Below are 126,013 nucleotides of genomic sequence, written 5' to 3' on the forward strand. Positions count from 1 at the left end.
CCAAGACTGCAGACGTCATCCTGGCAGACTGGAAGGCAAAGGAGTGCACACGGCATCCATGTGTCACAACAAGCTGATGGGGTCAAGTTTCGCTAAGGGTCAGGGGACAACCAAGCGGTGCTGCACAAAAAGCCAAACACTAGCTCCCCAGGTGGCGCAACAGTAAAGAGCCCGTCTGCGTCGCAGGAGATGCATCAGATGTGTGTTGGATTCCTGGGTCAGGAAGATCCCCTGGAGAAGGAAATGGCAGCCCACTCCAGTATTCTTGCCTGGAGAATGCCACGGGCAGAGAAGCCTGGCGGGCTGCAGTCTATGGGGTTGCAGAGAGTCAGACATGGCTGAGCGCGAAAGACCTCGTGGAAGATGGGCTTACGAAGGTGCTGGTTCTCAACCAGAAAGAGGCTGGACACCAAGGGTCCAGAGGCGCCCCCTGCGGGCTGCCCACAGCCAGCCAGGCCCTCCCTGCACTGCTGCAAAGGGCCGGCGCCCCGTGGTCCACCAGCTTCCTGTGGACTTGCCAGAGCTTTCCACAGAACCCTTAAACAAGCACACCAAGGTTCTTAGCTCCACTACAGAAAATCCAGCAGAGTCTGGCAGAGGGCTCCGCAAACCACAGCGTGCAGGCCCACGGCCCACAGCCGGTCCGAGCGGGGGGGGGGGGGGGGGGGGGGGGGCGGGCGTGACGGCTTCAGGGCCCACAAAGCTGACCAGCAGGCCCTTCCCTGAGGAGGGGGCACTGCTCACAGCTTCTCCGGCGCGACGCGGCGGCTTCTTCTAGCTCAGTGCGTGTGCAGACATCGCCACACGTGACAGGAGACCAAGCTCCCAGCCACACCCCGACACCAACTCGCCCCTCCACCCCATTCCCAACTCACGTTTTCACCCCAGCCCCCCGCAGAGATGACGCAGGGCGGTGCGGGCTCAGACACAGCAACCACCACAGACCCGCTGCCCAGAGAAGCAGGACACAGCAGCGGAGCCAGCCCCTGTGCCCCGTCCTCCCGCATCCGTCCCGTGACCAGGGCTGTAAGCGGCACCCAGCACACACACGGTCCCAGGTGCAGAGCGCGCTCCCTGCAAAAGCCAGAGGACGCGCCTCAAAAGCCCGCGGGCCGGCCGCCTGCACGCATAAACCATAGGTCAAGCATCTTCAGCTTTAACAGTGTCTAACACAGCAAAGCAATCAACTGGCCGGACAGATTTTCGAAGGCCCCAGGGTGACAGATATGGAAGACTCACTCCTGCGGCTGTATCCAAGAGCTCACAGCAAAAAGGCGGAAAGCAGGACAATGGCACAAGAGCCCACCCCAGGAAGGCCGGCGATACGGCTGTCCAGTCAGAGGGCCTGGGCAGGCCTCCGCACCCGCTCCCGCACCCCGGGCTCTCACTCTGCGCCCACAGCTCCTCTGCGGGTCCTGCCGCTTCCACCTGGGCTCAGACCCAAATCTGGCTATTTAGCCCTAACAAGCCCCCAGAAGCCGAGCCCTGCCTGGCTCCCTGCTGCAAACCCGCATCCCTCCCCCAGCCCTGCCTTTCATCGCTCACCTGAGGCGCCGTCCAATCAGCCTGAGGCCACACCTCTTGCCTCACCTCCAGGAAACTGCCCAGATCAGGGGGCCCCAGCGGCTTCCTCCTGGATTCCCCACACAGGAGACCTCAGTCCAGCTTCTCACGGTCCCTTCTCCCGTGACAGCCCTTAATTCATGCCACACTCCAGACTCTCCCCACCCTGACCCACCCCGGAGCAGGCTCCAAAAGTAAAAGCTGACCACGACAACTCTTTCCTTAAAGACTCTGGAGCGCTCCCACTGCTGAAGGCAGGTACCAAGTGCCGGAGGCCTGTCGCAACTGAGCATCCTTCCTTCAAGCCTGCGGTGCCTCATTCGCAGCAGCCACAGCAGCCCTTCCACCTCTCACACCAGCCCTCACCCTTCAATGGCCACTCCACAGAGCACCTTCTCTTCCAGCCCTGCCTGACCCCCGGCTGGCCATCCACGGCACTCTCAGGGAGCTGAGCCTGTCAGCAAGGCCACAGTTTACTTCTATGACGAGACTGGAGTCCAGTACTGGGCTTTGGGACGATGTAGGCCTCAACACACTGAAATTCCTGCTAGAACTACGATGCCACAGACAGCGAGAAGCCTCTCCCCCAGGCCCCGGTGAATCTGTTCCAGACAAGGAAGCCCCGTGCGCCACCCAGCTTGCCGCCGGGCCCTTTTGCCTCAGCACGGCCCCACCTCGCTGGTCAGGACCTCGGCTCTGACTCTAGGATAATCTTAATTCCCACCAACAAAGCACTGCCCCCTTTTACTTATCCGAAGGAAAATGCTTTTGCCTGAGTGAACCTCAGAAATAATCCAGTCCAACTGTTCAGATCAAGAGAATCATTCTTAGATAAAACGTTCTCTGAATCTGAGTCTCAAACGAGAGAAAGAGCACAGGTCAGACGGCTGTCAGCACTCTAGGCGCCGAGGGGACAGAATTCTGGCCTGGCTGAGGTTCCATCCGGCGTCACGACGGTTCTGTTCCCATCTAAACTGAACTTAGGGGATTTAAGCTACCGGTAAGGAGAAACTCAAAGGTTATCCATAGTGCTGAATTCTATGTTAGTTGAAATCAGTTAATGCTCCTCTCCTACCTGCTCCTCCTAATTACAAAAGTCCAAATGCCCCCTTAAACACCCAGCTTGCGGCAGTGGGAGAAGGCGTGGCCTCTGCCAGGCAGGCCTGAGTGTCCCCTCTGGGCAGGCGCTCAGGTGAGGCTGGGCATCCTTTCTGCCCTCACAGCTGCTGACTGTATCAGAGGACCTGGTCTTTAAAGTCAGCAACCAGGAAGCTCTGAAGAGCCTGACGGGGAGTGCTGAGTCAATGTCAGATCTGTACTACCAGAGTGTGCTGTGAGCAATATCTATTGAGTTAAAAAAAAGGGGGTGGGGTGGGGAGTGGGGGAGGTTCGTCTGTGAGTCAGTTGCCTCAGTTTTTTCCATCTTTGCTTCTCATGGTTTTCCTCCCAGTCATCATATAGCTACATAAGCTACAACTGGAAAATTTTATAAGTGAAGCGACCTATGCAAAGCACACTTTCAATTTTCTAAACCGTGGGAAAATGTACTTTGTGTCTAAACTGAATCCAGTCAGAAGCCTGAACCTCTGCTGTTAAACTGGAAACAGCCTCTATTAAAACAGACAAAAGCCCAGCAGCGCTTACCTGACACTGAATATAACAGGGTCTTAGAAACGTTTACACTCAAGGAAGACAGAAGCGAGAAGATTCTGTTTATCACAGTTTTTAATGTGAAAGTTGCACCATGTGTGGAAAAAGAACCCTTTAAAATCCGTCATTGAAAAGTCAAAAGCCACTGACACACCTTTTGTGTTTAAACGTAAGATCCAAGACAGAAACGAATAGTACAACTCAAAAGACAAAAGTACAAGATAATCCAGAGGACAGACAGCTACAAATACACCAAGTCACCCTGTCTCTTCCTTTCTCTTCCCCGTTACCCCCTCCCAGCAGCAACTTATCTCCAAACCACAGCTGTCCCTCAGTCTGTGTCAGTCAGTCTACGTAACGTCTCTACAACAGATGGACACACGGACGGACGGACAACTCATCAGCCGTCATCATCGTGACCTGGATTGCGGTAACGGCCCAGGTCACTTCCTGACTGCAAACTCCTTCCCTGGCACCCCGCTTCCTTCCTCTGACCATCCAATGTGAGCTGCCTCTGCAGAGCCACGCCCCTGACACTGCCGGCCCCACCCGGGCTCCCCTTCCGGGCTCCCCCTTGCTCTGACCCTACGGCCTCAGGTCAGCCCCTCCTACCAGACCCCCGGCCTGCGTGGACTCCCTCCACAACACCCACGAACGCTGTACTCGATTCAAGCTTCTCCTTCCCAGCCTGTCTCACTGCCATCCAAGGTCCGTGATGAAGAAAGCGGGTCTGTCGTCCCTCTTTCCCAGTACGCATCACTGGGATGTAACTCTCCTGTGATGTCTGGGGGGACTTCCCTGTGGTCCAGTGGTTAAGGCTCCAAGCTTCCACTGCCAGGGGCTCCGGTTTGATCCCTGGTCAGGCAATTAGGTTCCCACATGCCGCACAGCCAAAACATAAAGAAGTTATTCCCCCAATAAAAAAAGAGAAGATCAATTCTTAAATTCTGAGAAAGCCATAAAGTTGTCACTTTTGACTGAGCAAAATGGACCCCAAAAAAGAACTACCAGCCAAAGCACAAGCAGCTCTGGCTTCAGGAGCTCAGCTCTGAGGCCTAAAGAGCCTAACCACTTCATCCACCCTGCCTGGGGCGTGAAAGCACATGGCCTGATTTCTGCATTTGGCCAAAGCTGGCCCAGCCTTGTCTTCTATACTAGGTGAGTAATAAATACATCACCCAAATCCGTGGATTTCTGGCTCAGGGAGAGGCAACCCAGATTCAGTGTAACAAGGTAAATCCTGCCAGGATCTAATTCAACCGGCGCAGTGACAGCCCTCGGAGACACCAGGGAAAAGGAAAAACTCAACGGCAGCAGGACGCCCAGGGCAGAGGGCACAGGGGAGGAGAAACAAGCAAAGCTGACCCGAGGCGGGGGCAGTGTCAGGGAAAGGCCTCGAACAGCAGGGAGGCGCTGCCCAGGTGAGGGGCGGGTGGGGCCCGAGCAAAGGTCCAGGGGTGTGAGTGGGTGTGTAGGGCGGGCTCCCCGGAAGCAGCGGGAGGGGGTGAGGACAAGCATCTGGGAAGGAGCACGAAGGGGAAGCTGGGGGTCGCGTCTGTGGGTACTGGGAAGCCAAGGCCGCACCCCTTTCTCTCCACCAAGAAGGGGCTCGAGTCGCTCCCTCACAGCTGCACTGAGGTGCCCGGCGCGGCGAGGCTCAGCCAGTGCCTGAGAGGAGCGCTGGGAGAGGCAAATGCATTTGAAGTCTCGATGCTGCGGGTGCTGAGAGCCCCTCCGGCCTCTTACACTGGAATCACGTCGTGCTGAAAGCTGACTCTAGCTACCAGGCTCTTCGGGGACCTGGAGGCTTCGCCAATCAGATTCGTGGTGTCTGGGTCTTTGTTATACAGTATCTGATTTATAATCCCTTTCTCCCAGCTTTTAAAGTCCGTTTAGTTCAGCAGTTAATCTCCTAGTCATTACAGCATGAGGGCTTTATTTGCTCTCTACCTCTAGTCCACAGAAGCATCCAGGGCGTACTCCTTTAATATGACAGCTTCTAATGTTCAGAGCTGAGACTACTATCTGGTCAGCAAATCTCTAAAGTCAGAAACATCTCACCCTGAAAAAAATGTGTATTAGCACCCTGTCCTTTTTAAGCAGACACTTAAAAAAACAAATACCTTTTATTTTTAAAATCCTAGGCCACCTCTTTAGCTCAAGTTTTGCATAATTTACACAAAAGAAGCCTCGAGCAAAATATTAAGGCAAATAAGCAAATGAAAAAGGGATGCTTAATGCTCAGTGTCAACCTGGGTTATTTTAAAATAGATACTAAGTCATTCAACTCAATACAAAAAGTACATCTGAAATTCAACTAGGGTAGAATCTTGAGTGTCATTCAAAATTTCCTCTTAGTCTAGACTCATTCCACCTTGGAATTTAACCAAATGGATTTCCAGTTCATTAAGGGCCCAGCTTGGGGGAAAACTATTTTAAAAAAAGAAAGAAATTCCTCGTTCAAGCCGACCTCTTTTACACTATTTTCAGTTAATGTATTATAAAACAGACACCTGGCTTATTTCAACCCTGGCACCAGGGTATCAATATATGGCCCTGATATTTCACAGTTTAAGGTATTTTGTTTCTAACTGCGAAGGCATTTTCATCTCTCGAGTTTCCAAAGGCTGCAGTCCAGGAGATCCAACGGTGGAGTTCAGAGACCTTGAAAGGTGTGCAAACTTGGGGGGGGGGGGGGCAGGGAGGGACCCGCGGGGCGGGGAGCCCAAGACTAGCTTCAGATTCTCAATCCGTGGTCCAAAACCGGCTTCAAGACCGGTAACAGAACCCTGCTTCAGCAGGTAATTTACACCGAGGACGTGACGAAAGGCAAAAAGCGTCCCTCTTCTAACTGGGCACCCGCAGCTCAACCTGCCGGGTCAGACGCACCGGCCTCATCCACGGCGACCCAAGGCCGCGACACCGCGCGCAGAGCTCCCGGCCCGCCGCCCGCGCCCCCGCGCACCTGGGCGCCGGCTCGATGAGCGTGGTGGTGTCCAGGTAGTGGATCTTGTAGAACTCCAGCAGGGCCGGCAGGTGGTCGAACTCCTGGTCCCCGATCTTGAAGCGGCGGTTGGGCAGCGAGTTGATGATGTAGTGGGACACGCGCGAGTTCTCGGACACGGACAGCACGTAGTCCCCGGGGCAGGTGGAGGAGTCGCGGACGAGGAACACGCCGTGGCGCTGGCCCTGGAGCCGGGTCTGCGCCTCCTGGCGAGACACGGGCCCCATGTACCAGGCCGAGCGGTCCGAGGAGTCGAACCTGGCGGAGGACATGGCGGGCCGGGCGCTGGGGCCGGGCGGGCCGCGGCTGGCTGCTCTCGCCTGCGCTGGAGACGCTCCGCCCGGGGCGGCTGCGGGCCGAGCGGGCCTGCGGCTCACCGCGCGCCTACAGGGCCGCGCCCGCGTCTTCCTCGCGGCCGCGGGCCCGCAACATCCTCCGGGCCGCCGGCCTGCTTCGGGGCCGCCTCACGGGCCGAGCCGGCTCCGGGCGCGGGCCCAGCCGAGCGCGGCGAGGGCCGCTCGCGGAGCCTCCGGTCAGTCCTGGCCCGGCGCGCGCCGGCCCCGCGTCCCCGCCGCTCCGCACCGAGCTCCGCGGCCGCGCCAAGCCCCAGAACCCCCGGGAGCGCCGCGCCGCCGGGGCCGCCGTGCCCAACCCCGCTCCCGAGAGCCACAGCAACAAAATGGCGGACGCGAGAGAAGCGGCCGGCCACCTCCCCCCGCCCCTCAGCGCCCTGCGACTGCGCACGCGCGGGCGCCCGCTCCCGGCGGCCGCCGGGGCCGCCCCGTGACGTCACGCGGCGCGGCCAATCGCGAGAGCGGGCGTGCGCCGCTCGTGCGCGCCCCCGCGCTCCCTCTTGGGCCCGCCGGGGGGCGCTGCGGGGAGGCGGTGCTTCTAGAACCCGCTCTGGGAACAAAGCGGGGAGTGCAGGCCAGGTCCCGCCCCCGGGCGCGGCTCCGGGCTGACCGCAGCCTGGCCGGCCAGGTTAAGGGGGTGGCGGAGCCGACCGTCGCTGGTGCTCAGCTGGTGTCTGGCGAAGCTCCCGGGTCCTTTCGGAGCCCTGCCGCCTTGGCCCCCCAGGACCCCACCCCCTCTGGGTGGGGTCCCCACCCCAGAACCCCCGGCCCCTGGCCGCACCCCCATCCGCACTGGACCGTCCGTTTAATGGGAGCGGGGTTTGGTGCGCCTTGTTCAGCTCTGGGCCAGGCGCTTCTTCGTCCCACCCTAAGCGGATCTCAGATCTGGGTGGAATGAATGCCTGTTGAGGAACCCCCCACCCCCACCCCGCAACCCGGTAGAGGAGAGAGCGCCTGTCCAGAAAGGCATTGGAGCCCTTGTCTAGACTGCTGGTCAGCCGACTCTCATTGCTGGGTTGAGCCTGTCCTGCATTGTAGGTAGGGCAGGGGTCCCCAACACGGGACCGAATGCCTGATGATCCGAGGCGGAGCTGATGTAATAATAACAGAAATAAAGTGCGCCGTAAAAGGAACACGCTTGAATCATCCGAAACCATCTCCCCCTGCCCCAAGGAAAAACTGTCTTCCACGGAAGGGTCCCTGGCGCCCAGAATGCTGGGGACCACTGTTGCAGGGTGATGGGTGATGTTCCTTCTGGGGTAAACTCAAGGGGAATTGTCACGGTCTGGTGCCTTTTGTGACTCAGCAAAGCAGGTTTTCAGCTTCCCTCCAAATGCTTTCGAGTCGTGTTACTTTCAGGCACAATTTGAATAGCTCAGAGTTTGAAGAGGAAGGCTTGGGTTCCAATCCTAACCTGACTTACCAGTTGACTGTATCATTCCTTGTCGTATTTTTTTCATTTTCTAATATTTATTTTTATTTCAGTTTTATACAGATATAATTGACATACAGCACTGTATAAGCTTAAGGTGTACAGCATAATGGTTTGACTTGCTTACATCATAAACTGATTATCACAATAAGTTTACATATAGATACAAAATTAAATACAAAAAAAATGTTTAGTGAGCATCTCAAAGATACAAAATTATATCTCAGAGAAGTTATCCTAAGTTGTATACTTTGCAAGAAGCACTCAGGGAGGTCTTTTGGAGTCCAGGGCTCATTTCAGTGTTACACAATTATTGCCTGTAAGTTAGTCCATTTTGCTTGCTTTGCTGATAGGAAAACTGAGGCCCTCCGAGGTAGATTCTAGCACCGGAAAGGAATGCCGATCTTGGAATAGGGTGAATCTGTCCCCCAGTTTGGATTTCAGATACCATCACTATTCTGCTGCAAAAGTGCCATGCTCGCATCTTTAAAAATTCCTCTTAAAGATGAATCAAAATACCTCTTCTGTTGCTTCAAAATACTCCAGTGGGGAATACTGTCTGGACTGGATAATGGTGAAACAAGCATGGTCTTTTTTTTTTCAGCTGCAGCCTGGGGCATGTGGGATTTGAATTCCCTGACCAGGGATGGAAGCGTGGAGTCTTAACTGCTGGACTGCCAGGGAAGTCCCAAGAATGGCCTTGTTGATAATTGTTGAAGCTGGAGATGTGAAGTGTTTGTATGTGTGTGGCGGGGGGAGCTATTAATTATATTATTCTACTTTTGTGTATGTTTGGATTTCTTTACAATAAAAATAATTAAGTAATTTCTTATTTTTCCTTAGCACAGCTGAAACAAGCTTAATTTTTTCCCCCCAGAAAACAGCCTAGATACTAAGAGGTAATGAAATGGAAAAGAACGGACAAACGACAAGAAGCTTTAAAAAGGGGCCGCCACGTAAGGTTGTGGTTCTGCTCTAGCTTGCTCTTCCCCAGGTTTCCAGATAGCATTGTACTTACTCTCCTCTTCTAAGATAATTACAGTTTAGACTCAAAGCATTGACAAGGCTTTTCGAGCAACTTGCCAGGGTTCCTGTCCCTGAGGCTGCCTCTGTACTGAGGACTCACCGCCAACTCTTTTTTGGCCTCGCCAGGCAGCATGCAGGGTCTTAGTTCCCTGACCGAGAGTCACACCTGCACCCCCTGCACTGGAAGCACAGAGTCTTAGCCGCTGGACCACCAGTGAAGTCCCCCTACCAGAGAATTTTTTTTTTTTAATTTTTTTTTCCAGAGAATTTTTTTTTAAATTATTTGTTTTACTTTTCTGTACGGAGTCTTCGTGGCTGCACGGTTTTCTACAGTTGTGGCAAGCAGGGCTCCTCTCTAGTTGTGGCGTGCAGGCTTCTCCACGGTGCCTCCTGTTGCAGGGAAGGGCTCCAGAGTGCAGGGCACGATGGTCGTGCCGCTCGGGCCCAGCCGCTCCATGGCTTGTGGGATCTTACCAGATCAGGGATCAAACCCATGTCTCCTTCACTGATAGGCAGATTCTTTACCCACTGAGTCACCAGGGAAGCCCCACCCCACCCCACTGACTTCTGATTCTCCCGTCTGGTCCAGCCCTGCAAGTGATGGCTACGGCCAGACGGTCTTCCCAGGTTGCTGTCTTACTGAGGACCCGGAAGAACAGTGCCTGTCCCTTCTCCCTGCCCTAGATTCTTTGCTGGCAGAGATACTAAGGTAGAAGGGGCCTGACTGTGTAGGAGACGCAGCAGGTGTGCTCACCGCGCCAACTTGATCGGGCCGCTGGTCCTCAGGCGTGGCCTCCACGAGCACTGCTTGGCCACTGCCTGGGTTAGACTCGTCCTTGGAGACCCTCCTCTCCCTCTCACCCTGCAGTTCTCCACCACTACTCCCCCATGCTTCACATATATTTCCAAATTTTTCTCCCTGAAACAAAAGAGGAGCTTATTGGTTGTCTTCTTTTTCCCCTTCCTGTTAGTTTGCTACTTCAATACTAACAAAAGAATGTCCACGTCCCCATTATAATTTCCCATGACTCACTATTTAAAATATCAACGTGCTAATCTCTTCTTTCCCAGGGGGACATCTCTGCACGAGGCTTGGCTGCTGTATTTGGAAGCTCTATGGACCCCTCTAGAAAACACTGGCCAACTTTACTTCAGTGTCTTCAAGTCTGGTCATAGTCCCCCCTGGCATTTTCTAACCTGGTTTTAACTGCCCTGCCACCTCTTTCATAAAATATCCATTTTCTCGGACTTCCCTGGCGGTCCAGTGGCTAAGACTCTTTGCTCCCAATGCAGGGGGCCCAGGATCGATCCCTGGTCAGGGAACTAAGATTCCATGGACCGCAACTAAGGGTTCGCATACCAGACTGCAGATCCCATGTGCTGCCAACTTAGACTCGACACAGCCACGTAGGTAAATAAATTATTTTTTTAGAAGTCCACTTTTTTGTCACTTGAGCTGAAAGGCAGCTTGTCTTGTTTCTCCTGATTTCAGAGCATTCTGGAGTGCCTTTAGTGAAATTCCCTGCTGCTGCTAAGTCACTTCAGTCATGTCTGACTCTGTGTGACCCCATAGACCCATAGCCCACCAGGCTCCTCTGTCCCTGGGATTCTCCAGGCAAGAACACTGGAGTGGGTTGCCATTTCCTTCTCCAATGCATGAAGGTGAAAAGTGAAAGTGAAGTCGCTCAGTCGTGTCTGACTCTTAGCGACCCCATGGACTGCAGCCCACCAGGCTCCTCCATCCATGGGATTGTCCAGGCAAGAGTGCTGGAGTGGGGTGCCATTGCCTTCTCCAGTGAAGTTCCCTAGAGGCACACTGATTCCCTCTCGTTCCTTCTTGGTCAGTGCTGTGCAACCCTTTAGACCGGGCGTCCCCAAATTTTCCTCTAAAGTTCCAGATAGTAAATATTTAAGGCTTTGCAGGACAAAGAGGAAAATCAAGAAATATGTAATCTTGCTCCAGCCTCCTGCTCTTCCTCCCTGGCTCCAGTAGAAAATCGTGGAAAATGGGAGCATCTTAACACCTCAGGGGATCTGCACCCCCTGTTTTTATCAATCTGGAACATTCTCTCACCTAATGAGAAAATTTTTCTGCGATATTTTAAAAGGAAGTTCAAAATATCATAATAGTTGAGTATAACTGTTTCATCATCCAAGTATACTAGTGAGAATAATGGAATTCATTTGGGATCGGTGTCCCCCAACATTGAAATGTCGACCTGCCAGTGCCGAGCGAGATGTAATTAGGCTCTGTTTCGTCTTTGACAATGTCTCGAACCCAGATGGTGCTGCCTACCTGCACGATTTCAACGGCGCATATTTACTGTGGGATGAAAGCGAAAGAGTGAGTCGCTCAGTCTGCTCCAGCTCCGCGAGACCCCGTGGACTGCAGCCCATCAGGCTCCTCTGGCCATGGGGTTCTCCAGGCCAGAACACTGGAGTGAGTACCCATTCCCTTCTCCAGGGGATCTTCCTGACCCAGGGATTGAACCCAGGTCTCCTGCGCTGCAGGCAGATCCTTTGCCGTGTGGAGGCACCGGGGAAGCCAGACTGTGGGACGGTGTGTGTAGAATCCTCCGAGATTCTTCTCTGAAAATTTGCCTTTTAGCTTGTTATGAATACACTGCAGATTAATCATCTTCAACTGAAGTTTGGATGGGAACTCCTGAATTGCCCAATTAGATTTTGAAATATGGAAGTTTCCATTGCGCTTGGCATCAAGGTCTGAAAAATTCTGCTGGAACTGTAGTTACAGCTCAGAAAATACATCTGATGCAAATCTGTGTGGGAATGAGATCTTGCTTCTTGTTCTAACTGGACAGCACAGGAAGTGTATAAAGCAGCTTAACATTCCTTTTGATGCGAAACAGTATTAGTTCTTGTCAGAATGCCTTTGCCGAAGTATACATCCCACACACAAGCACTGCTGGCCCTGTCATTTCATTCTATTTTACCAGCCGAGCTACACAACTTATAGGGCTCTTCGTTCCCTGACCGGGGACCGGACCCAGGCCCTCGGCAGGGCAAGGGCCAGGAGGCCTCAGGGAACATCATTTTAATGTCACTGCTAGACAGAAAATTGCAGTCCTGAGTTCCCCTTTCCTCACACAAAATGAAAACCTCAAAAGCCAGTCGGAAAGCACCAACACTTCCTCCTCAGGACCCTCTGTACACATTTCAGGTTCCTCCACATCATAATAGCAGTTCCCCATGGGGTCGCAGAGAGCTGGACATGAGTGACTTAGCACTCACACGGACATCATGCTTCTGAAAATGAAGACTTTAAAACAATGTAATGCATTTTTGGCTGTACTGGGTCTTTATAGCTGTGCAGGCTTTTTCTCTAGCTGCAGTGCTCGGGCTTCTCATTGAGGTGGCTTCTCTTGAGAAGCCAGAAAATGGCTTGGTGGTGGTTGCTCTAGGGCCCATGGGCCCATTTGGCTCAGGGCCTCTAGGGCACGGGCTCAGTATTTGTGGTGCTTAGCTGCTCCATGACTTGTGGGATCTTCTCATATCAGGGATCGAACCCGTCTCCTGCATTGGTTGCTGCTGCTGCTGTTAAGTCGCTTCAGTCATGTCCAACTCTGTGCGACCCCATAGACAGTAGCCCACCAGGCTCCCCTGTCCCTGGGATTCTCCAGGCAAGAACACTGGAGTGGGCTGCCATTTCCTTCTCCAGTGCATGAAAGTGAAAAGTGAAAGTGAAGTCGCTCAGTCGTGTCCGACTCTTAGTGACCCCATGGACTGCAGCCCACCAGGCTCCTCCGTCCATGGGATTTCCCAGGCAAGAGTACTGGAGTGGGGTGCCATTGCCTTCTCCGCCTGCATTGGCAGGAGGACTCTTTACCACTGAGCCACCGGGGAAGGTGGAAGACTGTTTTTGTTTAAACTCAGGAATCACCCAAGATCCTCTCCACTCTTAGAGCAAAATCCATTAACTGCAGTGATGATTCAGCTTGGGGTCCAGCCCTCCTGAGATCAGGCAATCGGATCCGCCCATTCCTGCAGCACTAGAGTGACTCAGTGATCTTAGGAGAGTTTACTCACCACGGACTCACAGTATAACCATCTTTCCTAGGCCAGCTTTCTGCCTCGAGGATTAGAAACCCTGATTCAAAATAGTGGAAGCAGTAAGGGTACCTGTCATTCCCCAAGACAGGTGGTCTGTAGTCAGGCAGCTCAAGAGCCAGGATGGGGACTTCGCTGGTGGTCCACTGGCTAAGACTCCTGCTCCTGAGGCAGAGGGCCCAGGTTCGATCCCTGGTCTGGGAACTAGATCTCACATGCCGCAACTAAGACCCGGTGTCAGGGTGTCCAGACACTGGGTTTGCTTCTTTGATTTTCTTGGTTGAGATACCTTCAGCTTTTGACTTCATCCTATGGCTGACGGCTACCTGGCCACAGCAACCCTAGTCACGGGGTCAAAGGTGAACACACACAGTCCTGCCTGGCAGTGCTCAGTCTAGAGGACAACAAAGCTTCTGAAACAGAAGCTTCTGATTTTAACCTGGTTTCTCCAGTAGCCTTCCTGCCTGCAGGGAGAGCATGGGCTTTCAGCGGTGGGAGGATTTTCCTCCCCCCAGGCCCGAGTTTGACCAAGGTATTGTTGTTCAGTTGCTCAGTCACTTCCTACTGTGTGTGACCCCAGGACTGCAGGATACCAGGAATCCCCTTCCTTCACTGTCTTCTAGAGTTCGTTCAGATTCATGTCCATTGAGTCGGTGATGCCTTCCAACCAGCTCACCCTCTGCTGCCTTCTCCTGCCTTCAATCTTTTCCAGCATCGGGGTCTTTTCCAATGAGTCGGCTCTTCACACCAGATGGCCAGAGTATTGGATGGATACTATGGGTTGATTTCCTTCAGGATTGATGGGTTCCATCTCCCTGCTGTCCAAGGGACTCTCTTGTCCAATACCACAGTTCAAAAGCTGGACCATAAAGAAGACTGAGTGCTGAACAACTGATGCTTTCAAACTGAGGTATAGTTGACGTATAACCTCGTTTCCGGTATACAGCATGTTTGCTACGCTATGCTATGCTAAGTCACTCAGTCGTGTCCGACTCTGTGCGACCCCATAGACGGCAGCCCACCAGGCTCCCCCGTCCCTGGGATTCTCCAGGCAAGAACACTGGAGTGGGTTGCCATTTCCTTCTCCAATGCATGAAAGTGAAAAGAGAAAGTGAAGTCGCTCAGTTGTGTCCGACTCCCAGCGACCCCATGGACTGCGGCCCATCAGGCTCCTCCGTCCATGGGATTTTCCAGGCAAGAGTCCTGGAGTGGGTGCCACTGCCTTCTCCTGCCCACCTGTAAACACCTGGCCGAGGTTCTGGGGCCACTGCCTTCTCCGACAGCATGTTTAGATATATGCATATATTGTAAAATAATCACCATGATAAATCTGGTTAACATCCATCACTTCATCCAGTTTCGTTTTTTATTTACTTATTTGGCTGCACCTGGTCTTCGCTGCAGCAGGTGAGATCTTTATTTGCGGCATGTGGGATCTCTGACTAGGGATCATTTGATCCCAGGACCCCTCCATTGGGAGCAGAGTCTTAGCTACCAGACCACTAGCGAAGTTCCTCGATTTTTTTCTTTTTTCTAATCCCTTCTCTCAATTTATCCCCCTCTCCACCCTCCATTTCTTTCTTCTGATGAAAACTTTTAAGATTATACTCTCAGCAACTTTTCTTTTTCCCTTTATGTTTGGCCACGTGGTATGGATCTTAGCTCCCCGACAGGGATGGAACCTGCGTCCCCTGCACCGGAAGGCAGATTCTTAACCACTGGACCACCAGGAAACCCCCCCCCCGACCCCGTCCCCACCACAGGAGGCAGAGTCTGATTAAAAACATCACATTTTATTTCAAGGACTATGGTCATTTGTTGCGTTGAAGGCATGACGCTCGGGAGCTGCTCTGCCACTGACTGTGGGCAGGAGTCCCGCTCGGGTGCGCTTTGAATGCCTCGCTCGTCATTTGTATTCATCAGAGCGGGAAACGCGTAACAGCACCGGTAACGTCAATGATTCCGCAAAGGCTCACAGAGGCGAACTGTAAGACTTCCACTAAGCTAGTGTCGTGCACGCTTAGAATCGTTATTCACAGAGAAGTTAGAGAGCGCGAGGTGAAGACATGCTTCCCTCGTGCTGTCCACGCTAAGTGCGGTCTCCTAGGCCACAGGACACAGAAAAGAGCCCAGAGGCCACTACAGCCCACCCGGGTCAGAACACTGCCCCGGGAGGGACTCTTGCCTCTAAGTCCGGAGCACATGTGACGTGGAGCCAGCCTCGAGTCAGGAAAGCTGCTCTTGGGAAGGCACGGTGTGTTTCCAGATGGACCGTGGAAATCCAGGTCTGTCTTTCGGACCCCTCGTGGCCAGGCGGTGGTCCCGGCCCAGCACCCCCGGGTCTCCTGACACGTGCGTCCGGAGGCAGGCTCTTCTCCTTAGTCACCATGTGTCCCGACACGTGCGGATTCTGGAGGCCCCTCAGGTCGGTCCTCCTTTGCACTCCAGGAGTGTGAGCGGCTCTGCCGGCTGGTGGAGCAGCAGCCACTGGCCCTCAGTGGGTGTGGGAGCAGCTGCCCGCCAGGCACAAGGCTCAGGCCTTAGAATAAGGGATTCGAACGAGAACAGAACCAAACACATGGGCCGTGTGTGTGTGTGTGCATGCGGGGTGTGTGTGTGTGGTGGGGGGGACATTTCCAGAAGAGTGAGGCCAACCTCCCCTCCACAGCTTGGGGTGAGAGGCGGGGGCGTGGGGAGAGCAGCCTCACAAAGGTGCCGCGTTGCCTCGAACCCCGTGATGCGAGAGGCAGGCAGTGGCCTCTGCGTGTTTACTGAGCCATCGCAGAAGCTTGGGTCCAGGTGCGCTGACTCGCCTCCAAGGGCCCACACCTGAGCGCGATGAGCAGGAAGTTACCCCGATACCTTCGGGGGAAGGCGTCGGGGAGGAAGACCCAGGGCTGGTGCCGGGTGCTGCAGTCACGCTTCCGAGCAGCCTTTTTGCTGGAGGTGCCCTGAACGGGTTCAGTGTGGGCTAAGCAGACATTTAACATTTTTCCTTTTTCCAGTTACCAGGAGAAAGACCACGACGGGCTGGAGGTTAGCAGACGTGGATCGGGTCGCCTTCCACCGCGCGTCCTGGACATTCCCAGCGGTGCAGTGACATGGGTCAGCCTCACGAGGCGGCTGCAGCATGACAGAAAGCTGTGTCTGCCCGCAGAGGTGGTCACCTGCAGAAGTGGTCAGTGTTTTGAGGAAGGTCGGGCATCAGGGGTGGGACTTTTATACTGGAACTGCTGCGTAAGTGCTGAGGCCACACTGCAGCCTGACAGACCTCCAGGTCTGTCTGTGTGCTTTAAGGGGCTTTGAAATTAGCCTGCGACTGAGCCTAAGCGGTGATGTCGCCGTGTCGGGCCAGGTGACGGCACAGTGATTTTAAAGCTTCTGACCTGCACTGTCTCATCAAAATCAGTCCCTTTCACTGTCTTCAAAACATTTTAAACAATTTGTGTTTAAAAAGACCTTCTGCCTTCAATTATTTTGTTGGAGGTACCAACACAAAATCATTTAAGTTCAGAAATCAATTTTAATTAGTGCTTTAAAATGATTCTTCTTCTTTAAGAAAATGAGAAGTGAGAGCACGCTAGGCCGGTTAGAGTGACCTCTGGGCTTTTAAAAAGCCAAACGCTTCCAGGCACGGTCTGTCACGTGCGGATCCCAGTCCCAAAACTGGGGACAGACAACCAAACGACGAGCCAAGGTGTGTGGCCGGCAGCCAAGGAGAGAGGGTGGGCATCCTGGACGGGCCGGGGACCCCAGGCGCCGGGTGAGCACTGCTGCGTGGGGGCCCGGTCCGGGTGACCCGAAGGCAGAGCACCTCCCTGGGGTGCTCCCGTGTGCGCCCCGGGGCCCGGCCGGCCACGCAGCCTGGGGCCAGGGTCGCACCTGCTCCTGAGCCTGCTCCCAGGCTCGCCTGCCCCCTGTGTGTTTCCAGGCATCACAGTGAGCGGGGCGGGTCTGAAGCCCCTCCTCCTCCTGAAATCAAATGCCTACTGAGTTTGGGGGCTGGGAGGGGAGGAGGTGGTGTCTGTCCACGCAACAGTGAGGACGCCCACCCCCTCTACCCCGAACCTGCCGCTGGCCTCTCCTGGGGCTCAGAGGGCCACGATGGGCTCATGGTAGGGAGCGCTGCAAACTGGGGTCTCGCGGCCCTTGGCGCTCTGCTGTGGGCGGCCTGGGGGACACACAGCACATGGAGACACTGGCCGGCCTGCCCGCTGCCCGGCCCGTAGCTCTGCGGTCAGGGTCCTGAGGGGAGGGGGGCCCCACATCCTTTAAACAAAATCTCGCGAGACCCACTGTTACAACATCTGCAAACACATGTTAAATCACATTTTGAAGTAGTAAGTGAAGTTTGTCAGTTTAAAAGAAGACCTTTGAAATCTCTTCGCTGCGGTGGGCAGGAAGTCCGCCTCCGCCTCAGAGCTGCCGCACCTTCCTCTCGGTGCTGGTGATGCTGACGTCTAGCTTGTCCACCTTGCTCGTGAGGCGGTCGAGGATGTCGTCCTGCTCGTCAATCTCCGTCTGTATTCCCAGCGCAATGTCCTTCAGCCGGCCCAGGCCCACGGACAGCTCATCTGCAGGACAGGAGGGTATGCGTGGGCTTGAGCCAAGTCAGGGCGTCGGGACCTGCACCCCAGATGCCCCCTGTGGTCACCGGCCCCTCCTCCTGGGAGATGGTCAGGTTCCAGGGCAACAGTTACAGGTTCCAAGACACACAGCTGCAGTGAAGAAGCAATAAGTGGTCGATGGAAAAGCCCCTCCTCCCGACCCCCACTGTCTGTACACGGACATGGCATTTCTTCTAGAAATTCACACAGGCCCACACAACTTCCAGCTGCCTTTAAACCTGACGCTGGGTCAAACACAGATGCAGAGCTGCAGACAGGAGGTCCGCCGCGGGGAGGCACATCTGAGATGTACCTCAGGCTTCACTCCTCTTTGTAATAGACTTTTCCTTTCTGTCACACAAAGTAAAGAAAAGCAATCTCAATTTGTCTTTAAGAGGAAAGGCCTCCATAAGGTCACAGTTGGCTTCAAGTACACAAAGGGCTTTGTCAGCAGAGGGACAGAGACACTGGCTGTGAGCGGGGAGGGGCCACGAGGGCCCCGGGGTCCCCAGACACCGCTGTGCCGACCGCGGAGGGGAGTCCTGACCCGACTGGCTCCTTCGTTGGGTTTTGTGACTGTGTGTGTGTGTGTGTGCATGTGTGCGCGGGTGTGTGCGTTTGTGTGCCTACAGGAGTACAAGTGTTTGCATGCATACAGGAGTGGGGGACACACCCAGAGCTGCTCTCCGCTCTTTCACCAGGTAAGAGCAGGGGAACAGAAGTGGGGTGCTCCACAAGCCTTGTCACTAAGTTAGAGACAGAGGGGCGACTGAAGAAGGCTGGCATGGGGCCGGGTGGGGGGGGTGGCTGGCAGAGCCCAGGCCGCACGGTGTGCCCCCAGACCCTGTCCCTGCTGCCGTCACCACCCAGACGAGAGGTGAGGATGGAGGCAGGCGGGCAGACCCTGGAGGGGGTGAGGGGCTGGGAGCTGTGCAGGCGTGGGGTGGGGTGGGGTGGGGGCAGGCCCCAGGGCCCGGGGCGGGTGAGCGTGGAGGCAGCAGCACCCTGGGCTCACCGAGGTTGCTGTCGATCCTCTGGTGACAGGCGCGAAGGTGCGGATTCCGCGGGTAAGCCTCAGAGCTCACAGCTGAACCGGCCCCTCCAGGGATGGAGTCTGAGTTGACAAAGAGGCATGGGAGGACAGTTAACAGACAGCCCTGAAGAGTCGCCTCATAAAACTCAACCTGGACAACCGGTGGGAGGCCTAAGGCGGTCAGGTCCCAGGCCACTGAGACAGACAGGTGGGGGTGTGGAAGGTGGGGGAAGGCGATGCTTCCTCGGGGCATCCCTTCCGAGATCACAGACCCCCAGGTAACGGTGGTCTGGCCAGACCCTGGCCCTCGAGCTCAGCAAAGAGCTTTAGTACAGGTAACGATGTACAGTGGAGGGCCACCGTGCAAACCCGTGCAGGCTACAGGAGGAGAAACGGTAATAACACACGTCTGACCCCAGGAAGCCTTCTCTAAACCTGTTTCCCAGCACACGCAGAAAAGCCCTGGCCCTCAGGTTCCGTCTCCTGCAACCAGCTCTCACTAGACTTGGGGTCTCTTTGCTCAGGGGCAGTGTTCACCTGCTTCCTCCAAGGCTCTCACCTCCTAGACGTCCTCTGGTCCCTTCTCTGCCAGACCCTGCAGGTTGGTTATGCCTGACATGCCTGGCTCTCTGGGGTGCATAGAAGCCCCTAGGAGGTCTGTTCCTCTTGAGACAAGGGACGTTTCTGGGCCCGTCATTTGATACTAATGGGGCAATCTGATACAAAACACCTTCCGTCCTGTACTGCTCGTCCAGTGGCTGGGCCTCATGGGCTGCGTTAGCCGCCCCAACAAACTCCCACAAGCCATCCTTGGTTCTGGATGGTGGATGTCCAAGCCAGGCCCCCCTGGGCTCAGACCCAGGTATCGGCCGGGCAGGGCTCCTGCAGCCTCTTGAGGGGAGGCGACTCCTAGCCCCATCCAGCCCCAGGAAGCCAGTCCTGAGAGCCGCCACTCTCTCCTCTGCCCCCTTCCCATGAGCAGACAGCCTCTATGATTTCACTGGGTCCAGTCGGAAAACCAGGACAACTCCCCCCTCAAAGAGGCCAGCCACTTGGCGACCACACTGTCCCCTTTGCCACGTGGCCCAGAATATTCCAGGGGCCTAGAGATTAGGCCAAGGGCATCCTGGGGGTCACAGCCTACTCAGCAAAGGCGCTTCCCTGCCGGAAAAGCTGGGAGCTACTCGGGCCAGGCTCCCACTTCCTTATCCCTCCCTCCATGGGGGAAGGGGCCCAACTCCGCAGTGATGCCCACTCCCAGCTCCCCGAGAGAACCACTGGGCCCTGCTGCCCCACCCCAGCCCAAGGAGTCCCCGAAAACCTGAGTCCTGGAGCTTCCTGAGGTTCGGGTGGCTGGCCTGGTACTGTGCCTCCTGCTCTTTACTGGAGTTGATGGCGTCTTTCAATCTGTGAATAAAAGTTAAGAGAAAAAGAAAACTTTCAGAGGAAAGGAGAACCACCTGTGGTGGTGGAGGCAGTCTTCCCAGCAGCGGCCGTGGGAGAAAGGCAAATGCCTCCTCTGACCAAGCCACAGACGAACGGTCTGATTGTTGGTGTCTAGTCGCTCAGCTGTGTCCGACTCTTTGCGACCCTGTGGACTGCAGCCTGCCAGGTTCCTCTGTCCATGGGATTCTCCCGCCAAGAATGCTGGAGTGGGCTGCCATTTGCTCCTCCAGAGGATCTTCCCAACTCGGGGACCGAACCTGCGTCTCTGGCATCACCTGCACTGGCAGGCAGATTACCTACCACTGAGCCACCAGGGTGGCCTGGGTGTCCTGATGGCAACTATGAAGACAGAGTAAGCGCAGCAGCCTAAATGCTCTGTGTCAGTAGGCAGGGTGCGGGTTTTCCGTACCATGGCGAGACTGTTCTTACGATAAGAGCCAATGATCTGACGCAGGAGGGACGGAGCACCGGTTTTAGCAGAAACGCAGTTCTTCTGTGTTTGAGCCCTGACACTTATACGTCTGCCAACCCCACACACGATTTTATCACATCTCTGGCCAACGCCTGAAGCAGATAATCTGTGATTTTAAGGTGATAATCAACAGGCAACTTGGATCAGGCATGGGAAAATTTGACGTGAAGGCTTTTTAAAGCAACAATTCAAAAAAAGAAAAAAAAAAAAAAAAGAAAAAAAAAAAAAAATAAAGCAACAATTCTGGGAAGCGAGTCACCTCAGCACTGGTTAGAGTGACCATTCTCTTTCAAACCATGGGGAGCAGCAGTTTGCTGCTGCTGCTGCTGCTAAGTCACTTTAGTCGTGTCCGACTCTGTGCGACCCCATAGACGGCAGCCCACCAGGCTCCCCCGTCCCTGGGATTCTCCAGGCAAGAACACTGGACTGGGTTGCCATTTCCTTCTCCAATGCAGGAAAGTGAAAAGTGAAAGGGAAGTCGCTCAGTTGTGCCTGACTCTTAGCGACCCCATGGACTGCAGCCCACCAGGCTCCTCCGTCCATGGGATTTGCCAGGCAAGAGTACTGGAGCAGGAGTTTACAGGGACCCAATTCACGCACAGTAGGCAGACTGGACGGCGGTCGCGTCCGCACTCTCAGGAGTAGCGCAGAACACTTGTTTCAAGGTGTCTCAGGACAAACGCCTCCCGGTGAGTGATTTTCAGGGTCCCCGGGGCCGTTAAAGGCACGAGAAGTGGTCTGAACGCCTGTCAGTTGAACCTGCACCAAACCCCCTTCTGCTGCTTCTCACCAGCCGGCCGGGCACCTGCTCACCTGCCACTGGGCTGGGGGGTGAGGGTGCCGTTCTGCGCAGACGGGGTCTCGGCAGGTTTGGACCTGAAGTAATTGACGAGCCCCCCGAACACACTCTTGATGGAGTTGATGTGCTTCTGGCTGGTCTTCAGGTCCTGCTCCATCTTGTCCACCATCTTCTCTGTGCGCTCCAAGGCCCCGCGCTGGCGCACGAGCTCCTGGGGAGGACAAGAAGGCCTGGCGTTGCACCTCCTGCAACTCCCATCACCTGTAGAGGCAGGCCCTCCCTAAACCCTCAGCCGGCATACCGGGGAACACACAGACTCGGGGCTCTGTCCCAGCAGAAGCAGGGGTCAGGTGGCCGAGAACCAGCGGGGCAAAGGCAGCACACTGCTGCCCCCTGCTGTGTGCAGGGTGCTGGGGCTGATGGGGGGGGCAGCGGGTGGCTAGCTCAGCAGGCCTGGCTGTCTACACCGCGTGTTCCCCAGGAAGGCCTTGTCTGGCCCTGTGCCCTGGGCCACCCTGAAGAGTGACTTGACCTCCCTGAGTCCTCAGGCCAGCCTGACAGTTTGTGCAGGCAACGTGGTTACGGTGGGGCCTTGAGCCACACGGTGCAACCTCTGGAGAGGCTAGGTGGGCAGCTGAGCCGTGGGGAGGATGCACGTTGCCCCGAGGAAGTGCTGGCCGGGCTCAGCTCCTCGGGGAGAGCACCAGGGGAGCCTGTGCTGGCTCTCCAGGACTCTGCCCACCAGCCTGTCCCCTGTGTGATGCTGACCCGCACCCTTCCACTGTAACAAACCACAGCGGCAAGGATGACAGCTCCACGGGTTCTGTGAGTCCTTCTCGGGGAACGTTAAACCTGAGAGTGGTCTTCAGGACCCCCAACATGGCCTCTGGAGAGTAGACAGCCCCTCGGCTTCCCCAGTGCATCACCTGCCCAGCAAAGCAAGGTCCCCCTGGACGCCATGGTGGCCACAAGTGGACATTCCAGGGAAGAGGAGCAGACATGGCCAGCTGCTACAGTGCTGGTGTGTGATGCATGACCTGCCGGGACAATGACGACCTGGCTGCACAAGGGGCCTCCTACGGCTAGGGAGCCAGCAAGCTTGACCCTGGAACTTTTCTTTCTTTCAGCCGCAGCATGCGGCACACGGGATCTTATTTCCCTCACCAAGGATCAAGCCCGTGCCCCCTGCAGTGGAAGTGAGGAGTCTTAACCACTGGACTGCCAGGGAAGTCCCTTCCAAATCCTAAAACTTTTCAACTAGACCATCAATAGTGTATTTAAAAAAAAAAAGTCAAGAAAGTAATAAATCCAGAAGAGACCTACTTCCTCCAGAGCCACACAGCTCAGGTCATCCTTTTTCCTGCATCCCTCCTCCCCTGGCCGGGTCACCTGCTCACCTGCCAGCTATTTGGGAAGTACCTATTACATGGAGGGCCACTGTGCCGGCAAAGTGTGGGAGCAGAATCTGAGCAAGACACAGCTCCTCCTCCACAGTCAGAAACCAGCTGGGAATCACCCTGAGCAGCTGTCTGCCACTCTCCATCAGCTTCTGCTTTAGGACAGGCCTGTGCGAAGAACTCTGGCCGCATCACAACCAGCCCAGGCTGCCTTGGAGGGGAGCCTCTGCTTAGGATCGCCCTCGCCTGGAGAGCAGGAGGGTCTGCCCAGAGGATGAGGGAGTCCTCTAAGTCATGGAGCCCCCAGGACAGACGGCCGAGATGGCCTCTGTTCCCAGACTGGAGAGGTGTCCTCCTGGGCCCACCTCTCCGAGTCGAGCTTTGGTGACTGTGGAGTGTGGAGAGACACCGTCGGGGAAGGGCCCACAGGAGGCTGCGTGCAGGTGTGTTGGCTGGGCCGGGATGCTCTCAGCGGCCCAGCTCCGATGCTACCATGCTGGCCACCCAGGCCCTGGTCCAAAGCTTGTTGATGGACTCCCTGAAATGACACCCCGGGCCCCACAATCGTCAGTGGCCAGAACAGGGCAGGCAGTCTCCCTGGCCAGGGTGGTGAAAGGGGTCACAGAGACTGTGTCCACACGGGACACAAACAGGCAAAGGCCCGGCATCAAGGGACTGGCTGCAGAGGCAGAGGTCATCCACTAGGGGGACCACGACGCAGCCCAGAGAACAGAGCGTTGGGAAACTCCCTGGCGATTCGGCGGTTAGCACCCTGTGCTTCGCTGCTGGGTCTGGGTTTCTCACACAGCGGCAGGGTGGGAAAAGCAGAACGTCTCATGTTGCTAGGAAAATTCCCTCCACCCTGCTAAGCAATGAGCCATCTAGAACATACAGAACACTTCTGCTCAAGTTAAAATTAAAAAAAAAAAAAAAGGAAAACGATGGTAAGTGTATCTTCACACACAGACTCCCTCCACAGGGACAGAGAAGGGACAGAAGTGGCTAGGGGCGGGGGAGCTGGGGTGGGAGGAGCCTGCGCAGCCTTCCGCGTGTCCTCTGCTCTGAAGGCTGTGACTGCATTATTGTCACAGAAACTAAAACTCAGGAAAAGAGAAGAGACAACTCATGCCCGTGAAGAAGAGAGTCGGGTGGCCCACACGCCTCTGTGGTTTTGGACTGTGCTCCTCAGGCCGGCCCACCTTGCCTTGGTCCTCTGGGGTCAGGACCCGCAGCGATCGCCTGCCACTGCAGGTTTCTCACGAGAAGGGCAGCTCTCCCTTGGGAGAGGCGACCTGAGTGACTTTCCCGCTGCTGCCACACTGGGCCTGAATTATGACCTTCCCGACCTAAAAAAGTCAAGTCCCAACCCTTTAAAAATTGTGTTCTGTTGTGACATGTCTCAGTGCTGGGTACGTGCTGGGTTCCCATCTGAGTCGGGAGGTTAGTGGGTCAGGTGACTTAGATCTGCTGGGACAGAGCTCACCTCACCCCCCAGGAAAATAAAAGAGTGATGAGAGAGATTGAGAACACTTGGAGAGCATGGGGTGGGGTGGGGGGCGCGGGGGTGCTGACCATTCCTGCTTCCGAGAGCAGATGACTGAGGACTGATTCAGCCCTGGGCAGGGTCAGCGTGTGATAACAGGTGACAGAGCCTGTCACCCGCCCAGGCGCCATCCTGCGGCGCCTCTTGGGCAACGCCTGGCTCGGCCAGGTCAAGCCTCACGGCCTGCGGAGCTGCGCTCGTTCTCATGGTCCCCATCGTTGGAGAGAAGGACCCTGGGGGCAGCACTGGGGCTTGTCCCCACAGTCTGTGTTTCTGGCGCTCCTGACCTTCCCTCTGACTGTGCCAGGTCCCAAGCCCCTCCTCCGGGCCCTTCCTGGAAGCTCCCCGGGCAGCACTTCCTGTTCAGGAGCCATGGCTGCAGGGCCTGGCCAGGTGCAGCTTGGCTCCTCTCTTCCTGGGGAACGTCCCCCCTCCTCCTCCTCCTCCTCCTCCTCCTCCTCCTCCTCCTCCTCCTCCTATCTACACCTTAGCCATAGAAACCAGACTGCAAGGTCTCCTCTGCTTCAGGTATTCTTCTTCTTGTCCCTCTGGCTTCCTACTTCACCTGTTCTCAGTTGTCACAGATGCCTTTTTAAACAGTTCTCTGTTGACATCCTTGGGCCTGGGCCCTTTAACCAAGTGACCCTTCCACTTGGGCCCTAAGACCCCAGGGAATCCTCCCAGATGTAAGTCAACACCTTCTATTTAGATTCCAACATAGAAATCCAGCAGACCCTAGATAAATTCCTTTAGTGAGGCTAAAGACAGGCAGGATGGGCCAACGAAGGATACGGCGACAGGAAGTGGCAGTGGGAGAACGCTAGGATGGACCTCAAAATCCTCAGAGACTGCAAGTGACCAGCTTGAGGGAAGTGTGCCAAAAGAGAAAATGATGAAAAAACGTGATGAGGAAGACAATGAACTACAAATGCTTAAGGCTAATTATTTCTTAGCTGACATTGCAATAATTTTCTTATTACATTCTTAACATTTAAAAATAAAGCCCAATCTCAGTGTTTCATTAGTGGGCTGGGGTGAGAACTGTGGTGGCTAAGAAACAACAGCTCTTACCCAAGGTCCTAACACCTTTGAAACCACCTATGGATGCGGAGGAGGAGGACCGGTGAGCTGGTGCGGCAGAGAGTCACAGACCGCACCCGTACGGCTAGGACATGTTGGCTGGGACGGGCAAGGAAACCTAAGGGCCTGGAAACTCGACCCGACTGGGACTCTGGGGCACTCAGCAGCGTCCAGGCAGACAAGGCCCCTCTGCTCCCCTTTCGGAGCACTCAGTACCAGAAAGAACCCAAAGGCCCATCTCCTCGGATGCTTGACACCACAGGCACAGGCGGAAGGGCTGAAGCCCCCGGGCCCCGGCTTCTGCCCAAGAAACGTGTAAAAAGAACAGATCCTCCACGTCCCTAACCCGGGCTCTGCTGTCCAGAGTCTCTACTTACCCGAACCGGACAGAGTGGACAGGCCTCTCGACGACAAGTAGAAAAAAACACCACCACTCCGGCGGACTAAACTCCGGAGATCGCCGGGAGCAACTGCCCCTTCGGGCGTGAAGACAGCGTTTCTTACGGTCGCTGACCGACAGTTACCGACCGTCCAGTCCCCAAGACCTCACGACCCGTCCTGGCTGGTCGGGCGAGCCCCGCCCCCGCCCGGATCCCGGCGACCGCGCACTCACCTCGGCGGAGACGACTCCGATCCTCTCGGACTCGTACATGAGCGACAGGGACCTGCCGGTGCTGGCGGCCGTGGCCTCCGCCCGGCGCAGCACCTCCTGCCGCAGGGCCTGCTGCCGGTCGGCGGGCGCGCCGGGCCCGTCCGCGAGGTCGCGGCTGTCCGACCACGGCGCCGGCCGGGCGTCCTCGTCCTCCGCGTCCTCGTCGAACGGGTTGTAGCTCCGGGGGTAGGCTGACATGGCGCCGGCGCTCGGCCCGGGACGGGCGGGAGGAGTCTGGTGCGGTCGAGGCGAGGTGAGTGCTCGGGTCGCGGGGACGAAGCTGCCGCCGCCGCCGCGCCGAAGGCCTGAAGCAGCGCCCGTCAGCCAGCCTCAGGCGCCGCGCGAGCTGCTTCCGCCTGCGGCGCGCGGAGGCCCCTCCCCCGGAACCGACCATCGTGCCCCGCGGCGGGGGTGTTCGCGCCCATCGCGCGCCGCGCAGCAGCCGGCCGCGCGGCTCCTGGCTCCCCCCGCGGCGGTGGGTCCGCCCGAGGCCACGCCCCGCGGCATCGGCCACCGAGAGGTCACGTGGCGGGGCAGCCGGATGCGGCCGCGCCTGCGCCGTGCGCCCCGGCGCTCGCGGGCCGAGTGCGGGAAGCCGGCGGGCGGCGCCGCTTCGCGATGATGGCGGCGGCCGCGGCCCGGGGCGGCGGCGGCGGCGGCGGCGGCGGCGGCGGCGGCGGCGGCGGCAGCTTCGGCTCGGGCGCCGGCGGTGGCGCCTCCCGGGGTTTCTACTTCAACACCGTCTTATCGCTGGCCCGCTCCCTGGCTGTGCAGAGACCGGCATCTCTGGAGAAGGTAGCTTGGCTGCGGGGCGCGGGCTGACAGGAGGAGGGGCCCGGGGCGCGGGAGGCGGGGCGGAGGGCTGAGGGAGGCCGCGGGGGTCCCGGCGGCCGGAGACGCCGGCGCGGCGAGGGGCCGAGGGCCGGGGCATCGGCTGGCGGGGTCGGGGACTGCGAGGCCCGTGTGGCGGGCGGGGCCCGGACACCCGGGCGGGCTGAGGCGCGGAGCTGCCTGGGGACCCCGGCGGGCGGCTCCCTGCCTCGCCGCGACGCTGCCTGACCTTGGGGCGATGCCGCCCGCGGGGCAGGGGCGCTTCTCGGCGCGCTGCCCTCGGCGGTGAAGGGCGGGCGCAGCAGCGTCACTGAGACGCGGACCCGCTACGCGTTGTTTTTCTCTGAGGCAAGAGGAGGCGTTAGACCGGCTGAGCAGAGGGCGTTGGACCGCAGAGCTCAGCCCGGGGGTTCCTTATCTTGGGAGGACGGTGAAGCGAAGCCCCGAGGGCGCCTGCGACAGTGGCGGAGACGCAGCCTTCCGAATGGAGGGTCCTTGCACCGTCACTGTGGGGTGATCAGGTGACCTCAAAACTCGGAGCCTCTGGTGTCCTCATCTGTGACACGAAGTTCTTGAGCGTTAGATGAGCTCGAGGAGAAGGTGCTTGGACCACGTAGATGCGCAGGGAAGGACCGCTTTCCTTCGCCACCTGGTGTGAGGATGAAGGGGACGACACGACTCTTCCCCGGCTTCCTGGAGGGTGGCGAGAACCTTGTCCAACAGCAGAAGAGCGGTTGGGGGTGGTTTTGTGGCTCTGGGGACGGGAGAAGCTAAAAGGCTGTCGCAGGCAGCACTTGGGCAGAGTGACCTGGGTCTTCCTCGACTCCTGTAGATTCGCAGACTCACAGAGGGAGTAGGTCTTGGGAAACTGATGCCAGCCTACCTTCTCAGTCAGAGGAGTGTAATCCAACGGAAAAAATATGGTTGTAGAGATAAGACCACCTGAATTTTAATCCTATATCATTCACTTCCAGTAGTGTGACTCTGGGCAGCTCAGTTCACCAGTCTAGTTCTCTGCTTTTTCCTGAAAAATACAAAATACTTGATGAGAGAGGTGGGAGGATCCACAGAATGCCTCGTGTAGACTTAGGTGCCTAATGAACGACCCCTGTTGTCATTTCGTGAGCCTGATGGTGGACCACAGATCTGGTTCATGAAGTCAGATCTGCAGCTGGCATTCTCTTCCTAGGAGGAGGACCAAGACTGCTGTCAGAATTTGCTCACTGGACTCGGAGAAGGGGGTGCAGCGAATTGGATGATCTTGCAGGAGGGTGTCCTGGGGCTCTGGCAAGGGGAGCACGTTTCCCCACTCACTCACTGAAGGATGCACTTTCAGCTCAGCGCTCCTGCTTCAGCCTTCTTTGCCCATCACACAGAGCTCCTGTAACTGCAGCTGTGTTGTCAGTAGCTTTGTCTCTTACCTTAAGGTTGCTGTTGTCAAGATTACAGAATGTGTGACAGTTAAATAATGTAGCTTTCAGGTTGGCAGGCTCTCTAACCATCTCTTACTCTGCCTTCAGTGTCTCTGCCTCATTTACAAACCACTGCAGGAAAGAGTTAACAGCAAGCCCCCAGGGCTGCTGTCTTCAGAAGGGTCTGCTCAGGAAGTTGGCCGTTGGCTGGTGTGGGGAGTTTTGCGCTTGAACTGTCCCTCCGTCCCCTAGCACCCCTGATAAGGGCGCTTCACTGTGTCTGACTCCGCACGAGCAGCGTGGTTTCTGTTGAGCACCCACTTTCTAGGCAGGCAGTGCCTAAGTGCCCAGCCCCCAGCAAAAACCTTGGCACGAAGCTCGCTGCTGTGAGGGGAGCATGCTTGGGGTGCACCCTCAGACGAGGCAGGGCCCTGTGGAAGCCCCCGCACGGCTTTCTCCAGACTCCAGCTGTCCTCTTCCTCGGTGAGACCCTTGCGCTGGGTGACATTTAACCGAGAGGACACCTGTGTGCGTGCGGCCCTTCTTCTTTCTCGGGAGGAGGGTCATGTGGCTGACTCCACTGGATATGTGTGAATTTCTCCTGTCCGCTTCTACCTTCCTGAGGCTCGGTTACACCCCGGATCACTGTTCCTGTTCAGCCCTATACAGTGTGTCTGCTCGCTCCACTCCCTTACTTAAAACAGTGGACGAGAAGCCCTTTGCATTCCTGAGGGAAGGATTCTCGAGGTTCTTAAGAGTAGAGGAGTTTCTGAGTACCCACCTGCGGTAAGAAAGTGGAGACTTATAGGGAGAGGTGAGTGTTGAAACTCTCCCCTCCCATTTTTTTGTCTTCACTTCTCTCTTCTTCTTTTTTCCAAAGAGGGCAGAGGCCTGAGTGGGACCTGGTACAGATAGGGTCGGTCCAAGGAAGGCTGTTTTCTGAGCTGGGCCTGCCGTCCTGGCTCAGACATGGGCGCCCAGACAGCCGGCGTGCTTTTCGCGGCCCTGGGGCACGTTAGGGACACAACGTCAACGTGCCCTGTCTTTGTCCCTCGGCATGCCACGGGGGGAGGGGGTGACGCACTCCATTCACCCCCCTCACCCAGGCTGTGAGGCCAGGCCTGTCACAGGGCAGAGCGTGCCGCTTGTCCTTAATTCCTTAGTTTGCTCTCTCTTCCAGAAAACGTGCATTGATCGTGAGGTCAGGCAAATGGGAAACCCCTAACTTGGTTGCTCGGGTGACCAGCTGCAAGTCAGCTCTGCTCTGTGTCCGCTGGGTGCTCTTGTGTCCCGGGTCTGGTGACCAGGCTCAAGGGCTCCTGGCCTCTATTCTCAGATTCTTGTCTGAGCTTCAGCCTTTTCCTGCTGGGCTGCTTCTAGGACTGCGGTCCCAGCCTGAGGGTTGCAGCCCACCTCCAAGGGCCCCTGTGAGGCCCACCCAGGCCGCAGCCCTTGCCTCTGGGAGAGAGAGGAGAGGAGAGCAACGGAGAAGAGAGCGAGTCCTGTCTACAGCGTGTCCGTCTCTGGTTCCCATGTCCTGCCCATCTTTTTGCTCTATGTTCCGGGCTCCTGCCTGTCTTGAGAAGGCTGCCGCCGCCACCACCTGTACCCTGTGCCACACGTCTCTGTGCCCTGGACATCAGGGGGCCCGCTCCTGCCTCCTCTCCCCTGGCCTGTGCTGAACCAGCAGACCCCACGCCCGGGCAAGCAGAGCCACGAGCAGACCTGCACAGCAGGCAGCCTCCCGTGCCCTCCTGCCCCTCTTCCTGCCCTCCGGAGCTGTGTTTAGATCCTCCCCTGTGGCTCTTCCTCAGAGCGCCAGAATATCGGGGCATTCAGCTGGCTGCCCCGGCATTTGAAGGGCCCGGCCTGCAGCGTGCAGTCAGACCAGACCCTCCCTGCAGGCAGGTGTGCGCTGGGCGGCGTGCAGAGGGGTGGCCAGGAGCTGAGCCGGTGGGCTCTGCAGTTCACGGTGGTCCAGGCTGTGGAGGGAAAGTCCTGCAATTGGCCTTTCTTCAGCATCACGAAGCTAAAGGTGTCCCCTCCTGCTCCCTTTCCTTTGTCAAGCTGCGTTAAAAGGGAACCACTGAGTGAGAGGAGAGACCAGGCTTCAGCAGAGGGTGTTCATGCCGCTGGAGCCAGTGTTGTTAAGTCAACTCTGAAACATTTTAGGAAGTACTTGGAAGAAGAAGAAAATCTTTACCTGGAATCAAGCCACATTTAACTATATTAGTTTGCTGGGGCTGCCATAACCAAGTGCCACCTACCGTGGCTTAAACGCCAGAAGTGACTTTTCTCACAGTTTGGAGGCTGGAAGGCCAGAATGAAGGTGTGGGCCGGGCTGGTCTCTCCGGAAGCCTCTCTCTCTGGCGTGTAGACCACCATCTTCTCCTGTGTCCTCAGTGGTCTCCCTCTGTTCTGTGTCCTAACCCCCCCTGCTTAGAAGGAAGCCAGTCCTGTTAGTAGGACCGGCCCTCCCTAATCACCTGATTTTAACTTAATCACCCCTTCCATGACCTGTGTCCAGATGCAGTCTCATGCTTAGGTACCTGGGCATTAGGATGTCAGTGTATGAATTTGGTGAGAGACCCGGCGCAGCCCATCCCATGAAGCCATCAGCACAGTCATTTCCTAAAGCTCTTTTTAGCCTTTAACCACGTATAGCTATGTTCACTGTATTTTGCAGAAGTAGCTGATAGTTATTGTTTTCATGGTGGGACATGGTTTTTTTGCATTGGTGAAGCGTACTTAGGCATTTCTCTGTTTAGACTTTCTGGTCTTTCCTTGTGAAGCAGCGTGTTTGTACACCTGGCACTGTCTTCTTCTGAATTACGTCCTTGTGTTACATCGCAGACGAGTCTTGATGTGAACTGCCCACCTGCTTCCGGAAGGTTCTGCGTGTTGTGATAGCGTTGGTAAGACACCTTGTACTGGTTTATCTATAGCTTCACAGGGCTGGATTTTGTCGTATGTTTCCCTGCCAACTCAGAAAGCATAAGAGGGTACCTTATCCTTCTGAGCCCGGGATAACGTTTGGGTGCGGTTGGCTCTGTTATACTGTGAGGTAAGCAGACAGCCCGCAGGGCGGAAGTGCTGGGATTGCGTGGCGCTGCCGTGCCCTTACCTTCTGTGCTCAGATTGCGTGGCGCCGCCATGCTCTCGCCCTTTGTGCTGTGGGAGCTTGGATTCTGTGTTCTCTCCATGCTGCAGGGCTGCTGCTTGAGTCCTGACTCCGGGCCGGGGCCGCTCCGGGTCCCAGCTGCGCGCGGGGTCCTGGTCTCAGGTAACTTTGCGACTCTGCAGCAGTCCGAGGAGCCGGGCTGGCCAGTGTCTGTCCAGAGAGGAGTCTGTGGTGAACCCTGTGGCTTTGGAATTAAAGCCTCTGGGAAGATACTTGGCTGTTTGGTATTTTGCTGGGGTGGGGGCGGGGAGAGGGAGGAGCAGATCACTTGTAATGTGGGCCCAAACTCTTCCCTGGGGGCTCTTGGTAGGTTTGTGAAGACTGTGATAGAAGGTAGTAAAGTGAACCGAGCCCTGAGGCAGTGAAAGTGCTGCAGGCCTTGCTGGGAGGTCACCCTCAGCCGAGGTTTTTCATGGGAACGGTCATGGGAACGGCCGTGGGCTTTGCACGTGCTACACGCTCTGGCTGCTGAGCCGAGGCATTTCAGGTGGCGGAGGCGGAGAACCAGCGTTGGGAACAGGATTTGCTGGAAGAGCAGAGTGGAGACAGACAAGCTCTGGGGGTGGGGGGGCCAAACCCAGAGGCCACGTCTGCCTGGGGAGCCGGGGAGGGCCTGCGTCTGCGCGGGGAAGCGCTTATGGCTGCCCTGGGTTCTCTCAGGAGCGTGTGCGCCACCGCCGCCCGCTCCCCCAGAGGGCAGAAATGTTCTGTTTCTGACTCTCTTCTGCCGTTTGCCATTTGCACTCGCTGGAAACGGCGCCTCAGTGCCTTCCTCCAGCGGCTGTTCCCATCGTTGAGTTTAGTTCCTGAAATGTTTCTGTGCTCTTGTTCTCCTGGTTTGTTATTCACATATTTATTCTTGTTATCTGCTTCTCTCATGAAAAAAAGCTTGGTCTCTTGTGCATATGACCACACCAGCCAGAGCACAGCTTTCAGTTGCATGAAACCCTGCTGCATAAATGCAGGTTTGCAGCAAAGTGACTCCAGGCTCACTTGCCTGTATTCAGTGAGTCTGAGAGACTCTCTCTGCTGAGCCACTCTCTTCTGAGCATCTCTGTTTAGAGCTCGTCCGGAAGCTGGGATTCAGGCCGGCTGAGGGTTCACCATGGTGAAAGCAAAAGACGCTGGCGTTCATTCCCACACGGTCTTGGAGGCCTGTGGAGGGCCAGGCCTAGAGGGGCAGAGAAATGGGCTCAGTCTTGCTGTCATGGGGCTTACCGTGGAGAGAGACAACGCGGCATTAGACAAAAGCTGGAAGTAAACACGGGGAACGCTAACCGGCGCCGTGAAGGAGAAGTCCGCGGTGTGGACGGTGTGACTGATGCACGGGCGCCGGGAGCATTCTCTCCTGGCAGAGCAGCGGCTCTAGAGCCCTCGGGCCCCGCAGCCTCACTGGGGACAGCAGCCGCGTGGCCTGCTCCGCGAGGCGGACTCTTCGCCCCGGAACCAGCGGGGAGCCCCAGCTGCGGGCTCTCGTCAGGCTGGGGACGCTCCCACACCTTCCTGGTTTGTGGAGGGGTTTTGTCCGGAAGGCTGCTGCATTTCTCAGGTGCTTTCCTTGCAGCTGTTGCAGAGCTGGTTTTAAACTTGGTTAGGGTGGGTCTGAACCAGCTTTTGCCACAGGAACACTCGACTCCCCTGCCGAGGAGTGGCCCTTCAGGTTCTCCACGGAAGCTTTGCGGGCTTGTCGCTCTGGCTGGAAGGAGCCCAGGCTCCTCCCAGCTCTCCAAGGGCCTGGGAACCTTCGGCTTCCAGCTCCTTGCTTGATTTTTACCCCACTTCTCGGGGTATGACCCTATCCTGGTCTGTCTTAGCGTATGCACCAACGACTCGGATTTGCGGAGCTTCTTCCAGTTGGCGCCCTCTTCTCCTGGCTCTCCGGCCGCTTTCCCCGTCCCTGTCTCCGCGGCTTCGTGAGAGCAGCGGGACCCGCTCTGCGGCCCGGGGCACGTCTTCTGGCAGGAGTCCCGGGCAGTCGCAGGGCTCAGCTCGGCGCCCCCTCCCCGGCCCTCAGCGCAGTGTGCGAAGCGCGCTTTCACATGTGCGAAGCGGGCTGTCACGTGTGTGAAGCGCGCTTTCACATGTGCGAAGCGGGCTGTCACGTGTGTGAAGTGTGCTTTCACGTGTCTGCCCGTTTTTCTGCTTTATGGCAGGAAGCTGTGTCCACATCCCGCTGTGGCCTCGGGGCTGCAGGTGGGAGTTCCCTGTCCACAGGATTTCACTGCAGGAGTCTGTCAGCTGGTTCTTTCATACCTGAGGAAGCTGAGGCTTGAGGGAGCTGCTTTGCCAACCTGCCAAAATTGTCACGGGCACCGTTGTCTATCAAGGCAGCGCTGAATCTCTTAGAAAATGCTGACTTATGTTCCGTGTTCTCCAAGGGGGCAGGACATAGAGTGACAAAAAAAGCAGATTTAACAACAGAAAACACCACTGATACTCACAGCTTTATGTTCAGTTCTCAGGGAATTTTGTTCCCCCAGGAGACTATGCCCAGAGGTTTCAGATGACACAAGTTGTGTACTTTGAGAACAGTTCCGTTGGCCAGCGTGTAGTGAACGCCGCAACTGCAGCTCTGCTGTGACCTACATACCCGACGTCCACCCGCTCTCACGCTGACTTGCCCTGCGGCGCTCGGCCTAGGCATCCTGTCTAGTTCTGGGTAACGTGCTTGGGCATTTCCTCACTCTGGCAGTAGCTTCACCTCATGGCACAAGGAGCTCGTGGCAGTGAGGCTCCTGCCCACCTCCAGGGACGGGGGTGGCTGGGAAGGCGGGGTGCCACCCCCCTCGATGTGTCCATTCCAGAGGACGGCTCCCAGACCCTCGGAAAGATCCCTGGGTCATAAAGCTTGCACGGCGCCAGTCTAGCCTTCTAAAGAGTGTATGTGCCTTCCCACAAAAAAGGAAACCCTGCCAGTGGCGTCCTCCAGCGTGAGTTCTCAGAGGAGGAGGAGAGGAGAGGCTCTCCGCCGACTCCCCGCAGGGAGAGCCAGCCTCCTGCACAACCTCCATCACCTGGTTTCTCGCCTGCCTGGAGTGAGGGCAGGGCTGGGTCCAGGGTTCGCTGCGTCGCGGCGCCTCCTGTTGGTGGTGCCAGTGAGCAGAGGGGCAGTGGGTCAGAGGTGCGCTGCCCCCACCCACCCTCACGGGGCATGTGCTGAGCCCGCTAGGACTGTGCCTTGGTGCCTGGCCCTGCCGGGATGCCGCGTGGACAGGAGGCTGAGGCTCTGCGCGTCGCCGGGTGACTCTGGGTCTAACTCCAAAGTCCACGTGCGTCTCACTTCCTCGATCCTTACCCTGCCCCCCAAGAAGCCTGCAGGGACAGAGGACAGGACGGGAGCACGCTGTTGAGAAGCTCAGGCTCGGCAGTGTTGGCGCCTGCGAGTGTTGACCAGTGGTCCTCTCCATGTTTGGTCAGGAGGCCTGGCCAGTGGCACCGAGTTTCTGAGTCTCGCTCCGCCCTGCAGCCCCCCAGGGTCCCCCTGGCTGTGCTGGGTGGGGCAGGGCCGGGGTCAGCACGCTGCTCCGTCAGCTCTGGGCCTCCGTGGCTCCCTCCCTTGTTGCCTGGCACGGGGGTTCTCTTCCGCCTGAGCATTTACTCCCACGGCACGGATTCCCCTCTTGTGTGTGTACTTTAATGTTAACCTACGGGACGTGCTTCCTGATGACACAAGGACTGTTTGCCTTTAGAACATATTATGGCAAATATAAAGAAACATGAAGAAGAAACGTAACACCTCCGGTCAGCCTGTCTCTTGGAAGCATTGACACTGATTTTTTTTTTTTGACCCCAGCGTGCAGCTTTCAGAATCTTAGTTCCCAGACCAGGGATTGAACCCCGGCCCTAGCAATGAAAGCACAGAGTTCTAACTAGTGGACTGCCAAGGAATCCCCTGATACGTTTTCTCCCCACACTTATTCTATATGTAATTCAGACCTTGTCTTCTGTTGGCTTCTAGAATGTTTAGAGCATTGTTCTGTGCCATGAAAAATGCCATTGTTAATGTCTGTGCCATTAGGTTAAACTTTACAAAAGCATTGTTTTTATAGATCAAAAATGTTTGCATATCAGCAGTTTCATAGGGTTTAACCTAATATTTGATCAAATGGTTGACCACGATTACTCCTGCAGCGCTTTAGATCGTTTCAGATCGTCAGTTAGTAAACGCAGCACTGGGGCGAAAGCATTTTATGTAACTTTTGCCAGTTTCTATAAAGAAGGCTGAGCGCCGAAGAACGGATGCTTTTGAACTGTGGTGTTGGAGAAGACTCTTGAGAGTCCCTTGGACTGCAAGGAGATCCAACCAGACCATCCTAAAGGCAATCAGTCCTGAATATTCATTGGAAGGACTGATGCTGAAGCTGAAACTCCAATACTTTGGCCACCCCATGCAAAGAACTGAGTCATTGGAAAAGACCCTGATGCTGGGAAAGATTGAGGGAGGGAGGAGAAGGGGACGACAGAGGATGAGATGGTCGGATGGCATCGGTGACTCAATGGACATGGGTTTGGGTGGACTCCGGGAGTTGATGATGGACAGGGAGGCCTGTTGTGCTGCAGTTCACAGGGTTGCAGAGAGTCGGACACGACTGAGCGACTGAACTGAACTTGCCAGTTTCAGTTTGTCCCCGTGTATTTTCTGTTTTAAAATCTTAAGGGAGCAACAGAATTACTTTCTATAAAAAGTCCTCAGTGGTAACTGACTGATGGATCTTCAGGGCAAATGCCAAGCATTGGATTCAGTTTACTTTGCCTGTAAAACGTCCCACCAGACCTGTGAGCGTCGGTAAGAGCTGCTCATCACATCCATGGGTTGCAGCGTTAGCGCCTCCTGGTGCGCCTTCAGAGCTTCCTCTGCAGAGATTTTCAGGATTGGCATCCCCTGTTTTCCTTTCCATACTGAATCCCGATTTTTGGTTCTTTGGTGGCCTTTCCTGTTGGTTTGTTCTGACCGTCATCCAGTGTTTTCATCTGTCCCATTAATTGCTGACTGTCCACCCACCGCCCTCCACTTGCCACCAGGGCACATCCAGTAGCAGTGGACACTGTTTACTGCATACCTGCTGAGTGCCCCACCCCGTCCCAAGTGCTGTACACACGCTTGGAGTGTAAAGAGCCGTAAGTGGAGGTGGGATGCCTGCGGCTTTGGTCACCTGCTCACGGACGCCGCTGGGCAGCAGGGACCCAGGCTGCCCCAACACTGAGGAGCAGACCTCAGCCATTGTGCGTTACTGCTGCAGGCACGGCCGCTCAGCTCTCGGCCAGGGTCCTCAAAGGGCGTGTGTAGCGTCACTTCAGAGGCTGGAGGTGTGCTTGCTATCATCTTTAGACTGGGGAAACAGCCTGTTGGTTGTATAGACTTACTGGGCTTTTTCGTACTGGTCCATTCTGAATGTGGGCTTATATATTTTTAATCCGTGGTTTTTTGTCTCATTTTCTAGGTCCAAAAGCTGCTTTGTATGTGCCCAGTAGATTTCCATGGGATCTTCCAGCTGGATGAGAGGCGGAGAGACGCAGTGATCGCATTGGGCATCTTTCTCATTGAATCTGACCTACAGGTAAGCCTTTGCGAAGTGAAGTGTTTCTGAGTGCAGGAGACGGTGCAGTTGGGGTTGAAGTTTGTATCTGCTGTGTCCACCTAGATCCGAGCCAGAGGGTGGGGTAGCTGGACGGGTGCACGTGACCCCTGAAGGCCGCGTCCTTGCGGAGGTGTGCTGTGGTCCCACTGGGTTGTGCTGGTGCTCTGGGAGGGGGCTTGGGTTTCGCCTCAGCAGAACGCTGCCGAGTCAGACGCAGAGGAGCCATTATTTTCCCTTTCCAAAGGACAACACTCTTTGAGATAATCATGGTGTCTTTTTCAAAACTATGATGGATGTGAATTAAGTTTTACAGCATGTGCTAATGTGCCTTTTAAAGGTGATTTTAAAAACCTGTGGCATGGAGAAGGAAATGGCAACCCACTCCAGTATTCTTGCCTGGAAAATCCCAAGGACGGAGGAGCCTGGTAGACTACAGTCCATGGGTTCGCAAAGAGTCGAACACGACTGAGTGACTTCACTTTCAGACTTGTCAAACAGGAGAAGTGATAAGGCAGTGTCTAATGGGGGAAATACCAGTTCAGGTAGAATGAAGTGAGCACAAAAGATCTGAAATACTAATAAGATCACGTCCTGAGAGCAGTACTCAAACTGTTAGTTTAAGATACTGGAGAAAAGTCAACGAAGCTGACCTGGGCAAAGGGGACTGTGCAGACCACAAAGCCATATTAACTAACTACAGATGGCCACTTAACTCTCGTTCCATTTCCTCTGCAGCTTCTGCCGAGTGGCTGGGCCAACAGATCAGACCAATTTGATATGCCCATCTTTAAGGCTTTAGCTGTGAAGCTGCTGGACATTAGGCTGAAAACAAAATCATATATTTTTTAAAAAACAGCATATATTGCTTTATGCTTTTCCTGTTACAAAGAAAAAGAGGTATAACCTAATGGCGCCTCTGGTTGTTCATTTAAAGAAACCTCACAAAGGAACACCAGATACTTAACCCAATATACACAGTTCCCCGGCAAGTTTAATGAGGTACCCACTTTTAAGTTTCACACTTGATAGTAAAAGCAATAGATGATGACAATGAGTGGTGGCCAAGGTCACGAAGTGGTAGCCTGTAGACTGCTTTGCTTCACAGGTATGTTTTGACTGACATAGCATTAAAAGTATAATCTGACATTTAAAAAATAAAAAAATAAAAACCTGTGGCAGAATTTGCATGTTTTCGAAACTACCGTTTTCTCAGCATCTCAGGACGTCTGATGGTGTCCCCTTCTTGGGAATTATGCTTGTCTGGTCCTTCAGCAGGAGACCACCGAGCGAGCCCGTAGGGGGAGGTTATGATCTGACTCCCTGCAAGTGATTTTTCCGCTGGCTACTGCTGGCTGTCAAGTCTCATGCCCCGTTGGAGAGGAGCAGAAGGAAGCGTGCGGGAGCACGTTTAGGGGAGGAGGGAGGCCAAGAGCAGCTGTGGCAGCCCCGCGTCCGGAAGCCTCTCTCTCCCGGAGGGTCTGGTCCTGAGGCCTGGCTGTGGGGCTGGGGGCTCTGAGCACCCGTCAGGGAGCCGCTCCAGGCGAGTGCACACGAGCCTTCTGCCAGGCACCAGAGCCAGCTGGACCCAGGGCAGCAGGGGGCAGGCGTCGGCCCGCCTGTGGGCTGCCGTGCACACGCCCTGCTCTGAGATGAAGAGGGTGTGGGCGTGCTTGGATCTGGGCTCAGTCTGTACTCAAAAGCCATGTGTTTAATTAAATGTAATCTTCTTTGTTTTTTTCTTCAAGCACAAAGACTCTGTGGTTCCTTACCTTCTTCGACTTCTTAAAGGTCTTCCGAAAGTGTATTGGGTAGAAGAGAGCACAGCTCGGAAGGGCAGAGGTAACTTGGCTCAGCGTTGCCCGGAGTACAGGAGGCGTCCGTGTGCTCCTGTCTGAGATCCAGGGTGCAGTCCCTGGCGCGGCAGCGTGGTGCCTGCAGCCAGTTCTGCTCCCGCTGGGGGACAGCGGCCCGCCTGCAGCCCCACGCAGAGCCCCACACAGGGCGGGCTGAGTGGGACCACGGGACCCTCAGGAACCTCTGGTCACGTCCCCCATCCAGCAGTGGGTCCTCGGCTGTCCCCGAGCTGGTTTGTCACCCTGCAGTCAGATCCGTTTTCCAGAGGCCTGGCGGCTGCTCAGAAAAAAGGGCTGGGCCGCAGGGTCCTCTCTCGGTAGTCTCATCGCTTCATCGATATTGCTGCATTTCCATTGACTTTTCCATCATTAGAAACGGACTAAATTCATGTGTTTCTGTCTAGCTGGTATTTGATTTTGAAATTTCTTCAAAGACAAAGAGAAAGTGAGATAACCTCCCCTCTTCCTTCCACTGCCCTCCCCTCCCTTCCTCCCTGCTTGCCTCCTTCCTCCTGTCCTTCCTGAAATATTTACACAGGCCCACGACATGCCAGGCATTGTGCTAAATGCTTATAACGCCCATGGTCTTATGAACAGATTTTCTAAGACTCTAAAGTCAGCTTGGAAGATCTCCAGCATTTCAGAGTTCATGACCCTTCAGACTGAAGTTTCCTTGTAATCTGTCTCTGAGGCCTGAGGCCCCCACCTTCAGATCTCACTGGGGCTTGATGCCTGCAAAAAGGCCCCGTCCTCCCTCTCGGTGGCATGGCCTGCATTTGTTAGGTGGGCTCATCTGCTGGAGCCCGTGCTGTACCTGTGTGTGTCTGCCCGGGCTCCTCCTGCCCTTCGGATCTTCACCATTGCTGGTGGCTGGTGTCAGCATAAAGCTGACAGACTCTAGGTTATGCAGATACCCTGGAATCTGGAAGACGACAGGTGAAATAGAGCACTGTAAAAAGCGAGACACCTGTGTGCACCGTTGCTGTCTGATCTGGGGAGAAGCAGAGTCCTAGAAAACATTGATCCTAGTTTATTTCAAAACAAGTACCACTTCTGTACACATGGACTCGCTCTCACGAAGTTTTGAGCATCACTGAAAGATCGTTGGAGTTGTATAAGTACCCGATTGCTGGGTGACACCTCAGCCTCCCAGTTTCTGTTCTGGCAGTGTCGCTCAGCTCTGATGCATCCAGAGCAGCAGCTTCAGCTCCGGGGGCTTCTCAGAAGGCAGAGTCTCAGGCCCTGCGTTGGAGCTGCCGAGTTAGGACTCGGGCCAGGGAGCAGACAGACCGCTTCAACAAGCCCCCCGGGGGTTCTGGCCACACTCATGCTTGAGAAGGACCTAGAGTTGTGTCTCTGGATCACATGTGGAGAAGTAGACACGTGGCGGGTGGCTGCCCTCTGTGTGTGTGTGTGCCCTTGACTCGGTGCTCAGCGTCCAGGACGGGTTACGTGTTCAGTAGGGACCCGGCCTCCCCGGCGGCAGGCCTGGCCTTCCCTCAGTGCCCTTGACAGAACCGCCGCTTCTCTTTCGAGCCTCTGGGTGCAGAGCTCCCTTTCTGGCCTGAGGCCCTGCTCCTGAGAAGCTCCCTCCAGAGCGTGTCTCTGGTAGCTCCTCTTAGCATCTTAGACTTTCTCCATCCGTCAGAAGAAGAGAGAAATAAACGTTAACTCAGTTTCAGGTGATAGTGATTGGTGTTTGAAATTCAGCCTCCATGAGATATCTCCCACACACTGAAGACTGAGTTCCCAGTTGCATGTAGGTTGGAAGTAAAGCATGGAGGCTGTTGTGGTAAAAGGCACTGTGATCTCAGACTATAAATGGGCTCAGGAAGCATCTAAGTTTCTTGAACTGAATCATTTTGTTACGAGGAAGGTGGGGTGTTTCTCAGGAAACATGCTGGGCCCATACCCCGTTGAGAGCGGCCTCCGCAGGGAGTGGGTCCTTGACAGCGTGTGAGGGGAGCAGCCGGGCAGGGTGATGGTCCAACTCCTGTCTCTGCCTGCAGGTACCCTCCCGGTGGCCGAGAGCTTCAGCTTCTGCTTGGTCACTCTGCTGTCTGACGTGGCTTACAGGGACCCTTCCCTGAGGGGTGAGGTGAGTGCGCAGCGACCTGGTGCTTCCGTGTGCGCGGAGCCCTGTGTGATGACGGGACGGGAAGCGAGGTCATTGGGCTGCTCATGCTGACTTACGGCATGTGATTGACAACACGGCTGAGAAACATGAAGTTCTGCTTGCAGGGCTGTCCCTGCTGACCCCCGGGTCCGGTTCGGCCTGCTCTCCCAGCTGCCCTGTGCAGTGAGAGGTCCTGTGTCCCGCTGCCTCCACGCTGGGGGCCAAAGGGGCTCATCCAAGAGAAGCACTTCCTTGTAGGAGTGGGAGCCGTTGGTTCCTTTAAGTGCCCCAGTTTTTCTCCTTTTAGTTTATTTTGGTGGAAATGCTGCTTCAGTGTATTCCATACTCTCTCCTTGTAAAGAGGAACAGGACGGTGACAGGCTTGTCTTAACCAGATCTGTTAGTCGCAGAGTCGGTCTCCCCGGGCGGCTGGCCTCAGTCCCTGCCGGGGGAACCAGTTTCGCGTGTGCCGTGTTCCCAGCTGGCTGCTGCTCTTCAGTCCCTGTGTCTCTGTGTCTTTTAATTTTTAAAATCTCTTTCCGTACTATTGCACTGTGACTTCGTTTGTCCCTATTTCTGTTGCTACGTTGGTCTCCACCGTTCTTTCTTAGTTGAGGTTCTTTATGGTGGATTGGCTGAACGGGTAATGAAATAGAGTATCATCAGTGTTGTTATTTAACATGCTAACAGGGCTCTTCTGTCAGTAACACCCACTGAAATAGAGAAGCCACCACAGAAGATGGTGATATAACTTTAATACGTGAAATGGACAAAGCACTGCTTTTCGCATCCTCATGGTTTCCGTGTCATTTGACGAAACGGGAGCTACAACCCAGTCACCTCAGACCAGCTTCATCCTCTGTCTGGATTCCCTGCAGCGACGGGTAGTGAGGGAGATGAGGGGCTCCGTCTGGTGCTCGTTTCAGAGCCTGGACTGACCGCTGCTGACACCCTGGGTCAGCAGTGTGGCCGAGGGCAGGGCTTGAGGACCAGCAGGGATGGAGACCTGGGCCACACGATGTAGGCAGTGCCCAGCTGGGGACTGAGGACCCGCCCGACGGGCTGAGCCTACGGCCTGGACTTTTGTGGGGCTCCGTGACAGGCCGAAGAGACTGACCCCTCGGGGGAGGGACACAGCCTAGGGCAGCAGGTATGGGAGAGGCTGACAGAGTTCACCTCTGTGAGCCTGTCTGGCCAGCAGCATGAAGGGGCTGGAGAGCCAGCGTCCCGTCCCCAGACATCCGGAGCCCGGCTGAGCCTGGCGATAACCCGGGGCAGTCCCGGCTCCCCGGCGTGGCAGCGGGAGGCCATTGCCGATGCTCTGGACTCCAGTGAGGTCAGGCTGGCCATCCGGAAGGCCGTGAATCGTAGGAATGGACTGAAGGAACCAAGGGTGCTGAGCCGTGAGGGGAGCCACGGGGCCTCTGGACTGGCCGAGAAGCGGGCCGTGTTCCCAGAGGCGCTGCCCACCTCGGCAGAGCTACTGTGGTGGGGGGGGCTCGGTCGTGTGCGAGGTGGGACTCGAGGCCGCCCCAGGCTGCCTCTAGGCCCGAGTTAGCTGTGTGGCGCTGCCCCGACTCTGGGTGAGCTTGTGTGCCCCGTGTCCTCGGCTCTTCCAGATCCTAGAGGCGCTGCTGCAGGTCTTGCACGTGCTCCTGGGGATGTGCCAGGCCCTGGAGATTCAAGAGAAAGGTATGTTTCTTTCTTTAATGGTGTTGCGATTATCCTTCCCCTGGCATTTCCCAGTCTTAAGAGTTCCTCTTCTTTGAGACCAATGTGCCTGTGGACATGACCTCGGTTGCTTGGGGGGCGCTGGGGGCGGGTCGTGAGCACAGCTGTCCTGCCTGAGTGCCAGGCCCCTCCCTCAGCCTCCGGGGGCTCAGTTTCCTCCCCTGTAGCCTATTTGGAGGTCCTTTTCCCTGTGGTGGGAAGCTGTCTACCTGCTCCCAGCAGAACTGGCTGCACTGGCGCAGGCCTGGGTGAAAGCCCGTGGGTGGCGTGGCTGAGGGCTGACGAGAGCTGAGGGTGCTCAGACACCCTGCCGTGGGCCACGCCTGCCGCTGGGCTGTGGGCGGGTTGAAAAGGTCAGCGCCGGGCTGGGCGCTGCTGCCAGGCTGTTCGGGCCCCTGAACTTGCGGTCAAGGGGTGGTGAGGCGGGGGCCCGGGTCCCCTGGGGTGCCACCACGGTCTCCCTTGTCTTCCAGAGTACCTCTGCAAGCACGCGGTCCCGTGCCTGCTGGGAATCGTGCGCGCCTTTGGGCGGCACAGCAGCTCGGAGGACTCGCTCCTGTCCAGGCTGTTCCCCAGAGCTCCTGCGCACTCCCCTCGTGTCCCCGAGGAGCTGGAAGGTGTGCGCAGACGGTCCTTCAACGACTTCCGCTCCATCCTCCCCAGCAGCCTGCTCACTGTGTGCCAGGAGGGCAGCCTGAAGAGGAAGGCCAGCAGCGCATCCAGCGTCGCACAGGTGGGCCGTGCTCCCGGACGGCCGGGGCCCGGGACTTTCGAGGGTCCTGCTGTGGTTTTAGGGGACTCAGAGGCTCTCGCTGGAGTTCTCTGGAGGGCCGAGGCTGCCACATCCTTTCTGAGATCTACATGTGAGTCATCTCCGGGCGCAAAGCTCTTGTTTCCTAGCCGTTGGGTATACAGCTCTGTTCTGAGCAGGAGATGGCGCCCCTAGGAAACGTGTGACTGGCGCGTGGAGAAAGCCAGGGAATAACAGGAACCTGGCTCAGTCAGCTGGCACAGAGTATGTGGCAAGACCCAGCGCTCGCAGAATCGCAGCCGAGAGCCGTAGCCGCGGGGCCTTCAGGGAGGAGGGGGATGAGCGAGGCAGCAGTCGGAAGCTCGTCTGCCCGAGGTCTGACTGCCTTTCTGGTCTGTGTTTCAGGTCAGCCCTGAGCGTGGGGCACCCCCTCCCAGCCCCCCTGGAGGATCTGCCTTTCACTGCCTCGAAGGTGGGCTTCGCCCTTGTTCAGAGCACTGGCCAAGCCAGGGCAGGGTCCAGGCCCCCCGCGGTGTGTGGGTGGCATGCAGCTCAGTGCCAGGCTGACAGGGCACCTGTTTTCTGTTCCCGATTAAACTTCCTACACTTGAATCTGAAAGTATTTCAGACTTGGAGCCAGGTGTCGGAAGGGACACGCAGGACCCCGGGTGCCGGCCGTCTGAGTTCAGTGTGTTAGCCTGTGGAAGTGCCGGTTTTCAGGTGGCGGTGATAGCGGCTGGTCCTTCTCGTTTCTTTTCATTTAACGGCGTTAAGGACCAGGGTGACATTAAGGCACGTAGTAAGGAGACTGAGTGGAAGCTTACCTCTAGTGACGATTTCTGTGGAGCTTGCTGTCCACAGAGGACCCTCGGGGCATTTACCGAATGTGGTCGTCTGCCAACCTGCACCGTCAGACCTGTGTTAGGCAGCCTGCGGCGTCGCCTCCGGGGCCTGAGACAGGGTCGGGTGGGCCGCGGGGGCGCACGCCCTGGAGCCCCGCGCTCCTCTGCCAGGTGGCACTCGCCCGAGAGCCTTTCTCAAGGGCATCTGAGACGCCTGGGGAACGTCTTTAGAAAGGCAGAGGCGTGACTGAACGCAGAGAAGTGTGGACAGTGCGGGCGCACTGCCTCTGCGCTGTGTGGACGCGTGTGCACACCTGAAGGCCAGGCTCACCGCGCGTAATCCCGCTGGAGGGAGCCCCGTCCACAGCCTACCCGCCCCCGCCCCCGACGTCACACACCCCTGAGGCCCTCGGCCTGGGAGCCTGAGTGCAGGGCCATCCGCATCGCGGCTGGCGCCAGGCCCGAGCGAGACCGCCACTCCCACCCTTGCTCACACGCTCCCCGCTCACTGACAGTCCAGGCACCACAAGAAGTTATCTTTAAGGAGTATTTCTTAAAAGCACACGTCTGATCATTTCTCTTACTGCTAAAGAGCGTTCAGTGACCTCACCGCATGCATGTCGCATCCTAGCCCCTTGGTGCCTGGAGCTCCCGCCTCCTGTTTCCGTGTCTGCCCGCTCGCTGCCTCCGCCGCGCGGGGCTTCACCCTCGCGTTGTGCCGCGTGTCTGGGGGGCGCCCTCTGGTCACAGGTTGCTGGCACTAGTTTTCACAGTGAGCTGGTGTCCTTCAAGGGAGGACCTGGTGTCTGCCACCTGTGAGCGTGCTGAGGCCACGGCCCTGGTCGAGCTGTGAGCTGAGGGTCTCTGCATGCGGGAGCACGGAGCCCCCTCAGTGCCTCTGCAGCACGCAGCGCCGCGGGGCCCCCGCACGCGGCCCGTGGAGCTGCCACCCTCTGCTCCCGCATCTTCACCTTTGTAAACTTCCGCGTATGAGTGCTGTCCTGCAGCGTCTTTGAGTGAGTTCACTTCATCTGAGAATCCCTGGGCCCACGCCCGTCGCTGCGAGGGGCGCTATTCCGTGCTTTGGGCGGCTGAGCAGCGCTCCCCTGAGCGCTTGCGGCACATCCTTCTCTGTGTGCCGTCGCACACTTAGGTTGCTCTGTGTCCTAGCTGTTGCGAACAGTGCTCCTGTGGACCCAGGGGCGCGTGCATCATTTCAGTTCATAATTCAGATATACGCCCAGGAGTGAGATCGCTGGATCGTGTCAGCCTGTGTTTCTTAAGGGAAGGGTGGAATTGGAGTGTCAGCGTAAGCACAGCCGATGCCTTTGGTGCGTGTTGCGAGCGTGTTCGGGTCGCGTGCTCCGAGACCCACTGTTGCTTCTGCCCCGTCAGCCTCTTACTCACCCAATGGGAGCACCTCGGAATCCGACTACTACTTCTCTGCCGTCAGCTCCAGCTTCTCCGTCTCTCCTCTCTTCAACGGCGTCACCTACAAAGAGTTCAGCATTCCCCTCGAGATGCTCCGGGAACTCTTAAACCTGGTGAGCGGAGCGAGGGGCGGGCAGCCTGCGGGCAGACACCAGGGAGGCTGTAGGGGCCACAGGCGCATGTCCTCAGGGTCCGTGTGCCACGTTCCCGTCTCACCCCTGCAGCAGCCATGTGGGGAGACGGCCACGAGCCCCCACACGAGAGGGGGCTTTAGGCGAAGGTCAGTCTGGGCTGGAGCCTGGGCGCTTTCACCTCTGGGCATGGAAGCCTCGCGTCCCTGGTTCTGAGGGAGCCGGCTCCTTCTCTGTCTGCTCTCTGCCCCGTTCAGGGCAGGAGAGGCCCCGGTGCTGGCAGGGCTCAGGGCGTTTGTTGGGGGAGGGGGCGCTGCTGGCCTCACGTTTCTGCCCCGTTTTTCAGCGGGAGGTGGTGACATGGTTTCGTCGTTGGCAGGCTCTGCCCCTCCATCTCCCACTGTGTCTGCCGGGGCTCACCAGGCCTCATTTCCCTTGCAGGTGAAGAAGATCGTGGAGGAGCCTGTTCTCAAGTCTCTGGACGCAGTGGTCACGGGTGTGATCGAGGTGCGTGTTCTGAGGGCCTCCTGCCCAGGTCCCCTGGCAGTGCCTGTCCTGACTGCTGAGCGGTGGTCAGTGTGCCTGCCGCGCGGGTGCGGGACAGGCTCGGGGGGACTGACGGTCGGGTGGGAGCTGAGTTCCGGCCTGGGCTCGACTGCTCGTGTGGTCCTTGGCCCAGGTGCTTGCTGGGCCGCCGCCCACACTGGGGCACACCCCTCACGGGTGCAGGCACTGCAGGCCTCGCTTGTGAGCGTGTGGTGTGCCCGGTCCCCTCCATCTTAGCCTGGGCGGGACCACGGCGAGCTTGCACAGTCAGGAAGTGCCACTGCCAAGAGCTCTGGCAGCGCTGGGCCAGTCCGCTCTTGCATCTCTGGGCGGCGTCAGGGAAGGAGGGAGCAGAAGGTGACCCCAGCGACAGGCTGTGTGGGTCACACCCGTGCCCCTGCCTGCAGGCCAGCCCCAGTGCCGACCTCTGCTACGGCGCCTTCAGCGACCCCCTGTACGTGGCTGTGCTCAGGATGCTGCGGGACACCCTGTACTACATGAGAGGTGAGGGCCGTGTCGCGCGCCCCGCCCCGGGGCGGCCGCTGGGAGCACGGCCTCGCCGGCCTTGCTTCAAACACGGCCTCCTCGGGTCTTCTCAGTGCTGAATGCGCTCCGTGACAACAGTCTTGACGACCGCGTGGTGTCCAGCGGGCGTCTCTGCTCTCCTTAGCCATTTCCCCATCTGACCCCCAGCGCTCCTGGGAGCCGAGCCTCGTCGGGGCCACAGCAAGGCTTAGGCTGTGGAGGGCAACGGGCACTGGCAGCTGGGCTGACCCAGAGCCCGCGGCCTCCCCAGCCAGGCTGCTGCCGACCGCCATGGCCGGTCTGCTCGTGTCTGTGCTGCCTCTGGGGCCTCCTTGCCGTCCAGGCCCCGAGGACGTGCGCTGGGTCAGGCCGCGGGCTCCAGGTGCCTGCTGTGCAAGGGTCCTTCCTCAGCCGCGTCCAGGTTCCCACATATGATAAAAGGAAGTGAAGTCGCTCAGTCGTGTCCGACTCTTTGCGACCCCATAGACCGTAGCCTACCAGGCTCCTCTGTCCATGGGATTTTCCAGGCAATAGTACTGGAGTGGATTGCCATTTCCTTCTCCAGGGGATCTTCCAAACCCAGGGCTCAAACCTGGGTCTCCCGCATTGTAGACAGACATTTTATTGTCTGAGCCACCAGGGACGTTCCTACATATGATAAAGGACTCCTTTTCAGGAAGTATCACTGGAGTTCAGTTCAGTTCAGTTGCTCAGTCGTGTCCAACTCTTTGTGACCCCGTGAACCACAGCACTCCAGGCCTCCTTGTCCATCACCAGCTCCCAGAGTTCACCTAAACCCATGTCCATTGAGTCACTGATGCTATCCGACCGTTTCATCCTCTGTCGTCCCCTTCTCCCACCCTCAATCTTTCCCAGCATCAGGTGGCCAAAGTATTGGAGTTTCGGCTTCAACATCAGTCCTTCCAATGAACACCCAGGACTTATCTCTTTTAGGATGGACTGGTTGGATCTCCTTGCAGTCCGAGGGACTCTCAAGAGTCTTCTCTAGCACCACAGTTCGAAAGCATCAATTCTTTGGTGCTCAGCTTTCTTTATAGTCTGACTCTCACATCCATACATGACCACGGGAAAAACCATAGCCTTGACTAGATGGATTTTTTTGGCAAAGTAATGTCTCTGGTTTTCAGTGTGCTGTCTAGGTTGGTCATAACTTTCCTTTCAAGGAGTAAGCGTCTTTGAATTTCATGGCTGCAGTCACCATCTGCAGTGATTTTCGAGCCCCCCAAAATAAAGTCAGCCACTGTTTCCACTGTTTCCCAGTCTATTTGCCATGAAGTGATGGGACTGGATGCTGTGATCTTAGTCTTTTGAATGTTGCGCTTTCGGCGAACTTTTTCACTCTCCTCTTTCACTTTCATCAGGAGGCTCTTTAATTCTTTCTCACTTTCTTTCTGCCATAAAGGTGGTGTCATCTGCATATTTCAGGTTATTGATATTTCTTCTGGCAATCTTGATTCCAGCTTGTGCTTCCTCCAGCCCAGCGTTTCTCATGATGTACTCTGCATATAAGCTAACTTGTATCACTGGAGTACTTCCTGTTAATGAGCCGGTTCTGGAGATGGCGGGCCCGTTTGTGTCCCGCGTGTTCAGCATCGCCTATGTTGACTGCTTGGGACCCAGCATGGCGCTCTCCTCTGGGAGTGACTGTTTCCTGAGTGTCGGGTGGCCCGCGTGCAAGGCGGGCGCGCGTGCCTGTTCAGGTTCGCTCGTTGGGCCTCCCTAGAAGCACGGGGCCCGCAGCAGCGCTCTTAACCAGGTGTCTGTCTGAGGGGCGGGCCTGACTGTGTGCACCCTCCGCCCGCAGACCTGCCCACCTCCTTTGTGAAGGAGGTGCACGACTTCGTGCTGGAGCAGTTCAACAGCAGCCAGGGGGAGCTCCAGAAGATCCTGCACGATGCCGACCGGGCCCACAGCGAGCTGAGCCCCCTCAAGCTGCGCTGCCAGGCCAGTGCCGCCTGCGTGGACCTCATGGTCTGGGCAGTGAAGGACGAGCAGGGTGGGTTCCCCCACCGCTGCCTCCCTTCCGTGAGGATGGAGGGGGCGTGGCCTGAATCAGGGGGTGGGGTCTAACCCCAGGAGGGTGGGGCCTGAGTTGGGCGGGGCCTGGCCCAGGAGGTGTGGCCGGGCCTGAGTCAGGGGGCAGAGTGGGCACGTGGGATGAAGTGGTCCCGGAGGCAGGACAGGAGCAGGGAGCCGCCCAGACCCTGAGGTGGAGCCGCCCAGAGTCCTGGGTTCGGGTTCTGTCACGGCCTGGGTGCGGCCCTTGGTGAAGGCTCCTGTGGCCGGTGGCATCTGCTGAGGGTCCACACTCGCCTGTGTCATAAACTCAGGTGCAGAGAATCTGTGCGTCAAGCTATCTGAGAAGCTGCAGTCCAAGACGTCCAGCAAGGTCATCATCGCGCACCTGCCACTGCTCATCTGCTGTCTGCAGGTCCGTCGCTGGCCCCGGGGAGGGGTGGACTCCCGTCTGCAAGACCTTCTCACAGTGTGCAGACCGAGGCCAGCACAGCAGCCGGGTCTGAGCTTCTGTGTCTGGGAACTTGAGCTCGAGCCTGCCACGGACAGGGTCACTGCTGGAAGGCCGCTGCTAACGGCTAGCAGGCTTTGTGTGAGCAGGGTCCAGGCGCAGCCAGGTCCCACGTTGCAGAGGCTTCCCAGCTTGTGCTGGGCATTTCCAAGGCGGCAGACGTGAACCTGCCCTGTCGAGGCTCTGACCCATCCCAGTCCCCATGATTCCCATCTGCCTGTGTAGAAGTAACGTTCCCAGTGAGCCCCATCTCCTCTAAGTAGCTTTTGGAGGTGAAGGACAGGTTACCAGTGAATCTCACCTTTGGGTGGAGTCCCCACCACCCTGTCCTGTCATTATGCCTGGTGGCACGTGGACGTGGGACGACTCCGGTCATGTGGTGTCTGAGGTGGTGAGCGCCTCCCCTGTGGCCCCTGACAGTCCCTGTGCGTTGCAGGGCCTGGGCCGCCTGTGCGAGCGGTTCCCGGTGGTGGTGCACTCGGTGACACCCTCCCTGCGGGACTTCCTGGTGGTCCCATCCCCCGTGCTGGTGAAGCTGTACAAGTGCCACAGCCAGTACCACACAGGTAAGGGCCCCACCTGGGTGGGGGGAGGTGCCCAGCTTCTCTGCAGGCTCCTCCCTACCAGAAATCTCCCTCCAGGCCCCGCCCTCCCAGGCATCTCCCTCCAGGCCCCGCCCTCCAGGGCTCCTCCCCCCCAGGCATCTCTGTCTAGGCCCCTCCCTCCCAGACATCTCCCCCAAGGCCCCGCCCTCCCAGACATCCCCCTTCAGGCCCTGCCCACCCCCAGGCCCCGCCCTCCTATGCATGTCCCTCCAGGCCCCGCCCTCCAAGGCCCCTCCCTTCAGACCATCTCTCTCTGGCACCTGCTCTCCAGGCAACCTGCAGAGTGAGTGCCCTGAGAATGTGGGCCCAGACCGCATCTGACCTGCAGTGAGTGAGGTTAATTAAGTGCCGCTCGGTGGGCGTGTCCTCTCCCTTCAGTCAGAGACTGAGGGCCTTGCTCTCACCCTCACCACCTTCCCGGCTTCTTGCCTGTGATCCCTGGCCGCGAGAGGGCACATGGCCCTGCCTCATTCCTTACTTAAGATGTGACTGTTGTACATATTCATCACCTTGTAACTTTAAGTGTCCATCGTTGTAAACATTCCCATCATCCCTTCTGTTGTCTGACACTGGGTTCTGAAATGCTAGGAGAAATCTTTTAGAGTGACTACTTTTATGATTAAAAGCAATCCACATATAGTTTCAGCTTTGAGTTTCAGACAAAAGCATGAAACGTGACGGGCTCAACCAGACACACATTTGAATTTTCCATTTCAGTTGCCGGCAATGACATAAAAATCAGCGTAACCAATGAGCATGCCGAGTCGACCCTAAATGTGGCATCGGGGAAGAAGAGCCAGCCGTCCATGTATGAGCAGCTTCGGGACATTGCCATCGACAATGTCTGCAGGTGGGCGGCGGAGAGCCTGGCCACTCTGTCAGACTCACCTCACACCCCATGGCCCGGGACCCAGACGTGGGGAGCAAGAGATGCCTGAAGGCTCCACGCTCCTGGGGCTGCGAGAGTTCCTTCTAGAACAGCATTTCTCCATGCAGTTCAAAGCCCGACATGTAGCTGTAACATTCTCTCAACCACCTGCTTACTGTGACTTTTGTTAAGAAGCAGGGAGGTAAAAAAAAAAAAGAAGCAGGGAGGTTTGTTTTTTCACCTTTATTTATTTATTATTTGTTTTTGGCTGTGCTGGTTCTTTGTTGCTGCACTCTCTCTGGTGGCAGCAAGCAGGCTGCTCTGTCTTTGGGGTGCACGGGCTCCTCACTGCGGTGGCTTCTCTTCCTGCGGAACACGGCTTCAGTAGCTGGGGTTCATGGGCTTACTTGCCCCACGGCCTGTGGGATCTTCCCGGACCAGGGATCGAACCTGCAGCCCCTGCATTGGCTGGCAGGCCAGTGGACCCAGGAAGTCCTCAGGGAGTTTGATTGGAGTTGGGATGAGTATGGCATTCTGAAGGAAGCAGTTTGGGGCAAAACAGTGAAGTTATTATCTCCGACTGAGACGTTTATCAGTGGTGTGACATTAAGCTGTTGTTTGAATTCATTGTGTCTCGGTGTTCATTCAGATTTCTGGGGGAAGTGCATCCAGGGCTGTTCTTTAAACCCTACAAACCCGAGACAGAAAATCTAAACCCAAACCAGACGCAAGCACTCACCTGATTCTTGTGCTGCCTCACCCTGCTCAGGTGCCTGAAGGCGGGCCTGACCGTGGACCCAGTGATCGTGGAGGCCTTCCTGGCCAGCCTCTCCAACCGGCTGTACATCTCCCAGGAGAGCGATAAGTACGCCCCGTCCCTGGAGCACGCGGACCCCGAGGCTCGGGCTGGCTGCTGCTCATGCGCCTCTGCTTCTTTCTAGTCCAGCACGGAGTCGGGTGCTGGGTCTGTCCCACCGTGTCCGCTGAGGCCCACCTTGGAGTGTCCCCCCAGACGCTGTTTGGGCTAGACAGCCCTGTCTTCCTGCCTGGTGCTGGCGTTGGCAGGGCCCAGGCAGTCACTGTCAGATGTGCGCTTCCTCTGAGAGGCTGACGACCCTGGGCTCCAGGCCCCCAGCTCCATCTCCCACCCTGTGTTGGAGCTCCGTTCCCAGGTCCCGTGTCCTTCCTTCTGTAGGGATGCACACCTGATTCCTGACCACACCATCCGAGCCTTGGGACACATCGCGGTGGCCCTGAGGGACACCCCAAAGGTCATGGAGCCCATTCTGCAGATCCTGCAGCAGAAATTCTGCCAGCCCCCCTCCCCGCTTGACGTGCTCATCATCGACCAGCTGGGCTGCCTGGTCATCACCGGAAACGTAAGGGAGCCACAGGCCCACGCGGGAAGCTCCGCTGACTCGCAGGAGCATGAGAGTGCAGACTAGACTCGCTCTCCCAGGGTCACGTGCTCCCAACTTCCTGAACACCGGGTGCCAAGGCTTTTCCCAAGTAAGGGAGCTCAGAGTAGTGGTTCCTAGATGGCCAGGTAAAGCGGCTTGAACTGAGTTCTTGCTGACGTGACTAGACTGGAGTGGAAGTGGAAGCTGTGTGCGTGGAGGTTTGCGTAAAGCTGCAGGGGGTGGCCTGGCGAAGTTGCAGGCCCCACGGCCCTGGCCCATGGTGTGTTCCCTCTGGGTGTCCGTGGAGGGCGCTCCTGGCAAGATGTGGTCACAGGTCCCTCCTTCTTTTCCAGCAATATATTTACCAGGAGGTGTGGAACCTCTTTCAGCAGATCAGCGTGAAGGCCAGCTCGGTCGTGTACTCGGCCACCAAGGACTACAAGGACCATGGCTACAGGTAAGCCTTCCTGCCTCCCGGTCGCTTTCCATCCTCAGAAAGTGGGCCACTCGGGGTCTTGTCCCGTAAATTAATGCTGCTCCTCACAAAAGCACCGTGTGCTAGAGATCCATGCGTCCCGGGGGGGATGGCCTGCCCCTCGCTGCCGTCAGCAAGCACCTCCTTGCTCACACCCAGCCTGCCCGATGCCCGGTAGGCATGGCACCCTGCCTGGCCTGCCCGTGGTCAGCCTGCCCATTGGGCAGCGGCGCCGCAGTCTGGCCAGCCCGAGCCTGCACGTCAGGGAGCTCTCACGCCCCTCTGTGGTCAGGGCGGCGCACCGGCGAGGGCTCCCATGCCGTCCTTGGGGTCCTGAGTGCGGGCACTGCAGCCTCGGATGCGACGCCCGAGGACAGACACTCCTGCTCTGTTTACAGGACCTCCTTCGGCTTGGCCAGGCCCAGGCAGGGCACAGGGAGGGGCGGAGGTCCTCCTTGCTCCTCCTGCCCCCCGGGGGAGCGGGCAGCTGGGTGGCCGTGACCTCAGCTCGCTCACCAGCCGTGTGTGTGCGTGGCGCCGCGTGTGTCCTTACGACAGCCCTTGGCTCTGGGGCTGCTCGTCCGCGGGCTCGCTGCCGCCTCCTCGGGAGCCTGGTCCCTGGACCCCAGGGCTGGCCTGGCTGCGCTCGCTCACCTCCTGCCATCCGTCTGTCCCTTGGCTCCCACAGGCACTGCTCGCTGGCGGTGATCAACGCCCTGGCCAACATCGCGGCCAACATCCAGGATGAGCACCTCGTGGACGAGCTGCTCATGAACCTGCTGGAGCTGTTTGTGCAGCTGGGGCTGGAGGGCAAGCGGGCCAGTGAGCGGGCCAGCGAGAAGGGGCCCGCCCTCAAGGTTGGCACCGCCAGGCCCTGTGGGAGTGGGGGCTGGTGGGGGCCACCCTCTGGGCTGAGTGGGACGGAGAGGTGGTGGGAACAAAGCGGGTGGCAGGTGGCCGCACGCCCTCTGGGGGGCGGCGTCTGAGGCGGGCACCTTGCAGGGGGACCAGGCGCTCTCCAGGCGTCGCGCCTGTGACGGTATGAGGTCTTTGTGCGGAGCCGCCACGGTGGACACGTCCCGCCCCGTGTGGCTTTGAGTGTGTCCTCTTGATTGTCGGGTTAAGCGTCTTCACCTGTCTCCCTGTACGTCTTTCATCATTTCGTTTTGAAGGAGTTTCATTTCTCACGATGCGTGTGGGGCCCTTCTATCTTTCTGTTTAATGAAACAAGTGGTGCTGGTCAGTGACCTGGCTCTGTCCCCCCACAGGCCTCCAGCAGTGCGGGGAACCTGGGCGTGCTCATCCCTGTGATCGCAGTGGTGAGTACCTGCCCGTCCGTGTCTCCAGCTTGGCTGCGGTGCTTCCGCAGGGGCTGCCTCGGGTGTGTGGCCATGTGGCCAGGCTCGCTTCCTCCGTGCCCCCTGACCAGCTGAGCAGACCGGACGGCGTGTCCCCGGGTGTGGGTTCTGACCGGGCCCTCCCTGTGTCCTGCCCTCCCTGGTGCCCCGCCACGGCCAGGCCCGCGCCGCCCCCATGCCCCGCCCGCCTGCTCCCCTCTGGTGGGCCTGGGCCCTCAGGGTCCCTGGGCCAGGGGTGCAGCCCTCGGGGCCCTGCCCGGGAGTGCGAGCCTGTCCCTGCTGTGTGCTGCTGTGCCGAGGGCTCATGTCTGCTTGTCCTGTCTTGGGTTGCGCTACTTCTTCCCAAGTGGCCTTTATGCCAGGCAGTTCCCAGCCAGCATTACAGCTGCCAGTCCTGAGCCAGGCCCACGTCCGGCTCTGTTTACACAGGTGATTCCCGAGCGCCCCCTCAGCACGCCCTGGGGTGGAGCCCCTGCTTCCGCCTCCAGCTCCCTCGTCGCTCGAATCTCGAGCATGAACGCATGTGTCCCCACATCGGGGGCTCCGCAGGGGCTGACCCCCAGCTGCAGGGCAACCCTGGAAGTGGAGGCCAGGTGGGCAGGTGGAGAGTCCATCCGTGTCTCAGGAAAGGGGTCTCGGGGCCTGCTCTGGGGGCATTCGTCATCTGAGTCTGGGGGCTGCTGGGGCTGCGGTGTTTGCTGGCTGAGGTGGACAGGAGCCCACAGCCAACTAGCGTATATGTAGTTCTCAGCTCTGTTGGTGAGGCGTCACGGGCTGTGTAGAGGGAGCATGCTGCCTCTGGCCCAGGTTCGATCCCCAGGTCAGGAGAATCCCCTGGAGGAGGGCATGGCAACCCACTCCGGTCTTCTTGCCTGGAGAATCCCATGGACAGAGGAGCCTGGCGGGCTGCAGTCCATGGGGTCGCAGAGAGTTGGACAGGACTGAAGTGACTCAGCACACGTGTGCAGCTGTGATTTAGTACACAGGTTTTAGGGTCACCGGGGCAGGGGTTGGAGTCCTGGCCCCACATGTGGGGTCCTAGTGGTTGTCCCAGCCCCCTAATGCACACTCTGTCAGCAGAGCTGCTCCAAAAGGCGGGGTGACCGTCCGGGGGCTGGTGGTCAGGGCGGGCAGACTTGTTAGCAGTGACAGGCCAGTGCTCGCTCACCTGAAGCCATCTGGTCGCTGCTGTGACCGTCACATGAACGGACTGGGCTCTGTGGAGTCAGCAAGTTAATGGTTATGCTGGGGGTGGGGGGACAAATATTGGTTCTGTTGCTTAACACAGAGCCTGGAGAGCGTGGTTCCGGCCTCTGCTCCCGGGTCAACCCGGACGTGCAGGGAGACACTGACTTCCTTCGATGTTTGTTTGCTCTGACATTCTATACTCTTTCTGTGGCACACTGTCCTGAGTTACTCTGTCGAGGGCACGAGCCAGTGGGTCTGTGCGGGAAGCGGGGGTTCCTTCCCTAAGGCAGCCGTTCCCTCCTGGGTGACCTTGGAGCCTGGGGTCAGGGACCCGGTTCCCCGGCCTCCGAGGCTCCTTCCTGCCTGAGGGTCGTGGGCTGTGTCCTGCGACTCTGTGAACGCTCCTCAGAATGTCCCAGGTTCCATAGCTGGAACCTGCAGCTGGAGCGCAGCCACGTGACAGGCCGTGGAAAACGTGCTCCCAGGCTGCTCGGCTGGTGGCCCCTTGCAGCTCCGGGGCCTTGGGCAGGTTACTTACTCTCCCGGTGTCGTAACACGAGGTTGTGGACTAACACCCTCAGCTCGTGGGCGCCTTTGAAAACTGTGCCTGTTCTCGTGGGAGTGGCATCTGTCCACAGGAGAGTCTGTACTTCACCTCAGAGGGGGGCGGGGGCCCAGCGAGGCCCCCGTTAGGACCCCCAGGCTGGGTGGTTGGCCCAGGACTGACCTGAACGCCTTCAAGCCGTGACCCACTTTATTCTCACCGCAGTCCTGCGAGGCGGGGCTGCCACCCCCATTTCACAGACGGGGAGCCTGAAGCACAGAGCTCACCTCAGAGCGCCGGTGTGGGAGTGGGTCTAAGGCCACGCTGGGCATGCGGCCCCCGGTCCTATCTGCACTGCCGTTTCCGCCCCAAGGGCGTGCCCTGCCCTGGGTCCCTGCGGGGCCCTCAGGTCGCTCTCAGCCTCCAGCGCTCTGGGGCATCGGGCAGTGTGAGCTCGGCTTCTCTCAGTTACTCGTCTTATGAAAGGAGACTACGCCCGGTAAAAGCGGCACGTTTATTAACCCCACGCTGTGCTCTGAGCGGCCGTGCCTTGCTCAAGGAGGGGCTGGCTGTCGGCACCTTGGGCTCCCTCGTGCTCCACAGTGGGGGCAGCTTTGGGTGGCAGAGGGGCGCTGCTGGCCTGGGGTGACTGTGAGGAGGGGCCGGGTGTCTGCGCCAGCGCCTTCAGCGACAGCCGTCCTGCCGGTCTGGTGGCGCACGCGTTGCCTCCTCGCCCACGTCTCCTGAAAGGGGGCCGGGCCACGTGGTCCCGGCGCCAGCAGCTCTTGGTGGTTGTCAGAAGGGAAACGGAATTGCGGATGCCCCGAAGCACTCGAGACGCCCAGCCCCGCCACTAAGGCCTGGTGGGGTTGGCGACCCGGCCCAGGAAGAGCAGGCAGCTGGTGCGGTGCTCGTAGATGAGGAACAGGAAGGGCCGGTCGACGCTGAAGCGGACCTGGGTGGACAGCGGCATGAACCCCACGGCGGTCACGGCTGCGGCCTGTGTGCCCTCCTCGTTCACCGTGATGGTGCCCTGGTGTTTGAACTGCGTCGGGCACAAGGGCGCATCAGGGGCAGCGGTCACACTCGGGGCGGGGCGCAGAGCTGTGTGTCCTCCCAGGAAGGGGCGGGGTGGTGACGGAGGCCCAGGCTCAGTGGGTCGGGACAGCTCTCGGGACTCAGTGCCCACCCGTCCGCTAAGCTGGGGTCGTGTTGTGTAAGGGGGTGAACGGCGTCACCTCTGTGGTGCGCACCGCGGCCACGTGGGAGTCCCCGGGGCGCCTGCGGGGCAGGCCCAGGGTCCACAGGCAGGGCAGGGGCTCAGGGGGCCCTCCCCAGACGGGACGGGCGAGGGCAGGTGTTACCAGGTCAATGACGATCCTCTGGCCCGTGATCCCCGTGGTGTTGCTGTGCTTGTCGAAGAGCGCCGTGACCCCCAGGGCCCGCAGGGCGCCCACCAGGTCGTAGTCCTTTTCCAGCTTGAACTTGGGCAGGAGCACTTCCCGCGTCCTGGTCGGGAAGAGAGTGCGTTTTTACCCACAGCGCGTCTCAGAGGAGCCCCATTCCCTGAGACATCACAGCCACGCAAGCCTGCGGCCTGTGCGCTGCACGTCCAGCCCTGCCCGGCGAGGATGGGGAGACCACCCCTCTAACCCCATTCCTCAGAAGCGCTTGCTGCCGTGCGCCGGAGCCCTCGGCCCTGTGAATCCCTGTCCTGATGGCAGAGCTCTTCCTGGCTCGGGGCCCAGAGGCACCTGACGACGTGTGCCAGTGGGCGCCTGTCACTTCAACGTGTAAGGGGCTGAGGTGCAGCTCAGCGCGCTCGAGGGACAGCACCTGCCTTTCCACCTGGCCTGCCGCCCTCCGTGCTCCACGGCACGCGCGCGGCATGCACCCGCTGCCCCCTTGGGGCTGGGACCCCGCGTGCGACGCCACAGCGCACAGCAGTCTGTTAGCGTCCGAGGGACAAGACCGTGTCCTCTGCCGGGCCATCCCGGAGGAGTGGGGACAAGACCTGGGGCCTGAACGGGGCCTGCTGGAGGCAGCGACAGGCTCCTCTGGCTGGGGCAGGAGCAGGGCCGTGGGCGGGCCAGGCGGCCGGCCTGCGTCGTGCAGGTGGGGCCCACAGAAGGTTTGAGGGGCTACGGGGATGCTGACTGGCGGTTGGTGCCAGATGGACCGAGCAGGGGACAGCAGAGTGGTCCGGCCCAATCACCAGCTCAGGGCAGAGATGGCGGGCAGTCAGACTAGGAAGGAAGCCCAGTAGGGACGGTCCTTAAAGCAAACATAAGGGGCATGACGCGGCCTGGCTCCTGGGCAGGCCTGCCTTTCCCCCAGTTCCGGTTCCGTCTGTGTGCTCTGGTCCTGCAGGGAGGCCCGGACCAGGGTCACGTCTTCACACGGGCCCAGGAAGACGGAGAGGTGACGGATGCGTCCCTCCCGCCCTGACCAGCCACAGAGCCTGTCCTGACAGGGACCCTGGGGGTGGGGCGGGCGTGTGGCAGAGCCGCGCCGCTCCTGTCCCGCGCCTTTTCTCGCCGCTGCGCTCTGATCGCCTCTGGCCGAGCAAGAGCTCTGGGCTGAGTTCACAGCAGCCTGGGGGACCGCACCCCTTCCCCTAAGGCGCCCGTGGCCCGGCGCCCCTGCCCCCGTGGCACCTGTTTGTCATGCTCCTCTGCCACCGCTCCACCGCCTGGGGTGTCAGCTGGCTCTCCAGGGTCTTCATCCCGGACAGCTTGTGTGGGACCACCACCAGCATGCTGATGCCCCCCACGTACTCCAGCCGCAGCACGTCGCAGTCCAGCTCCTGGTCGCTGGCCGCCAGGAACGCGCCCTTGGTCTGCATCATGGGGACCTTGACCACCTCCCGCTCGTTCAGCCGGAAGTTGTGGTTGTGCGTCATTTCCACCGGGAATTTGTTCACCCAGGACCCTGTGAGGTCAGCGGAGCAGGGCCTCTGTGACAGCGTCATCGCTCAGACAGGCTGCGAGGCCCACCCCGTGGTCTGACCCGCACGTCTGGTTTGGGCTGGACCCGGGTGGCACCGACGCTGCTGGTGCGGGGACCACACCTGAGAACCGCTGCTCAGAGGCTGACCTGGCCGCAGGCGCGCACGGCTGCACCGCAACCCTGCTGCTCCTGGCTGCCTGCCGGCTCCCTGGGTGGTGGGGGGCGCTGAGGTCTCCTGGCTGGGGTGCCCACAGGGCATTGCAAGCAGGGCCTAGGCTTTACAGACCCGCGCGGCCTTATCTCTGGGGTCCCAGGAGCCTGTGTGCACGGGTGTGGGGTTTGGGGGTAAATCGCTGCTGGCCCAGAGCAGTAGCTCTAGATATAGGCTTGATTTCCCCGCCCCACCTGTCTGGGAAGGAGGGGGGTATGAACGTGAGCTCCTTAAGCCCAGCCTGTCTCCAGCCTTTGGTCCATCCCGAAAGAGAATAAAAAAGCTGAGGTCCAGGTGGGCCTGCTGCAGAGAAAGGCGCGAACTCAGGTGTAACATGGGCTGGAGGGGACGCTGAGCAACGCTGCTCCTTAGAGCAGCAGTGCAGTTCCGCATCCATGAGATGGAGACGCTGACAGCAGTGGCCCGTCACGGCTGCAGCGAGGCGTAAAGCATAGGCTTCCTCGCTGGGACCTTCCCCGGCCCTGCGAGCCACTCTAAGCCTGGCTCTGCAGGGGGAGTGAGGGTGGAGGCTGCAGGCCCCGCCGCCCTGCCCGCGTGTCTGCCCCGGGGCCGTGCCGCCTCCTACCTTTGAAGTAGAGGCAGTTGAGGAGCAGCATCTGCGTCGCGGGGTCCACGTCCTGCAGTGCGTCTCGTATGAGGCCCTTGGTGAGCCGGGCCACGTGCCGGTTCGTGTGGGCGAGGAAGGCGGGATCGGAGAAGTCGGCCGCCCGGACCTCGGCGAAGTAGTACTCCCGGACCTGGGTCTTGAAGTCGTCCAGGACCGGGAGCTGCTTCTGCACATAGAGGTCGCTGACGGAGCGCAGCGTGTACCCGAAGTTCCTGCGGAAGAGGCGGTGGATCAGCTTCCGGAACAGGTTGTGGACGGTGCCCAGCTCGTAGGCGGCGCTGGCGTTGACGAACTCGGCAAAGCGCAGGGCCGTGTGCACCTCCTGGTGGGTGTCACCCGCCAGGCCCAGGGAGAGCATGGCCATGGCCGCCGACACGCCCACGGGTGCCAGGAAGACGTTGTCGGCCGCGCCGACCCGCGCCGCTAGCGCCCGGTACAGGTCGAAGGCGAACTGCGCGTTGAGGAGGTTGAGCCGCTGCACGCGGCTCTTGCCGGGAAAGAGCGGGAGCACGCTGCCGGCGCCCGCCCCAGGGCGCGTGGGGGGAGCCGCGTCCACGACGTCGCTGTAGTTGTCGTCCTCCCCGAAGATCTTCTCCAGGTCCAGGTAGTCCTCCTCCTCCTCCCCGTCCGCGGCCCACTCGCCGGTGACGGTGTTCTCCTCGTGGAAGGCGGCGGGTGGCAGGGGCCCACTCGCGTTGCTGCCCTTCAGCCGCCCCCACCGGGGCTCCATGGACTCAGGCTCGCCCCCGCCATCATCACGCTGCCCCCACGGGCCGAGGGTCCTGCACGCAGATGCCAGAAGGAGGGCCAGCAGGAGCGGGCGCAGCGGGCACCACATCCCGGAGGAGCTGGAGCGGGAGGAGAGCAGACATGTGAGGACGGCCTGGGGACCCCCCACACACACCAGTGGGGCCCCGGGCGCCCGTCCCCAGATGCTTTAGGATCTGGTGACAGACAGACACGCCTGACGTCCTGTGGGGTCTTGTGAGCGCCACTCAGAACCCCTGGTGGAAAGTGGGCAAAACCGTGGGGCCTGGAGACCCAGGGAGTTTCCTTTTCACTCGGGTACTGAATTTTGGGTCAGTTTTCCGAGTGACACCCAGGGCCCTGGAGGCACAGCAGTGTCCCCCAGTCGGTCAGGGGCCCACGTGCAGTGAGGAGGGCTCGCGAGGACGCTGCTGGCAGGGGCCTGGGGGGCCACCTCCTGTCCTGGGAGTCCGTGGGGGTCTAATCTGCATGACCTGAGCCGTGTCTGCAGTGTAGGGGTCACCCGGGCTGCTCACAGCACGGGGGGTGAGGTGTGCGCGTTCTCCCATCTGCCAGTCACTGCCCACTGCTGTGGGAGGGAGAACCCCATCTCCACCAAGAGCACTCTTGGGTTAGCGCTCTGGGTTAGGGTGTCGGGGAGTGCTGTTAGAAGCTACCGCCAGAGGCCTGAGGGGCTTCCTCCTCGTGAGCGGGGCGCCCCAGGGGGCGTCTGCCTGCCGCCCCTCCCCTGCACATCTGCCTTCTTGTACCCAGCGTCCCTTCAGTTCCCCAGGGGCCGCGTCTTGTTCAGTGTGCGTGTGTGCGGCCGTCTCCTGCTGGGCCTCTGGGGACCAGGACCTGTTTCCCACCCAGGCAGGGAGAGCGCTGCGGGCTCCCGTGAGGTGAAGCTGGGCTGATTGGGCCTCAGGATGGGCTCAGTGCACGATGCCCCCTGGAGCTCAGTGAGTCCTGCCCGAGCCTCTGCCCGTGCGTGGGGCCAGGCCAGGAGCTTTGCCCTGGGTGTCAGCATGCGGGTCCCGCCTGCCCTGGAGGCTCTACCGGACCCAGGGTCATGGCGCCTCCGCAGTGTCTAGGGCTCAGCCCTCAGCCCCTTGAGTGCGGTCAGCCGCACGCCTGGAGCACCACGGTTTGGAGAGGGACAGGCGCATGGCTCCTGACTTTGACCCCTCTGTTGTCTTTCCCGGCCCCTCCCCTCCCGCCAGCCTGTCGCAGACGCTGCCCCTACATCGCCTGCGCTCAGGACACAGGTCTAAGGTGCGCGGTGCCAGCAGGATCGGGCCAGGGTTCTGGGCAGAACTGAATGTGGATACTGATGGCAGGACACTTAAAAAGGGAGGGGGGGAGAAAGGAAGCTGTTTGCCGAAGGTCTCCTGTTGAGGCTGTGCTTGAAAGTATTCTTCTCAAGTTAAAAAAAAAAAGGCTTAGACAGCCCCAGCTTGAGTAATCAAGGGTTCAGGAGGAGGAAGTGAGAGCCGACAGGGAGGCAGAGGCAAAGACGTCCGTGTCTGCCCGTGTTCAGGCAGCACACGTGGGAGCGTCTCGTGTCCTGTTGTGTGTTCCACGCTGACAAGCCTGTCACGTTCATTACGCTCTCGTCAGAGGGAGCAGGGTGTATCTTCTGAGACCTCACTTTCTGTGGATTAAAGCTAGGGACCTGGAAGGTACATTTCCCTGTAGTCTTGGCATTCAGCATTGCAGGAGTTAAGATGCCTCAGAATTATCGCTCGGTTGTATTTAAATCCAGGGTACTATGTTTGAAGAGAAGCAGTGCTTTCTCAAGGTAAATCACGCAAAAGCCTGCTTTTCTGGGCATGTTCTGTGGCACCGCCTCAGCTGGTTACACGGAGCAGCGCCCAGACTTGGTGATCCTTGCCCCTCCTGGCTGCTGTCTCCCAGCCCAGGACGAGCGCGGCTGACGGAGCCGAGGACGCTCTTAAAGTGGACGGGACTTCACTCAGCACAGAACACCCCCAGGCCCTGTCCCCAGGCTCGCCACTCCCTGGTCCCTGTCCCCAGGTTCGCCACCCCAGGGCCCCTGTCCCCAGGCTCACCAGGTCTGTCTGCACATGTGTGCACACATGTGACACACACACAGACACGTTTTTCTGAAGCAGTTGCGACGCCCCGGAACCAGGATGCCCACCCCCAGCCCCGTGCCCAGTTCAGGTCCTTAAGCTCGCTCAGACCCTCCTAACGGGCGGGTAAAATGGACAGAAGGCCTTCCCCTTCTGAAAAGAGTGGTAGGGACTGTTGGAAGGTGTCGCCAGAAAGAGAAAGAAGCCTGTCACCCCCCTCTCACCCCGCAGAAGGGTTGGAGACCTACTCACCTCTGTGCCGCTGGTGCGAAGTGGCTCTGCAGGGGTGGAATCGGCCAAGGTCGGCCGCGCTCTTCTGTGACCTTTGGTGCTGGGCTGCAGTCGAGGTCTTCCAAAGTACACAGGTCGCAGATGGAACACCGCCCCCCAGCCTCGTCAGCACAAAGCCCCGCTGTGTGCCTGGTCACCGCCCAGCAGCTGCGACTCCACATTTGGAGGCCCGTCTATCTCCATGTGGACGAGCCGTCAGGACTCTGCGGCCAGGGCTGAGTTGTGTCATGGGGGTGGCTCGGATGCTACCCTGGACATGACAGCCGTGGGTAGCCCTCCACCTCTCTCCATGCATGCCGACCTCAGTTCTCGGCCGGGGGCGCCACGAGGAGACCCTGGCCCAGGCCTGCGTGCCGTGCCTGGTCCCTGCAGGACACCCAGCCCCACTCCTGTGTCACAGGGAAGCAGGGCCACGCCGAGGCTCCGGGGCCTGGTCGCCTCTGTGTCTAGTTTGTGGGGTTCCGTTTGTTTGGGCTGTGCTGCACAGCATGCAGGATCTCTGTCCCCGAACAGGGGTTGAACTCTGGCCCTGGCAGTGCGAGTCCAGTAGTAGCCATGGACTGCTAGGAAGCCCCGGGGTATCTCATTTATGATGCGTGTTTTGAACTCACTTTCCAAGAAGTGTCGTATTGATTATCATCCTACCCACAGTGGGTGAAGGGGCCCATCTTGCCATCCCCCCACAGCAGTGGGCATCACCCTGTTCCTGGCCACCACCTGGCACGTACTTGGTGCTTAGAGATCGTAGTACACATTTGGACTGAGGAGCCCTGCTTACAGTGGTGGTTAGCACTGTGTGAGGGCTGGACCTCTGCCAGAGGCTCTGGAGGATCCACGCGTCCACCAGGAGCTGTGGGCACTTGTCACCATTCTCCATACCTGAGCCCCCCACACACCCATGCACACACACACACGCATGCACACATGCACGCACGCACGCAGATGCACACACATGCATGTACACAGACGCGCACGTGCACACAGACATGCACACGCACATGCATGCATGCACACACGCACATGCACACGCAAGCACGCACATGCACACGCACACGTGCACACACGCATGCAGACACACACATGCACGTACACAGACGTGCACTACACACAGACATGCCTGTACGCACACGCATGCACACGCACACGCATGTACGCACGCGTGCAGGCGGACACTGTCAGGTTGGGGGTGCAGGGAGTCCAGTCTCAAGCAGCTCACTTGTTACCTGCTTCACACGCTGGGCTCTGCCCGTGGTCCCCGCGCCTCCCTGCCCCCCACCCCCCGCTCCCCCGCCTCGGGCCTGGTGCTCCTGCAGCCTGGTGGCTGCATGCTGCTGCTGCTGCTAAGTCGCTTCAGTCGTGTCCGACTCTGTGCCACCCCATAGACAGCAGCCCACCAGGCTCCCCCATCCCAGGGATCCTCCAGGCAAGAACACTGGAGTGGGTTGCCATTTTCTTCTCCAATGCATGAAAGTGAAAAGCGAAACTGAAGTTGCTCAGTCGCGTCCGACTCTTAGCGACCCCATGGACTGCAGCCCACCAGGCTTCTCCATGGGATTTTCCGGGCAAGAGTACTGGAGTGGGGTGCCATTGCCTTCTCCTGCCCACCTGTAAACACCTGGCCGAGGTCCTGGGGCAGCTGCCGCCTGCTTCCTGGTAGTGAAGCAGAGCTGGTCCCTCCCAGCGCGAAGCCCACCTGCACTCGAGGGCGTGGGAGGGTTTTCAGGGAGCCTGCTGGGGGCCGCTAGTCCGGCCTTCCCTCCCAGGCCAGGTGACCGCTCCTCTGAGAGGAGGCCTGGAGGGCGGGTCATGGGCTCGCGTCCGTAGGGCTCAGTTCCGTGTGCAGACAGCCCCCTTCTCTGCCTCTGCTCCACCAGCTCACCCGGCGGCTGCCGCCCATCAAGGAGCCGAAGCCGAGGCTGCAGAAGCTCTTCCGGGACTTCTGGCTGTACTCGGTGCTGATGGGGTTCGCCGTGGAGGGCTCAGGTAGGGGCCCCCCCGGGGGCAGTGCAGAGCGAGGCCCAGGGTCCTGACAGGGCGTGTGCGCACGTGCAGGACGGCCAGTGTGGCTGCTGCCTCCACCGTGAGGACGTGGTTTAGGGTTCTGGGAACACCACGTGCCTTCGGGACCCTGCCCCGCTTAGGAAACGGACTTGCTTCTGTCCCCACCCTGGGGACAGGCACGGGGCCCATGGCTAGACTGCTCTCAGCAGGGCCCCAGTGGGGCGCCTCCCGAGCCAGGTGGCACCTCAGCCCTCCCTGCCTCGCAGGACTCTGGCCCGAGGAGTGGTACGAGGGGGTCTGTGAGATCGCCACCAAGTCCCCGCTGCTCACCTTTCCCAGCAAAGAGCCTCTGCGGTCCGTCCTCCAGTACAACTCGGCCATGAAGAACGACACGGTTACGCCTGTAAGGATGCCTCCTTGCCAAGCACGGCGCTCCAGGCGGGGTTTGGGGAAGCTCCTGGGGATGAGAGGGCTGGTCCTGCGTGTCCGTGGCTATGGGGCCGGTTTCGGGGGTGGGGCCGCCTGCACTCACGCAGCCCCGCCGCCTACAGGCCGAGCTGAGTGAGCTGCGCAGCACCATCGTCAACCTTCTGGACCCGGCCCCCGAGGTGTCCGCCCTCATCGGCAAGCTGGACTTCGCCATGTCCACCTACCTGCTGTCCGTCTACCGGCTGGAGTACATGAGGTGCGCGGGTTGGCCCTGTGTGCACTGTCCCGGCTCGGGCTGTGCCGCTCCTCCTGGCTCATCAGCGTCCTTAGAAGTGCCAGCCTGGGCTCCCACTCTCCCGTGTGCACCTCCTTCCTGAGCCCCCGATGCCCCCGGGCTCCAGTGCTGCGGCCGCCTGCGCTTGGGGCTAGGCCGCTGAACTGTCACCAGAGCAGCCGCCAGCCCTGCACATGGCCCTGGCGGCCCTGGGAGGGGGCAGCCACGCTCGTGGCCTCGCCCACTGGGCAGCGTTGCGGGCCCGAGCTGCGCGCTCACCCAGGCCACCCTGCAGGGTCCTGCGCTCCAGCGACCCCGCCCGCTTCCAGGTGATGTTCTGCTACTTCGAGGACAAGGCCATCCAGAAGGACAAGTCCGGTAGGTGGCAGCGGGGGCCTCTGATGTGCGCCGGGGTTCAGCGGTGTAAGCGGAGAGTGCTCCCTGTGTACGTGGAGAAGGCAGCTCCGCGGCGCCGCATGCCGCCTCAGAAACACGAGTGTAGCGCCTGCCCGGGCCCTGGGAGCGGGGCTGTGCTGGGCAGCTCATGGCTGAGGAGCAGTCTTGCTCCTGGACACTGCTGCTGAGAGGACCAAGGCCAGGGTGCAGAACCCAAACGTGGATCCGTTTCTGTTGTTTTGCTTAAAAGAAGGGAAAATACATTAGGACATGTATCTTTTTTTTGTTGTTGTTCCTTCTATTCCTGCTTTCTGGAGAGTTCTTATCATAAATGGATGTTGAATTTTGTCAAAGGCTTTCTCTGCATCTATTGAGATAATCATATGGTTTTTATTTTTCAATTTGTTAATGTGGTGTATTACATTGATTGATTTGTGGATATTGAAGAATCCTTGCATCCCTGGGATAAAGCCCACTTGGTCATGGTGTATGATCTTTTTAATGTGTTGTTGGATTCTGATTGCTAGAATTTTGTTTAGGATTTTTGCATCTATGTTCATCAGTGATATTGGCCTGTAGTTTTCTTTTTTTGTGGGATCTTTGTCAGGTTTTGGTATTAGGGTAATGGTGGCCTCATAGAATGAGTTTGGAAGTTTACCTTCCTCTGCAATTTTCTGGAAGAGTTTGAGCAGGATAGGTGTTAACTCTTCTCTAAATTTTTGGTAGAATTCAGCTGTGAAGCCGTCTGGACCTGGGCTTTTGTTTGCTGGAAGATTTTTAATTACAGTTTCAATTTCCGTGCTTGTGATGGGTCTGTTAAGGTTTTCTATTTCTTCCTGGTCGAGTTTTGGAAAGTTGTACTTTTCTAAGAATTTGTAGGACGTGTATCTTGAAGGACTTGGGGAGGTGGTGTGCACGTGTCCCTGTGTGCGTTTGTGTGTGTGTGCAGTGTCTAACTGTATTTCTTCCACTGCTGGTGCTTTAGTCACTAAGTCGTTATGGTTCAGTGACAAGTCACTAAGTTATGACCCCACGGACTGCGGCCTGCCAGGCTCCTCTGTCCATGGGGATTCTCCAGGCAAGAGTACTGGAGTGGGGTGCCATTTTCTTCTCTAGAGGATCTTCTCGACCCAGGGATCAAACCCAGGTCTCCTGCATTGCAGGCAGATTCTTAACCAACTGAGCCCCCAGGGAAGCCCATTTCTTCCACCAAGTGTTTGTAAATTAGCAACTGTAGTTGTTCCTCTCATGTGATCAGGAAAGAGGGAGACCAGGAAAGAGCCACGGGGTCCAGGGAGAGGTCGGGCAGCTGTGTAGGGCCACCCCTGGTGTCAGTGACCAGGTAGGAAGGGTGCCCCGCAGCTGATGGGCAGAGATGTCCCACGAGCAGCGGTTAGAGGGTCTGGTCAGCCAAGAGCAGACAGCTCGCCATGGGGTACCTGCTCCTCCTGGGGCACCCTGCGTGCCGCAGCAGGCCTGCTGCTCCTGAGCAGAACCAGCGGCTCCCACAGGCCTCAGCAGCAGGACCTGCGGGCCACGCCTGGTTTAAGGCCGCGTCCTCCTTTCCTGGGGAGCTTTCGGGACATGAGTCTGTGAGACATGAGGACTCGCAGGCCCCCGGGTGCTGTGCACAGACCGAGGCTCACCGTCCCAGCAGGACCACACTCGAACCTCTCTGTGCCGTCAAAGCGTGCCCGTCACCGAAGCCCTAGTGAAGCGAACCTAACGTAAGGAAAGGGGTGAAACCACGTAGAGATACTGAAATTGAGGCAGCAGAGAGAAGAGGCGCACGGCCTAGGCGCTATTTGCCAGTGTTAGTGAGAGAGCAGAGGCAGGCTGCTGCGTCGCTGCGTGGGCCGTGTGCTGACTTGGAGCACCTGTAAGGGGCTGGGGGAGCATCCCGGTGCAGCCGGGGGCGCGGGCGGCCCCGCTGACGCCCCTGTGTCACAGGGGTGCTTGTAAGGGGCTGGTGGAGCAGCCGGGGGGGCGGGCGGCCCCCGCTGACACCCCTGTGTCACAGGGATGATGCAGTGTGTGATCGCCGTCGCCGACAAGGTGTTCGACGCCTTCCTGAACATGATGGCGGAGAAAGTAAGCCTCGGGGGGGCGCCTGCGTGCCCGCCAGAATGCACGTGCAGGGCCTGCAGCATGTGTGCTCCAAACCCAGGCCAAGACCAAGGAGAACGAGGAGGAGCTGGAGCGGCACGCGCAGTTCCTGCTGGTCAGCTTCAACCACGTCCACAAGCGCATCCGCAGGGTCGCCGACAAGTACCTGTCTGGGCTGGTGGACAAGTGAGCTCCACTCCCTGCTGAGCCGCGTGCCGCCCCCCAGCCGTGGCCCCCCCAGGCCCCGGGTGTCCCCCTGGCCCACAGGAGGACCAGGCCCACTCTGAGCCCCCTGCACCCCACGCTGTCCCTGCCGTGCCGGGAGCCTCGTGGGAATGACTGCCGCGGGAGGGTGCTGAGGGCGGCCCGGGCCTGCCCCCACGGCCCCGTGATGGCTTCAGACAGCAAACGGGCCTCCGTGGTCGCCGGAGCAGTTGCCATCCAGGCGGGGCCGGAGGGCGTGTCTGAGCCGGCCTCCACACCTGTAGCCTGCTCCGTGAGCCCCCAGCTCCCGGCAGCTCCTCCTGTGTACCCCAAGGTGCCACACACACACGGCTGCTAGTTACACTTGGACTTCCTGCGTATGCAGGCAGTGCCCCAGCCCCTGTTGTTCAAGGGTCCTGTCTTGCTCTGTTCGGTGTGGGAGCAGGGGGCTGTGGATGGAAACAGAGAGGGCCCCGTGGGGAGCATCGCGGCCAGGACGATGGGGTTGCGTGGTCTCAGGAGCACAGCTCCAGGCGGGGGGCTCTGGGCCTTGAGCAGGGGGCTCTGGGTGCAGGTTCCCCCACTTGCTCTGGAGCGGGACGGTGCTGAAGACCATGCTGGACATCCTGCAGACCCTGTCCCTGTCGCTGAGTGCTGTGAGTGCCCCGCCCGCCCCGCCGAGCCTGCCTCACGCCCCAAGTGGGGGGCGGGGGGCGCGCGTCACAGATGGGCAGGGGCAGGGAGGGAGGCGCCCGTGGGGATGTGGTGTGAGGCGGGCCCTGTGCTTCCAGGACATCCACAAGGACCAGCCATACTACGACATTCCCGACGTGCCCTACCGCATCACCGTCCCGGACACCTACGAGGCCCGAGAGGTAGGCGGGCGGGGCCGGGCGGGGCCCGGGGCCACAGTCCAGCCCTGGGGCGCTGAGTGCTGCCTGCCCTCACCCCCTCTGCCAGAGCATCGTCAAAGACTTCGCCGCGCGCTGCGGGATGATCCTTCAGGAGGCCATGAAGTGGGCGCCCACGGTCACCAAGTCCCACCTGCAGGTACTTCCGTGAGGTCAGCGGGAAGAGGCCTTGGTGAGCTCCCTCCACTTGTCGGGAGCTTTACCCAGATGGTGTGCTCAAACCACACACGGCTCTGGTGTGACGGGCCAAGGACATGGGGGCACCTGGGGCAGATGTGCCAGTCCGGGCTGGGGCGTGCAGTGGGACTGCGGAGGGGCTCAGGGCAGCTGACCGGGGAGTGTGGCACCGGCGGGGTAGTGCCAGCTTGGAGGCTCGGCTGGAGCCCCCCTGCCACGCAGAGGCGTGCCTCGCCTCCAAGGTGACCGGGTCCCGTGACAGGAGTACCTGAGCAAGCACCAGAACTGGGTATCGGGGCTGTCGCAGCACACGGGGCTGGCCATGGCCACCGAGAGCGTCCTGCACTACGCCGGCTACAACAAGCAGAGCACGAGCCTCGGGGTACGTGTGCGGGTGTTGGGGGCTGGCCCCCGCCTGGGGAGCTCGCGGCAGACCCCAGGCTCAGGAGCTACAGCCTGTGCTTCTGACGGAGAGTGGCGGCCAGTCCTCTGCGGGATCCGGTCCACGCAGTAGATGGGGTCATGCTGGACGGCGCAGCCACTGAGGTGTGTTTGCAGGCCACACAGCTCACAGAACGGCCAGCCTGTGTCAAGAAGGACTACTCCAACTTCATGGCTTCCCTGAACCTGCGCAACCGCTATGCGGGCGAGGTACCTCCCCTGCCCGCCCGCCCGCCTCCTCCCCGCCTGGGGGTGGCGGGAGGTCCATCTCTGCGGAAGGTCCAGTCTTTGAAAGGGGTGGGAGCTCTTCTCAAGTCTTGAGAAAGAAAAAAACATCTGACTCAAGAAGCCCCCTGCCCTGGGGGTCCATCCAGAACGCTGGGAGCAGCAGGTGCTTCTGGAGGAGGAGCTCTGGGGGCAGGGGTGGGCTGCGGGGACAGCCTGGCACTCGGCGCGGGCACAGAGCCGTGGGCAGGGTGGCCGGGCTACGTGCACCTCCGCTGCCTGCAGGTGTACGGGATGATCCGGTTCTCGGACGCCACAGGCCACACATCGGACCTGAACAAGATGATGGTCCAGGAGCTGAAGGCTGCGCTGGGCGCCGGCGACGCTCAGCAGTACACGCAGGCCATGTTCAAGCTGACGGCCATGCTCATCAGCAGCAGAGGTGCTGGCCCAGGGGCCGTGGCCGGCCGTGGGTGGGGGTGGGGGCCGCGGGCCTGCCTGTCGGGGCCTCTGAACGGCACCCCCTGGTTGCAGACTGTGACCCGCAGCTCCTCCACCACCTGTGCTGGGGCCCCCTGCAGATGTTCAACGAGCACGGCATGGAGACCGCCCTGGCCTGCTGGGAGTGGCTGCTGGCCGGCAAGAACGGGGTGGAAGTGCCGGTAAGATGCTGGCCATGGGGCCCGAGGGGTGGAGAACCAGCCTTGGCCCCCTGGCTGTGGAGCATGGAGACCCCGGGCAAGCCCCCTTGTCCTCCTGGGGCCTCGCATGTCAGCAAGACGGTGTTATGAAAGTCTGACCCCAGGAACGTCTCCCAGGTTAGAGGGTTCTTGGGTTCAGGGACCGGCGCTGCCTGACACTGTTGTTCCCCCAGCGCTCGGCAGGGGGAGCCCTCGCTCTGCCTGTGGCTTCCATCCCTGTTGTGTCCAACTCTTGGACTGTAGCCCGCCAGGCTCCTCTGTCCATGGGATTCTCCAGGCAAGAGTACTGGAGTGGGTTGCCATTTCCTTCTCCAGGAGATTTTTCCGACCCGGGGACCTAACCCGGGTCTCCCACACTGCAGGCAGATGCAACTGTCTGAGCCACCAGGGTGCTTGTGCTCATCCACAGCAACCAGGTCCCAGCTGCCCAGGAGGGCAGCCCCCTGTGTCCATGTTTCTGGACTTCCTGCTGGAGGGGGCCCAAGGAGAGGAAGGTCATCTGAAACATCTGAAAACAGATTTGTGTTTCCAAGATTCCCATTAATTTCCATGGTAACATGGACGTGCCTAGTTTTTCCTGCTTTTATTAAGCTGAGATGCATGGTCAGAAGGGGGTTCTGTGTTCTTGCCCCTGAGGGGGTTAGCTGGATAACTTCCAAGGATGCAACTGGGGTGTTCTAGGCAGGGGCACACTCGTGGCTGAGGTGAGGGGTCACTGGCCCTGCCCACACAGAGGGAGGTTGGCCGGGGCTGGGCTGTCTTCAGGGCCCGTGGCAGGTTCTGACCGCATGCCCAGGGTGATGGCATGGGCCCTGCACCCTGTGCCCACCTGGCCACCTCACGCGGCTCTTACCTCTATGGGGAGGGGGCTCTGTGGTCACGCTGCGTGCCGTCCCATCAGAGCTTGTGCGTGACTCGTCTGCATCTGTGTCGCTGCTGTGCATGACACGCACCTTGTAGGGCTGTGTGTGTTGTTGGGCTTTTCCTAAGCTGGCAGGTCTGTCCAAACCATGTCTGCTCCTCACATGCTCCTGTGAGCCCAGGTCTGCGGTTCTCTTCCACACTTCTGGGCTGCAGGCGGCGGGAACACGCACCTTCATCCTGCACAGTGGCAGGTTTTCCCAGATCTGCGGTCCTGAATTGACACTTGCGTTGTTTCGGATCTTTGATTTTTTAATAACTTGAGTCTTATGTGCCTGTGTATGATTTCCTGTGTATTTTATGTTGGGACTTGTTGAACTTACTAAATTTAGAGATTTCAGACTTTCCATCACACTTGCAAAATTTCAGGCCAGTGTTTCATGGAGTATATTTTTTACCCCATTTTCCCCGTCTCCTCACTTGGGCTCGTCTCGGACCTCGAGACAGTGGCCGTGCCCGCGGACACCGGCATTCCCGTGGGCCGCTCTCCCCGTCTCGCACTCTGGCCCACTTCAGGGGGATCCGTGCGGTGTCCCCGGACGCTCTCCTGCCTTACGCGTGCTGTTGGTAATCCACTTTTAATATTAAGTTTTATTTCAGGTATTATCATTCTCAGACCTAGGGTTCCTATTTCTTTCTTACGCTTTGTATTTCTTTGCTGACAAATCTCTGTTCACCTCTTCTACCTTTGAATATATTTGTAACGATTACTTGATGATTCTCGCCTGCTTGGTTAACTAGCATCAGGGTCAGCTGTGCTAAAGGTGGTGCCTGTGGACCCGCTCGCCCACGGGGCCTGGGGGGCGGGGGCTCCGCCTGGTGTCTGGTGGCTGCAGTGAAGGCCACGCCCTGAGGGCGGAGGCTTGGCAGAGAAGGGTGGCGCTTCCTGGGTTACACCCACCCTCACTTTTCGCCCTCACTTTCTTATTTTTTCACCAAAACTAGGAGAGGGCTTAGGGAAGGGTTTTTCTGCCCAGCGCTTTGCTTTTCATTTGGGGTCTGTGAGACTCCAGCCTGCCTCCTGCCGGCACCGGTCACTAGGCTGGCTCGAGGTCTCAGCCTTGGTAGGACCATCCGCCACTTATGGCAGCCTTCACGCTGGCTCCGGGCGTGCCAGGGAAACACCACCTGTGGAGAGCCGCTCCTGGCACGCTCTCTGCCCACCGCCCTCGACGGCCCCCCGGTTCCACGCTGGTTCCTGTCCTCTGGCCCTTGCTGCGGGCTCAGGGCTGCCGGCCGGCTGTCGCCTGCCGCGCCTCCACAGGGAGCTGAGGGCCGGACCCGGCCACGCCTCAGCAGAGTGGGGCCGCACCCTTTATTGCTGTGTTTTCAGTTTCTGGACTTTGCTGTTACCAGGCAGCGTGTGCTGTTACAGAGGGCATGAAGGTGGGCAGACAGATCAGCTGCAGCCCTAACTCGGAGGCGAGCCCTGCCGGCTTCCTGCCGTCTTTTTTGGGTTCATGGGAAGATAAAACGCGAGCAGCCTTGTTGACCTCGTGCAGCACAGGGATCTGGGCCTTAGTGCCAGTGAGGTGGGAGGGAATTCTGGCCCCTGGTTCAAGTGCACGGGCCCAGCCTGGCCCCGCCGCCCCCTGGCTGTAAATGCCCAGAAAGAAGCCTCACTGCACGGCAAGCCTTAGCAGATGCTGTCAGGTCGACCTTTTACCTCTAAGGCATCTTCAGAATCTGACCACCTCCCTGCCCTGAAAGGAGTCAGTTCAGTTCACTCGTTCTGTCACGTCCAGCTCTTTGCGACCCCATGGACTGCAGCACACCAGGCTTCCCTGTCCATCACCAACTCCCAGAGCTTGCTCGAACTCGGGTCCATCCGGTTGGTGATGCCATCCCACCATCTCATCCTCTGTCGTCCCCTCTCCTCCTGCCCTCGGTCTTTCCCAGCATCAGGGTCTTTTCCCATGAGTCAGCTCTTCGCATCCAGTGGCCAAAGTATTGGAGCTTCAGCTTCAGCATCAGTTCTTCCAATGAATTTTTAGGACTGATTTCCTTTAGGATGGACTTGTTGGATCTCCTTGCAGTCCAAGGGACTCTCTAGAGTCTTCTCCAACACCGCAGTTCAAAAGCATCGATTCTTCGGCACTCAGCTTTCTTTATGGTCCAACTCTGGCGTCCGTACGTGACCCCTGGGAACGATCGCTTTGACTAGGTGACCTTTGTTGGCAAAGTAACGTCTCTGCTTTGGAATATACTGTCTAGATTGGTCATAGCTTTTCTTCCAAGGAGTAAGCGTCTTTTAATTTCATGGCTGCAGTCACCATCTGCAGTGATTTGCGAGCCCAAGAAAAGAATGTCTGTCACCGTTTCCATGGTTTCCCCATCTATTTGCCATGAAGTGATGGGACCAGATGCCATGATCTTAGTTTTTTGAATGTTGAATTTTAAGCCAGCTTTTTCACTCTCCTCTTTCACTTTCATCAGGAGGCTCTTTAGTTCTTCAATTTCTGCCATAAGGGTGGTGTCATCTGCGTATCTGAGGTTATTGATATTTCTCCCAGCAATCTTGATTCCAGCTTGTGCTTCATCTAGCCTGGCATTTCATATGATGTACTCTGCATATAAGTCAACTATGCCAGTATACATCCTTGACATACTCCTTTACCAATTTTGGAACCACTCCATTGTTCCATGTCCGGTTCTAACTGTTGCTTCTTGACCTGCATATGGGTTTCTCAGGAGGCAGGTAAGATGGTCTGGTATTCCCATCTCTTTAAGAATTTTCCAGTTTGTTGTGATCCACACAAAGGCTTTGGCATAGTCAGTGAAGCAGATGTTTTTCTGGAATTCTCTTGCTTTCTCGATGATCCAGCGGATGTTGGCGATTTGATCTCTGGTTCCTCTGCCTTTTCTAAATCCAACTTGAACATCTGGGAGTTCTCAGTTCATGTGCTGTTGAAGCCTGGCTTGGAGAATTTTGAGCATTACTTTATTAGCGTGTGAGATGAGTGCAATTGTGCGGTAGTTTGAGCATTCTTTGGCATTGCCCTTCTTCAGGATTGGAACGAAAACTGACCTTTTCCAGTCCTGTGGCCACTGTTGAGTTTTCCAAATTTGCTGGCATATTGAGTGCAGCACTTTCACAGCATCGTCTTTCAGGATTTGAAATCGCTCCACTGGAATTCCTTACCTCCGCTAGCTTTGTTCGTAGTGCTGCTTCCTAAGGCCCACATGACTTCACACTCTATGATGTCTGGCTCTAGGTGAGTCATCACACCATCGTGATTATCTTGGTCGTGAAGATCTTTTTTGTACAGTTCGTCTGTGTATTGCCACCTCTTCTTAATACCTTCTGCTTCTGTTAGGTCCATAGCATTTCTGTCCTTTATTTTGCCCATCTTTGCATGAAATGTTCCCTTGGTATCTCTGATTTTCCTGAAGAGATCTCTAGTCTTTCCCATTCTATTATTTTTCTCTATCTCTTTGCATTTGGAAAGAGTTGCTGCCCTCCAAACCACACCTTGGTGGTAGGGACTCAGGCTCCACTTGGCCCCCACAGCTCTTCCCAGGTCTGGTTTGGGGCATGAAGGTGTCATCGCGGGTCCGTGGGGTGGAGGTGGCACTGGGTTCTGGAGGCCCTGAGCAGGTGGTGCGGTCACATGTGGGCGTCCACCTGTGGTCCTGGAGGGGCGTGTGGTGAAAGGCGGCCCGAGGTGGGGTCATCACGGGACCGTGGTGGTTTCATTTTTCTTCATACTACCTCAGTTTTCTTAGTTTCCAGCGAGCGTATACTCCTTTTATAATTAAAAACCAACAAGAAAACACAGCAGGCGCCTTACTGTGCCTCACAGAGGTGCTGACGGCCGGGCTCTTGCAGTTCATGCGGGAGATGGCGGGGGCCTGGCAGATGACCGTGGAGCAGAAGTTCGGCCTGTTTTCTGCGGAGATGAAGGAAGCAGACCCCTTGGCCGCATCAGAAGCCAGTCAGCCCAAACCGTGTGCCCCCGAGGTGACCCCTCACTACATCTGGATCGACGTATGTGCCCCCCAGACTCCTCCCACTCTTCCCCGGGCTTGGGGGCCACCCTGGGGCTCCAGGTTGAAGATGCCCCTCCGGGAGGGGGCGGTGCTGGCCCCCCTCTCCCCCAGACCCCCACCCCCTGCCTCGCAGACCCCACCTGCCGTCCAGCAGGCCCCACAGGCAGCGTGTTCCCCCCCACTCCGCCCAGTTCCTGGTACAGCGGTTTGAGATTGCCAAGTACTGCAGTTCCGACCAGGTGGAGATCTTCTGCAGCCTCCTGCAGCGCTCCCTGTCCCTGAGCATCGGGGGCACCGCGGGCAGCATGAACCGGCATGTGGCGGCCATCGGGCCCCGCTTCAAGTGAGGGCCGGGGCTCCCGGGGGGCCCGCAGGCAGGCCCTGAGCTAGGGCAGGGGAGACCGAGCACTGACCTGCCCCCGTTGTAGGCTGCTGACCCTCGGCCTGTCCCTGCTGCACGCGGACGTGCTGCCCAACGCCACCATCCGCAACGTGCTCCGCGAGAAGATCTACTCCACCGCCTTTGACTACTTCAGGTGCCCTCCGCCCCCGCCCCGGGCTGGGTCCCCCCGCCCTGCGCCTGCTCTCACCCTGGTCCCCACCCATCTGCAGCTGCCCGCCGAGGTTCCCGACCCAGGGGGAGAAGAGGCTGCGTGAGGACATCAGCGTGATGATCAAGTTCTGGACCGCAATGTTCTCAGACAAGAAGTACCTGACCGCCAGCCAGCTCGTTCCCCCAGGTACGCCGGCCTGCTCGCCCCTCCCCTGCTGCGCTCCGGGCCAAGAGTGCGGCCAGGACCCTCGGGCCAAGCGGACGCCTTTGGCCTAGCTTCCCAGCACCAGGCTGTCCATGGGCGCCCCGCACACCCATCAGTCCAGCCTGGGCTGAGGCCGGTGGGCCACGAGGCTCAAGGCATGGTCCATTGTCGCCTGGCGGGGCAGTCCTGTTGGGAGCGACTCTAACACAATTGTGGGAGCGACCCCGGGGTCAGGCCCTTGCCTGCAGCAGCTGGGGCCCCGGGGTCTCCGAGGCAGACCCACGCAGGCGGCCTGCCACAGGACAGGGGACGGCAGTCACAGCTAGTGTCCCAGTGGCTTCTGACTCCTCTCAGAGCAGGGCCCCCGTGTGGGAGCACACCTGGGGGCAGGTGCCCCATGGCTGCTGCGGGCGGAGCTCGCGCTGCTGTGCTTTGGGCTCGGGGAGCACCGCGCACTGTAGGAAGCGTGTGCTGCAGCTGTCCACCCGAGTTCCCAGGTGCCTGGCTCTCTGAAGTGTCTCCCCCGTCTGCGCCCCCGTGGCTGCCTCGTCCATGTGGAAGGTCCAGGTGCCTTGTTCTGGAATGCTGTGTCTGCCCGCAGACAACCAGGACACCCGGAGCAACCTGGACATCGCGGTCGGCTCTCGCCAGCAGGCCACGCAGGGCTGGATCAACACGTACCCGCTGTCCAGCGGCATGTCCACCATCTCCAAGAAATCGGGTCGGTGGGGCTTTTCCCCTGGGTCCCTTGGGTCCTCGGGGTCGTGGAGCGCCTCTGAGGGAGCCCTGTGTGCCCCCCGCCCCAGGCATGTCCAAGAAGACCAACCGGGGCTCCCAGCTGCACAAGTATTACATGAAGCGCCGGACGCTGCTGCTGTCACTGCTGGTGAGGCCCTGCGGGCCCGAGTGGGGCGGGCGCCGGGGCGCAGCCGTGTCCCTGTCTGTCCCGCTGCTGGTGAGGCCCCACCAGGCCCGAGAGGAGTGGGCGGCGGGGGCGCAGAGGCACAGCCTTGTCCTTGTCCGTCCCCCAGGCCACCGAGATCGAGCGCCTCATCACCTGGTACAACCCGCTGTCCGCCCCGGAGCTGGAGCTGGACCAGGCGGGGGAGAGCAGCGTGGCCAACTGGAGGTCCAAGTACATCAGCCTGAGCGAGAAGCAGTGGAAGGACAACGTGAACCTCGCCTGGAGCATCTCGCCCCACCTGGCCGTGCAGCTGCCAGCCAGGTGCGCTCCAGCACCCCGCCCGAGGCCAGCACCCCACAGCCCCAGGCCCGTCTTGTTCAACCAGGAAAGGGAACAGCTGCGGTGACTCCCAGGGGCAGCCTTGGGCAGCAGCGTCTGTGTTGTGAGCTCTCCCCGTGGCTCTGGCCGGCGGGAGCGGAGGGGGCTGAGTCCTTGCAGAACCCCGCCCCATGTGCCTGTGTTCGGGGTGCCTGTCTTCCCCTGAGCCCACGCTGCCTGCTCAGTGCTTCCTCTCACGGGCTCCATGTCCACGCAGGGCAGGACCACGGCCTGACTGCTCACCCGCGTGCTCCCACCTGCTGTGGTGCCCTCTGGCCCCCGGGCTGCTTGGGGCCTGGCCAAGGGAGGTGTGACCCTTGAAAGGGGACAGGCAGACCCGTCCTGCCCCAGGGCCCTCTGTCCCGGGTCACCGCTGGTCACACCGAACCCGCCAGAAGCCAGGGTACTCAGACGCTGCTAGGCGCGGGCCGTGTCCCTCAGTCCCAGGCTCCCCGGCCCTGTCCTCAGCGTCTGCCCCCCACACCCTCTGCACCCGTAGGTTCAAGAACACGGAGGCTATCGGCAACGAGGTGACACGTCTGGTGCGCTTGGACCCAGGAGCCGTTAGTGACGTCCCGGAAGCCATCAAGGTAGGGGGGCAGGCGGTGGGCCAGGGCAGGAACGCAGACTCTGAACCGCCTCCGGGGCACCTGGAGGAGCGTGGCCGAAGCCCTGAGCTCTGTGGGGCCTGAGTGTCGCTTTCCCGTGCTTCCCGCCCTCCGGACGAGGCGTTTACTGTAGAAAACGGCCGAGGTGCTTCGCCCAGGTTGAGGTTGTGCTGGTGGACAGAACATGTCAACTATCGTTAGGAACGCTTCTCAGGACCCCCCCTCGACTCCCTCCTCCCTCCAGTTCCTGGTCACCTGGCACACCATCGACGCCGACGCCCCCGAGCTCAGCCACGTGCTGTGCTGGGCGCCCGCGGACCCACCCACAGGCCTGTCCTACTTCTCCAGCATGTACCCGCCGCACCCCCTCACGGCGCAGTACGGGGTCAAGGTCCTGAGGTCCTTTCCGCCGGTGAGCCCCGCTGCCGGGTGGGCCTCAGGGCTGCCCCACTGCGGTGGGGCGGGGGGCACTCGGGGACACACCACGGGGGTGGGCCTCGGGGCTGCCCCACTGCGGTGGGGCGGGGGGCACTCAGGGACACACCATGGGGGCAGCCTGGTAGAGGATGAGGCTGGTCCAGGCAGTTGGGCTCCTGGGACCCCCGCCCTGGAGTCACAGCTGCACCCCGCCCCCCACAGGACGCCATCCTGTTCTACATTCCCCAGATTGTGCAGGCGCTCAGGTATGACAAGGTAAGTCTGCGCCAGCCCCAAGGGCCAGGCGGGCAGGGGCACAGAGCTAGGACCTGAGCCCGAACTCTCACCCCACTGCGTGTTCATCCAGCACCTGAGGCCCAGGCCTGCTGTGCAGGGTGGGCAGCCTGGCCCAGGAGCTGTCTTCTGGAAGGGGGTCTCGGCAGGCCCTGACTCCCATGCCCAGCTCTCCGTCTCCTGGGAGGAGAGGCCGGGTGTGCCAGTGAGCTGCGGCCACCCTGGCGTCCACGGGCTCAGAACCTCCACAGGCCTGGAAGCTGGATGTCTGGGGTCCAAGTGGGGCGGGCTGGCTCCCCAAGGCCCCCTCCTTGCCATGAGATGGGGTCACTGCCCTGTGTCTTTCCATGTCTGTGTCGCGATCTCTTCTGAGGACATGAGTCCGCTTGGATGAGGCCCCCACTGATCTCACATAACTTTACCAGCTCTTCAAAGGGCCATCTCCAGCCACCTCCAAACAGTGAGGGCCTTCAGCAAGCACAGGGCTTCAGCATGCGCACAGGGACAGGGCGGTTCAGCCACGAGCATGGGCACGCCCCGGAGGGGCCTGGGCAGATGGCACCCGTGGGGTGACCGCGGCCCGGAGCCCCACTGCCCCTGCCGTGCCCGGGGCCTCCCCAAGCCTGCGCCTGCGGGCACCATCAAGTGCCCTCTGGCCCCGGCCCAGGGCCCTCAGACCACCCCGTCCCAGCCAAGCCCCAGCCCTGCACTGGAGGTCGTGTGTTCACAGTTCAACTTCCGATCTGTTTGCTGAGTTAGAATTGGGTTTTTTGAAGTTTGACCTCTTTGGGAAGCCCACCCACTAAGTCGAGGACATCCGACCAGGGAATGCTTTACCAGACCGTGGGGGAGGAGCACCAGATGGGGGCAGAGACAGATGCGGGGAAGGAGAGGCTGCCCCCCAGAAGTCTTCCAGAAAGGCCAGCGCCTTCGTAACCTAGACTGGGGACTCACCCTGAGCTGGGCATGATGGGGGAGGAGAGGTCACGGGTGGGCAGGGGCCACGGTGCGCAATGACCAGCTTGTAGGGTTTTCTGGGACTGGCCGCCCCTGGGCAGCTCGCAGGGTGGCGGTGGAAGCCCGCCTGCCCACACCTCACGCTCGACAGCAGCAGAGCTGGGCTAGAGTCCGGGGAAGCGGGGGTGAGACTGCACGTGCCTGCACGAGTTGGGATGTGGTGGCTGGCCGGCAGGCTGACATACCGGCCCCGCGGCCTGGGACAGCTGCTCACAGCCAGCGTGGGGCCTCGCAGGGGGCTGGGCCAGGCTGACCGCAGCCTCGCCCTGTAGATGGGCTACGTGCGGGAGTACATCCTGTGGGCCGCCTCCCAGTCCCAGCTACTGGCACACCAGTTCATCTGGAACATGAAGACCAACATCTACGTGGACGAAGAAGGCCACCAGAAGGACCGTGAGTGCTGGCCCCGTGAGGGCCCCCGCCCAGCTCATCCCCTCCGCTCCCGCCTAGGTCCCTGGCCCTGCGGCTCCGTCCCACAGCTCCCTGGGTGGCCACCCTGCACGTCCTCTGGGTGGGGTCCACAGAGACGGCCCCAGGCCTGGGCTCAGCCACAGCGTCTCTGCAGCCGACATCGGTGACCTCCTGGAGCAGCTGGTGGAGGAGATCACAGGCTCCCTCTCCGGCCCGGCCAAGGACTTCTACCAGCGGGAGTTCGACTTTTTCAACAAGATCACCAACGTGTCGGCCATCATCAAGTAAGCGCACCTCCTCCAGGCCCCACGCGGGCGAGCTGCCCCGGAGGCGGTGTGCACACGGCCCCCATCCCCTGCCCCGTGGCCAGTGCTGCGGAGCAGCCAGCTGGGAGTCTGCCTGCCCGTCCCGGGCTCCCATGGGCCCGCAGGTGCACAGGAGGCACGTGTTAGTTTGGCGTCGGGCCTGAGGCCACTGCTCTGGAGGCTCCGAGGGGCCCAGCAGCGTTAAGCAGCCAGAGCCCGCAGCCGCCCTGGGGCCCTGTCTCGATTCATGTCCCTGGCGCAGCTTCACGCGGGGCAGACGCCGACCTCAGACGCTCTGGCCCCACGTTTGTACAGGACGGGCCCTGGGGTTGAGGAGCCTGGCCCCCTCTGCCCCGAGCTCCGGCTCCTGCCCAGTCACCCCGTCCTCGCCTGGCTGTCAGGGTGGGCTCCCTGGGCCGCCCTCTGCACGTGAGGGCGCAGTTCCACATCAGCCCCTCATCTTGGGGCATAGAGGTCTGGAGGCCGCCGGAGGCCACGCAGGGCAGCAGCCCTCAGAGAGCAGGGCCTGCCCCCGGAAGTGTGAAGGTCAGCGCCTGTGTCCTGGTCCCCAGGCCCTACCCCAAAGGCGACGAGAGGAAGAAGGCCTGCCTGTCGGCCTTGTCTGAAGTGAAGGTGCAGCCTGGTGAGCAGGGTGGAGCCCAGTGGGTAGGGGGTGTGCGGGCCCTGGGTGCCTGGCATCCTCCAGAACCTGCCCCGGCCGGCGGTCACTTGTGGGCCTGCTGGCTACAGTGGTTTTCTGAAGGCCAAGCCCTGTCCCCAGCAGCTGTGGTTCTAGAAGGTTCCCAAGCTCCAAGGTAGCAGAGGCAGTGGGCGTGGGAAGGGGCATCCGCAGTGTGCTGGGGCCCATGGGACAAGGGCCCGTGCCCCGCCCTGGTGCTGCTGGTTGGCAGGACGGAGCCCAGATGTCGCCGCGCAGCTCTCCATCATTCACTGCCGCGCTTGCTCTCTCTTCACACTCTGGCCCTGCCCGCGTGTCCAGGCCTGCTGCACGGTGTGCACCAGCCCCAGGGGGCCTCTCCCGACCATGCTGCGCCCCGCCCAGCCTCGGAGAGGACTCATCCCAGAGGCCCTGGGGAGCCAGCTGGCTGCAGGGCAGAGCAGAGCTGGGCTGTGTGAGCGAGGCTGGGCCGGTGAGGGAGGAGGCAGGGGACCACGTAGTCCTGGGGCCAGCGCCTCCGTCAGGACCCCACCTGGGGGGCTCTGGAACTGCAGCCCCAGACCAGGCTGGGGTGTGCTCTCGTCTTGACCTGTGCAGACAGGCTGAGCTGGGGCCAGGCGGGCGGGGCCGGGGCTCCCGTGTGTCCTGTAGTGGGGCAGCCAGGAAGCTGGGGTTCAGGTGTTCCCTTGGAGATGTGTCTCTGGGGGTGGCCCAGAGAAATAGCAGCCAGGGAGGGCGGGCCTCCAGGCCCCAGCACCACCCTGTCTGCCCGGGGCCGGCCTGCGTGCTGGATGGCGGCATGTCCTCCTGCGTCCCGCCCACGCCTGTGATGTCCCTCCCACGCCCGTGACGTCCCTCCGTCCCTTGCAGGCTGCTACCTGCCCAGCAACCCCGAGGCCATCGTGCTGGACATCGACTACAAGTCTGGGACGCCCATGCAGAGGTGCGACCCCCAGCTGCCCCTCGCAGGCCCCCTCCCCCGTCCCTCACGCCCCCTCCCCCGTCACCCGCGTCCCCTCCCCCATCACCTGCGCCCCCTCTCTCGTCTTCTAGTGCCGCCAAGGCCCCGTATCTGGCGAAGTTCAAGGTGAAACGTTGCGGGGTTAGTGAGCTTGAGAAGGAAGGTCAGTGCCTTGTCCCCTGTAGTCTGGGGTCCCTGTGAACACTGGTGGATCAGTGTGGCCCCTCGGCCGGGGTCAGTGGGCACACATGCAGTAACGGGCCCGGGAGGGCGGGTCTGCTTGGCCTCAGTGTGAGCGCCCACAGGCAGGCCGGCTTCCATGGCAGGAGTCGACCGTCTCCTGGTGCTGAGCCTGGAGTGTCGGGAGGCTCCGCTCCCTCCTGGCAGGGTCCTGCGCCTCCTCCCAGCACGGGGCCTGGTTGGTCCTCGGCCGTGGACTGTCAGTGCGGCCTCTGTCTCGGCCCGAGTCCCCGCTCTTCCGTCTCTGGGAAGGCACGACCGCTGGTCAGGGCCACGCTGACTCCACCAAGTGTCGTAGTCACACTCTGCAGTCCCCGTGGTGTGGGCTTGAGAGGACACCAGCCAGGGTGTGGCCCCGGCTCCTGCTGGGCACCCCTCACGGGGCCCAGCCCTGACAGGGCCCCCAGTCCTCGCTCCGGCGAGAGGGCGCTCTGTCTTCAGCTGTTCTCAGGAAGAAACACGGCCCTGTGGCCCCACCCGCTGACCCGGGTGTCTGCCAGGCCCCCATTAGCCCCCCTTGGGCTTTGCAGGCGTGATCCCTAAGGTTCTTGGGGTTCCTTCAGGCACGTGACCAGGGCGCCCCCAGACCCCCACAGGGCCTCTCCCCACAGGCCTGCGGTGCCGCTCAGACCCCGAGGAGGAGGGCAGCATGCAGGAGGCCGACGGCCAGAAGATCTCCTGGCAGGCGGCCATCTTCAAAGTGGGGGACGACTGCCGGCAGGTAGTGCCCCGCCGGGCAGGAGGGCGGTGCGGGCCGGCCGGGCCCCTCCGCGGCTCCCGGGCCTCCCAGCCTCACAGAAACGCGCGCCTCTGCTTCCCCGTGGCTGCCCACCACCACCCTCGTCTCCACCTCACAGGACATGCTGGCCCTGCAGATCATCGACCTCTTCAAAAACATCTTCCAGCTGGTCGGCCTGGACCTCTTCGTCTTCCCGTACCGGGTGGTGGCCACCGCCCCCGGGGTAAGTGTCCCGAGCAGAAGCCCGGCGGCCCCTCGGCCCGCCCCTCGGCCTGCAGCCTGGCCCTTCCTCCCTAGTGCGGCGTCATCGAGTGCATCCCCGACTGCACCTCCCGGGACCAGCTGGGCCGCCAGACCGACTTTGGCATGTACGACTACTTCACGCGCCAGTACGGGGACGAGTCCACACTGGCCTTCCAGCAGGTGGGCACCCGGCGTCATGGGTCCTCCGTCTGGGTCCGCCCGGGCAGCCATGACCTTCCTTGGGACCGGCAAAGCCCAGGGTGGGCCCCAGAAGGCCGACTTCTGGAGTGGGGGTCCGCCCCGCCCCCGAGCTGGTGCGCGGGCCCTGAGCCGCTGTCCTCCGCAGGCGCGCTACAACTTCATCCGCAGCATGGCCGCCTACAGCCTCCTCCTGTTCCTGCTGCAGATCAAGGACCGGCACAACGGCAACATCATGCTGGATAAGAAGGGCCACCTCATCCACATCGGTGGGCGGGGCGGGCGCGGGAGGGCGGGGCGGCAGGGGGCGGGGCTCTCCCTCCCTCATCCACGTGGGGGCGGGCCGGGGCCCGGAGGCGGGGCTCTCCCAGCCCGCAGCTGACCCCAGCACCGTGACTTTTCGGCGCTTTGCAGATTTCGGCTTCATGTTCGAAAGCTCCCCGGGCGGCAACCTCGGCTGGGAGCCGGACATCAAGCTGACGGACGAGATGGTGATGATCATGGGGGGCAAGATGGAGGCCACGCCCTTCAAGTGGTTCATGGAGATGTGTGTCCGTGGCTACCTGGCTGTGCGGTGAGCCTCGCGGTCCAGATGAGGGAGGGTGGGTCCCCTGCTGGGCCCACGCATCTAGGCTCCCCTCCCCTCAGGTCATCTCAGACCTTGCGGGGTGGGGGGTCGGGTTTGGGGTTTGGAGGGGCCTGTGCAGGAGGTCCGTGAGGCCTGGCTCCAGTCACATCTGCCACCTCTGCCGGAGCGCCTCACTCTGGGTGTTGGTGCCCCAACGTCTGCACCTGCCAGGCTCAGCCTTGCCTCCAATCAGTCCAAGTGCCCTCCTTGCCTTTCTTCCTGAGCCAGAGCCCGTGGTTTCCGACACCACGTGGCTAAGGCCACAGAGCAGTGTGGTGACACCCGGGCAGGGCCCATGCCCAGGCTGGACTCTGCTCACCTCCCTCCCCGCCTCTCCCCAGGCCCTACATGGACGCTGTGGTCTCTCTGGTCACTCTCATGCTGGACACGGGCCTGCCCTGCTTCCGTGGCCAGACAATCAAGCTCCTCAAGTAGGTCCTGGGCAGACACTGGGGTGGCTGTCCCCTGAGACAGGGCCTGTCACCCAGGCCAGGTGCTGCCCTGGGACGCCCAGACCGCCTGTGTACGAGGCGCCCTGGTTTCTGCGGCCATGGAGGGGATGTGCCTGCCACCCCCTGTTTCTTAGGGGACATTGAGGCCAAACCCCCTGCCCATCCTACCCCAGCTGCCGGTCCCATGGTCGGGAGCTGCTGGAAGGGGGCCCAAACCCTTGAGGCCAGCTGGGAACCGTGCCCCACAGGACGCCAGACTACATCCACGCGAGGAGGGCGGCAGCCCTGACGTGGCCCTTCCCCCACAGGCACAGGTTCAGCCCCAACATGACGGAGCGAGAGGCCGCGAACTTCATCCTGAAGGTCATTCAGAACTGCTTCCTCAGCAACAGGCAAGCCCCCGGCCCTGCCCTCGCCTCCCGTGTCCCCCACCCGGTGTTCAGGGGGCGCTGAGTAGGGCCACGCCTGGGCCAGGTGACCGGACGCACTGCCCTGAGACGCCCGGCCCGGCGGGGTGGGTGAGGAGCTTCGGGGGCTGCGGGGGCTGTGACCGGAGGGGCCCGGCCTCAGTGACACTCTGGGGGACAGGTTCCCGGGGCGGTGACAGTCGGAGGTGGCCTGGAGGTTTCCAGGTTGAATGACGGGGTGGCCCAAGGGGGTCGGAGAACCGGCATTAGTGCCCCAAGATTCAGGGCGTGCGGCCTGGGGGCGCCATGCGCTCCTGGTGGCCGGGAGCAGAGAGAGGGAGCGCTCGGCCCAGTGGGAGGGGTCTGGCAGGCAGCACGGGGTGTGATGGCTCTGCTCTGTGCAGGGCGGGGGCGCACAGACCCCCAGCCTGGGCTCAGCTCCTAGGACAGGAGGCAGCCAGCTGAGGAAAGGCGTCTACCCAAGCCCACGTTAGGCACCCACGAGCGAGGAGATGGGGAGAGCCCAGAGCTGCCAGGGAGGGAGCATGGGTCCCAGCGGGCGAGGCGCTGGTGGGGCAGAGGTCCGCGGTTGGGCCCTGAGCCTCCAGGGCAGCTCAGAGGGGTCGGCCCCTCACAGCACCCCTTGCCCTGTGCCCACAGGAGCCGGACCTACGACATGATCCAGTACTATCAGAACGACATCCCCTACTGAGGGCGGGGCGGCCGCAATCAAGCTCCGCAGGCGAGCAGGCCGCCGCTTCATCCGAGGACAAATGGGCTGGAGGTGCCCCTGCCAAGCCGGAGACGCACGGTCCCGGGTGCCGCCCGTGTGGCCAGAAGGACAATCAGAGCCGGTCTCTGTGTGGGCACGGGCTCTTCTGCACTGGACACATTTCCCCCCCCCGTCCTGTCTCAGAGGTACAGGGAGCACGTTCTTAGGCACAAAAATCAGAACAGTGGTATTTAACCAACGTGAGCAAAATAAAAACAAAAGCACCGCTGTGCTGGAACCTGGTTTACTCTGGGTCCTAAGTGCACGTTTAGCTGGGGGTGGGCAGCAAGGGGCTCAGGGCCGCCCCCGGCATCCCGACTGTGAGTGCACAGAGACGGCAGCACGGCGCCCGCGGAGCCAAAGCACCTGGGCTCTCCCTGCCGGCGTGGGGCCAGCGGCCGTCCCTTCCTGGCCTTGCCTCCGCCGTGTCCGTCTCCAGCATCTTCGGGTCGCTCTGCTCTGCAACCACACTGTCCTCCCACACTGACCCCCTGCCCCCACGGCTCCCATCCCACCCCCACGACCCTCCAAAGACCTGAAACTAAAGAAACGATAAAACACCTAGAAATGAGTCGCCCGAAAGGCTGGTACATAGCATGTGAGACAGAGGTGAAGGGAAGGCGCGTGGAGGAGAGGACATGCACCTGGAGAGGCATAAAGAAACGGGGAGCGGGCTGGGACCCCAGAGCTGGCACAGGATGCGCTCAGCTACAGGAAGACAGAGGCAGCGGGTGGGGAGGCAGGGGCTCTGCCAGGCGTGGGGCTAACCAGGAAGGGAGGCCATCACGGGCGGAGCAGCCACACGGACCAGGCACGTGTCCACGGGCTGAGCCCGCCCACTGGGAGGCAGGAGTTCTACACGTGGATGAAACGTGAGGCCCGATTACGTCGACAAGAGATGCTCTTAAATAGTCACAGACCTGATGCGAAAGGAGGGGAGGAGAGATTCCCCATCAGCACGCGCACGTGTGCTTCTGAAGGAAAACTTGACAGAATTCAGGGGAGAAATAGACTAACAGAGCTGGAGACTCGCAACACCCTTCTCTGCACAAGTAACGGGCAGGCAAGAAAGCCAGTGGGCAGAGGACAGCGGCACGCACCCGCCTGGCAGCAGGCAGCACGCCCCGCTCACCACCGCAGGCTGGTTCTGTGCAGCGGTGAGGAAGCAACGAGAGCTGGAGGAGCCCTCCACGTGTATAAGTTGGACGGTGGAGCCGGAACACCAGACAAAATACACGTAAAAGCTGAGATGACCTGAGGCAGAGGCTTTCAGGCTGTGTCTGGGGAGGTGGGTAGAGAGGAGTCCGTTCAAATAAGAAGCAAACCAGAATACAGGGTGTGACTTCCAGAAGCAGCCAATGGGAGACTGGGAGCGGTGGACGGGGAGACAGGAGGTACAGGATGAACACTCCGTAAAACAGATTCACTCGCTGCAGAACCGATGTCCACATCGCGTGGAAAGGAAGCCTGTCACATTGGCTTTAAAATGAAAGTCAGCTGAATGCCATGAACAAGATGGTGGCAATACGGCAAACTGTATATTTTTAAAAGTCAGAAATAAATGCTTTTAACAATGGTGGGTAGAAAGTCTAAACCAAAGAGCTGACAAGCAAATAGATCTCTTTAGAGACTGAAAATGAAATTTAAAGTGTTAAGGGCAATCAAGTTCCTCTTCCAATAACGCAGTTAACAAAAGACCAACCTGAGAGCCCCACGCCTCAGGGAGGGGCTCCACGCTCAGGAAGGGTGTGCTCAGAGCAGCACTTGCCTGACGCGAGTGCAAAAAAACCCGTCGTCCCCAAAGATGCCGCACTGACAGCTGCCCTCCTGGACCACTCTGTCGTCACCACCTCTGCTCAGCGCTGGGCCCTGGGCCCTCGCCAGGCTAGTCAGGGAAGGAAACTGCAAGAATCGGAAAGAGAAGCGACTCAGAAATGGCCTGTGCACACAAAAATCCAAAACAACCTGGGTCTATTCTACAGCCGAGGTTCAGGACACAGGTTAATACACAAAAGTCAACTGTGTATGTGCTCACAGCAACAAAAGGAATCAGAGTAGTTTCATTTACAGTCGCATCCCCAACACTGAGGTACAGCCAGAAAAAGAAGAAGCGAATGACATGAGTAGTTTGCAGGAAACGCCCCCCTCCGCCTTGATTATAAGGTAAATACAAATTAGAGCCACCCTGAAGTGCCCTTGCTCACCCATCAGACCCAGTGTGCACGAGGCAGCAAGGGGGTCCTATCCCCGTGGAGGGGGGCCTCTAACAGCCATTCAACCCCCCCAACCCCCGGCACCAGTGAGCCAGGGCGTCTTAAAATAGCAGGCATGTGGTCACCCCCTGGCTCACAACCCCACTCTGAGGAACTGATCTCACAGATTCTCTGGCAAAATACAAAAGACGTTTGCAGAAAGCTGCCCGCCGAGGACACGTGGGGACCCACCCCCGTCACCATGGTGGCTGCAGCGTAAGTGAAGAGAGAGGGCCTGGGGGCCGCTGCGCTCACCAGGAAGGGGGAGGGGTTCCACGCAGTCCACTTACTATGGGGAAGAAGAGTCCATCTTAAAAATCAAGTGTCTTCCACAGAAGTGGGGGAGACAGGGTGGAGGGCACGGGGGGAAAAGCTCGAGTTCCCTTGCCTTACAGATGTGACTTTGTAATTACAGAAAGTAGAGAATGCAATGCCTGAAAACAAAGCAGAAAAACCACCCCCATTAGGAAGGCTGTTACTAAAAAAGAAGCAAAGAACCCATCAAACGAAACTAGAGGATGTGGGGAAGCCAGCCCCCGCCTGCTCTGCTGCCGGGACACTGTTCAGCAGTTCCTCAAACAACTAAACAAGCACCCTTTGACCCAGCAAGTCCACTCCTAGGTAAATACCCGAAAGAAGCAAAGAAGCGAAAGCCAGCCCCAGCAGTGAGATCCAAGCGTCGTAACCACCGGGCACCGCTGAGGAAGTCCCTCGTTGCAGAATTACTCGCTGTAACCAGGGTGGGACAGCACACAGGGCCATCTGGGGGTGACCGTACACCAACAGTCACAGAAGGAGGAGGAGTTAGAACAGCACGGCCTCCAGACGCGAGAGTAACTTTTAGGACTCAACCCGCAATTCTTAAATTGTGCACAGAAGTACAAACACAAGTTTATCCCCAAAACACTACATGTGCAATTCAATCAATGAGAAAAGGATTGTTTAAAGACCAGAGCAAAAACACACGCATGTGTGCACAGGACGGACAAAAGTTTCACTACAAAAAAAAGTAAAACAGAGCAAGTGTTTGCCTCAGACGAAGTGAAACTCGAGTTCCCCCTCCATTAAGCAGGATATTTCACAGAAATAGACAAGGCTAAACAAGAGCGCAGTGAGGAACGCTCCGGGCCCCCGCCGCCCGGACGCTGGAGAGGCCGCGGACCAGGGGGAGGACGCCCGCGCCCCCAACAAGGGACCCACCGGGGACGAGGGTCGCCTTGGGACTGAGTAACCAGCGCGCGGACGCGGGACACGGAGCTCCGCGGGGACCCGCCGGCCAGCGCCGCAGGCTGGATTTGCCGGCGGCGAGAGCGGGTTGAGTCATGATTCCGACCCCTCCGGAGTGGGCGGACGGGCTGGGGGAACGGAGGGGTCGGACGGAACCGAGGGCAGGGCGGAGGGACCAAGGTCCACCCGGAGGCGGGGGGGCGGCGCCTCCTGGCGGGAGGACACAGGACATCCCTGCCCCGCGTCCCCGGGTTTCTCGCCGCCACCCCCAAGCCCCCTCCGCTCCCCTTTCCCTCTTCCATCACCCTCCCGTCTCCCCCCGCCCCACACACCCCCAGTCCGGCGCCCAGAAACCACTCCGGAAACTCGGGTGCGGGCGGCCGCGGCCGGCGTGATGCGCTAGGCGGGCAGCAGTCCGCGCGCACGCAGCTGCAGCAGCGGGGCCAGCGTGTAGCGCAGGCGGCGCAGGGCGGCGTCCGAGCCCGGGCGCGCAAGGCCGCGGCGCAGGGCCGAGGGCTTCACCAGTGCCAGGTAGAGCAGCGGCAGCGCCATGACGCCCAGCGGCAGCAGCAGCAGCGTCTGCAGCGCGCCCAGCGCCCACAGCCTGCGGACCGACCACGCACCGGCAGATGGGCGCTGGCGGCGCGGGGCGCGCCCCAGGCCCCAGCCCCGAGCCCGCTCCAGCCGCCCGCTCACCTGAAGCCCGCCGCACCCGCGCCGAACAGCCGCTTCTCCTACGGAGACAAGAGAACAGCTTCCTGCCGGACGCCGCGGACGGGGCGGGACCCTGGGGTGCGAGGCTCATGGGGGCGTGGCACCACGGGGTGGGCTCCCACGCGGGCGCGGTTCTTGAGTGGGCAGCCCCATGATGCTTGTGGTCCCCAGTGGGGTTGGTATGGCGAGGTGGGTCCCTGGTGGGGTCAGGGGGTCCCTGATGGGGTGGCCCCCCGTGTGCGGGGGGCGGCCCCGCGGGGCAGGTCTCGACTCCAGCCCGCCCCCGCCAGGGCTCACACAGTCCGCCTTGGCCACCTCTTCCATGAGCGAGCCCGCGCAGTCCTGCCCCCGGCGGGGCTGTGAGTCGCACCTGCCGGGAAAGGCAGCAGGATGGGCCCTTCGCCTGGCTCGCAGTCGCGCTCCCCCCCAACTCCCGACACCCGACAGTCTTAACCCCCTTACGGCTCCGGGCCGCCCCGCGAGCTGTCGAGTGCAGCCGCCGCCTCCATCACCTTCCCCTGCAACTCCTGGAGAGGGTGGTGGGAGTCAGGCCTCACACGCGGGAAGACTTGGGTAGGGCGGGGACAGGCCGCCGCGGCTCCGGGGAAGGGCGGAGCGGAGGCCGCGGCGGGGTCGGAGGCGGAGAGGGGCGGCACCTGCAAGACTCCGCTCTGTTCCTGGAAGCTGGCCCAGGCCTCCTCCATCCGCCGTGCGCTCTGACACGAGGGGAGCCCTGGTTAGACGGCGTAGGGGGGACTCGGCCCTCCCCACCGTCCTGCACCTGCCCAGCCTCACGCACACCCCAAACCGGCCCTCCCGAGACCCCGGCTCTACCGCACCTGCCGCAGGGCCTCCGCCTGCATGGTGTGCTTGGCCTCCACCAGCTCCAGTTGTTTCTTCCAGAGAATCCAGGGAGAGTCAGGCGCCAGGCGCTCCGCGAACGCGCCGCGCTTGACCCCGCCCTACCGCCCCGCCCACCCTCGCCCAAGGCCCCGCCCACGCCCGAGCACCTGCAGGGCCGCCAGTTGGGTCCCGAGCTGCTGCTCCGCCCGCTGCTGGCTCAGTTGCTCTCCTCCGTAGTAGAAGAGCTGGGGGTGGGGCTTGTGAGGGCCGGGCGGGAGGGGATGCTAGGGGCGGGGACTATCCTGGGAGGCGGGGCAGGGAGGGGCGGGGTAGGGCGAGGGCGGGGACTGGGGCGAGGCAGCCCCGGGGGAAGCGGGAGACAGAGGCCGTCTCCGGAAGGTACCTGGCTTGACAGCTCCTCCCACTGCTCCTGCAGCTGTCGGTTCTGCTGCTCCTGGACGGGGTCGAGGGGAAGATCCAGGCCTCTCCGAGGTCCCCGCCCCAGCGTAGGCCCCGCCCCCGCTGCTGGCTCCGCCCCATCTCAGGTCCCTCCCTCTCCACTGCCCCCACCCACCGAGGTCCCGCCACCGCCTACCCACTCGCAGGCTCCGCCCCGCAACAGGCCCCGCCCCACAAGGGCTCCGCCCCATTCTGTGTCCCTCCCCTCCACTGCCCCGCCCACCCGGAGATCTCGCCTAGCCTAGGTCCCGCCTTCTCGCGGCCCCGCCCCGTCCAAGGCCCCACCCCGCCCAGGCCCCTCCCTTTCCACTGCCCCGTCCATCTAGAGGTCCCGCCCCTCGCGGGCCCCGCCCCGCCAGGGCCCCGCCCCACCAGGTCCCGCTGGCGCTGCTCCGCGGCCTCCAGCAGCCCGCGCGCCCGGTCCGCGCGCTCCCGCGCCGCCTCGCGCGCCTCCCCACGCAGGGCCCGCGCCGCCTGGCTCCGCCGACGCTGCAGGCTGCGGAGGGGAAACTGAGGCTCCGCGGCCGAGGCCGCGTACACACGCCGCCCGCCCCCTCGCGGTGCCCACACGCCGGGCGGGGGGAGGAGCTGCCCGCACCCGCGCTCGCGCTCGCTCAGGTCCAGCAGGCGCGCGGTGAGGCTCTCGCTCTCGGCCTCCAGCCCGCGCACCAGCTCCTCCAGCTCCTGCTTCCGCAGCCGCCCGTCGCGGTTGTCCTTCTGCAGCTGCAGCAGCAGCTCCTGCGCCTCGGCCATGGCCTGGCTCTGCCCGCGGCCGCCGCCGGGCCCGCGTCACAATGGGCCGAGCGCGGAGCGCTTTGGAACCGCGCGCACCGCCGGATGCGCGCGTCTGAAGCGGAGGGTGAGGCCGGCACGTTCCCGCCCGCTGCCGGGGGCACTGTGGCCCGGGCAGCCTCTGGTGGGAAAGATGGGTTCCGTAAACAAGTTTCCTGTCTCTGGACTCAGTGATCCCCTCCTGGGAAAGCCAGAGAAAGACAAATGCCATATGCTGTCACAGGTGCAATCTAGGAAGTGACGCAAATGAACCTCTCATGAAGCACCTTCACGGAACACACCTGTAGTTGCCAAGGGCGACGAGTGGGGGAGGGAGGGATTGGGGGTTTGAGGTTAGCAGAGGTAAGCTGTTACAGGATGGATGAACAACGAGGTCCTACCGTATGGCACAGGGACCTATATTCACTATCCTTATACACCATCATGGAAAAGAATATGAAAAAGATTGTATATACATGTGTAACAGAGTCACTTTGCTGTACAGCAGAGATAAACAACACTGTAAGTCAACCACAGTAACATTTCTCTAAAAAGTTCCTCCTCCCGCTCCTTCTTGCCTGCACAAGCCCATCCTTGAGCCCCTTTCCCAGGGTCTTGTTCTTCAGGGTTCCAGGCTGTCCTTCCCCTGCCCCAGACGGAAAGCAGGACTGGTCTAAACCCATGGTGGCTTTTAGCTCCCTTGTAGGATCGCCTGGAAAATCCCATGGACGGAGGAGCCTGGCAGGCTGCAGTCCATGGGGTTGCAAAGAGTCCGACACGACTGAGCGACTTCCCTTTCACTTTTCACTTTCATGCATTGGAGAAGGAAATGGCAACCCACTCCAGTGTTCTTGCCTGGAGAATCCCAGGGACGGGGAACCTGGTGGGCTGCCGTCTATGGGGTCGCACAGAGTCGGACACGACTAAAGCGACTTAGCAGCAGCAGGATTCTGCCAGTGAGATTCAGGGGCAGATGTCAGCTGGATATGGGTTTCTGGCAGGTCTGCCCCACTATTAAGGCAGAGAGGCCCTGAGGTGGGTGTTGAGATGGGGAGGAACTGGGCACCACTGATGCTGCGCCCCACCCAGGGTCCTGCCCCCACCGCTCTGCCTGGTCAGCCGGGATGGAGCCTTGTCAGTCTGTGCTGGTGGAGGTGTTGGCGTGAGAGCCCCCGAAGCTCTGCACCTCAGGTTCTGCATCTGTCAGGTGGGGCTACCTCCCCCCACCCCACCCCAGGTTGCTTTTCTGCAACTTCCAAGCGTGAGCTAAAGGGCACCTTGACCCCTCCCCACCCCTGGTCTTTAGGAGGAGAGCCTCCACGGGGAAAGACTGGGGCAGACAAAGCCTCCGGGGAAATGCAAGCCACTGCCTGGGCCGTGGGGCCCGGGGGTGGCAGGAGCCATGGCAACAGACCCCCAGCCAGCGCTCCTGCCCTTTGCTCCCAGCAGACCTGAGGACGAAAACACCTGCCTGCCTTCCCACCCTGCCCGCTGGCCCGGCTCTGCCCCTCCCCCAAGGACTCAGGTTCAAGGTCCTCCTCTGGGGCCTCCCTGCCCACCCGGGGGCCCCCACCGAGGGGCACAGCCCAGGAAGAGGGTGGTGCAGGGCTCCCCACCCTATCTTCAGGACTGAGTCCGGCAGCTGCACGCTCAGTGCGCCGTCAGCTGAGGACTGTGTGGGATGCCAGGGGCTCAGTAAGTGTCTGATCAGAGAAAGAATTAGTGAATCAGCATAAAGCCCAGGCCTGTGGGGTTTTGTTTTTGTTGCCATATGTGAAACAGTTTTTGCCTGATGAGAGAGAAAAGGGGAATCCCCTGTGGTTAGGCCTCCATGCTATCATTGCCAGGGCTCAGGTTTGACTTCTAGTCGGGAACTAAGATCCTGCAAGTGACTCGAAAGTCGCTCAGTCGCATCCGACTCTGCGACCCCATGGGCTACACAGACCATGGAGTTCTCCAGGCCAGAATACTGGAGTGGCTAGCCTTTCCCTTCTCCAGAGGATCTTCCCAGCCCAGGGATCGAATCCAGGTCTTCCACACTGCAGGCAGATTCTTTACCAGCTGAGCCACAAGGGAAGCCCCCCTGTGAAACTAGTGGCACAGCAAAATAAAAAAGAGAAAGAGGATTTATACAAATCCTGATGTATCAAACAATGGAGACACAGAGTCCCCACGACGTGGGCCCACCGGCCAGCACCTGGCATGTCTCCCACTCCAGCCATGGGGCAGTCGCCTCAGTCCCGTAAACAGACCACGTGCTCTGAGGCCTCCGCTGCTGGCACAGGCTGTTCCCCACACGTGGGCGGCCCTGCCTGAGCGTATGGTCTGACCAGCTCCTCACAGCCCTTCGCCCACCTGTTTACCGGGGAGTCGTCCACTTACTGTGACTGTGATAAAGTCTGTGTCCCCATCAGGAAGGAGCCCTCAGAGCGCGTGGGACAGACACTGGCCTGATCTCTGCCCAAGTCCTGGGAGGCACCCCCAGGGCCTGGAAAGGCTGCCTGTAGCATCGTAAAGATGGAAGGTTCTGGGGGCCCCATTGCCAAACGAGTCCTGGTGTCTCAGGCTCCCGGTGGCCATGACCCAGCCCACACACGCCTCTGCCAGGGCCTGTGGCCAAGACAGCAGCACAGAGTGGATGGTGATGAAACCTTCTGGAAGGACAGGGGGGACGCGGGAGGAGCCTCGCCAGTTTCTCGGGGGTGGGGGGCGCACTGTGGGGGGTGACGCGACCCTATCCGTGCAGGGCAGTGGGGGCCTGCGCCCTGAGGCAGGAGAGCGGACACTAATCCTGTGAGCGGGGCCCACGCTGCGAGTGATGTCAACACAGACCGAGGGCTGCCTGGGCCCCTGCAGCCACACGTGGAGGCCTGTGTGCCCCTTGGGGTGAAGCGTGCCCCCCAGCATCTCAGAACGTGACTGTGTCTAGAGATGGATCTCTAGGGTGGGCCCTAACCCGGTCTGACCAGGGTCCTCCTTCAAAATTCCCCAGGAAAATGATGTCCAACCCACAATTCCACACCCAACCGAATGGTAATCATAAACTCTATGTCATTTAAACATTTTTTAACATTTTAAGTCTCAAAAACCTACTTCCCACGTGTGGTCAGGAAGGTCCTGGAGGAAATACACGTCACCCAAGGGAGAACACCTGGGAGCCAGAAGCCAGGACGGAGGATGCAGGACAGGGAGGCAGGACCTCAGCCCAACCTGTGCGGAACAGCAGGCTCGAGAATCGTGTCCGATTCTGTGGAAAACAGGCCCGGGAGGCGTTTCAGGGCGAAAAGGTGGAGAATTGAAAAAATACGATCATTATTAAGCCTCCAGAAAAATAAAAAGGGCCGATATACTCGCTGGCCCAGGAATAAACAAATGTGCGCAGTGATGGCCATCACGCATGCGCACTGCTCCGCGGTGGGTGAATGACCACGAGCGTGGCCACGCCCGCTTTGGCTGCTTCTGCTCTGGCGCCTTTCTGGGGAGGGTTTGCCAAGCCCCAGATCACACTGCCCGTCTGGTAACTTACTCAGGGGTGTGGGGAGGGGAAGAGGGTAGAGGGATGAGCCACAGTGATCACCTACCCTGCGGCCAGCGTGTGGCTGTGGGCTTGGAAGGACCAGAAACCATGCTTAGTTTTAAGTTTAGTTTAAGGCCTTTTTAAGAGTCATTTGATAATTCAAACTATCTTTGAGTACCGCCTTTGATAAACCACAAAAATAAAAACCCTTTTTTAAACAGCTGAGCAGAACTCACCAAGGGTTACAGCAGCAATGGCCACGCCGTTCTGGGGACCGGCCCACTGCGGGCCTGTAGCCGCCTGCGGTCCCTGGAGCCCGGGGGCTGAGCTGGACGGACACTCTCCCAGCCCCAGGCCATCCCTCCTCCTGGGTCTGTCTCCGCCTGGGATGCCCACCTGGGTTCAGGTGGGACAGTCCTCCAGGAAATGGGGCCTACTACACCGACCCTGGAGGCTAAGCTCACCCACTCCCCTACCAAGTGACCAAGAAGGGGTGGAGAGGAAGGAGCCGGCCCATCCCCCAGCCCGATCCCACTACCCCAAAGGTGGTGCTGGGCACTGGCCAGACCTCCTGGCATCCTGGCCACCAGGTCCACAGCCCATCCACACACCCCCTGCTTCCCAAACCGCCTCAGCCGTCTTGAGCCAACAGTGCAGACCCTACTGCCCAGCTCACCTGCTACCAAGTGAGGACCCAGGCCCCTCTGAAACTCACTCTTAGGACTGAGGTGGGCAGATCCCGCCCAACTCTGCAACCCAGCTCCTGAAAGCACTGGACGGAGAAAGGAAAGCAGTTGGTCATTTAGCAAAAACACAGCCAGAGAGCAGAGACCTCACACGAGTTTCGAATCAAGCTTTTAATGAAAAGATCATAAAATAACAGTATCTCGTCACTGTACATTAAGACTGCACGCTCTGAATGGAGACATCAGTGACCAGCTTTATGATACTGGAGGGCTGCGCACCCCCAGCTCTGACCTGAATTATCCAGACTCTGGAGGGAGGTGAGGGCAGTGTGGTGCCTGACAGCGGCAGTGGCCAGCACAGGAGTGCGATCGCGCGCCCCCTTCCCGGGAAGGGCGCCTAGCCGGACGTGAGTCCGCCTCCAGTTCCCGGTCAAGAAACAGCGAAACCCCATCCCCCCTCTCCGACGAGGTATTTGTGAATGGGCCAGCGCCCAACCTGGGCTTCCCCAGTGGGGGACAGGGAAGCAAGTGGTGGGTGGGGGCAGGGGGTCCCCTCAGCACCTGGCCCCATGGGGCCCCGCCAAGCGGCGGGGAGGAGCCCCAGGGACCCTCCCTGCCCGAGTGAGGTCTGTTATGCAGCATATTTGAGGTCAATAAATTACAGCAATAAATAGCAAGGTGAGGTAGGGGGAGGGGCTCCCGGTAGAAAGTCGCAATGGGGTGACAAGCCGGGGGTCCCGGGCAGCCTCGACTCCCACGGCGTACCCCCACCCCCTGACGTGGAATGTCAAACCGGGCTCTGGGCGGGCCTGCTCCACCCCTCCAGGCATCAGATTCGCGGGCTCGGTGACCACCGCTGCCCGGGGGAGCGGGGGCCTTGGTCCCTGCACGGGGCACCGCCAAAGGCCCGGCGCCTCTGCTTTCGTCCCCAAGCCGCAGGGAAGGGTGGGCGGCCCTGCCCTCCTGGCTGCCCAAGCCTCGCCCCGGCCCGGGATGGCTGCCGGGAGGGCGGCTGGGGTCCGCCCGCCCCATGATCGATCGCACTCCTGTTAGCGGCCAGTCCAGTGAATACTGACGGGTGGGGCTGGCGGACAGCCGGCGCCCCCGGGTGGCGGCCGCCGGGAACACATCCGGCTGCGTGAGGTTCTGAGTCGAGCGTCCGTTTCACAGGCTGAGGTGTATGGCTATGCTGCGCGTCTCTGAGATTCAGATCTGCTTAAAGGTCCGTCTTTTTTTTTTGCAATCCTGGAGGAGCCTCGGCGGCGGGCTCGGTCTCGCGGGGGAGCGTGCGTGGCGTGGCGGAGCCCGGCCTGCCGCTCGCCCCAGTCTGAGAAATAAATACATTCATCACCGCACAAACATATCGATACAAAAGTTGTTCGCACCGTCTGTGTCGTAAGGACCGGCCCAGCGAGCCTTCCCACAGCTGGACCGCCGGAGTCTCCGCGGGGCCGTGCGAAGGTCCTGGCTTTTTGGCTTGAGAGGGACCCTCACATCAACCCACCGGGGGTCTCGCGGGCAGAGCAGCGGGACGGGATGCACCTCCATCCCGGGGCCCAAGCCCAGACCCAAGTTCTGCAGCCACAGGTGAGGTCGCCCTGCCGCGCCAGCTGGCCGGACCGCTTGGCCTGGCCAGGAGGCCCGGGGGCCAGTCGGCGCGGGCCCCGGCTCTTTGGTGCCAGCTGGGCTGGGAGGAGGGCTCCGCGAAGACGGGCCTCCAAGCCGCCCGCCCACCCCACCCCCCTCCCCCCGGTGGCCTCCCTGCCCGTGAGCCCTCCGGGCCGACTCAGGGCCTCGAGCGGAAGGTGGGGACTCACTGGGACTGGCCTTACAGCTGCTGAGGTCTGAAACTGTAAAAGTTTATGTAAACAATGAGATAAATATATTAGTATCTTTTTTTCTGAGCCCATTGAGGTTCCATATGCATTCAAAATGTGCTTTGGTTTAAAAAATAGCTTTTGTGAATTTGGGTGTGAGCTTTTTTTTTTTTTTTAAATCCTTTCCTACATATCTGCTATTGTTTCCTGTTCTCCGAAACATTCAGGAATTAAGTGACTAAAGCAGAGAACTGTAAGCCGCCCTGGGCCTCCAATGGCCTAATCTCCTGGTGAGGCTCTGACACACGTCCACACACATCCACAAGCACGCACTCCACGTGAAACCAAGGGAAAAGGAGAACAAATCCAAGTGTCCTGTGAACCCCACCCCACCCCACAAACCCTTAATGTCTTAAATAAGAAACTAGTGTTTTGCTTTCTTGTTAAAATACAGAGAAGGCTCGATACAATACTCAGGTGGGTACAATACTACGTCGCACGAAGGTCGCCTGAGGGCCTCTATGCCCCGTCCCTGAAGCTCTGCCCTGAACCACCTGCTTCACCGGGGCTGCGCCCACGGGCCTGTGTGCAGCTCCCGCTACAGACTTTTGTCGTGTGGCTTAAGTGCTGATGGGGGGGGGGGGGGGGGGGGCGAGCAGAGAGGCTGGGGGGTCCTGCCTGACTTGCTGGAACAGGCGTCCCCAAAGGGGACGGCAGCAGGCTCAGCAAGGCTCCGCGTGGCCCGAGCCTCCTCACTCCCCACGCCCTCCACCCGGGGCCCTGGTTTCAGCTGGAGGGTCTCTGGAGGGGGGGAAGGGATGACTCTGGAATTTTTGGTCTGAAATTAAAGTAGAAAGAAAAGAGAAGAAATAAAACCAGGAAGCAAAATGGAGATAAAGCCGCTGGTCCAGCCCTGTGGCTGCAGCTGGCTGAGGACAGCGGGCCGACCTCGTGACCTTAGCCCGGCCTTGCGAGCTAGCCTCTAGAGCCCTGGAGGTGTCTGAGGTTGACAGAGCCCAGGGCGGGGGTGGGACTCAGGGTGAGCCCGTGGTGGCTGCCAGTCCGCTGACAGGTGCCAAGGTGAAGGGGGCCGGGCACCGGCCAGGTTGACTGTGCTGCTCTCCGGAGGGCAAGCCCTCGGGGGCCCGGGACCGGGCGGGGAGGGGCTCACTTCCTCCCCTGCTCCCCAGGCGCGGAGCGCCCATGCCCACTGAGCCAGGTCAGAGCGGCGGCTGGCCAGACGCCCACGAGACACGCAGGCGCCCCTGTTGACGGGGCCCAGAGGAAAAAGCAAGTGTCATGGCCACAACTGCCATCACCAACCGCGTCCTGTTCAAGTCAAGAGGTAGCAAAGGTCAGAAGTCTCTCCGCCTTGATGGGGGTGGGGTGGGGTGGGGGTGGGGTGGGGCATGATCCACATGCACGCTGCACGCACACACACACGGAGAAAATGGAAACGTACCGACCCCGCACCGCGGCCAGCCCCCCGCCCCCCGCACCCCAGACCTTCCAGTTCCCACACTCACATACACGTTACACGGGGTTTTCGTGTCATCAACACAAGTACCTCTAAACAAAGAAGATTCCCGGGCAGCTACGGGGAAGCACTCTCTCCTGAGGCGGCCGGGGGCTCAAGCCCAGGGGAGCCTTTGGCCGAGTGGGGCTCCTGGGCCCGGAGGCTGGGCCCTGGCCGCAGCCGGGCGGGGTGGGGCGGAGCCCCGTACATTCAGTCTGCAGACCCAGGCTCAGCCCCGAGGGGCCCGGAGGAAAAGAAACTCGTGTTGGTTTTGGTTTAAAAAACAAAATTCAAAACGAAGAAAAGAACAGATCAGTAGGAATAACAGCCACACCGGCCCGGAGGGCTCTTCAGCTGTGGAGAGGTAGGCGGTGGGGGCCCGCTGTCCCAGCGCCACTGAGCGGTGACCCCTGGCTCGGGGAGGCAGGGCGCGGACCCCTCCCTCCGGCACCGCCCCCCGCAGAGCCAGGCCGCCCCGCAGCCCCGCCCCGCCCGGCGTGCGGACCGTGGCGGCTCCGGGGCTGCGGGCCTGCGGGCCGGGCGGGCGGCAGGGCAGCGGATTAAAGCTGTGGGGGAGGGCCCGCCAGGGCCTTTGGCTTCTAGGAGGGGGCGGTGTGCATGCGCAGGTGGCTGATGAGGTTGCGCTGCTGCGTGAACTTGCCCCCGCACAGCTGGCACTCGTACGGCTTCTCGCCCGAGTGCACGCGCATGTGCTCGGTGAGGCGGTACTGGCGCGTGAAGCGCATGCCGCACTCGCCGCACGCGAAGGGCTTGAGGCCCAGGTGGCTGCGCATGTGGCGCGTCATGGTGCCGCGCTGCGTGAACATCTTCCCGCAGATGCCGCACGGGAAGGGCCGCGCCAGCCAGTGCGTCTTCTCGTGCTGCCGCAGCGTGGCCGCGTCTTTGTAGGTCTTCTCGCAGGCCGAGCACTTGAAGGGCCGCGGCCCGGCCGCCAGGGCCGCGCTGGGCGCCGACAAGTCCTCCGCCTCCTCGTCGGCGCCCGCGCTGCCCGTCTCGTAGGCGCCGCCCTCCTCCTTGAGGAGCAGCTCCTCCTCCGCGTGCGTCTCCACGTGCGCGTTGAGCTGCTCCGAGCTGGGGAAGCCCTTGGCGCAAGGGATGCACACGTACAGGTTGTCGCCGTAGGGCACCGGCTCGAAGCCCTCCTGCCGGTACACGTAGGGCGCGCCGGCCGGGCCGCCCTCGCTCCCGCTCTGCGCGCTGTCGTCGCTGCCGTCCTTGCCGTTCTCGTCCTCCTCCTTGCAGGCGTGAGGGGGCTCCCCGAAGGGCCTGCCTGCCGCCGCACTGCCGGCCAGGAGCCCGTTGGGGACCCTGTCACCCAGCCCTTCGGCCTCCTCCCCCGGGCACGGGCCCTTGGGCGCCACGTCCCTCCGCTCAAACGGGGAGGCGGCCGCGGGCTCCTTCTTGGCCCACTCCTTCTTGCGGGCCGAGTGCCGGAGGCTCTTGCGGGGCGGCGGCCCGCCCGGCCCCTCCAGCAGGCACAGCGGGTTGTCGTCTGCCCCCTCCAGATCCATGGGCTCACTGAGGGCCCCCCCCAGCTCGGTGTAAGAGGCACTGTTGGCGACGGGAGGGGCGGAGGTCGAGAGGGGCGAGCCCTCCTGGCTGTCGCTCAGCTGGGCTGGGTCGTCGGGGGTGAGGGAGGGCCCGGGGGTGGCAGGGGGCAGCGGGGGGCTCTTCTTGGACAAGTCCAGGCCCAGCTCCTGCTCACAGCTGCCGCCGGCCCCGTTGGTACTGCAGCCGCCCAGGCCAGCCTCCCCGCTGCCGGGACAGACTGGCCGGCCCAGGCCATGCGCGCCCTCCTGGCTCAAGCCGCCCAGGAAGAGCTCATCGTCGGAGCCTTTGGCCTGGGAGAGCTCCTGGGGGGCATGGGCCCCTTTGCGCCCGTCCACGAGGCCTGGGTAGCGGGTCTGGATGACCGAGGCCGTAGACAGCCGCTGGCTGCGGGGGTGCCGCCCCAGGCCGGCGCCGCCCCGCCCAGAGCCGAAGGGCTTGCCAGCTCTCTTGAGCTTGCGCCGGCAGAGGGCCGCCAGCTCAGGCAGCTGGAGGTAGCTGGCAGCGGTGAGCAGCGTGCTGAAGTTGGGCTCAGCTGGCGGCTCACCGGGCAGCAGGCGGCCGGTGTAGATGAAGTCCAGGATCTGCTGGAACACCGCGGAGCTGACCATGTCCGTGTCCAGGCTGATGAGGTTGTCATGCAGCACCAGGGACTTGAAGTAGACGCTGCTGGCGGCCAGGACGTTCTTGTGGGCCCGGAAGACGGCGTTCTCCACCATGACGATGACGTCACACAGGAAGCCCTGCGTGCGCTGCTGGTTCAGCTGCAGCAGGAGCTGCTTGGAGTGGCTGGGCAGCTCCATGTCGGGCCCCATGTCCCCGCGCCCTGCCCACACGCACCACCTGTGGGCACGAGCAGACACACACACCCGTCAGCGGGGGCCCTCCTGGGGCCTCCCCCCAGGCCGCCCGCCTGCCGCCAGCCCATCTGTACGCTTGAAAACGCAGTGACAACGGGGGGCACATGTGTGGGGCAGACAAACCAGAGCTCTGTCCCCTAGAGGAAGGTGACCCCACGCCCAGATGGACCTGTGGGTGAGCAGCAGGGACCACGGGGACACAGAAGCCCCTGATGGACACTTCTGCAGCGGCCCGGCTTTCCGGTCCAGCCGGAAATTGGATCTGCAGGTGGAGTTGCCCAGAGCGCACTGAAGCCACCTTCTCCTCGAATACCACGTGGGCAGGTCGGACCCGCAGCCTCCAGCAATGGCCGCCCACGTGACGCTGCGGCCCGGCCATTCCCCCCACCCTCCCCATCCTCCCGGCCTGTGCCTCTGGGTGCCGAGCAGAAGAGGTGGCCTGGCCAAGCCTGGTACCACAGGCCCCAGGGCCTTTCTGGGCAGGGCAGGTTGTCTGAGCTTGGGAAACCCCGCAGACTGGCCAAAATGCGCCGGGAGGAATTCTCACTGGGGAACAACCGTGCACAGAGCCCCGCGGCGGCTGCGCGCATGCCCACCCACAGGGGCCTTCATGTCCCTGCGCTCAGGGCAAAACCTGGGAGAGGAGCGCACTGCCCCAGGCCTCCCTCAGCAGGGATCCAGGGTCCCCACCCTGCCCCCTCGGGAGGGGTCATGCCCGCCCACCTGCTGTCCCACCCTGGCCTGCACTTGCCCTTGTCTGCAAAGACAGAGAAGCCCCCACGCCCCTGTCCACCCGGGAAGGCTCTGCGCACAGTGCCCACGTGGGCTGGCACTCGGCCCAGCGGGAGCCAGTACCCCTCCCGGCCCTGGCCAGCCAAGGGGGACAAAGAGCCCAAGACGCGGAACACCTGGCTGAGAACGCCAGCCCGTGAGCCACAGCCCCTCCTCCCCCACGCTGCCAGCGCTGCCCGCACACAAAGGCCGGCGGCCAGCACGCAGGCCAGGCGCTCAGCTGCCCGGAGTCCCCAGGAGGAGGAGCAGACCCCGCCCCCTGCCGCACCCCCAGCCTACCGGAGTGCCAGGGGCCCAGAAACCATGTGAGCAGCAACCAGGGGGGGTGGCCTCCTCGAGTGTGCGGCCTCCCTGGGGGTGCATCAATGCCTGGTCACCTGCGGAGGAGAAGGTGGACACAGTCAGCACGCGGGCCTCGCAAGGGGGGAGGAGCGGCTCGAGGCCGGAGCCAGGCTCCCGTCTGCGACAGGGTCGGGGGTCCGGACAGCTGGGCAGGAGGCAGCAGCCACAGTGCCTGCAGCCCGGCTGGTGGCAGGAAGGAGGCAGGTGTGGGGCGCCGCCGCACCCCCACAGGAAACAGGGTGCCCCCAGAGCCTCCTCGGGCGGGGAGTGGGGGGACAGGCGTGCAGCTCTGGGAGGGCGGGCGGGGTGGCAGGAGGCCTGGGCACGGCCCTTCTAGGCTGGCCACATTTACATAACAAAAGGTCAGAAATGGAGGAGCTGGTGCCGCGGGCTATTTATAAGATCCAGTCTCAACCGCTTCTGGCTCCCCAGCCCCCTGCCCTGCCCTTCCCTCTGGTTCTGCGCTCGCCCCCTCCCTGCCAGAGCCCAGCCCCCTCCTGCCCAGCCTGGCCTGACCACATGGCCCTCGAAGGCTCGCCCTTTCAATACCAGCCCGCCAAGGCTGCTGGCAGCTGCCGCCAGATGCGGGCGGGCTTCCCGGCCCCCCAGGGCTTCAGGTCCTGGGAGAGGGGTCCCGAGGTCCTGGCTGCTTGCCCCCCACCGCAGCAGACCTGGGCACCCTGGGCATGGAGCCAGGCAGCGGGCGGAGGCCTGAGCCCCGGAGCCCCTCCTGGCACGCCCCTCCCCCGCCCAGGGCCAGGGCGGCCCGGCCGGTCCTCAGGAATGTGCCCAGACCCGGGGTGCGGGGTGCCGGGAGGCCTCGCTCCAGCCTGCCAGCTGTCTCTTGCCCCCAGCACGGCTCCCCGCTGGCAGGGGTGGCTGGTGAGGGGGCCGGCCTGGCTCGCAGGCAGCATGAGGCCTGCTGGTGTGGGGCCGCTGCCCAGCCTGGCAGGAGCCGCCATGGGCTGCAACAGCCCCGGCAGCCAGCCCAGCCAGCCCCAAGCTCCCCCCACCGCCCCGCGCTGCTGCCCGCCTTGAGCGCCCACTCCACCATGCCCAGAGCCCGGGCAGATGGACAGGTCAGAGAGGTGGGCTGGGAGTTGTCCCCGCTAGGCTGACCCCAACACCCCCCAAGGAAGGGGTCTCTTGTGAACAGAGGCCCTGGGTGACTTTCCCAGCTCTCTGCTCCCAAGACCACTGCTTGGTGACCAACGGGTCCTGGCTGAGGCCCCAGGCGCCCCTCCTCCCCTCAGCTCAGGCCGCAAAAAGCCAAGGTGGCCAGTCCACCCCACCCCCCGGAAGGCCAGGCCCTACAGCTGACCAGGGACCCCAGGCCTCATGGGGGTGCCTCTCCTGGCGCCCGGGAGGGCAGGAGGCAGTGAGAGAAACCCTCAGGTGCTTCAACCAGATTCCACAGCAGCCGGTCCAACTTGGCCTGGACCACACGGAGCCCGGAGCCAGGGAGGCTGAGCTCTCGGGCTGCCCATCCTTCTGCCTCCAGGTGGGAACGCGGGGGAACAGGGCCTGGCGACAGGCGCCCCCCCTCCAAGCAGAGAAGGGGGCATCCCAGCCCACTAGGGGGCCGTGGGCCCCTCAAGATGCCCGCTACCTGGCCGCCACGCCCCAGGGTCTTGAGCACAGTGGGTGCGTCACTGAGGCCACGGACACTCGCTGGCCACTGCCCCGCAAGCCTGGGTCCAGCCGACCTGGCGTGAGCGCCTGGCGCTCCAGGTGTGCCCTGACAGGTGTGAGCTGGGCCCTCCTGGGCTGCAGGAGGGGCACCTGGAGGCAGAGCGAGGCGGCCCCAGCTCCTGGCACCCTATGCCAGCCTGATAAGCATCCTGTTCACAGGGAAGCCTCCAGCGCAGATGAGACCGGGGCTCTGGGGCTTAAGCAACCTGCCCAAGTTCACAGGAGCAAGCCGAGGGCACAGCTCCGCTCTAGACTTCGCCACCCAGGACGACCCCCGGGTCTCCTCCCCCCAGGGGCAGGACGGGGCACCAATGCGCCCCACCTCCCTCCCTCCAACACCTGGTCTGGCGGCCCGCTGACCACCTCACCCCGGAGCCGGGGCTGTGCCCGCCGCTCCGAGGAACAGCACTGGCCTCCGCGGCCTCTCTGGCTGCCCTGCAGGCGGGGCTGCTGGCGAGTGGGCCCCACAGCCCTGGTGAGCCCAGGCCTGGATGCCCGCCAGCCACTCCTGGCTGGCCTCCCAGACCGTCCTCCTGGAAAGCAACAGGCCCTGTGAATGCCAGGAGCCCTGCCCTCCTCCTGACGGGATGCCCAGGAAACAACGCTGGGGCTCGGTCAGCGTGCTCAAGACGTGTTGGGAGGGACCCAGGGCAGGCCTCCCAGCCTGAACAGTGTGGGAGGAGGCGCCCACCCCACCCACCGCCCAAAGCCTGCTCTCGACGCCCACAGCCCCTCTGTCCCACTCGGGCAGCCCACCCGGGGGGCTCACAGCACCACGCGACGCCTCGCAGGAGGCCACGGCCGGCACGCCTGCTCTCTGGGGGAACCCTGCGTGCGCCTCCAGCCACCCGTCTCTCCCACCTGCACGACACGGGACCTGCGGCCGGCTCCCCCCGCTGGCCCTGGCACAGCTGGCCAGTGGGCACCAGGCGGGCGCGAGGCGGGGTCCTGCAGGGAGGCCCCGGCCAGGCCTGCTGAGATGGGGAAGGGCAGGGGAACGCTGCCTGGGGCGAGATCACTTTTACAAAAACATCCAGACGAGGTGCCCACCTTGCCCCCCGCTGGCCGGAGGGGCCTGAGTGCTTGGGAAGGGAGCAGCGGGCAGCAAAGAGCAGGAGCCTGGAGGCAGGGAGCCTGTGGGAGGAGTCCCCACAAGGCCAGGATCCAGGGCCCTGAGGAGCCTCTGCCTGGTGGCTCCTGCGTCCGCTTCCTACTCGCCCTGCGGGGTGTCAGGCCCGGGCCGGGGAGCAGATTCGGGGCATGCAGACAGTCCGGCCCCACTCCGACCCCAGACCCGGAACCCGCGCACACTGGACTGTGGGAGACCAGCTTCCTCCTCCCAGAAGGCAGGGAACGCCCAGCGACGGGGGTCGAGAAGGAGGCGGCGGCCCCCAAAGGGAAGACACCTTTCCCACGTAAACACGCCCAGAGTGACTAGGAAATGGGGTTCGGCTCCCAGGGCTGTCCTGGAGGCGGGCTAGGGCTGGGCTGCCTGCTGGGAGGGACCCGCACCACCGCCCACCCACCCGAGGCACCTCCCAGCAGTCAGTGAGGCAGCCGCCCAGCCCAGGGCCCCTCCAGGTCGCAGACTCCAACACCCAAGCATGAAACAACTCAAGAAGCTAGAAACCTCTCTCACACCAACCCACGACTCTCAAAGACCTAAAAGACAAAACAGACTGTGTCACCTTCGATCATCGCTTCTGTGTATGAGGCGAGAGGACACTTCCCCACTGAACAACAGGAAGAACCCCCTCAGGGTGGAGGTCCTTCCCGGGAAAGGGCAGCCACCCCTGCACCCGCGTGGCGGCACAGACACCCCAGCAGCCAGCACCCAGGCCACACACCCTGCCCACGACAGTCACAGAAACAAAGCCCAAACTGGAAGGCAGACGGCGAGGACGGGGTTCGCCCGCTGACTGAAGGCTGAGAGCGGACTTCCGGGCAGAGAAGAGGACGCTCAGACTTCACAAAGACCGAGACGGGAGGCGCACAAGCCCCGGGAGCCAGGCAGGTGCAGAGCCCCCCGGCGGCGTGCGGGCCGAACCTGGGTCAGGAAGAGCTGACCACGGACATGTCTGCAGCCGCCAACAAACGGGGGAGCAGGGCAGCCAGACCCTAAAGGGGCACAGGGGGCCCTGGGCAAGGTCAGAAGCAGGGAAAGACAGGAGGGGGGACCAGGGACCAGACAGGACTCGACACACGAGAGGCTTCTGTTCTGGACGCGGGACGTGTGCCCACCTGGGAAGAGCCTGGGGTGCAGTTGCTCACAGCTGGCACGCTTCTTAGGTAGGGTCAGTGCAGAGCCGGTCCCCGGGCTGACGAGCAAGCCCACCCACTCCTAGACTAATCACAACAACCCGAGGGGAGAAGCAGCCCCGACGGGAAGGAAGGAACCCCCGAGCCCAGCCAGAAACCTGCAGGACACTGAGGTACCACCTCCAAACCTCTGAGGGGACCTCGCCCCCAACACAGGCGGTGCCGGAAGCGAAGACCCCGCACGCCTCGTGGCCAATAAGCAAAAAGCCAGAGCGATACTGGGACAAAGCCAACCAAGACTTTAAAAACAGTCCATGTCAAAAAAAAAAAAATCTTTACAGAACACCACCACCAGGAACCTCTCATCAGGGCAGACGGGTTGGCCAGCTGAAGGCAGCAACGACCGACGACACTCTAACCGTCCAGGGTCCGGCTGACACCTGCGGGGGACAGGGAGGGGCTCTGCAAACCCCAGCAGGCACGCCCAGGAGGCCCGGGACGAGGCCCGGGACTGGGGTCAAAGGAGGCCACGAGCAGAAGGGTCTGCCCGGCCTGGAGGGCCTCCCACCACAGCCCAGGGGCACGCCAAAGGTAACCACCAGGTGGCTCCGGTCCACGACCGAAAACACGGGAGCAGGGGTGCCTCAGGCACCCCCCAGCTTTTAAAAAGCGTTTTCAAGGATAAAACTAGGGAACTGCCAAGGAACACGCTACAGCCTGTGCCCGGGGCCTGAAGTGCCGGCGGGGACACTTAGAGGAGGTCCCACCTGTCCAGCAGGCCCTGTGGCCGACCAAACAGGAGAGGCCAGGCTCGGGAAGGGAGTGAGAGAGGAGGGTCCCCGGGACTCGGCAGGAACACGCTCAGAGCGTCTTCAGATGGGACTCGAAGGGCCGTCTGACGTTAAGGGGCTGCGTCCAGCGACAGAGAAGTGGACAGCCCTCCGCCCCAGGAAGCAAAGCGGCCCGAGGGGGTGACCGCGGACTGCCGAGGCGGGGCAGAAAGCGGGCCGGCGGTGACCCGCGGGACGGGGCACAGCGATTCCCAGCAGGCGGCTGAGTCTCAGAGGCACAACCAGCCCCTCACTCCACAGACTGGGCAAGCCCGCCATCCAAGGACCTGGACAAGCGTGGGGAAGCGGCACGCGCCCACAACTCGGAGGTGGGGACCCCAGGAGGGGCCGCACGCCTCTTCTCACAGGGGCGACGTGTGCGCGTGCCTCGCACCACCACCTCAGGTGCACGAGAGCTGGTGTGCTGGCTGCAGGGAGACAGAGCTTCCGGACCCAGGGAGGGGCCGCCCCCAGGGTCCCCCCAGCCACGTGGCCGGGGACGGGAGGCCCGCGCAAACTGGGGCTTCCGGGGCCAGGCCCACAGGACGCGCCCAGGAGCGCCTCCCCCAGGAGCAAGGCAGGAGCTGCAAGTCCAACACAGGCGTCCCCACGACCCGGAACCACCAGGCCCGAGTAACCTCCTCAAACCCAGGTCCATCCAGGCACGCCCCGGCTCAGGGCTCTCAATGGACTCCCGGGCCTGGATAAAGTCCATGTCGGGGCTGGTCCGTGGAGGGCTTCCAGAGGACCGGGCCGCCCCTCCGCGGCCCCCAGGCACACCCAAGGGCCTCCACCTCCAAGAAGCACCCATCTCCCCCACCTGCCGCCGGCACCCAAGGGGCTCCCAAGGTCAGGGACCGTGTGTGCCCTCCAGCTGGCAAGTGGGCCAGAGGGAACAGGCCGGACTGAGGGGAGGCGGCCCCTGAGACGGCGGCCAGCCTTCCTCTTTCCGACACTCAGACTCAACAAGCCTCTGACGCTGCACCTGTGACTAACTTGCACCTGGAGGCGCAGAACCCGGCAGCCCACGCTGCGCTCACACCCAGCCCGAGTCCGCAGCAGCAGGCGCCGGTCATTCGGGAACAGTCGCTCGCAGAGCTGATCGGATCTTCCCGATGCGCTCGGACGTGGTTAAAGGACAGGGATTCTTTCCCTCACCGCGGCCGCGTCACACGAGACGCGGAGGCCTTTCTCAGGCCCTTCCCTGGCCTCAGCACCATCAGCTGTCTCCCCCCGGTGGGAGGCTCCCGTTCACCCGAGAAAAGGTCCCCAGGTCTGAACCACCACCTTGCCCGTCAGCCCCTCCTTCACGAGCAGCAGCGGGCAGACGCGGTGCTGTCGCAGACACGGCCTGCCCTGCTCGCCCCAGAGAACGCGCGACGCTGTGTCCCCTGGCGCGACGCTGTGTCCCCTGGAGTTGAGGCTCACCGCTGGGCCTTCTGCACAGCCCCCGGAGAGGCAGCCTGGCCCAGGCACCCAGGGGAGCACCATGGCCGGCACCAAGGTGCGTGTTAGCCTGTGGACGGGGGCCGGTGGGGACGGTCTGAGCATTCTGAAAGTCCTGAGGACCCAGGGGTCTGCAGGCCACGCTGACAACAGCTGTTGGCCACCACCTCAAACACTCCTACCCCCTCTCCGGGCACCACAGGACACGTGGGGACACAGGACTGATGGCAAGGCCCGCTCCTTCAGCTCACGGATGGTCACCAAAGGCTGGAAACCTAGGTGAGGGCTGCTGAGAAAAGCTGTTTTCAAAGACAAGAAAGGAAACGGCACTTCAGGTGGCATGCGAGAACAACCTCAGCAGCAGGGCTTGCCGCCTGCGGAGCAGGCAGCCCCGCGAGCCAGGCGCAGAGGGGCAGGGTGGGCTCCCGGGGCAGGGGTGCCGCCTGCCCAAGGCACCAGGCCAGCCGCCCAGCCCTCGTCAGCGTCAACACGCATGGAATGCAGGCTGCGGAGAGCGCCCCTACCCTGCCCACAGCCTCGGGGCGCAGGCTCACCCTTCGCGGCTCCAGGGTACCCGGGCCCGGCCGCCACCGGCCGCCTCACGGCCAGGACTGCCCCGACCCCCCAGGCCCTCTGCCCAGAGACGACCCCGTGCACCCACGCTGCCAACACCTTGGAGGAGGACCCACCAGCTCTAACCCGCCCTCATGGAGGGGCAGAGGCCCAGGCCCCAGGGGCGGAGGGGAAAGGCTGTTTCAGGAGGAGTCCTCCCGGCCCTGCGGCCCAGGGAAGCGATGCCAGTCCACACCCAGTCCCGGGCAGTCATGGCCCCCACCCAACGGAACCCCAGTGGCCCTCCAGCGAAGCAGCTCACCGCCCATCGCCCTTGAGCGCGAGCCTGTCCCAAGGGCTCACTCCACCCCCAGAGCCCCACCAGCGGACTCCAGACTGTGTGTGGAGCCTGCCTGGGCGGCTTGCACAGCGGGGCTTGCCCAGGGGTGCTCACACAGGCGTGCCCATGTAGGCCAGGCCAGGAGTCCCAGAAGGAGGCCCTGCTCTCTTGTCCCGCCACCCCCAGTGCCCCATCCGAAGCCGCGGGCACCTTCTTCCTCCCGGTGTCCAAACAGAGCTGCTGGGAAGAAACCGCCAGCCCCTCTCCACCAGAGGGAAGGGCCTCGGGTCCTGGGAGGGCGGGTGAGAAAGCCTCTACACAGCCCAGAACCGCTCTCACGGCAGAGCCCACGGGCCCCTCTGCCAGACGCGTGGGCCACGAAAAGCAGACAAGGGGTGCCCGATTGCCCCAAAGACAACTCCGCCCCCGGCTGCGCTTCCTACTCAAAGGACACCAAGCGCGCCAGTGCTGCCCCTGCCACACCTGGCAGCCCAGCAGCTCAGCGCCCGCCTGCAGCCGCCCAGAGCAGGCAGGGGCCGAGTGCCGGCTGCCCTCGGACGGAACAAGCCCGGGACAGAGGGCCGGCCGGCCAGGACTCACCTGAGGTTCTGCCCCCGGCGCCCCTCCCAGCCCTCGCCCCACCTCCAGGCCCCGGTCAGGGGCTCCCTCACACACCTTCCCAGGTAACAACCTCAGGGACCCTCTCTCCCAGACACCTTGAGATCCAGGCGAGAAAGGGGGCAGGACCCAGTTCCGGGGGCCCCAGCGGCAGCCCCAGGCGGCTTGTTTGGGAAGCAGGAAGAGCTCCCAGGTCCCCATGCCTGGGGAGAGAGGCCAACCAGGGCCTAAGCAGGTAACCCGGAGACCAGAGCAGACCCGAGAGAGGCACGAGGCTCCTGGGACCTCCTAGAAGGTGCCCCCAGCACACACCAGCCTACGTCCCTCCCACAGCCACCTGGGGAAGAGGGGCCATGAAGAGCGTGAGCCCCCACACCCGATGCTTCTCCAGGACCCTGGAGCCTACGGGAGGATCAGCCAGCTGGGCCCGCTCTGTAAGCACGACCCCACGCGCAGTCTGGGGCCACCCCTGCTTGTCCAAAGGGATTCACTGCTCCCTTGACCCTGCTATCTACAAAGATCCACCTCCTGAGAAAGCAGCTGTGGGATCCACGTCCAAGGCTTCAGGGAATGTGGATACGTGGGCTCCAGGTGACCCCTGCGGAGTGCAGCACCCGGGCCCCCACCGGGCAGCAGGGACTCAGGGCCAGGTGCAGCCCCTGCCCGTCACAGGGAGAGTTCCCCAGGAGCCGGGGGTGCTGCCCCAGCATCCTGGCCATAAACTCTGCACCCTCTGCTCATCCCTTCTGCAGTTACTCACCAGAGCTCACTGGTAGCTTCCGAGCAGCACAGGCAGGAGAACCGCAAGGCCAGTGGGCAATCCCGCCCTTTGAAGGCCTGTGAGCAGGCTGAGGAGAAGGCCAAAGGGCAGCGACCCCAGCCTGGGCGAGAGAGACCTCCAGCCACCTGTGTGTACGTGTGGGGCGTTCCCAGGACACGGGGGCAGCCCCTCCTCACTCTCGCGGAGAACCCACCCCCGTGGGTTCTCCAGTCCCTCTCGGGAAGAAGCCCAAGGCCACGGGGGCCACGGGAGGCCAGTGCGCACGGCGACCACTCCAGGGCCGCAAGAGGCCCGCTCCCCACCTGGAGGCCCCCTCCCCACCAAGCCCGGCCCCGCCTTCCCTTGGAGCCTTGGAATTCCCAGGAGCGGGAGCGCCCCGGGCGCCCCCAGAGGCCGGCCACCTGCCCTTCCGGGCTCCTCCCTCCGCGCCCACACCCACGTGCTCGGGAGGCGGCCCCTCACAGGAAGCAAGCACGCACTGAGCACACTGGCGGCGCCCGGGCGGAAGGGCCCGCTCGAGCCCCCAGGCCACGCCCCCACCCCACCCGCCGGGCAGGCATCTCCTGGGGGTCTCAGTCCGCTCGAGGCCTGGCCACACCCTCCCGGGCCGCGCGCCCCGGGCCCTCCCCTCCTGGACGGCGGTGGGGCCTGGAAGCGGCTCCCTCCAGGTTTAACCCCCACCCCCCGACCGAGCGCGCGGGGGGTGGAGGGGTGGGGGGGGTGGCGGGCGGGCCCCACTCGCAACCCCACCCGCCCCCACCTGCTTTTCTGGCTCGGCTGCTCCCAGGAGCCCTCCCCCAGCCCAGGTCCCTAACCCTCCGGCGAGGCCCCTCCCAGCAGGAAGCGCAGCCCCGCCGACGGGCCGAGTCAAACTGGCCCCGCTGGCTGGCAGCCCCTAACCCAGGGAGAGCCAAGCTGGGATCCGGGAGCCCCCCCAGCCCCAGGCAGTGACTGAACCCCTGGTCTGCGAGGGTGCTGCACCCACAGCACAGCCCGGGAAACTAGCAGAGCCTGCACCTCCCGGCCGAAGGCGCACTGCTCAGAGGCAAGGCTGAGCGCTAGAGGGCAAAGACCCAGGCCAGCCCTGGGCACACGAGCTGGGCACCACATCTGTTCTCAAAACACTTCGCTGAGCAGATAAACGGCCCCTGCACGGCCTCGCGGGTGCCGGACAGCAGTGGGGGTGCCGGCTTCCCGGAACCGGGCACCTACAGGGCCACGCTCCTGTCTCCCTCCTCTTGACGGAACCCCGGCCCCACCTTCCCAGACCACAGGGCTCCCCTGTGACCACCCTGCCGCAGCCGGCCCGGCGGCCCTCAGCAGCTCTTCAGGTGCCCCCGTATCACCCAGGGGCACTCCCAGAGACAGTGTGCCCGGCGCCTTCCCCAGGCTGAGCTCTGGGGGCTGCAATACGTGCCAGTGAACTCCAGCTCTGTTCCCACTTTAGAAACACATTGGAGACACCGAGGCCCAGAGAAGCCCATCCCTGTCCAAGGCCGCTAGAGAGTAAACAGCGCTGAGGCCAGTGCCCCTCACTGCCCCCAGAGGCCCTCCTCAGTCAGGCGCCTGGGCCAGGACCGGAGGAAGCTGACCTGTGGTCTCTCTGCAGACGCAGCTGGGAACAAGAGCCCTCCCCACCCCAGTGATCTGTCCCTGGTGGGGGGGTGGGCACTGGCCCTCAGCCCCGGTGGGCAAGGCAGACCAGCCGTGGGTGGGGCCGACTGCTAGAGGCCAACAGGCCGAGCAAAAAAGCAGGGCGGCGGGTCCCCTGGGTAAACTGGACTTTATTCCTTCCTCGCTTCTCGACGCTCCAGAACTGCCCTGCCAGCCCTTGCATGGGGGCGAGCTGCGGCTCCCAGAGACTGCCCCCACCCCGCCGCCACCTCCGGGCAGACAATGAGGACTCCAGGAAGGCAGCAGGCCTGTCAGCTCAATAATGCAAAACCCTGTTGCTGAGTCCACGACAGCTGACTTCAAGTGGATCGGAGGCTGTGCTTATTAACAAAATGAGAAACCTGATCCATGGAAAGAAAACACTACGCAGGGATTAATCCAGGGCTGCAGCTTGTGGAGAAGGCCGGGCCGCTGGCCAAGACCAGGCAGGGAGCGCGGGACGCGGCCTACCTGTCCCTGGCAGGTACCTGGCTGCAGGACAGGGCACATCGCCTCCACCCCCCTCCTTCCAGCAACTGCAGCAATCATTTCAGTTCTGCTTTAATTAAAGGCCTGGCTCCCTCAGGCTGCTTCTTCCTCTCCCCAGAGCCAGCAACCAGAGGGAGATTTTTCTTTTCAGGAATTGCTTGTAAAAGCCGAATGACTAATCTGCAAGTCCCAACAACTGGCAGGAAAACACTGCAGAGAGAAATCATGGGCGCAGCCCCAGCACTCCAGCCAAATGGCTGGAGGAGCTGGGCAACGGGTGCTCAGCAACACCCCACAACCAGCCCGCAGGCGGCTGGGAGCCCAAGGGAAGCAGACCAACCTGGGAGCGCTGCCGCCAAGGCAGGTGGGAAGCTCCCTGCCAGCCTTCCCAGGCTACCGCCTGCCCACAGGACCTCACAGGACTGACTCCCCTGGCAGGCAGGGCCACTTACTGCAGACTTCAAGTATCAGCCTCTCACCCCCCCTCCATGGTGCTAAGAGCACGCTAAACCAGCGATCTCACCGCACAGCTTTGTCTCTGGAGGCCAGCCGGGGGCCAGCCCATCTGCCTTTTTTTTTTTCCCCAGACCACTGCAGCGACCCTGCTCTCTGCTGAGCGGAAGCCCATTCCCAGAGCCAGGGCTACAGACCAGCCACATGGCCTGTGCTCTTGAAAATGTCTGCTGAAAGGCCCAGGGAGCCCAGACGCTGGCAGATGGGGACGCAGAAGAGTAAAGCCAGGAGCCAGGAAGCAATAAACGCTAGCTCCAGAAAGGGCCTGGTATGTATGGGTGACCCGGCTCCATCCCTGCGGCCGGGGGTGGGGGCCTGGAGAACACCCCCAGCAGCTCTGGAAGGCCCCTCCGCTACCTGCCACCTCCCCCCTCCCCCCCGCACAGCCATGCGTCCATCAGTCAACAATCTTCACCCACAGGATTCCTACGGGCACGGCTCGGCCCCTCCCCCCCGCCACAGATGTCAGAGAGAGGGGTAGCCTCCCCGGGTGACAACTCCTGACTGGGGGAGGGGGACCGGGACCCTCGCTTATCCAGATGTGCTTGGCAACTGCTACCGGCGAAACACACCGGAGGCGGAGGGGACCCGAGAAACGCGGGATAAATAACTTCGAAACCGTCCCGGCCCGGGCGGATCCGCAGCGGGCTCACTTCCCGGGGCCGACTCACCGCTGTTCTGGGTGGGGCCGCTCTGGAGCATTTTATCTGGGCCGCGTCCCCTCCTCGCCGTAAGTCACTAACCCCCCCGCCCAGGGACAGGATCGCCGCCTCTCCCCCCACCACCCCACCCCAGCCCCGCCTGCGAGAATATGAACCATGCAGGCAGATAAACAGAATGACACGCCGGGCGCTGCGGCCCCCTCCCCCTGCCGGCCGCCCCCTCCCCCAGCCCCTCTCTCTTCCTGCCGAGCGGCCGCCCGCACCAGAGGTCTGGGGGCAGGGCCGCGCGCCCACCCGCCGCAGGGCCCGGCCCGGAGAGGCCCCTCCAGGCCGCCCTGCCCCTGCCGCGCGCAGCCGTGCCCTGCGGGCAGCGGGCCGGGCACAGCAAGAAGCCCGGCGAGGGGCGGCGGCGGTGCATAAAGGGGGCCCGCCTGTCAGGCAGCGCGGCTCCCCGGGCCGCTCGGACCGCAGCGCGGAGGAGCAGGCACAAAGAGCCGGCGCCCGCCGCCCGCTAGCCCCGCGCGCGGGGGGCTTTGTGCCGGGCCCCGCCGCCTGCCCCGCGCTCACACACACACACTCACACGCCGCGGCGGGCGGGCCGGCGGCCGGGGGTCCCGCCCCCCTCACACACACACCCCGCGCGCGGCGACCCCTCTGCGCGCGCCCGCCCACGCCCCTCTCCCGGGGGCGCGCCCCGCACCTCACCTCGTGTGCGTCGGCGGCGGCGCTCGCCCGCCGGCCGGCCGGCCCGCCGCGGCCTCTTCTTCGGCGCCGCCCGCGCCCGCCCGCGCCGCCCGCCCGCCCGCCCGCCCCGCCGCCGGCTCGGCTCGGCTCGGCTCGGCTCCCCGCCCCGCGCGCCGAGCGCCTCTCACAGCCGCCCGCCCGGCGCCATCTTGGAAGCTTGTGACGTCGCGCCGCCCGCTCACCCCTGACCCACATCTGAATGGGCGAGCGGCGCGGCGGGGGCGGGGCCTGCGGTGGGGCGGGGCCGGGGGCGGGGCCGGGGCGGCCGCTCGGCGGCGGGGGGGAGGGGCGCGCGGGTGGAGCCGGGGGACCTGGTGGCCCCCCGCCCACGGGTGCAGGGGCGGCGCCGCGACCTCAGCCCCGGAACGCGCGGACCGCACACCCTAGAAGGGGGCTCGGCCCCCCCGCACTCGGAGCCGACCCACCCCCCCACCCCCCGCCTTGAGCCTGACCCTGACCCCAGGCACCCCAGGTCCGTGCCCCCGCCGCGGGCGGCCAGCGTGGTCCGAGGACGGCCTTGATCTGCGGAAGGAAGCCCTCGCAGCCCGCCGGCCTTACCTGCCCCGAGGGCACGGGGGTCCCCCTCGCCGAGCCCAGCCGGCCCCTTCCGGTGGCTGCAGCCCCTCGCGGGCCCCTGGGGTCAAGCGACGCGCCCAGGTTGGCAGCCGGGACTCAGGCTGTTCGGAGGGGCTGGAGCGGGCCAGGGACTGCGACGTGCTCGAGGGGGTCGCTTGCTGGACCTCTCCTTAGTTTGGACACCAGGTAAATACAGGACATCGCACCTGAAGTCTGGGAGGGACCCAAGTTTGCCGGCAAGACTAGAAGCGCGTTCTTCCAAATAAACTTGTACGTTTAATGAAACCCTAGTTGGACAGTTATCAGACTTAACAAAATTCTAACTTGACCTGGAGGAGTAAACAGCCCCAAACAGCTATCATTTCCCGCCTTGGGAACGAAAACACGAACGATGGTGGACTTGCCCTAACAAATGAAAGCAAATAGTGAATGAAGCTACTGTACTCCAATCAGAGCACCTTAACCCAGAAACAGAAAGCCTGCACACAGGTCCCAGCAACGGCAAGAACGTGATGCAAAAGGGAGTATGGAACGTCAGTGGCGAACCTAAGACACAGCCCAGGAATAAGCTCACGGGGGACTTACTGAAGAAACTCCTGAAAAGCTGTCAACCCCCTACTAAGCCAAAGACATGCAAATTAACACTTCTGTTTGTTTGCATTTTTAACAAATCAGAAATCAGTTTCAAATGATAACCTTCACACATAGTCAGAGGTCTGGTGGGTAATCTTTCTCCTATACTCCTGGAAGCATATAAATTGCTTCAACATTTCTGAACATGAATTTGCCAGTGGAAGCCAAAAATAAAAATGTTTTAGAATGATCATTACTTTGACAGTAATTCTTTTTCTGGAATTTTGTGCTAAGGAAATTGATGGCGTTTGTAGACTGCATGCTTGACTGTCGTCTTTATCCAGACTGGATTTTGAACCCTGGTGCCAGGGGGCACACCTGAGACTTATAGGTAGTCCCTGGTCACTCATTTAATTTGCATTTGAAAATTAATATATGAGGAACAATCCTCCGTGTCTTTAATAACGTGTAACAGAAGAGAATGTGTATATGTTTAATTGAATCACTTTGCTGTACGCTTGAAACTAAAACAACTTTATAAATCAGCTGTTTCAATAAAATATTTTAAAATTAATGTATGATTGTGTTTTTCAAGTGCCCTTTGAAAAATCATACACAAAGTAAGTTACAGAAGGGAATTGGTTAAGCTGTCCACGAGAGAGAATGGTGACGGCACTATGAATGGTGTTTACAAGGGCATTTTACAATCTAGATGCGCTCAAGGGATACGAAGCAAAAAATAAAGATGAAAGCAGACTACAAAATTGTATCTATGTGTTGCATGCAAAGTATTGATCCCTGGAAAAGCAAATGAAGAAAATACATCAAAATGTTTACAGAGGTTCTTCCTAGGGTTTGGGATTTTTTTTTTAACACAAATTTTAATGTTTTATTATAAAAATAACATTTCTATTTGGAACAATTCTAGCTATACTGTGTTTTAAAAGTTACTGATTCTCCTCCTCCCATCTGCACTCTGAAGTAACGTCACCAGCTGTGCATTTATGCTTCCTTCTCTGACATCAGCATGTGTCTCTTCACGTGTCAGGAAAAAAGACCTCACTTTTTTGAAACTATAAAACTATACGCTATATAAGGGTAGGTCACTATAAAACCTACGTTTGCCCTTTGCCCCCTAAGACTCATCTCAGAATCTTTCGAGTGTGTGCCCAGGTTCCTTCTCTAATAGCTGAGAACATCGCAGTGTATGAAGTTTCTATAAACACTTCTCTTAAGCATGGCTACGGAGGTTTGGAATTTTAAAAAAGAATTTTTTTAAGTCTTTAGATATATATCTTACATATTCCTGCTTTTACATGTGTCGAATAGTTTTCTAGAAGCAAAACCTGTGGTTAAGGGATATGTGTGTTTTCAGTTTGAGTAGTTCCTGCTGAATTTATTTGCCCAAAACAGTGTAGCGATTCAGATCCTGCAGGTGAGATTTAATTTTTCCTGCTTCTTTAACTTTCCAAAACATTCCAAATTTTCCATACTTAGTACCTATTCCTTTTCAAGTCAGTGGGGGGGGGGTGGAATCTGGGGTGAGGGTAAGATTTCTAAATCACCATGAGCAAGGCTCTCACCATGTCCCTCCTAGTTACTGGCCAGTCTCCCATGGTATTCCCACCTCTGGGGTCCACCACCAAGCCCATTTCCTGCCCAGCATTTTATAAAATCCAAGTGTAATTATTCTCCCGCAATATTACTCCATAGCTACTTAGAAACCCGGTGGAAAGTATTGATGTACAGTGAAAACAGCAGATTTCAAAATTTTGTTTTCACTGACAGCAACCTTGTAAAGCTACATTTGTGTGGAAAGGATCCAGAACTAGAAAAAGCACAGGGTGGCGGGCTGGGAGAACCAGTGGGAGCCAGATATATTTTTCTTGTCTCAGCTCTCTGGATTGTATGTGTCTGTACAGAACCTAACCTCTCCGATCAACTTTCCCATCAGTCACTTGGGAATAGTCATGGCACCTGCCTGGGGGGTATCCCAGGAGGATCCAATGAGAGGATGCTGGGCAGGTAGAGCAGAGTCAGGCTTCGGCAAGTCATGGGCAAAGGAACTCTGATTGCTGTGTCATGGAGGGTGGCTCAGCAGTGAAAGAGAGCTGATCGGCTACTTCTTTACAAAACTGAGCTATTGTTGATTTACAGTATTGTGTTAGTTTCAGATGTACAGTAACGTGATTCAGTTTGTACACACACACACACACACACCCCAACACACACAAGGCTTTCCAGATGGCTCAGTGGTAAAGAAGCTGCCTGTCAAGCAGCAGACCCGGGTTTGATCCCTGGGTCAGGAAGATCCCCTGGAGAAGGAAATGGCTACCCACTGCTGCATTCTTGTCTGGAAAATCCCATGGACAGAGCAGCCTGGGGGCTACAGTTCATGGGGTCGCAAAAAGTCAGACATAACTTAGCAACTAAATCACCACCATATACACACAAACACATATATAGTTCTTTTTCAAATTCTTTTCCCACATAGGTAATTACAAAAAGCGGAGCATAGCTCCCAGTGCTACACAGTGGCTGCCTGTTGCTCATCTCTTTTCTGCATAGCAGTGTGTATATGCTACTTCCAAGTACCTGGGTTATCCCTGCCCTCCCCCCACCATCTGCTACTTCAACCATCATCTCTTCTGATTTAAAAAAAAAAAAGGAAAAAATGAAACACAAAATATCCCCGAAGGGTAAATCACTGCTTCTTCACAAGACAGCAAGATTTAAAAAATACAGATGCCCGATTAAAATTTGCATCTCAGATAAACAATAGTATTTTAGTGTAAGTATGTGCCATATAATACCACATCTCACCTGCCTCCCGTCCCCCGAACCTGTCCCAAGCCACATCAGAAAACTCCGTTTCTTGTACATACTGCGACTTCTCCCATGCCCGGGCATCGGCACCCCGGGCTCCTGCCACCTGGGCACCCTTCTTCCTCCCCGCCGACACCACTGCCTGAAGAGCTCATAGCCAACTCAGACATCACCCCCTTTAGGAAGGGCCCCCACCGCAGTCCCAGGCTGCCTGCCCCGACCCAGCGCGGCTGCTGGGCAGGTGCCTTAAGGGCAGGAAGACTGTCTTGTTTGTTCTTGTAGACCCAGTACCCAGCTCATGCCTGACATCAGACAGGCACGCGATGAAAAGTCAAAGCGGTGAATGAGTCTCTCCAACCCCCTTCCCTCCGCAGCAACACACCCCATCCGTTGCTTCTCCCAAGCCGCGAGGGCCTCATTCATTCTCGTCACAAGGGGCGGTGTGGCAGGTGGTGCACACAGTGGAGAGAGCGGCGCTGCAGAAACTTGGTGTCTGGGTCGTCCAGCAAGGAAGCTGAATTTCCCTTGGAAGGGCAGCAATTCCGCCTGAATTCAAGTGGCTGGTACCGGCGGCCAAGACTCTAGGGACTGGCAAAGCACGTCACACACTTGGGCTTGCTGCTCTTTGACATCATAGGAGAGGCGTATGTTACTGCCCCACTTTACAGATGAGGCTCAGAAACGCTGAGGTCACCCTCCCCAGGTTCCACTGCAGAGTGCAGCCCCAACTCCGACAGGCAGCCTCTCGAAAATCTGAAGAGAGGCTGTCCCCACACACCTTCCGTCCAGTGAAAGCCCTGCCTGGGGACAGGGTCTCTCCCTCACCAGCCCTACCCCTCACTTTGCAGTCCCTCAGCCCCAGGCAGAGCCAGGCACCGTGAACGCCCAGAGAGGCCACATCCCCCCTAGTTGAGTGTCATTCAACGAGACATTGACACCTGACACCCTGCCCAGGACTGTGATCAGAAACAATTTGGGGCGCGTGTGAGTGAATGGATAGGTGCGACCCAAACGCCAGACTCTGGGTGGAAGGCAGGGCGAGTCCAGGCAGGGGAGCAGAGCGTACAAACTCCTGATGGGACAGAAAGCTTTGCGGGGCACCCAGAGGAGGAGGCTGGCAGGGTTGGTGTCAGACGCAGAAGCTCACAGGGTGTGTGATGAGAGTTGGGAGGCGGGCAACATTGTCAGCCTGGGCCAGCGTCTGGGGTCTTGAAAAAGTATGTGCGGGAGGCATGCGGGGGAGCCTGGTCCACCGGTAACCCAGAGGAGGCAAGACAGCCCTGGAGCCCAGCCAGAGACGATGCCACCGTCCCTAGACAGGTCAGAAGGGGTGGGAGGTTTATACTGTTAAGTCGGCGGAGACAGTCCGCCAAGTGGGAGAAGCAAGATCCAGAACAGTGTGGACCATGTCATCTCCTTTACAGGTTTTCGAAATTATAAATGTGTTTCCATTCCTGTCGTTCAGGTGCTAAGTCCGACCCTTTCGTGACCCCATGGACTTGTAGCCCTCCAGGTTCCTCTGTCCATGGAATTCTCCAGGCAAGAACACTGGAGTGGGTTGCCTTTTCCTTCTCCAGGGGATCTTCCTGACCCAGGGATCGAACCGGCATCTCCTGCTTGGCAGGCGGATTCTTCACCCCTGAGCCACCAGGAAAGCCTGCTTCCATTCCTATATATGGTTGTAAATTCCTAAAGAAAGCCTGGGCAGGAGACCCATGGGAGCAGTGGGTGTGGGGGAGGGGTGGGGAGTGAGACTTCACATTTAACTCCAGGTGGTCCCGTATTCTTGGATTGTTAACATCGTGTCTATGTATTGTTTCTGTTATTTCTTTATTTAGAAAAACAGGGAATTCCTGGGTGGTCCAGTGGTTAAGACTCTGCACTTCCACTGCAGGGGGTGTGGGTTCATTCCCTGCTTGGGGAACTGCTGACATCCCACACGTGGCACAGCACAGCCAAAAAAGAAAGAAAGAAAGGGAATGAACCAGGAAGTAAAGCCAAAAATCTCAGTGAAGCCTCCCTTTCTTGGAAAGCTCTGCCGACCCCCTGCTTGCTTACAGACTCTCACGGGCCTGCGCCTCGCACTCCTGGTCACCCCGCACCTTGCTCCCCAGCTTCCTGGTAGCCTCCACCATCAGACTGGCAGGGTCTGTTGTGAGGTCTGTCTGCAGGAGACTGCAGCCTGGGCGCCCGGCCCCGGTGAGTTGGACGGTTGAAGGTGGGGCCCGGTCCCGGCTCTGAGTGGGGAAGGCTGGCAGGCCTGTTTCTGGAGAAGCCCATGGCGAGGCAGTTGGAGCAGGATCCAGATCCTGGCCAGGCCACTGACGCCCACTGCCTTTGAGCTGACTTCTGTCAGCCTCGGTTTCCCCGCCTGTGAAATGGGGTCGCGAGCGGTCTCTACCCATACGGCTCGGGTGGGCAGGCAGGAGCCTCTCGATGAGGAGTGGGGAGAGGTGGGCAGAGGGAGGCAGGAGGAGAGAAGGCAGACCCTGAATCCCAGCTGGGGGGGCAGGGCCTGGGGGGCTCTGCCCGGTTGGCTGCCAATGGGATGGGGTGGACCAAGGCTGCTCGGAGTGGGGAACCCTGGGAGCTTCCAAATTCCAGCGTCCCCGTTTGCTTTGCTTCAGGGAGTTGGGGGAAGAGCCTGGGGGTAGGGGGGGCTTCCTGCCTGGTGGGGGAGGGGCCAGCTCCCTCGTGGCTGCACACACCAGGAAGCCCCTGGGCTGGGGCAGCAGCCTCTGGTCGCAGTCACGAGGGAGGCTGGGCCCAGTGGCCCTTATCTGGCCTGACCTTGTGGGGCTGACCACTCCCTCCTCGGGAAAGGGTGGCCCCCTGCCCTCTGGGAGGCCTCTTTTCTCCTTAAATCCCGATGACCCCGGGCTGGGGCCCCAGCACCCAGTTCTGCCCCTTGGCCCACCACCCTGGGTGCTCCACCCGCCCCAGCCCGCACTACCTGCCTGACGCCTCCCCCCGAGCCCCCGGGGCGTCTCTGACTCAGCAGAGTCTTGCCCGTTCGCTGCCCCCTCCCCTGGAGCCCTGCGCACAGAGGGCCCGGTTGCCCAAGCCCTCACTGCCGGCCACTCCCAGGCACTCCGGCCCTCCCCCACCAGTTCTACCAATTTGAATTCCTGACCATCCCTGCCTCTGGTCTCCTCCCTAGACCCAGGCCCTGCCCCCAGGCTGGGGGAAGGAATCGTCCCGTAGATAAGGGCAGGGGGCAAAGGGACACACCTGGACTCAGACCCCCTGCTCAGCCACCGGTTCGCGGAACGACCTTGATGAATGACCTCCCCTCTCCGAGCCCGAGTTTCTCCATCTGTGAAAAGGGGAAATAATTACACCCCTGGGAGGGTGGCCTCCAGCGTACGTGGGCTGGGGCACTGGCTGAGGGCTCCCTGAAGGTCAGTTCTCACCGGGAAGTGTGGCCACCGAGAGCCCCGGGCCAAGCCTTTCTTAAGGCGGCGTCTGGTTTGATGTCTGCTCCACGCCAGGTCGCCAGGTCAAGATGCCTGCATGCAGGGTACGAGGAGGGGGGGAAGACCCAGTCTGATAGGGTAGGCAGCAGAGTTAATGAGTATCCAGGCCAGGGGACGGTGCCTGCAGGCTGTCCCTGCTCCTGGGAGGGGCAGCCGAAGGCAGTGGGGGCAGGTGGGGTGGCAGTGGGAAGGCTGGTGGTGGGCAGCTGGAAGGCCAGGCTAGGAGAAAAGGACTGAGCCGGAAGGTCCCGGCCTCCACGTGGACGCCCTCTGACCAGCGCACCCTGACCAAGGGGATGTGGCTCAGGGGGTCCCTCAGGCTGAGGTCAATGTCCTAGAGGCCCAGCCAGGTGGGCAGTCTGTGAGGTGGTCAGGCCCAGAGGACCCCAAGAAAATGCCAGATGGCTCAGAGCACTGGGGGCACCCGAGCCCAGAGCCAGCTGTCCAAGACCAGGGCTCCTGACGGCGGTTGCTGTTCAAGTCATCTCCAACTCTCTGCGACCCCATGGACAGCAGCATGCCAGGCCTCCCTGTCCATCACCATCTCCTGGAGTTTGCTCAAACTCATGTCTATTGAGTCAGCGATGCCATCCAACCATCTCATCCTCTGTTGCCCCCTTCTCCTCCCGCCTTCAATCTTTTTTTTTTTTTTTCCGCCTTCAATCTTGCCCAGGATCAGGGTCTTTTCCAACGAATTGGCTCTTTGCATTGGGTGGCCAAAGTATTGGAGTTTCAGCTTCATCACTCCTTCCAATGAACATTCAGGGTTGATTTCCTTTAGGATTGACTGGTTGGAGCTCCTTGCTGTCCAAGGAATGCTCAAGAGTCTTCTCCAACACCACAGTTCAAAAGCATCAGTTCTTCGGGAACTTGCAAATACAGGGCATTTTGTCCCAGAACAGACCCATGGCCGACCCCACCAGCCACTGGGAATTTGGCGGGCTGGCTGGCCGGGTAGGACGGACTGGGATTCCCGTGGCATCAGCATGGCCCCAGGAACCCTCTGTGCCTGGGGTCTGGAGCTGGCCTCAGCTGGCACTGCGCTCAGCTTTATAAGAGTTGAGTTGGCCTGTGGGGCTCTGCCTCCCGTGGAACCCCTGACCTCACAGGCTGCCCCAACCCCACCTCCAAACCTGACCTCCAGGGGTTAAGACAGGGAGGCCACGTGCCGCCAAAAGGTGCTGGAATGAGTTTCAAATGGGCTTTGGGGGCATTTCCAAGCTTTTTACATCGTGACCTCCGTGCCGTGCGCCTCTCGTGAACACAGATTTCACACAAGGATTCTGAAAGTGATCAGTTAGCAAATGTGTTCTGGCAGAGGGCAGAAGGGGGCCGGGCCCTGAGAGGCAGAGAGAGATGGAGGGGCGGACCCTGGGGGCCGCCGGGTGACGGGGGCGGGGGTCCCGGGCCAGGAGCCCAAGGGAGGGCTAGACGAGCCTCGCAGTCACCTTCAGGCTGGCGAGCGGGTGCAGCTCTTGCCTTCTTGACGGTGACGGGGGGAGGGGGGGAACCAAGCCCACCCCGTTGTGGGACAGCAGGCCCAGGTTGGCGAGGCGCCGAGCACAGGCCAGAGGGCCCCGGGCAGAAGTGGCCGGCGCCCGGACAGGCTCAGTGACCCCGGCTCCAGAGCCCTCCTGACCCTGCCCGCCTGCCCACTGCAAAGATTCCTCTGCCCTCTGGCCAGCGGGCCTTCCACCCCAGTTCCCCCCCCCGGCAGGTCTGGACAGGCCTTGGGCCTCCAGGTCGCCTGGTCTGTCAGGGAGGGGCGGGGCACATCTCCAGCCGCTCATCTGCTCACACCCGTGCAGCTTCTCCCCGCCCCCACCCCCACCCCCACCCCCCCAACAAAGGCTCCAGGGCCCCAGGGGAGAAGCTGGGCCCAGAACCATCCACCCTGCGGACCCCTGACCCCGTCCCCTGCGCCCTCCCCGACTTCCTCCGTCCTATCATGAGTCCTGAACCTGGACCACACGTCCTGCCCCAGCCCAGCCCCATATGAGCAAACGGAGGCTCCGAGAGCCCCCACTCAGCCTCCCCTGGACGGCTGCTCCATGGTCCTGCAGCCGCCCAGCCTGCCGGGCTGGGACACACGCCTCCCGGGGCCTCGGGGAGGCTGGGGTTTGCTGGACGGCAGGAAGTGTGTTGGAGGAGGCTTGGGTGTGCTTTCACGCTGCACCCTGGAAGGATGGCCCCTGTGGGTACATGGAGGGGCTCTCCAGGGTGCCCTGGGGAGAGGGTGGGCAGAGAACAGGGCTGGGTGGGGCCCGCGGAGTCTGGGAGCCTGTTCCTGGCGGCCCCGACCCAGGTGCGAAGCTGGGCGGCAGCTGTCTGTGCTGCCATCTGGTGGCGGCGTCAGAAAGCTCCTGGTTGTCTGAAGCCCTGGGGAGAGGGGTCCTCCTCGGCTGGAGGGCGGGTGGGCACCTGTCCCAGCCACGCCCCCTGCCCCGCCTGGGCTGCTGCTCTGTGTGT

General features: G+C 60.6%; 6 protein-coding genes across 16 annotated transcripts in view; 1 reads left to right on the top strand and 5 right to left on the bottom strand.

Annotated features, from left to right (window-relative positions):
- The window catches only part of CRKL (CRK like proto-oncogene, adaptor protein), a 19,055-nt gene extending 12,145 nt beyond the window's left edge, over nt 1-6,910 (bottom strand). The window contains exon 1 of the mRNA XM_027566092.1: nt 6,179-6,910. Within this exon, the coding sequence (XP_027421893.1) occupies nt 6,179-6,489 (311 nt within the window). The 5' untranslated portion in view covers nt 6,490-6,910. The remainder of the gene's footprint in view (nt 1-6,178) is intronic.
- A 7,958-nt stretch (nt 6,911-14,868) lies between these two features.
- Nucleotides 14,869-26,481, bottom strand: SNAP29 (synaptosome associated protein 29). Of its 2 annotated transcripts, XM_027566095.1 has the most exons (6): nt 26,087-26,481; nt 21,468-21,664; nt 20,058-20,143; nt 18,719-18,817; nt 17,468-17,670; nt 14,869-16,263 (listed from the first exon to the last, which is right to left on the bottom strand). In XM_027566095.1, the coding sequence occupies exons 1-5, from the start codon at nt 26,321-26,323 to the stop codon at nt 17,513-17,515; spliced, it is 777 nt and encodes a 258-aa protein (XP_027421896.1). In that variant the 5' UTR covers nt 26,324-26,481; the 3' UTR covers nt 14,869-16,263; nt 17,468-17,512. The 2 variants fall into 2 exon arrangements, with proteins under 2 accessions (XP_027421896.1, XP_027421894.1); XM_027566093.1 differs by having other exon boundaries at nt 14,869-17,670.
- A 250-nt stretch (nt 26,482-26,731) lies between these two features.
- On the top strand, nt 26,732-86,396 carry PI4KA (phosphatidylinositol 4-kinase alpha). Of its 2 annotated transcripts, none has more exons than XM_027566096.1 (55): nt 26,732-26,920; nt 36,991-37,107; nt 38,874-38,967; nt 40,991-41,079; nt 42,717-42,789; nt 43,302-43,561; nt 43,985-44,051; nt 45,817-45,965; nt 46,425-46,490; nt 46,937-47,033; nt 48,880-49,071; nt 49,406-49,506; nt 50,039-50,168; nt 50,925-51,057; nt 51,845-51,940; nt 52,271-52,454; nt 52,829-52,932; nt 53,639-53,807; nt 54,219-54,269; nt 64,837-64,945; nt 65,230-65,366; nt 65,515-65,648; nt 65,962-66,044; nt 68,083-68,153; nt 68,230-68,354; nt 68,947-69,028; nt 69,164-69,247; nt 69,333-69,422; nt 69,723-69,842; nt 70,019-70,111; nt 70,412-70,568; nt 70,661-70,788; nt 75,578-75,736; nt 75,930-76,081; nt 76,167-76,274; nt 76,351-76,478; nt 77,098-77,217; nt 77,303-77,382; nt 77,528-77,721; nt 78,278-78,368; nt 78,631-78,798; nt 79,026-79,079; nt 80,387-80,507; nt 80,680-80,809; nt 81,403-81,473; nt 82,380-82,452; nt 82,563-82,633; nt 83,322-83,431; nt 83,568-83,672; nt 83,747-83,872; nt 84,039-84,159; nt 84,305-84,464; nt 84,860-84,949; nt 85,279-85,362; nt 86,038-86,396. In XM_027566096.1, exons 1-55 carry the CDS (start codon nt 26,744-26,746, stop codon nt 86,087-86,089), a joined length of 6,330 nt encoding a protein of 2,109 aa, XP_027421897.1. In that variant the 5' UTR covers nt 26,732-26,743; the 3' UTR covers nt 86,090-86,396. The 2 variants fall into 2 exon arrangements, with proteins under 2 accessions (XP_027421897.1, XP_027421898.1); XM_027566097.1 differs by lacking the exon at nt 26,732-26,920 and adding an exon at nt 36,668-36,856 and having other exon boundaries at nt 86,038-86,387.
- On the bottom strand, nt 56,536-63,138 carry SERPIND1 (serpin family D member 1). The gene is made up of 5 exons (XM_027566098.1): nt 62,924-63,138; nt 59,787-60,676; nt 58,698-58,971; nt 57,405-57,549; nt 56,536-57,085 (listed from the first exon to the last, which is right to left on the bottom strand). The coding sequence occupies exons 1-5, from the start codon at nt 63,121-63,123 to the stop codon at nt 56,894-56,896; spliced, it is 1,701 nt and encodes a 566-aa protein (XP_027421899.1). The 5' UTR covers nt 63,124-63,138; the 3' UTR covers nt 56,536-56,893.
- On the bottom strand, nt 78,412-92,740 carry TMEM191C (transmembrane protein 191C). Of its 7 annotated transcripts, XM_027566105.1 has the most exons (10): nt 92,243-92,740; nt 92,017-92,140; nt 91,589-91,639; nt 91,353-91,430; nt 91,182-91,238; nt 90,999-91,058; nt 90,805-90,869; nt 90,640-90,712; nt 90,325-90,362; nt 89,967-90,232 (listed from the first exon to the last, which is right to left on the bottom strand). In XM_027566105.1, the coding sequence occupies exons 1-10, from the start codon at nt 92,395-92,397 to the stop codon at nt 90,028-90,030; spliced, it is 906 nt and encodes a 301-aa protein (XP_027421906.1). In that variant the 5' UTR covers nt 92,398-92,740; the 3' UTR covers nt 89,967-90,027. The 7 variants fall into 7 exon arrangements, with proteins under 7 accessions (XP_027421907.1, XP_027421903.1, XP_027421902.1 ...); XM_027566106.1 differs by lacking the exon at nt 89,967-90,232 and adding an exon at nt 78,412-78,556 and having other exon boundaries at nt 90,805-91,058; XM_027566102.1 differs by lacking the exons at nt 89,967-90,232; nt 90,805-90,869 and adding exons at nt 86,718-88,051; nt 88,692-88,835 and having other exon boundaries at nt 90,325-90,712.
- Nucleotides 92,741-96,770: 4,030 nt separating this feature from the next.
- On the bottom strand, nt 96,771-116,126 carry HIC2 (HIC ZBTB transcriptional repressor 2). Of its 3 annotated transcripts, none has more exons than XM_027566108.1 (3): nt 116,055-116,126; nt 103,452-103,549; nt 96,771-102,363 (listed from the first exon to the last, which is right to left on the bottom strand). In XM_027566108.1, exons 2-3 carry the CDS (start codon nt 103,475-103,477, stop codon nt 100,551-100,553), a joined length of 1,839 nt encoding a protein of 612 aa, XP_027421909.1. In that variant the 5' UTR covers nt 103,478-103,549; nt 116,055-116,126; the 3' UTR covers nt 96,771-100,550. The 3 variants fall into 3 exon arrangements, with proteins under 3 accessions (XP_027421909.1, XP_027421910.1, XP_027421911.1); XM_027566109.1 differs by lacking the exon at nt 116,055-116,126 and adding an exon at nt 112,012-112,752; XM_027566110.1 differs by lacking the exon at nt 116,055-116,126 and having other exon boundaries at nt 96,775-102,363; nt 103,452-103,605.
- Nucleotides 116,127-126,013: the final 9,887 nt, after the last annotated feature.

Source organism: Bos indicus x Bos taurus, chromosome 17 (genome assembly GCF_003369695.1).
Source record: "Bos indicus x Bos taurus breed Angus x Brahman F1 hybrid chromosome 17, Bos_hybrid_MaternalHap_v2.0, whole genome shotgun sequence".
NCBI lineage: Eukaryota > Metazoa > Chordata > Mammalia > Artiodactyla > Bovidae > Bos > Bos indicus x Bos taurus.

What these genes read in the sequence shown, in the direction of transcription:
- TMEM191C (XM_027566100.1), bottom strand. Translation starts at nt 92,397, where the DNA reads ATGGCCGAGGCGCAGGAGCTGCTGCTGCAGCTGCAGAAGGACAACCGC. An exon ending in AGCAGCGCCAGCGGGACCTG is followed by an intron (nt 91,640 to 92,016) that starts GTGGGGCGGGGC and finishes GACCCCGTCCAG; the next exon opens with GAGCAGCAGAACCGACAGCT. An exon ending in TCGCGGGGCGGCCCGGAGCC is followed by an intron (nt 90,713 to 90,804) that starts GTAAGGGGGTTA and finishes CTTTCCCGGCAG; the next exon opens with GTGCGACTCACAGCCCCGCC.
- SERPIND1 (XM_027566098.1), bottom strand. Translation starts at nt 63,123, where the DNA reads ATGTGGAGTCGCAGCTGCTGGGCGGTGACCAGGCACACAGCGGGGCTT. An exon ending in TTCGCACCAGCGGCACAGAG is followed by an intron (nt 60,677 to 62,923) that starts GTGAGTAGGTCT and finishes CTCCCGCTCCAG; the next exon opens with CTCCTCCGGGATGTGGTGCC. An exon ending in CAACTGCCTCTACTTCAAAG is followed by an intron (nt 58,972 to 59,786) that starts GTAGGAGGCGGC and finishes CTGACCTCACAG; the next exon opens with GGTCCTGGGTGAACAAATTC.
- PI4KA (XM_027566096.1), top strand. Translation starts at nt 26,744, where the DNA reads ATGATGGCGGCGGCCGCGGCCCGGGGCGGCGGCGGCGGCGGCGGCGGC. An exon ending in TCATTGAATCTGACCTACAG is followed by an intron (nt 37,108 to 38,873) that starts GTAAGCCTTTGC and finishes TTTTTCTTCAAG; the next exon opens with CACAAAGACTCTGTGGTTCC. An exon ending in TAGTGAGCTTGAGAAGGAAG is followed by an intron (nt 82,634 to 83,321) that starts GTCAGTGCCTTG and finishes CTCTCCCCACAG; the next exon opens with GCCTGCGGTGCCGCTCAGAC.
- HIC2 (XM_027566108.1), bottom strand. Translation starts at nt 103,477, where the DNA reads ATGGTTTCTGGGCCCCTGGCACTCCG. An exon ending in TCTGGGCCCCTGGCACTCCG is followed by an intron (nt 102,364 to 103,451) that starts GTAGGCTGGGGG and finishes TCGTGCCCACAG; the next exon opens with GTGGTGCGTGTGGGCAGGGC.
- SNAP29 (XM_027566095.1), bottom strand. Translation starts at nt 26,323, where the DNA reads ATGTCAGCCTACCCCCGGAGCTACAACCCGTTCGACGAGGACGCGGAG. An exon ending in TCGGAGTCGTCTCCGCCGAG is followed by an intron (nt 21,665 to 26,086) that starts GTGAGTGCGCGG and finishes TGTCCTCCCCAG; the next exon opens with GAGCTCGTGCGCCAGCGCGG. An exon ending in GAGGATCGACAGCAACCTCG is followed by an intron (nt 17,671 to 18,718) that starts GTGAGCCCAGGG and finishes CCTGTCCTGCAG; the next exon opens with ATGAGCTGTCCGTGGGCCTG.